Source organism: Arachis hypogaea, chromosome 11 (genome assembly GCF_003086295.3).
Source record: "Arachis hypogaea cultivar Tifrunner chromosome 11, arahy.Tifrunner.gnm2.J5K5, whole genome shotgun sequence".
In the NCBI taxonomy this organism is placed as follows: Eukaryota; Viridiplantae; Streptophyta; class Magnoliopsida; order Fabales; family Fabaceae; genus Arachis; species Arachis hypogaea.
In genome coordinates this window covers 149159760-149287806 of record NC_092046.1, presented here as the reverse complement: position 1 = coordinate 149287806, position 128047 = coordinate 149159760, and the positions used below count along the sequence as shown (strand labels likewise).

Below are 128047 nucleotides of genomic sequence, written 5' to 3'. Positions count from 1 at the left end.
ACCCTAAACCCTAACCCCTAACCCCTAACCCCTAACCCCTAACCCCCTAACCCCCTAAAACCCTAAACCCAAAACCCAAAACCCTGAACCCTGAACCCTGAACCCTGAACCCTGAACCCTGAACCCTGAACCCTGAACCCTGAACCCTGAACCCTGAACCCCTAACCCCTAACCCCTAACCCCTAAACCCAAAACCCCCAACCCCCGAAGCCCCCGAAGCCCCCGAAGCCCCCGAAGCCCCCGAAGCCCCGAAGCCCCCGAAGCCCCCGAAGCCCCCGAAGCCCCCGAAGCCCCGCCCCGAGCCCCGAGCCCCGAGCCCCGAGCCCCGAGCCCCGAGCCCCGAGCCCCGAGCCCCGAGCCCCGAGCCCCGAGCCCCGAGCCCCGAGCCCCGAGCCCCGAGCCCCGAGCCCCGAGCCCCGAGCCCTGAACCCTGATCCCTGAACCCTGAACCCTGAACCCTGAACCCTCACCCTGAACCCTGAACCCTCACCCTGAACCCTGAACCCTGAACCCTGAACCCTGAACCCTGAACCCTCAACCCTAAACCCTAAACCCTCAACCCTGAGCCCTGAGCCCTAAACCCTGAACCCTGAAACCCTCAACCCTGAGCCCTGAGCCCTAAACCCTGAACCCTGAACCCCTGAACCCTGAACCCTGAACCCTGAACCCTGAACCCTAAGCCCTAAGCCCTAAGCCCTAAGCCCTAAGCCCTAAGCCCTGAACCCTGAACCCTGAACCCTGAAACCCTGAACCCTAAACCCTGAACCCTAAAACCCTGAACCCTGAACCCTGAACCATAAATCCTAAACCCAAAACCCCAAACCCAAAACCCCAAAACCCCAAACCCAAAACCCCAAAACCCCAAAACCCCAAAACCCCAAACCCAAAACCCAAAACCCCAAAACCCAAAACCCTAAACCCAAAACCCTAACCCCTAAACCCTAGACCCTACACCCTAGACCCTACACCCTAGACCCTACACCCTAGACCCTACACCCTAGACCCTAGACCCTAGACCCTAGACCCTAGACCCTAGACCCTACACCCTACACCCTACACCCTACACACTAGACCCTAGACCCTAGACCCTAGACCCTACACCCTAGACCCTAGACCCTAAACCCTAAACCCTACACCCTAGACCCCTAGACCCTAGACCCTAGACCCTAAACCCCTGGACCCTGGACCCTGGACCCTGGACCCTGGACCCTGGACCCTGGACCCTGGACCCATAAACCCCTGAACCCCTGAACCCCTGAACCCCTGAAACCCTGAACCCCTGAACCCCTGAGCCCCTGAGCCCTGAGCCTGAGCCCTGAGCCCTGAGCCCTGAGCCCTGAGCCCTGAGACCCTGAACCCCTGAACCCCTGAACCCCTGAACCCCTGAACCCATAACCCATAAGCCCTAAGCCCTAAGGCCTAAGGCCTAAGCCCTAAGCCCTAAGCCCTAAGCCCTAAGCCCAAACCCCCAAACCCCCAAACCCCAAACACCCTACACCCTACACCCTACACCCTACACCTCAAACCCTACACCCTACACCCTACACCCCAAACCCCAAACCCCAAACCCCAAACCCCAGACCCCCAGACCCCCAGACCCCCAAACCCTAAACCCCAAACCCTGAACCCCTGAACCCCTGAACCCCTGAACCCCTAACCCCTAAGCCCTAAGCCCTAAGGCCTAAGGCCTAAGCCCTAAGCCCTAAGCCCTAAGCCCTAAGCCCAAACCCCCAAACCCCCAAACCCCCAAACCCCTACACCCTACACCCTACACCCTACACCCTACACCCCAAACCCTACACCCCAAACCCCAGACCCCCAGACCCCCAGACCCTAGACCCTAGACCCTAGACCCTAGACCCTAGACCCTAGACCCTAGGCCCCTAGGCCCCTAGGCCCCAAGGCCCCAAGGCCCCAAGGCCCCAAGGCCCCAAGCCCCCAGCCCCCAGCCCCAGCCCCCGCCCCCAACCCCCAACCCCAACCCCCTAACCCTCTAACCCTAACCCCAAACCCTAACCCCTAAACCCTAAACCCTAAACCCGAACCCCGAACCCCGAACCCCGAACCCTAAACCATAAACCCTAAACCCTAGGCCCCAGGCCCCAGGCCCTAAACCCTAAGCCCAAACCCTAAACCCTAAACCCTAAACCCCAAACCCCAAACCCTTAGCCCAAAACCCCAAGCCCAAAACCCTAAGCCCAAACCCTAAGCCCCAAGCCATAAACCCCAAGCCAAACCCCAAGCCCCCAATCCAAAGCCCAAAGCCCAAAGCCAGCCCAAGCCATACCCCAAACCACACAGCCCATAGCCCAAAGCCCAAAGCCTGCCCAAGCCATACCCCAAACCCCAAACCCCAACCATAAACCCAACCCCCATACCCTAACCCCAACCCCATACCCAAACACCAAAATCAAACCCCAAAACCCCAAACGCACCAAAAAACAGAAAATCAAAACTTCTCTTCAGCATCAACAGAATTACTAGAATTAAAACTTGCTACCAGGTTAACCGAGACAAAGAGAGAATAACAGAACAGGAGCCACAAAAAAACCATTAAATTTACTACAGCGACCGAAACAAACGCTGTAATCCATGAAATTACAAACCAAGCTCAACATATAAATCCAAATAACTAAAGAATTTAAGACCACGATTAAAACAAAACTAATCACAATGGACCAAAAATAGATTGCGTCCGGGAAGGGATAATTGAAACTGAAGCGGCCAGAGAGCGGACAAGTAGCCATCGAAGGCGGAGGTGGAAGGCCAGACGTCACCAACGGCGACGGAGTCCTTCTGGGTGCGCGCCAGGAGCCTCTTGTAGGATTGAATGTACAGGAACAGCAACAGTTCCTGCAAGTCGACGACGGAGACTTCGGCGGTGGGTAGCTCGGGATCCGAAGATGGGAGACGGACGAAAGCGTCTCCAGGACGAGCCTGGCGTGGTCGAGCGAGTTCTGAAGAGACTCGGAGATCACCGCCGCATCGACTTTGCCGCCAGAGGAGAGCTCAAGAATCTTCTGCTTCAGCGAAATTAGGGTTTGCGCGGGGTCCGAGAAGATGGGCTTCGGGATCGGTAAGAGGCCGTGCTCGAAGGGGTCGCGCCGACGGTGAAGAAACACCGTGCTCATTGACGACGATGTGCTTGCCTCGATCGGTTCCGTCATCGCAACAGAAAGAGAACCAATTCCATATGAAAAAGAAAAAAAAACCAAGGATAGAAATGAAAGAAAGAAACAAAGAACGAGAGATACATAGAGAGAGAGAGAATGAGAGTGTTTTGCAGATCTTGGAATCAGGAACACTAGGGTGAGGGAAAGAGAGAGACAGAAAGAGATGCGGGCCGGTTCTGCTGCGGGTGCACCGTATGGGAATGTGGTCACGTGGCGATTTCTTATTCGTTTGGTCTTAACATTGGCCCAATTGGTTTTGCCCAAGTTAGATTTAAACTAATTGAGATCAAAGAAGAATCAGGAACAGCAGTTCTTTAATTCTTTTCAAAAAATTATATGTCATTAATGATAATTATAATACAAGTTACGAATTCGAATTGAGCAACGATTACAAGTTTTAATCTATCGTTTAATTATTCTCTTAATATCTAACTGAATAAATTTTAAATTTTTATAATTTTAGAAAAAATTATAAATACCACTATATAATTGAGTAGCAACAATTGTTTATAACAGAGTAAATATATTTCAAAAACGATGCATGATTTTTTTTTCTCTATAATAAATCTCTACTTCTTATATGTAAAATATAATTACTAACATAGCGGATATAAAAATTACACTAAAGATTTTTTTTTTTTTACTACACTTAGCTTCACATGTTTCTTTAGCCTTGCAAATGTCGTGAATTTTATTTTCCAACCTTAATTGTTATGTATATTAGTAATATACTATTATCTAAATTCTAATGCAATTTTTGTATTTATAGTAATAAAAAATAAATCAGTGAACAATTAAATCAAATAATTTTATTTATACACTAATGTATAGTTACATAGTTCTATAAAAAAATTAATGTTAGTAGCTATTGCAAATAGATTAAATACATAAATATTTAGTTCATAAATTTTGGTTCAGTTCTATTGTTATTTTGTTTATTTCTTTAGACATTCATCAAACTACTATATTTGTTTGAAATTTGTAAACTTGTGCAATAATTTGCTTCGTCTTTTAAAAGACTATTCTGGGCTTCTAAATATTAAATTTTTATTCCTTTAAAGATTTTTTCAAAACATAATGCAGGAAATATGTAGACCATGTATCAAAACTAAAAAAAATATAGATACAAAAAATTTTGTTGAATTTTTTTAAAACCAATAACACATAAAAATCAAATCAAAATCCATAATATTTCAAGTTTTAAGACATAGGTTCATTATTTGTAGATAATGATTAGCATTACAATTTAATCTATATTTTTTTCTATCAAAATACTTTTTTAATTACGTTATTGCTATAGTTACGGAAACAAATTATTTATTGCAATAAGAATGTATAGAAATGAAAATAGTCATTTATAAGATTATATCTAAAGATGCATCGTTAAAAAAGTAATGAGAAAAATTTATAATTTTTTTCTTTTAAATGTCCATTAAAAATATAATGAATATTTTTAATATTAGGGGAGTATTTTTCTGGTCTGGCATCTGTTTTGGCACGGAATTTTTTATTTCAGGTACGAACTTTGAGACCGGCGATTGATTGAGTGGGGTGGGAGGAATTTTTAATAGCATTAAAAATTATTTTATTTATGCTTAAAACTAGTTAATTGTATTTATGTATATATGTTTTACATATTTTTAATTTATTTTTATATCTATTTCAACATGTAATAAAATGTAACTCACTTTTAGTATACATATATGCATATCACATAATTGTAGAAAATGTTAATTAAATTACCAAACTTAATTAGTAATAAAGTTCAATCAAATCTCCTCTAAAGGTTTTACTATTTTAGTTTACTTGTATCTCTTCTACGTGCGAGCACAGGTCGGTTTGGATTGGGTTTAAAGTAAAACCTAGAAAACCCTCAGAAATCCCTAAAAAATCCTTGAAAATCTTAGAAAACACAAGAAAATCCTACAAAAACCCTAGAAAATCATAGAAAATTCTAGAAAAACAATCCAAAATCATAGAAATCCCTAAAAAACTCTCCAAAACTCTAGAAAACCCGAAAAACCCATAGAAAACCCTAGAAAATCCTATAAATCCATAGAAAACCCTAGAAAATCGTAGAAAACCATAAAAAATCTTACAAAACCTTCGAAAGCTCCTACGGAAACCTAGAAAACCCTCAGAAAACCCTACAAAACCCTAGAAAATCCCTATAAAACCTGAGAAAATCCTAGAAAATCCCTACAAAAACCAAGAAAAACACCAGAAAAAACTACAAAATCATAGAAAATCCCTCGAAAACCATAGAAAACCATAGAAAACACTAGAAATCCATAGAAAACCCTAGAAAAACCTAGAAAGACCTTATAAATTCTTACAGAATCGTAGAAAACCATAGAAAAAACTAGAAAACCCTAGAAAACTCCTAGAAAAACCTAAAAAAACATAGAATACACTCATAAATCCCTAGAAAACCCAACAAAATCCTAGAAATTCCTACAAAAATAGTCGAAAACCAAAGGAAACCCAAAAAAATCCAAGAAAACCCTAAAAAATCACTAAAAACCGTCGAAAACCCTAGAAAAACCATCGAAAACCATAGAAAAACCCACGAAAATCATATGAAAACCCTAGAAATTCCTAGAACAACACACGAAAACCCTAGAAGTTCCTATAAAACCCTAACAAATCCTAGAAAAACCCTCGAAAACCATAGAAAACCATAAAAAACACTCTAAAAAACTTTAAAATCCGAAGAAAATCATAGAAAACCCTATAAATCCTTAGAAAACACTAGACAAACCTAGAAAACCATGAGAAATCTCTATAAAACGCTACAAAACTCCACAAAATCCAACAAAACCCTATAGAATCCTAGAAAAATCCCAGAAAAACCTAGAAAATCATAGAAAAACTCTTTAAAAACGTAGAAAGACCTTATAAACCCTCGAAACCCATACAAAAATACTAAAAAGATCCTAAAAACTCGTAGAAAACCATAGAAAATCCTACAAAACCCTAGAAAACTCCTACAAAAAACTAGAAAACTCTCAGAAATCCCTACAAAACCCTAGAAAAACCTGGAAAACTCATAGAAAACCCTAGAAAAACCTAGAAAAATACTAGAAAATCGTAGAAAACCATAAAAAACCCTACAAAACCTTAGAAAAAGCCAAGAAAAACCTAGAAAACCCTCAGAAATCCCGAGAAAACCCTAGACAATCCCTAGAAAACCCTAGAAAATTCTACAAAATCTCTAGAAAACCCTTGAAAATCCTAAAAAACCCTAAAAAACACTAAAAAATCTCTAAAAATCCCTAGAAAATCCTTAGAAATCCCAAGAAAACCGAAGAAAACACTAGAAAATCCTACAAAAAACCTCGAAAAACATAAAAACCCTAAGAAAACCATAGAAAATCCTATAAATTCATAGAAAACCCTCGAAATTACTAGAAAATCCTAGAAAAAACCTAGAAAATCCTAGAAAATCATAGAAAAACCCTTGAAAATCCTATAAAATCGTACAAAACCCTAGAAAACCCTATAAAATCCTAGAAAACTCCAAGAAAAATCTAGAAAACCCTATAATACCCAAGAAAACCATAGAAAACCCTATAAATACATCGAAAACCCAAGAAAACCCTAAAAAAACGCTAGAAAATCCTAGAAAATCATAGAAAACCCTAGAAAACTCAAACAAAAGCGTAGAAAACCCTCATAAATCCCTAGAAAACCCTAGAAAACCCAAGAAAATTCTAGAAAATATTTGAAAATCCTAGAAATCCCTAGAAAACCGTTAGAAATCCCTAGAAAACCCTAGAAAATTCTAGAAAAACCCCAGAAAATCCTAGAAAACTGTTAAAAATCCCAGAAAAACCCTTGAACACCATAGAAAACCCTAAGAAAACCATAGAAAACCCTATAAATCCATAGAAAATCCTAGAAAATCATCGAAAAACCCTAGAAAATCTTAGAAAATCGTATAAAACCCTAAAAAACTTCTAGAAAAACCTAAAAAACCCTAGAATACCCTAAGAAATCCCTAGAAACCCCAACAAAACCCTAGAAAATCCTATAAAAACCCCAGAAAATCATAGAAAATACTAGAAAAACACTAAGAAACCTTTGAAAACCATAGAAAATACTAAAAAACTCTCGACAACCCAAGAAATTCCTAAGAAAACCAAATAAAACCCTATAAATCCAAAGAAAACCCTAGAAATACCCTCGAACATCCTAGAAAATCGTAGAAAATAATAGAAAACCGTAGAAAACCCTCAAAAATTTCTAGAAAACCCTTAAACTCCCTAAAAAATCCTAGAAAATCCAGGAAAAACCCTAGAAAAACCCTTGAAAATCGTAGAAAATCCTAAAAAAATCCTCGAAAACCCTAGAAAACCCAAAGAAAATCTTAGAAAACCCTAAAAATCTCTAGAAAAGCCTACAAAATCCTAGAAAATTCCTAGAAAATCCTAGAAAGTCCTGTAAATCCATAGAAAACCCCAGAAAATCTCTGAAAATCCCTAGAAAGAGCTAAAAAATTCTACAAAACCCTTAAAAATCCCTAGAAAACCCTAGAAAACCCAAGAAAACCCTAGAAAATCCTAGAATATCCTAGACAAACCCCAGAAAACCAAAAAGAATCCTAGAAAAACCCTTGAAAATTGTAGAAAACCCTAAAATACCCTCGAAAATCCTAGAAAACCCTAAGAAAACCATATGATACCCTATAAATCCTTCGAAAACCCTAGAAAAACATACAAAACGCTAGAAAATCCTAGAAAATCTTAAAAAACCCTAGAAAATTCCAAGAAAAACCTAGAAAACCCTCAGAAATTCCTAGAAAACCCTAGAAAACCCAAGAAAATTCTAGAAAACGTTTGAAAATCCTAGAAAATCCTAGAAAACTATAGAAAAATCCTAGAAATCCATAGAAAATCCTTAGAAATCCCTAGAAAACCCTAAAAAATCCAAGAAAATCCTAGAAAATACTAGAAAAACCCTAGAAAATCCTAGAAAACCGTAGAAAATCCCAAAAAAATACTTGAAAACCATAGAAAACCCTAAGAAAACCATAGAAAACCCTATAAATCCATAGAAAATCTTAGAAAAACCCTAGAAAATCGTAGAAAACCATAGAAAACCCTAGAAAACTCCTAGAAAAACCCAGAAAACCCTAGAATACCCTCAGAAATCCTTAGAAAACCCAAGAAAACCCTAGAAATTCCTAGAAAAACACTCGAAAATCATGAAAAACCCTAGAAAACGCTTGAAAAACCCCAGAAAACCATAGAAAAACCCTAAAAAAACCCTTGAAAATCATAGAAAACCCTAAAAAACTCTCGAGAAACAGAGAAAATCCTAAAAAAACCATAGAAAACCCTATAAATCCAAAGAAAACCCTAGAAAAACCCTCGAAAATCCTAGAAAATCGTAGAAAACTATAGAAAACCGTAGAAAACCCTCAAAAATCCCTAAAAAACCCTAAAAATCCCTAAAAAATCCTAGAAAACCCTTGAAAATCCTAGAAAACCCAAGAAAAACCCTAGAAAACCCTAGAAAATCCCTCAAAAACCATATAAAACCCTAAAAAATCTTCGAAAATCCTAGAAAAACCCAAAGAAAATCTTAGAAAACCCTAAAAATCTCAAGAAAAGCCTAGAAAATCCTAGAAAATCCCTAGAAAATCCTAGAAAGTCCTAGAAAACCCTAGAAAACCCCAGAAAATCCTTGGAAATCCCTAGAAAAAACTAGAAAATCCTAGAAAACCCTTAGAAATTCCTAAAAAACTCTTAGAAATCCCTAAAAAACCCTAGAAAACCATAGAAAAAACTAGAATTTCATAGAAAAACCCCATAAAACCCAAGAAAATCCTAGAAAAACCTTGAAAATTGTAGAAAACCCTAAAACACCCTTGAAAATCCTAGAAAACCCTAAGAAAACCATAGAAAACCCTATAAATCCATCGAAAACCCTAGAAAAACATAAAAAAACTCTAGAAAATCCTAGAAAATCGTATAAAATCCTACAAAACACCGAGAAAAACCTAGAAAACGCTCAGAAATCCCTAGAAAACCCAAGAAAATTCTAGAAAATCATTGAAAATCCTAGAAAATCCTAGAAAACTCTAGAAAATTCCTAGAAATCCCTAGAAAACCCTTAGAAATCCCTACAAAATCCTAGAAAATCCAAGAAAATCCTAGAAAATCCAAGAAAAACCCCAAAAAATTCTAGAAAATCGTAGAAAATCCCAGAAAAACCCTTGAAAACCATAGAAAACCCTAACAAAACCCTAGAAAACCCTATAAATCCAGAGAAAATTCTCGAAAAACACTTGAAAATCCTAAAAAATCGTAGAAAACCATACAAAACCCTAGAAAACTACTAGAAAGACCTAGAAAACCCTAGAATACCCTCATAAATCCCTAGAAAACCATAGAAAACTCAAGAAAACCCTAGAAAATCCTAGAAAAACCCTCGAAAACCATAGAAAACCCTAGAAAACCCTCAACAACCCTAGAAAAACCCCAGAAAACCCTAGAAAATACTAGAAAAACCCTAAAATCACTCGAAAACCATAGAAAACCCTAAAAAACTCTCGAAAACCCTAGAAAATCCTAAGAAAACCATAAAAAACCCTATAAATCCAAAGAAAACCCTAGAAAAATCCTCGAAAATCCAAGAAAATCGTAGAAAACTATAGAAAATCGTAGAAAACCCTAAAAATCCCTAAAAAATCCTAGAAAACCCTTGAAAATCTTAGAAAACCCAAGTAAAACTATAGAAAACCCTAGAAAAACCCTCGAAAACCATAGAAAACCCTAAAAATACCTAAAAAGTCTTAGAAAACCCTTGAAAATCCTAGAAAACCCAAGAAAAACCCTAGAAAAATCCTCGAAAACCATAGAAAACCCTAAAAATCTCTAGAAAATCCTAGAAAATTCCTAGAAAAACCTAGAAAGTTCTAGAAAATCCTAGAAAACCCCAGAAAATCTCTGGAAATCCCTAGAAAAACCTAGAAAATTCTAGAAAATCCTTAGAAATCCCTAGAAAACCCTAGAAAACCCAAGAAAATCCTAGAAAAACATAGAAAATCCTAGAAAAACCCCAGAAAACCCAAGAAAATCCTAGAAAAACCCTTGAAAATTGTAGAAAACCATAGAAAACCCTATAAATCCATCGAAAACCTTAGAAGAACCTAAAAAAACGCTAGAAAATCCTAGAAAATCCTAGAAAACTCCAAGAAAAACTTTGAAAACCCTCAAAAATCCCTAGAAAACCCAAGAAAATTCTAGAAAACCCTTAGAAATATCTAGAAAACCCTAGAAAATTCAAGAAAATCCTAGAAAAATCCTAGATAATCCTAGAAAATCGTAGAAAATCCCAGAAAAATCCTTGACAACCATAGAAAACCCTAAGAAAGCCATAGAAAACCCTATAAATCCATAGAAAATCCTAGAAAATCCTCAAAAAACCCTAGAAAATCCTAAAAAATCATAGAAAACCGTCGAAAACCCTAGAAAACTCCTAGAAAAACCTAGAAAACCCTAGAATACCCTCAGAAATCCCTAGAAAACCCAAGAAAACCCTAGAAAATCCTAGAAATTCCCTCGAAAACCATACAAAACCCTAGAAAACGCTCGAAAATCTTAGAAAAACCCCAAAAATCCTAGAAAATACTAGAAAAACCCTAAAAAACCCTCGAAAACCATAGAAAACCCTAAAAAACTCACGAAAACCCTAGAAAATCCTAAGAAAACTATAGAAAACCCTATAAATCCAAAGAAAACCCTAGAAAAACCCTCAAAAATCCTAGAAAATCGTAGAAAACTATAGAAAATCGTAGAAAACCCTCAAATATCCCTAGAAAACCCTAAAAATCCCTAAAAAATCTAAGAAAACCCATGAAAATCCTAAAAAATCCAAGAAAAACCCTCAAAAATCATAGAAAAACCTACAAAATCCTCGAAAACCCTAGAAAACCCAAAGAAAATCATAGAAAATTCTAAAAATCTATAGAAAAGCCTAGAAAATCCTAGAAAATCCCTAGAAAATTCTGCAAAGTCCTAAAAAATACTAGAAAACCCCAGAAAATCTCTGGAAATCCCTAGAAAAACCTAGAAAATCCTAGAAAATCCTAGAAATCCCTAGAAAACCCTAGAACACCCAAGAAAAACCTAGAATATCCTAGAAAAACCCCAGAAAACCCAAGAAAATCCTACAAAAACCCGTAAAAATTGTAGAAAACCCTAAAAAACCCTCGAAAATCCTAGAAAACCCTAAGAAAACCATAGAAAACCCTATAAATCCATCGAAAACCCTAGAAAAACCAAAAAAATGCTAGAAAATCCTAGAAAATCGTAGAAAATTCTAGAAAACTCCTAGAAAACCCTCAGAAATCCTTAGAAAATCCTAGAAAACCCAAGAAACTTCTAGAAAACCCTTGAAAATCCTAGAAAATCCTAGAAAACTCTAGAAAAATCCTAGAAATCCCTAGAAAACCCTTATAAATCTCTAGAAAACCCTAGAAAATCCAAGAAAATCCTAGAAAATCCTAGAAAAACCCCAGAAAATCCTACAAAACTGTAGAAAATCCCAGAAAAACCCTTGAAAACCGTAGAAAAACCTAAGAAAACCATAGAAACCCTATAAATCCATAGAAAAACCTAGAAAATCCTCGAAAAACCCTATAAAATCCTAGAAAGTCGTAGAAAACCGTAGAAAACCCTTGAAAACACCTAGAAAAACCTAGAAAACCCTAGAATGTCCTCAGAAATCCCTAGAAAACCCAAGAAAACCCTAGAAAATCCTAGAAAAACCCTCGAAAACCATGAAAAACCCTAGAAAACCCTAGAAAAACCCCAAAAAATCCTAGAAAATCCTAAAAACCCTCGAAAATCATAGAAAATCCTAAAAAACTCTCGAAAACCCTAGAAAATCCTAAGAAAACCATAGAAAACTCTGTAAATCCAAAGAAAACCCTAGAAAAACCCTCGAAAATCCTAGAAAATCGTAGAAAACTATAGAAAACCGTAGAAAACCCTCAAAAATTCCTAAAAAATCTTAGAAAACCCTTGAAAATCCTAGAAAACCCAAGAAAACCCCTAGAAAACCCTAGAAAAACCCTCGAAAACCATAGAAAACCCTAAAAAATCCTCTAAAACCCTAGAAAACCCAAAGAAAATCTTAGAAAACTCTAAAAATCTCTAGAAAATCCTTGAAAATCCCTAGAAAATCCTAGAAAGTCCTAGAAAACCCTAGAAAACCACAGAAAATCCTTGGAAACCCCTAAAAAACCTAGAAAATTCTAGAAATCCCTTAGAAATCCCTAGAAAACCCTTAGAAATCCCTAAAAACCCTAGAAAATCCAAGAAAATCCTAGAAAAACCTAGAATATCCTAGAAAAACCGCAGAAAACCCAACAAAATCCTAGAAAAACCTTGAAAATTGTAGAAAACCCTAAAAAACCTTCAAAAATCCTAGAAAATCCTAAGAAAACCATAGAAAAACCTATAAATCTATAGAAAACCCTAAAAAACCTTAAAAACTCTGAAAAATCCTAGAAAATCGTAGAAAATCCTAGAAAACTCCGAGAAAAACCTAGAAAACCCTCAGAAATCCCTAGAAAACCCTAGAAAACCCAAGAAAATTCTAGAAAATCATTGAAAATTCTAGAAAATCCTAGAAAACTCTAGAAAAATCCTAGAAAACCCAAGAAAATCCAAGAAAATTTTAGAAGATCCTCGAAAAACCCCAAAAAATCCTAGAAAATCGTAGAAAATCCCAGAAAAACACTTGAAAACCATAGAAAACTCTAAGAAAACCATAGAAAACCCTATAAATCCATAGAAAATCCTCGAAAAACCCTAGAAAATCCTAGAAAATCATAGAAAACCCTAGAAAACTCCTAGAAAAATCTAGAAAACCCTAGAATACCCTCAGAAATCCCTACAAAACCATAGAAAACCCAAGAAACCCTAGAAAATCCTAGAAAAACCATCGAAAACCATAGAAGACCCTGGAAAACCTTCAAAAACCTTAGAAAAACCCCAAAAACCCTAGAAAATACTAGAAAAACCCTAAAAAACCCTCGAAAACCATAGAAAACCCTAAAAAACTCTCGAAAATCCTAGAAAATCCTAAGAAAACCATAGAAAACCCTATAAATCCAAAGAAAATCCTTGAAAAACCCTCGAAAATCCAAGAAAATCGTAGAAAACTATTGAAAACCGTCGAAAACCCTCAAAAATCCCTAGAAAACGCTAAAAATCCTAAAAAAATCCTAGAAAACCCTTGAAAATCCTAGTAAACCCTAGAAAAACACTCCAAAACCATAGAAAACCCTAAAAATCTCTAGAAAAGCCTAGAAAATCCTAGAAAACCCCAGAAAATCTCTGAAAATCTCTAGAAAAACCTAGAAAATCCCAGAAAACCCTTAGAAATCCCTAGAAAACCCTAGAAAACCCAAGAAAACCCGAGAAAAACATAGAATAACCTAGAAAAACCCCAAAGAACCCAAGAAAATCATAGAAAAACCCTTGAAAGTTGTAGAAAACCCTAAAAAACCCTCAAAAATACTAGAAAATCCTAAGAAAACCATAGAAAATCCTATAAATCCATCGAAAACCTTAGAAGAACCTAAAAAAACGCTAGAAAATCATAGAAAACTCAAGAAAACTCCAAGAAAAACTTAGAAAACCCTCAGAAATCCCTAGAAAACCCTAGAAAATCCAAGAAAATTCTAGAAAACCCTTGAAAATCCTAGAAAATTCTAGAAAACTCTAGAAAAATCCTAGAATTCCCTAGAAAACCCTTAAAAATCTCTAGAAAACCCTAGAAAATTCAAGAAAATCCTAGAAAATCCTAGAAAAACTCTAGAAAATCCTAGAAAATCGTAGAAAATCCCAGAAAAACCCTTGAAAACCATAGAAAACCCTAAGAAAGCCATAGAAAATCCTATAAATCCATAGAAAATCCTCGAAAAACCCTAAAAAATCCTAGAAAATCATAGAAAACCCTAGAAAACTCCTAGAAAAACCTAGAAAACCCTAGAATACCCTCAGAAATCCCTAGAAAACCCTAGAAAACCCAAGAAAACATTAGAAAATCCTAGAAAATCCCTCGAAAACCATAGAAAATCCTAGAGAACCCTAGAGAACCCTAGAAAAACCCCAGAAAACCCTAGAAAATACTAGAAAAAAACCTAAAAAACCCTCGAAAACCATAGAAAACCCTAAAAAACTCTCGAAAACCCAAGAAAATCCTAAGAAAACCATAGAAAACCCTATAATTCCAAAGAAAACCCTAGAAAAACCCTCGAAAATCCTAGAAAATCGTAGAAAACTATAGAAAACCGTAGAAAACCCTCAAAAATCCCAAGAAAACCCTAAAAATCCCTAAAAAATCCTAGAAAACCCTTGAAAGTCCTAGAAAACCCAAGTAAAACCCTAGAAAAACCCTCGAAAACCATAGAAAATCCTAAAAAATCCTCGAAAACCTTAGAAAACCCAAAGAAAATCTTAGAAAACCCTAAAAATCTCTAGAAAAGCCTAGAAAATCTTAGAAAATCCTAGAAAAACCTAGAAAGTCCTAGAAAACTCTAGAAAATCCCAGAAAATCTCTGGAAATCCCTAGAAAATTCTAGAAAACCCTTAGAAATCCCTAGAAAACCCAAGAAAATCCAAGAAAACCCTAGAAAAACCTAGAATATCATACAAAAACCCTAGAAAACCAAAGAAAATCCTAGAAAAACCCTTGAAAATTGTAGAAAACCCTAAAAAACCCTCGAAAATCCTAGAAAACCCTAAGAAAATCATAGAAAACCCTATAAATCCATCGAAAACCATAGAAAAACCTACAAAAACTCTAGAAAATCCTAGAAAATCGTAGAAAACCCTAGAAAACTCCAAGAAAAGCCTAGAAAACCCTCAGAAATCCCTAGAAAACCCAAGAAAATTCTAGAAAATCCTTGAAAATCCTAGAAAATCCTAGAAAACTCTAGAAAAATCCTAGAAATCCCTAGAAAACCCTTAAAAATTCCTAGAAAATCCTAGAAAATCCAAGAAAATCCTAGAAAATCCTAGAAAAATCCCAAAAAATCCTAGAAAACAGTAGAAATTCCCAGAAAAACCGTTGAAAACCATAAAAAACCCTAAGAAAACCATAGAAAACCCTATAAATCCATAGAAAATCCTAGAAAATCCTAGAAAACCGTAGAAAACCCTAGAAAACTCCTAGAAAAACCTAGAAAACCCGAGAATACCCTCAGAGATCCCTAAAAAACCCTAGAAAACCCAAGAAAACCTTAGAAAATCCTAGAAAAACCCTCGAAAACTATAGAAAACCCTAGAAAATCCTCAAAAACTCTAGAAAAACCCCAGAAAATCCTAGAAAATACTAGAAAAACCCTAAAAAATCCTCGAAAACCATAGAAAACCCTAAAAACTCTCGAAAACTCTAGAAAATCGTAAGAAAACCATAGAAAACCCTATAAATCCAAAGAAAACCCTAGAAAAACCCTCGAAAATCCAAGAAAATCGTAGAAAACTATTGAAAACCGTAGAAAACCGTCAAAAATCTCTAGAAAACCCTAAAAATCCCTAAAAAATCCTATAAAACCCTTGAGAATCCTAGAAAACCCAAGAAAAACCCTCGAAAACCCTAGAAAAACCCTCGAAAACCATAGAAAACTCTAAAAATCAATAGAAAAGCCTAGAAAATCTTAGAAAATCCGTAGAAAAACCTAGAAAGTTCTAGAAAATCCTAGAAAACTCCAGAAAATCTCTGGAAATCCCTAGAAAAACCTAAAAAATCCTAGAAAACCCTTAGAAATCCCTAGAAAACCCTAGAAAACCCAAAAAAATCCTAGAAAAACATAGAATATCCTACAAAAACCCCAGAAAACCCAAGAAAATCCTAGAAAAACCATTGAAAATTGTAGAAAACCGTAAAAAACCCTCGAAAATCCTAGAAAACCCTAAGAAAATCATAGAAAACCCTATAAATCCATCGAAAACCTTAGAAGAACCTAAAAAATTCTAGAAAATCCTAGAAAATCCTAGAAAACCCTAAAAAACTAGAAGAAAAACCTAGAAAACGCTCAGAAATCCCTAGAAAACCCTAGAAAACCCAAAAAAAATCTACAAAACCCTTGAAAATTCTAGAAAATCCTAGAAAACTCTAGAAAAATCCTAGAAATCCCTAGAAAACTCTTAGAAATCTCCAGAAAACCCTAGAAAATCCAAGAAAATCCTAGAAAATCCTACAAAAACCCCAGAAAATCCTACAAAACTGTAGAAAATCCCAGAAAAACCGTTAAAAACCATAGAAAACCCTAAGAAAGCAAAAAAAACCCTATAAATCCATAGAAAATCCTAGAAAATCCTCGAAAAACCCTAGAAAATCCTAGAAAATCCTAGAAAACCCTAGAAAATTCCTAGAAAAACCTAGAAAATCCTAGAATACCCTCAGAAATCCCTAGAAAACCTTAGAAAATCCAAGAAAACCCTAGAAAATCCTAGAAAAACCCTCGAAAACCATAGAAAACCCTAGAAAACCTTAAAAAACCCCAGAAAAACCCTAGAAAATCCTAGAAAAATCCTCGAAAACCATAGAAAACCCTAAAAATCTCTAGAAAAGCCTAGAAAATCATAGAAAATTCCTAGAAAAACCTAGAAAATCCTAGAAAACCCTTAGAAATCCCTAGAAAACCCAAGAAAACCCAAGAAAACACTAGAAAAACATAGAATATCCTAGAAAAACCCCAGAAAACCCAAGAAAATACTAGAAAAACCCTTGAAAATTGTAGAAAACCCTCTCGTAGAAAACTATTGAAAACCGTAGAAAACCCTAAAAAATCCCTAGAAAACCCTAAAAATCCCTAAAAAATCCTAGAAAACCCTTGAGAATCCTAGAAAACCCAAGAAAAACCCTCAAAAACCATAGAAAACCCTAAAATTCTTTAGGAAAGCCTAGAAAATCCTAGAAAATCCCTAGAAAAACCTAGAAAGTTCTAGAAAATCCTAGAAAACCCCAGAAAATCTCTGGAAATCCCTACAAAAACCTAGAAAATCCTAGAAAACCCTTAGAAATCCCTAGAAAATCCTAGAAAACCCAAGAAAACCCTAGAAAAATATAGAATATCCTGGAAAAACCCTAGAAAACCCAAGAAAATCCTAGAAAAACCCTTGAAAATTATAGAAAACCCTAAAAAACCCTCGAAAATCCTAGAAAACCCTATAAATCCATCGAAAACCTTAGAAGAACCTAAAAAAACGCTAGAAAATCCTAGAAAATCGTAGAAAACCCTAGAAAACTCCAAGAAAAACCTAGAAAACCCTAGAAAACCAAAGAAAATTCTAGAAAACCCTTGAAAATCCTAAAAAATCCTAGAAAACTCTAGAAAAATCCTAGAAATTCCTAGAAAACCCTTAGAAATCTCTAGAAAATCCTAGAAAATCCAAGAAAATCCTAGAAAAACCCCAGAAAATTCTAGGAAACGTAGAAAACCCCAGAAAAACCCTTGAAAAACATAGAAAACCCTAAGAAAGCCATAGAAAACCCTATAAATCCATAAAAAATCCTAGAAAATCCCTAGAAAATCCTACAAAATCCTAGAAAACCCTAAAAAACTCCTAGAAAAACCAAGAAAACCCTAGAATACCCTCAGAAATTCCTAGAAAACCCTAGAAAACCCAAGAAAACCCTAGAAAATCCTAGAAAATCCCTCGAAAACCCTAGAAAATACTAGAAAAACCCTAAAAAACCCTCGAAAACCATAGAAAACCCTAGACAATCCTAAGAAAACCATAGAAAACCCTATAAATCCAAAGAAAACCCTAGAAAAACCATCGAAAATCCTAGAAAATCGTAGAAAACTATAGAAAATCGTAGAAAACTCTCAAAAATCCCTAAAAAAATCCTAGAAAACCCAAGAAAAACCCTAGAAAAACCCTCGAAAACCATAGAAAACCCTAAAAAATCCTCGAAAACCCTAGAAAATCCAAAGAAAATCTTAGAAAACCCTAAAAATCTCTAGAAAAGCCTAGAAAATCCTAGAAAATCCCTAGAATATCCTAGAAAGTCCTAGAAAACGCTAGAAAACCCCAGAAAATCTTTGAAAATCCCTAGAAAAACCTAGAAAATTCTAGAAAACCATTAGAAATCCCTAGAAAACCCAAGAAAACTCTAGAAAAACCTAGAATATCATAGAAAAACCCCAGAAAACCCAAGAAAATCCTAGAAAAACCCTTAAAAATTGTAGAAAATTCTAAAAAAACCCTCGAAAAACCAAGAAAACCCTAAGAAAACCATAGAAAACCCTATAATTCCATCGAAATCCCTAGAAAAACCTAAAAAAACGCTAGAAAATCCTAGAAAATCGTAGAAAACCCAAGAAAACTCCAAGAAAAACCTAGAAAAACCAAGAAAATTCTAGAAAACCCTTGAAAATCCTTTAAAATCCTAGAAAACTCTAGAAAAATCCTAAAAATCCCTAGAAAACCTTAGAAATCTCTAGAAAATCCAAGAAAATCCTAGAAAATCCTAGAAAAACCCAAGAAAATCCTAGAAAACCGTAGAAAATCCCAGAAAAACCCTTGAAAACCATAGAAAACCCTAAAAAACTTTCGAAAATCCTAGAAAATCCTAAGAAAACCATAGAAAACCCTATAAATCCAAAGAAAACCCTAGAAAAACCCTCAAAAATCCAAGAAAATCGTAGAAAACTATTGAAAACTTTAGAAAACCCTCAAAAATCTCTAGAAAACCCTAAAAATCGCTAAAAAATCCTAGAAAACCTTTGAAAATCCTAGAAAACTCAAGAAAACTCTTAGAAAACCCTAGAAAAACCCTCGAAAACCATAGAAAACCCTAAAAAATCCTCGAAAACCCTAGAAAACCCAAAGAAAATCTTAGAAAACCCTAAAAATCTCTAGAAAATCCTAGAAAATTCTTAGAAAATCCTAGAAAACCCTAGAAAATCTCTCGAAATCCCTAGAAAAACCTAGAAAATCCTAGAAAACCCTTAGAAATCCCTAGAAAACCCTAGAAAACCCAAGAAAATCGTAGAAAAACCTAGAATATCCTAGAAAAACCCCAGGAAACCCAAGAAAATACTAGAAAAATCCATGAAAATTGTAGAAAACTCTAAAAAACCCTCAAAAATCCTAGGAAACCCTAAGAAAACCATAGAAAACCCTATAAATCCATCGAAAACCCTAGAAAAACCTAAAAAAACGCTAGAAAATCCTAGAAAATCGTAGAAAACCCTAGAAAACTCCAAGAAAAACCTAGAAAACCCTTAGAAATCCCTAGAAAACCCTAGAAAATCTAAGAAAATTCTAGAAAATCTTTGAAAATCCTAGAAAATCCTAGAAAACTCTAGAAAAATCCTAGAAATCCCTACAAAATCCTTAGAAATCCCTAGAAAATCCAAGAAAATCCTAGAAAATCCTAGAAAAACCCTAGAAAATCCTAGAAAACCGTAGAAAATCCCAGAAAAATCTTTGAAAACCGTAGAAAACCCTAAGAAAACCATAGAAAACCCTATAAATCCATAGAAAATCCTAGAAAATCTTCGAAAAACCCTAGAAAATCATAGAAGATCGTAGAAAACCGTAGAAAACCTTAGAAAACTCCTAGAAAAACCTAGAAAACCCTAGAATACCCTCAGAAAACCCTAGAAAACCCTAAAAAACCTAGAAAAACCCTAGAAAATCCTAGAAAACCCTCGAAAACCATAGGAAATCCTAGAAAACCCTCGAAAACCATAGAAAACCCTAAAAAATCCTCGAAAACCCTAGAAAACTGAAAGAAAATCTTAGAAAACCCTAAAAATCTCTAGAAAAGCCTAGAAAAGCCTAGAAAATCCTAGAAAATCCCTAGAAAATCCTAGAAAGTCCTAGAAAATCCTAGAAACCCCAGAAAATCTCTGAAAATCCCTAGAAAAACCTAGAAAATCCTAGAAAACCCTTAGAAATCCCTAGAAAACCCAAGAAAACCCTAAAAAAACCTAGAATATCCTAGAAAAACCCCAGAAAATCCTAGAAAACCGTAAAAAATCCCAGAAAAACCCTTGAAAACCATAGAAAACCCTAAGAAAACCATAGAAAACCCTATAAATCCATAGAAGATCTTAGAAAATCCTCAAAAAACCCTAGAAAATTCTAGAAAATCGTAGGAAACCGTAGAAAACCCTAGAAAACCCTAGAAAACTCTAGAATACCCTCAAAAATCCCTAGAAAACCCAAGAAAAGCATAGAAAATCCTAGAAAAACCCCAGAAAACCCTAGAAATTACTAGAAAAACCCTAAAAAAACCCTCGAAAATCATAGAAAACCCTAAAAACTCTCGAAAATCCTAGAAAATCCTAAGAATATCATAGAAAACCCTATAAATCCAAAGAAAACCCACAAAAATCCCTAGAAAACCCTAAAAAATCCTAGAAAATCCTTGAAAATTCTAGAAAACCCAAGAAAAACACTAGAAAACCCTAGAAAAACCCTCGAAAACCATAGAAAACCCTAAAAAATCCTCGAAAACCTTAGAAAACCCAAAGAAAATCTTAGAAAACCCTAAAAATCTCTAGAAAAGTCTAGAAAATCTTTGATAATCCATATAAAATCCTAGAAAGTCCTAGAAAACCCTAGAAAACCCCAGAAAATCTCTGGAAATCCCTAGAAAAACCTAGAAAATCCTAGAAAACCCTTAGAAATCGCTAGAAAATCCTAGAAAACCCAAGAAAACCCTAGAAAAACCTAGAATATCCTAGAATATTCCCAGAAAACCCAAGAAAATCCTAGAAAACCCTTGAAAATTGTAGAAAACCCTAAAAAATCCTCGAAAACCCTAGAAAACCCTAAGAAAACCATATAAAACTCAATAAATCCATCGAAAAGCCTAGAAAAACCTAAAAAATGATAGAAAATCCTAGAAAATCGTAGAAAACCCTAGAAAACTCCAAGAAAATCCTAGAAAACTCTAGAAAAATTCTAGAAATCCCTAGAAAACCCTTAGAAATCCCTAGAAAACCCTAGAAAATCCAAGAAAATCTTAGAAAAACCCCAGAAAATCCTAGAAAATCGTAGAAATTCCCAGAAAAACCATAGAAAACCCTAAGAAAACCATACAAAACCCTATAAATGCATAGAAAATCCTAGAAAATCCTCGAAAAACCATAAAAAATCCTAGAAAACCGTAGAAAACCGTAGAAAACTCCTAGAAAAACCTAGAAAACCCTAGAATACCCTCAGAAATCCCTAGAAAACCCTAGAAAACACAAGAAAACCCTAGAAAATCCTAGAAAAACCCTCGAAAACTATAGAAAACCCTAGAAAACCCTCGAAAATCCTAGAAAAACCCCAGAAAACCCTAGATAATACTAGAAAAACCTTAAAAAACCCTCGAAAACCATAGAAAACCCTAAAAAACTCTCGAATACCCTAGAAAATCCTAAGAAAACCATAGAAAACCCTATAAATCCAAAGAAAACCCTAGAAAAACCCTCGAAAATCCTAAAAAATTGTAGAAAACTATAGAAAACCGTAGAAAACCCTCAAAAATCCCTAGAAAACCCTAAAAATCCCTAAAAAATCCTAGAAAATCCTTGGAAATTCTAGAAAACCTAAGAAAAACCCTAGAAAACCCTAGAAAAACCCTCGAAAACCATAGAAAACCCTAAAAAATCCTCGAAAAATATAGAAAACCTAAAGAAAATCTTAGAAAACCCTAAAAATCTCTAGAAAAGCCTAGAAAATCCTAAAAAATCCCTAGAAAATCATAGAAACCCCAGAAAATCTCTGAAAATCCCTAGAAAAACCTAGAAAATCCTAGAAAACCCTTAGAAATTCCTAGAAAACCCAAGAAAAACCTAGAAAATCCTAGAAAAACCCCAAAAAATCCAAGAAAATCCTAGAAAACTCTAGAAAAATTCTAGAAATCCCAAGAAAACCCTTAGAAATCTCTAGAAAACCCTAGAAAATCCAAGAAAATCCTAGAAAATCCTAGAAAAACCCCAGAAAATCCTAGAAAACCGTAGAAAATCCCAGTAAAATCCTTAAAAACCATAGAAAACCCTAAGAAAACCATAGAAAACCCTATAAATCCATAAAAAATCTTAGAAAATCCTCGAAAAACCCTAGAAAATCCTAAAAAATCGTAGAAAACTCCTAGAAAAACCAAGAATACCCTCAGAAATCCCTAGAAAACCCTAGAAACCCAAGAAAACCCTAGAAAATTCTAGAAAAAACCTCAAAAACCATAGAAAACCTAAGTAAATTCTAGAAAACCATTGAAATCCTAGAAAATCCTAGAAAACTCTAGAAAAATCCTAGAAATCCCTAGAAAATCCTTAGAAATCCCTAGAAAACCCTAGAAAATCCAAGAAAATCCTAGAAAATCCTTGAAAATCCCTAGAAAATCCTAGAAAACCGTAGAAAATTCCAGAAAAACCCTTGAAAACCATAGAAAACCATAGAAAAACCTATAAATCCATAGAAAATCCTAGAAAAACCCTAGAAAATCCTAGAGAATCGTAGAAAACCGTAGAAAACCCTAAAAAACTCCTAGAAAAACCTAGAAAACCCAAGAATACCCTCAGAAATCCCTAGAAAACCCAAGAAAACCCTAGAAAATCCTAGAAAAACCCTCGAAAACCATAAAAAACCCTAGAAAACATTCGAAAACCCTAGAAAAATCCCAGAAAATCCTAGAAAATACTAGAAAAACCCAAAAAAACCCTCGAAAACCATAGAAAACCCTAAAAAACTCTCGAAAATCCTAGAAAATCCTAGGAAAATCATAGAAAACCCTATAAATCCAAAGAAAACCCTAGAAAAACCCTAAAAAATCCTAGAAAATCGTAGTAAACTATAGAAAACCGTAGAAAACACTCAAAAATCCCTAGAAAATCCTAAAAATCCCTAAAAAAAACCTAGAAAACCTTTGAAAATCCTAGAAAACCCAAGAAAAACCCAAGAAAACCCTAGAAAAACACTCGAAAACCATATAAAACCCTAAAAAATCCTCGAAAACCCTAGAAAATCCAAAGAAAATCTTAGAAAACCCTAAAAATCTCTAGAAAAGCCTAGAAAATCCTAGAAAATTCCTAGAAAATCCAAGAGAGTCCTAGAAAACCCTATAAAATCCCAGAAAATCTTTGGAAATCCCTAGAAAAACCTAGAAAATCCTAGAAAAACCTTAGAAATTCCTAGAAAACCCAAGAAAACCCTAGAAAAACCTAGAATATCCTAGAAAAACCCCAGAAAACCCAAGAAAATCCTAGAAAAAACCCTTAAAAATTGTAGAAAACCGTAAAAAACCCTCGAAAATCCTAGAAAATCCTAAAAAAACTATAGAAAACCCTATAAATCCATCGAAAACTCTAGAAAAACCTAAAAAAATGCTAGAAAATCCTAGAAAATCGAAGAAAACCCTAGAAAACTCCAAGAAAAACCTAGAAAATCCTCAAAAATCCCTAGAAAACCATAGAAAACCCAAGAAAATTCTAGAAAACCCTTGAAATCCTAGAAAATCCTAGAAAACTCTAGAAAAATCCTAGAAATCCCTAGAAAACCCATAGAAGTCCCTAGAAAACCCTAGAAAATCCAAGAAAATCCTAGAAAATCCTTGAAATTCCCAGAAAATCCTAGAAAACCATAGAAAATTTCAGAAAAACCCTTGAAAACCATAACAAACCCATAGAAAACCCTATAAATCCATAGAAAATCCTAGAAAATCCTCGAAAAACCCTAGAAAATCGTAGAAAACCGTAGAAAACCGTAGAAAACTCCTAGAAAAACCTAGCAAACCCTAGAATACCCTCAGAAATACCTAGAAAACTCTAGAAAACCCTAGAAAATCCTAGAAAAACCCTCGAAAACCACAGAAAACCCTAGAAAACCCTCGAAAACCCTAAAAAAAAACCCAAAAAACCCTAGAAAATACTAGAAAAACCCTAAAAAACCCTTGAAAACCATAGAAAACCCTAGAAAATCCTAAGAAAACCATAGAAAACCCTAGAAAAACCCTCGAAAATCCTAGAAAATCGTAGAAAACTATAGAAAACCGTAGAAAACCCTCAAAATCCCTAGAAAACCCTAAAAACCCCTAAAAAATCCTAGAAAACCCTTGAAAATCCTAGAAAATCCAAGAAAAACCCTAGGAAACCCTAGAAAAACACTCGAAAACCATAGAAAACCCTAAAAAATCCTCGAAAAGCCTAGAAAACCCAAAGAAAATCTTAGAAAACCCTAAAAATCTCTAGAAAAGCCTAAAAAATCCTAGAAAATTTCTAGAAAATCCTAGAAAGTCATAGAAAATCCTAGAAAACCCCAGAAAATCTCTGAAAATCCCTAGAAAAACCTAGAAAATCCTAGAAAACCCTTAGAAATCCTTAGAAAACCCTAGAAAATCCAAGAAAACACTAGAAAAACCTAGAATATCCTAGAAAAACACCAGAAAATCTAAGAAAATCCTAGAAAGTCATAGGAAATCCTAGAAAACCCCATAAAATCTCTGAAAATCCCTAGAAAAACCTAGAAAATCCTAGAAAACCCTTAGAAATCCTTAGAAAACCCTAGAAAACCCAAGAAAACACTAGAAAAACCTAGAATATCCTAGAAAAACACCAGAAAATCTAAGAAAATCCTAGAAAAACCCATGAAAATTGTAGAAAACCCTAAAAAACCCTCGAAAATCCTAGAAAACCCTAAGAAAACCATAGAAAACCCTATAAATCCATCGAAAATCCTAGAAAAACCTAAAAAAACGCTAGAAAATTCTAGAAAATCGTAGAAAACCCTAGAAAACTCCAAGAAAAACCTAGAAAACCCTCAGAAATCCCTAGAAAATCCTAGAAAACCCAAGAAAATTCTAGAAAACCCTTGAAAATCCTAGAAATTCCTAGAAAACTCTAGAAAAATCTTAGAAATCCCTAGAAAACCCTCAGAAATCCTAGAAAACCCTAGAAAATCCAAGAAAATCCTAGAAAAACCCCAGAAAATCCTAGAAAACCGTTGAAAATCCCAGAAAAACCCTTGAAAACCATAGAAAACCCTAAGAAAACCATAGAAAACCCTATAAATCGATAGAAGCTCCTAGAAAATCCTCAAAAAACCCTAGAGAATCCTAGAAAACCCTAGAAAATTCCTAGAAAAACCTAGAAAACCCTAGAATACCCTTAGAAATCCCAAGAAAACCCTAGAAAATCCTAAAAAAACCCTCGAAAACCATAGAAAACCCTAGAAAACCCTCGAAAACCCTAGAAAAACCCCAAAAAAACCCTAGAAAATACTAGAAAAACCCTAAAAAACCCTCGAAAACTATAGAAAACCCTAAAAAACTCTCGAAAACCCTAGAAAATCCTAAGAAAACTATAGAAAACCCTATAATTCCAAAGAAAACCCTAGAAAAATCCTCGAAAATCCTAGAAAATCGTAGAAAACTATAGAGAATCGTAGAAAACCCTAAAAAATCCCTAGAAAACCCTAAAAATTCCTAAAAAATCCTAGAAAACCCAAGAAAAACCCTCGAAAACTATAGAAAACCCTAAAAAATCCTCGAAAATCCTAGAAAACCCAAAGAAAATCTTAGAAAACCCTAAAAATCTCTAGAAAAGCTTAAAAAATCCTAGAAAATTCCTAGAAAACCCTTAGAAATCCCTAAAAAATCCTAGAAAATCCAAAAAAACCTTAGAAAAACCTAGAATATCCTAGAAAAGCCCCAGAAAATCTAAGAAAATCATAGAAAATCCCTTGAAAATTGTAGAAAACACTAAAAAACCCTCGAAAATCCAAGAAAACCCTAAGAAAACCATAGAAAATCCTAAAAATCCATCGAAAACCCTAGAAAAACCTAAAAAAAACGCTAGAAAATCGTAGAAAACCCTCAGAAATCCCTAGAAAATCCTAGAAAACCCAAGAAAATTCTCGAAAACCCTTTAAAATCCTAGAAAATCCCTAGAAAATCCAAGAAAGTCCTAGAAAACTCTAGAAAACCCCAGAAAACTCTGGAAATCCCTAGAAAAATCTAGAAAATCCTAGAAAATCCATAGAAATCCCTAGAAAACCCTAGAAAACCCAAGAAAAACCTAGAAAAACCTAGAATATCCTAGAAAAACCCCAGAAAACCCAAGAAAATCCTAGAAAAACCCTTAAAAATTGTAGAAAACCCCTCGAAAATCCTAGAAAACCCTAAGAAAACCATAGAAAACCCTATAAATCCATCGAAAACCCTAGAAAAACTTAAAAAAATGCTAGAAAATCCTAGAAAATCCTAAGAAAATCATAGAAAACCCTATAAATCCAAAGAAAACCCTAGAAAAAACCTCAAAAATCCTAGAAAATTGTAGAAAACTATAAAAAACCGTAGAAAACCCTAAAAATCCCTAAAAAATCCTAGAAAACCCTTGAAAATCCTAGAAAATCCAAGAAAAACCTTAGAAAACTCTAGAAAAACCCTCGAAAACCATAGAAAACCCTAAAAAATCCTCAAAAACCCTAGAAAATCCAAAGAAAATCTTAGAAAACCCTAAAAATCTCTAGAAAATCCTAGAAAATCCCTAGAAAATCCTAGAAAGTCCTAGAAAACCCTAGAAAACCCAAGAAAATCTCTGAAAATCCCTAGAAAAACCTAGAAAATCCGAGAAAATCCTTAGAAATCCCTAGAAACCCTAGAAAACCTAAGAAAAACCTAGAATATCCTAGAAAAACCCCAGAAAAACCAAGAAAACCCTTGAAAATTGCAGAAAACCCTAAAAAACCCTCGAAAATCCTAGAAAACCCTAAGAAAACCATAGAAAACCCTATAAATCCATCGAAAACCCTAGAAAAACATTAAAAAACGCTAGAAAATCCTAGAAAATCGTAGAAAACCCAAGAAAACTCCAAGAAAAACCTAGAAAACCCTTAGAAATCCCTAGAAAACTCTAGAAAATCCAAGAAAATCCTAGAAAATCCTTAGAAATCTTAGAAAATCCTAGAAATCCTTAGAAAACCCTTAGAAAACCCTATAAAATCCAAGAAAATCCTAGAAAATCCTAGAAAAACCCTAGAAAATCCTAGAAAATCGTAGAAAATCCCAGAAATACCCTTGAAAACCATAGAAAACCCTATAAATCCATAGAAAATCCTAGAAAATCCTTGAAAAACCCTAGAAAATCCTAGAAAACCGTAGAAAACCCTAGAAAATTCCTAGAAAAACCTAGAAAACCCTAGAATACCCTCAGAAATCCCTAGAAAATCCTAGAAAACCCAAGAAAACCCTAGAAAATCCTAGAAAAACCCTCGAAAACCATAGAAAACCCTAGAAAACCCTCGAAAACCCTAGAAAAACCCCAAAAAACCCTAGAAAATACTAGAAAAACCCTAAAAAACACTCGAAAACCATAGAACACACTAAAAAACTCTCGAAAACCCTAGAAAATCCTAATAAAAAAAATAGAAAACCCTATAAATCCAAAGAAAACCCTAGAAAAACCCTCGAAAATCCTAGAAAACTATAGAAAACCGTAGAAAACCCTCAAAAATCCCTAGAAAATCCTAAAAATTCCTAAAAAATCCTAGAAAACCCTCGAAAATCCTAGAAAACCCTAAGAAAAACATAGAAAACCCTATAAATCCGTCGAAAACCCTAGAAAAACCTAAAAAAACGCTAGAAAATCCTAGAAAATCGTAGAAAACCCTAGAAAACTCCAAGAAAAACCTAGAAAACCCTCAGAAATCCCTAGAAAACCCTAGAAAACCCAAGAAAATTCTAGAAAATCCAAGAAAATTCTAGAAAACTCTAGAAAAATCCTAGAAATTCCTAGAAAACCCTTAGAAATCCCTAGAAAAACCTAGAAAATCCAAGAAAATCCTAGAAAATCCTAGAAAAATCCCAGAAAACCGTAGAAAACCGTAGAAAATCCCAGAAAAACCCTTGAAAACCATAGAAAACCCTAAGAAAACCATAGAAAACCCTATAAATCCGTAGAAAATCCTAGAAAATCCTAGAAAATCACAAAAAATCGTAGAAAACCCTAGAAAACTCCTAGAAAAACCTAGAAAACCCTAGAATACCCTTAGAAATCCCTAGAAAACCCTAGAAAAACCAAGAAAACCCTAGAAAATCCTAGAAAACCCTCAAAAACCATAAAAAACCTAGAAACACCCTAGAAAACCCTAGAAAATACTAGTAAAACCGTAAAAAACCCTCGAAAACTATTGAAAACCCTAAAAAACTCTCGAAAACCCTAGAAAATCCTAAGAAAACCATAGAAAACCCAATAAATCCAAAGAAAACCCTAGAAAAACCCTCGAAAATCCTAGAAAATCGTAGAAAACTATAGAAAACCCTCAAAAATCCCTAGAAAATCCTAAAAATCTCTAAAAAATCCTAGAAAATCCTTGAAAATCTTAGAAAACCAAAGAAAAATCCTAGAAAACCCTAGAAAAACCCTCGAAAACCATAGAATACCCTAAAAATCCTCGAAAACCCTAGAAAATCCAAAGAAAATCTTAGAAAACCCTAAAAATCTCTAGAAAATCATAGAAAATCTCTAGAAAATCCTAGAAAGTCCTAGAAGACCCTAGAAAATCCCAGAAAATCTCTGAAAATCCCTAGAAAAACCTAGAAAATCCTAAAAAACCCTTAAAAATCCCTAGAAAACCCAAGAAAACCCTAAAAAACCTAGAATATCCTAGAAAAACCCCAGAAAACCCAAGAAAATCCTAGAAAAATACTTGAAAATTGTAGAAAACCCTAAAAAATTCTCGAAAATCCTAGAAAACCCTAAGAAAACCATAAAAAACCCTAGAAAAACCTAAAAAAGTGCTAGAAAATCCTAGAAAATCGTAGAAAACCCTAGAAAATTCCAAGAAAAACCTAGAAAACCCTCATAAATCCCTAGAAAACCCAAGAAAATTCTAGAAAACCCTTGAAAATCCTAGAAAATCCTAGAAAACTCTAGAAAAATCTTAGAAATCGCTAGAAAACCCTCAGAAACCCTAGAAAACCCTAGAAAATCCTAGAAAAACCCCAGAAAATCCTAGAAAACCGTTGAAAATCCCAGAAAAACTCTTGAAAACATAAAAAACCTTAAGAAAATCATAGAAAATCCTATAAATCCATAGAAAATCCTAGAAAATCCTCGAAAAACCCTAGAAAATCCTAGAAAATCGTAGAAAACCGTAGAAATCCCTAGAAAACTCCTAGAAAAACCTAGAAAAATCCTCGAAAATCCTAGAAAATACTAAGAAAACTATAGAAAATCCTAAAAAAATCCTCGAAAATCCTAGAAAACACTAAGAAAACCATAGAAAAACCTATAAATCCATCAAAAACCCTAGAAAAACCTAAAAAAACACTAGAAAATCTTAGTAAATTGTAGAAAACCCTAGAAAACTCTAAGAAAAACCTAGAAAACCCTCAGAAATCCCTAGAAAACCCTAGAAAATTCTAGAAAACCCTTGAAAATCCTAGAAAATCCTAGAAAACTCTAGAAAAATCCTAGAAATCCCTAGAAAACCCTCAGAAACCCTAGAAAATCCAAGAAAATCCTAGAAAAATCCCAGAAAATCCTAGAAAACCGTTGAAAATCCCAGAAAAACTCTTGAAAACCATAGAAAACCCTAAGAAAACCATAGAAAACCCTATAAATCCATAGAAAATCCTAGAAAATCGTAGAAAACCCTAGAAAACCCTCAGAAATCCCTAAAAAACCCAAGAAAATTCTAGAAAACCCTTGAAAATCCTAGAAATCCCTAGAAAATCCTAGAAAACTCTAGAAAACCCTATAAATCCATAGAAAACCCTATAAATCCATAGAAATTCCTAGAAAATCCTCGAAAAACCCTAGAAAATCTTAGAAAATCATAGAAAACCGTAGAAAACCCTAGAAAACTCCTAGAAAACCCTAGAATACCCTTAGAAATCCCTAGAAAACCCTAGAAAAACCAAGAAAACCCTAGAAAATCCTAGAAAAACCCTTGAAAACCATAAAAAATCCTAGAAAACCCTAGAAAACCCTAGAAAATACTAGTAAAACCCTAAAAAACCCTCGAAAATCATTGAAAACCCTAAAAAACTCTCGAAAACCCTAGAAAATCCTAAGAAAACCATAGAAAACCCAATAAATCCAAAGAAAACCCTAGAAAAACCCTCGAAAATCCTAGAAAATCGTAGAAAACTATAGAAAACCGTAGAAAACCCTTAAAAATCCCTAGAAAACCCTAAAAATCTCTAAAAAATTCTAGAAAACCCTCGAAAATCCTAGAAAACCCAAGAAAAACCCTAGAAAACCCTAGAAAAACCCTCAAAAACCATAGAATACCCTAAAAATCCTCGAAAACCCTAGAAAATCCAAAGAAAATCTTAGAAAATCCTAAAAATCTCTAGAAAATCCTAGAAAATCCATAGAAAATCCTAGAAAGTCCTAGAAGACCCTAGAAAATCCCAGAAAATCTCTGAAAATCCCTAGAAAAACCTAGAAAATCCTAGAAAACCATTAAAAATCCCTAGAAAACCCTAAAAAACCCAAGAAAAACCTAGAATATCCTAGAAAAATCCCAGAAAACCCAAGAAAATCCTAGAAAAATACTTGAAAATTGTAGAAAACCCTAAAAAATTCACGAAAATCCTAGAAAACCCGAAGAAAACCATAGAAAAACCTAAAAAAATGCTAGAAAATCCTAGAACATCGTAGAAAACCCTAGAAAACTCCAAGAAAAACCTAGAAAACCCTCAGAAATCCCTAGAAAACCCAAGGAAATTCTAGAAAACCCTTGAAAATCCTAGAAAATCCTAGAAAACTCTAGAAAAATCTTAGAAATCCCTAGAAAACCCTAGAAAACCCTAGAAAATCCTAAAAAATCCTAGAAAAACCCCAAAAAATCCTAGAAAACCGTTGAAAATCCCAGAAAAACTCTTGAAAACCATAGAAAACCTTAAGAAAACCATAGAAAACCCTATAAATCCATAGAAAATTCTAGAAAATCCTCGAAAAACCCTAGAAAATCGTAGAAAATCGTAGAAATTCCTAGAAAACTCCTAGAAAAACCTAGAAAAATCCTCGAAAATCCTAGAAAACAATAAGAAAACCATAGAAAACCCTAAAGAAATCCTCAAAAATCCTAGAAAACACTAAGAAAACAATAGAAAACCCTATAAATCCATCGAAAACCCTAGAAAAACCTAAAAAAACACTAGAAAATCTTAGAAAATTGTAGAAAACCCTAGAAAACTCTAAGAAAAACGTAGAAAACCCTCAGAAATCCCTAGAAAACCCTAGAAAACCCAAGAAAATTCTAGAAAACCCTTGAAAATCCTAGAAAATCCTAGAAAACTCTAGAAAAATCCTAGAAATCCCAAGAAAACCCTCAGAAACCCTAGAAAATCCTAGAAAATCCAAGAAAATCCTAGAAAATCCTATAAAAAACCCCAGAAAATCCTAGAAAACCGTTGAAAATCCCAAAAAAACTCTTGAAAACCATAGAAAACCCTAAGAAAACCATAAAAAACCCTATAAATCCATAGAAAATCCTAGAAAATCCTCGAAAAACTCTAGAAAATCCTAGAAAATCATAGAAAACCGTAGAAATCCCTAGAAAACTCCTAGAAAAACCTAGAATACCCTCAGAAATTCCTACAAATCCCTAGAAAACCCAAGAAAACCCTAGAAAATCCTTGAAAAACCATAGAAAACCCTCAAAAACAGTAGAAAAACCCCAGAAAACCCTAGAAAATACTAGAAAAAATCCTCAAAAACTATAGAAAACCCTAAAAAACTCTCGAAAACTCTAGAAAATCCTAAGAAAACCATAGAAAATCCTATAAATCCAAAGAAAACCCTAGAAAAACCCTCGAAAATCCTACAAAATCGTAGAAAACTATAGAACACCGTAGAAAACCCCCAAAAATTCCTAGAAAATCCTAAAAATCCCTAAAAAATCTTAGAAAACCCTTGAAAATCCTAGAAAACCCAAGAAAAACCCTAGAAAACCCTAGAAAAACCCTCGAAAACTATAGAAAACCCTAAAAAATCCTCGAAAACCCTAGAAAATCCAAGGAAAATCTTAGAAAACCCTAAAAATCTCTAGAAAAGCCTAGAAAATCCTAGAAAATCTCTAGAAAATCCTAGAAAGTCCTAGAAAACTCTAGAAAACCCCAGAAAATCTTGGGAAATCCCTAGAAAAACCTAGAAAATCTGAGAAAACCCTTAGAAATCCCTAGAAACCCTAGAAAACCCAAGAAAACCCTAGAAAAACCTAGAATATCCTAGAAAAACCCCAGTAAATCCAAGAAAATCCTAGAAAACCCTTGAAAATTGTAGAAAACCCTAAAAAACCCTCGAAAATCCTAGAAAACCCTAAGAAAACCATAGAAAACCGTATAAATCCATCGAAAATCCTAGAAGAACCTAAAAAAATGCTAGAAAATCCTAGAAAATCGTAGAAAACCCTAGAAAACTCCAAGAAAAACCTAGAAAACCCTCAGAAATCCCTAGAAAACCCTAGAAAACCCAAGAAAATTCTAGAAAACCCTTGAAAATCTTAGAAAATCCTAGAAAACTCTAGAAAAATCCCAGAAATCCCTAGAAAACCCTTAGAAAATCATAGAAAATCCAAGAAAATCCTAGAAAATCCTAGAAAAATCCCAGAAAATCCTAGAAAACCGTTGAAAATCGCAGAAAACCCCTTAAAAACCATAGAAAACCCTATAAATCCATAGAAAATCCTAGAAAATCCTCGAAAAACCCTAGAAAATCCTAGAAAATCGTAGAAAACCGTAGAAATCCCTAGAAAACTCCTAGAAAAACCTAGAAAAATCCTCGAAAATCCTAGAAAACACTAAGAAAACCATAGAAAACCCTAAAAAAAATCCTCAAAAATCCTAGAAAACACTAAGGAAACAATTGAAAACCCTATAAATCCATCGAAAACCCTAGAAAAACCTAAAAAACACTAGAAAATCTTAGAAAATTATAGAAAACCCTAGAAAACTCTAAGAAAAACCTAGAAAACCCTCAGAAATCCCTAGAAAACCCTAGAAAACCCAAGAAAATTCTAGATAACCCTTGAAAACCCTAGAAAACCCTCAGAAACCCTAGAAAACCCTAGAAAATCCAAGAAAATCCTAGAAAATCCTAGAAAAACCCCAGAAAATCCTAGAAAACCGTTGAAAATCCCAGAAAAACTCTTAAAAACCATAGAAAATCCTAAGAAAATCATAGAAAACCCAATAAATCCATAGAAAATCCTCGAAAAACCCTAGAAAATCCTAGAAAATCGTAGAAAACCGTAGAAATCCCTAGAAAACTCCTAGAAAAACCTAGAAAACCCTAAAATACCCTCAGAAATCCCTAGAAAACCCTAGAAAACCCAAGAAAACCCTAGAAAATACTAGAAAAACCCTAGAAAACCCTAGAAAACCCTCGAAGACTCTAGAAAAACCCCAGAAAATCCTAGAAAATACTAGAAAAAACCTAAAAAAACCCTCGAAAACCATAGAAAACTCTAAAAAACTCTCGAAAACTCTAGAAAATCCTAAGAAAACCATAGAAAATCCTATAAATCCAAAGAAAACCCTAGAAAAACCCTCGAAAATCCTAGAAAATCATAGAAAACTATAGAACACCGTAGAAAACCCTCAAAAATCCCTGGAAAACCCTAAAAATCCCTAAAAAAACCCTTGAAAATCCTAGAAAACCCAAGAAAAATACCCAAGATAACCCTAGAAAACCCAAGATAACCCTAGAAAACACTAGAAAACCCTAGTTAACCCTAGAAGACCCTAGAAAACCCTTAAAAATCCTATAAAACCTTAGATAATCCTAGAAAACCCTACATAACCCTAGAAAATCCTAGATAACCCTAGATAACCCTAGAAAACCTAAAAAACCCTTGAAAACCCTAAAAAACCCTTGAAAATCATAGAAAGCCCTTGAAAACCATAGGTAAAACCCTAGAAAACCCTAAAAAACCTAGAAAACCCTTGAAAACCATTAGAAACCCTAGAAAACTCTAGATAACCTTAGAAAATCCTAGATAACCATAGAAAATCCTAGATAACCCTAGAAAATCCTAGATAACCCTAGAAAGCCCTAGAAATTCCTAAAAACCCTAGAAAATCCTAAAGAATCCAAGAAATCCCTAGAAAACCCTAGAAAACCTAGATAACCCTAGAAAATCCTAGATAACCCTAGATAACCCTATATAACACTAGAAAACCCTAGATAACCCTAGAAAAACCTAGATAATCCTAGAAAACCCTTGAAAACCCTTGAAAACTCTAGAAAACCCTAGATAACCCAAGAAAATCATAGATAACCCTAGAAAACCCTAGATAACCCTAGAAAACCCTAGAAAACTTAAAAACCTTTGAAAACCCTAAAAAACATTAGAAAATCCTAGAAAATCCTAGATAACCCTAGAAAGCCATACAAAATCCTAAAAACCCTATAAAACCATAGATAACCCTAGGAAATCCTAGATAACCCTAGAAAACCCTAGAAATTCCTAAATACCCTAGAAAACCCTAAAAAACCTTAAAGAACGCTAGATAACCCAAGAAAACCCTAGAAAATCCTAGATAACCCTAGAAAACCCTAGATAACCCTAGAAAACCTTAGATAATCCTAGAAAATCCTAGAAAGTCTAGAACCCCTAGAAAACCCTAGAAACCCTAGAAAATCCTAGAAAACCCAAGTAAATCCTAGAAAATCCTAGATAACCCTTGAAAATCCTAGGAAACCCTAGAAAATCCTAAGTAACCCTAGATAACCCTAGAAAACCCTAAAAAATTTAAAAAACCCTAGAAAATCCTAGATAACCCTAGAAAACCCTAGATAACCCTAGATAACCCTAGAAAACCCTAGATACCCCAAGATAACCCTAGAAAACCCAAGATAACCCTAGAAAATCCTAAAAAACCCTAGTTAACCCTGGAAAACCCTAGAAAATCCTTAAAAATCCTATAAAACCTTAGATAACCCTACATAACCCTAGAAAATCCTAGATAACCCTAGAAAACTCTAGAAAACCTAAAAAATCCTTGAAAACCCTAGAAAGCCCTTGAAAACCATAGGAAAAACCCTAGAAAACCCTTGAAAACCCAAGAAAGCCCTAGAAAAGCTAGAAAACTTTAGATAACCCTAGAAAACCCTAGAAAAACTAGAAAACCCTTGAAAACCCTAAAAAATCCTAGATAATCGTAGAAAACCCTAGATAACACTAAAAATCCTAGATAACCCAAGAAAGCCTTAGAAATTCCTAAAAACCCTAGAAAATCTTAGAAAACCCTAAAGAACCCTAGATAACCCTAGAAAACCCTAGATAACCCTAGAAAACTCTAAATAACCCTAGATAACCCTAGATAACCCTAGAACATCCTAGAAAACCCTAGAAAACCCTAGATAACCCTAGGAAACCCTAGATAACCATAGAAAACCCGAGAAATTCCTAAATACCCTAGAAAACCCTAAAAAACCTTAAAGAATGCTAGATAACCCTAGAAAACCCTAGAGAACCCTTGAAAACCTTAGATAATCTTAGAAAACCCTAGAAATCCTTAAAAACTCTAGAAAACCCTAGAAAACCCAAGTAGATCCTAGAAAATCCTAGATAACCCTAGAAAATCCTTGAAAACCCTAGGAAACCCTAGAAAATCCTAGAAAACTTAAAAAACCCTTGAAAACTCTAGAAAACCCTAGATAACCCTAGAAAATTCTAAATAACCCTAGAAAGCCCTAGAAAACCTAAAGAACTCTAGAAAATCCATGATAACCCTAGAAAACCCTAGAAAACCCTAGATAACCCTAGAAAATCTTTGGTAACCCTAGAAAACCCTAGAAAACCCTAGATAACCCAAGATAACCCAAGATAACCCTAGAAAACCCAAGATAACCCTAGAAAACCCTAGAAAACCCTAGTTAACTCTAGAAAACCCTAGAAAACCCTTAAAAATCCTATAAAACCTTAGATAACCCTAGAAAACCCTACACAACCATAGAAAATCCTAGATAGCCCTAGAAAACCCTAGAAAACCTAAAAAACCCTTGAAAACCCTAGAAAGCCCTTGAAAACCATAGAAAAAACCCTAGAAAACCCTAGAAAACCTAGAAAACCCTTGAAAACCATTAGAAACCCTAGAAAATCCTAGATAACCCTAGAAAGCCCTAGAAATTCCTAAAAATCCTAGAAAATCCTAAAGAACCCAAGCAACCCCTAGAAAAGCCTAGAAAACCTAGATAACCCTAGAAAACCCTAGATAACCCTATATAACCCTAGAAAACCCTAGAAAACCCTAGATAATTCTAGAAAATCCTTGAAAACCCTTGAAAACTCTAGAAATTCCTAGATAACCTAAGAAAATCCTAGATAACCCTAGAAAACCCTAGATAACCCTAGAAAACCGTAGAAAACTTAAAAAACCCTTGAAAACCCTAGAAAATCCTTGATAATCCTAGAAAACCCTAGATAACCCTAGAAAATTCTAAATAACCCTAGAAAGCCCTAGAAAACCTAAAAAACCCTAGAAAATCCAAGATAACTCTAGAAAACCCTAGAAAACCCTAGATAACCCTAGAAAACCCTAGATAACCCAAGATAACCCAAGATAACCCTAGAACACCTAAGATAACCCTAGAAATTCCTAGAAAACCCTAGATAACCCTAGAAAACCCTAGAAAACCCTTAAAAATCCTATAAAACCTTAGATAAACCTAGAAAACCCTATATAACCCTAGAAAATCCAAAATAACCATAGAAAACCCTAGAAAATCTAAAAAACCCTTGAAAACCCTAGACAACTCTTGAAAACCCTAGAAAGCCCTTGAAAAGCATAGGAAAAACCCTAGAAAACCTAGAAAACCCTTGAAAACTATTAGAAACCCTAGAAAACCCTAGATAATCCTAGAAAATCCTAGATAACCATAGAAAATCCTAGATAACCCTAGAAAATCCTAGATAACCCTAGAAAGCCCTAGAAATTCCTAAAAACCCTAGAAAATCCTAAAGAACCCAAGAAACCCCTAGAAAACCCAAGAAAACCTAGATAACCCTAGAAAACCTTAGATAATCCTAGAAAACCCTAGATAATCCTAGAAAACCCTTGAAAACCCTTGAAAATCTAGAAAACCCTAGATAACCCAAGAAAATCGTAGATAACCATAGATAACCCTAGAAAGCCCTAGAAATTCCTAAAAACCCTAGAAAACCCTAAAGAACCCAAGATACCCCTAGAAAATCCTAGAAAACCTAGAAAACCCTAGATAACCCTAGATAACCCTAGAAAACCCTTGATAACTCTAGAAAATCCTAGATAATCCTAGAAAACACTAGAAAATCCTTAAAAACCCTATAAAACCTTAGATATCACCAGAAAATCCTAGAAAACCTAGAAAACCCTTGAAAATCCTAGAAAACCCTAGAAAGCCCTAGAAAATCTAGAAAATTCTAGATACCCTAGAAAACCTAAAAAACCCATGAAAACCCTAGAAAACGCTAGATAACCCTAGAAAGCCCTAGAAATTCCTAAAACCCTAGAAAATCCTAGAAAACCCTAAAGAACCCTAGATAACCCTAGAAAACATTGAAAACCCTAGAAAATCCTAGAAAGCCCTAGAAAATCTAGAAAACCCTAGATACCCTAGAAAATCCTAGAAAACCTAGAAAACCCTTGAAAACCCTAAAAAACCCTAGAAAGCCCTAGAAATTCCTAAAAACCCTAAAAAATCCTAGAAAAGCCTAAAGAACCCTAGATAACCCTAGAAAACCCTAGAAAACCTAGAAAATCCTAGAAAACCTAGATAATACTAGAAAACCCTAGAAAACCCTAAATAACCCTAGATAATCCTAAATAACCCTAGAACATCCTAGAAAACCCTAGAAAACCCTAGATAACTCTAGGAAACCCTAGATAATCCTAGAAAATTCTAGATAACCCTAGAAAACCCGAAAAATTCCTAAATACCCTAGAAAACCCTAAAAAACCTTAAAGAACGCTAGATAACCCTAGAAAACTCTAGAAAACCCTAGATAACCCTAGAAAACCCTAGATAACCCTTGAAAACCTTAGATAATCCTAGAAAATCCTAGAAAGTCTAGAACCACTAGAAAACCCTTGAAAACCCTAGGAAACACTAGAAAACCCTAGAAAACTTAAAAAACCCTTGAAAATCCTAGAACACCCTAGATAACCCTAAAAAATCCTAGATAATCCTAGAAAATCCTAGATAACCCTAGAAAATTCTAAATAACCCTAGAAAGCCCTAGAAAACCTAAAAAACCTAGAAAATCTAAGATAACCCTAGAAAACCCAAGATAACCCTAGAAAACCCTAGATAACCCTAGAAAACCCTAGATAACCCCTAGATAACCCAAGATAACCCAAGATAACCCTAGAAAACCCAAGATAACCTAGAAAATCCTAGAAAACCCTAGTTAACCCTAGATAACCCTAGAAAACCCTAGATAACCCTAGAAAATCTTAGATAATCCTAGAAAACCCTTGAAAATCCTTGAAAACTCTAGAAAACCCTAGATAACCCAAGAAAATCCTAGATAACCATAGAAAACCCTAGATAACCCTAGAAAACCTATAAAACCGTAAAACCGTAGATATTACTAGAAAATCCTAGAAAACCTAAAAAACCCTTGAAAACCCTAGAAAACCCTAGAAAACACTAGAAAATCCTAGAAAACCTAGAAAACCCTTGAAAACCCTAGAAAACCCTAGAAAACTCTAGAAAACCCTTAAAAATCCTATAAAACCTTAGATAACCCTAGAAAATCCTACATAACCCTAGAAAATCGTAGATAACCCTAGAAAACCTAAAAAATTCTTGAAAACCCTAGAAAACCCTAGAAAGCCCTTGAAAACTATAGGAAAAATCCTAGAAAACTCTAGAAAACCTAGAAAACCCTTGAAAACCATTAGAAACCCTAGAAAACCCTAGATAACCCTAGAAAATCCTAGATAACCATAGAAAATCCTAGATAACCCTAGAAAATCCTAGATAACCCTAGAAAGCCCTAAAAATTCCTAAAAACCCTAGAAAATTCTAAAGAATCCAAGAAACCCCTAGAAAACCCTAGAAAACCTAGATAACCCTAGAAAACCCTAGATAACCCTAGATAACCCTAGAAAATCCTAGATAACCCTAGAAAATCTTAGATAATCCTAGAAAACCCTTGAAAACCCTTGAAAACTCTAGAAAACCCTAGATAACCCAAGAAAATCCTAGATAACCATAGAAAACCCTAGATAACCCTAGAAAACCTATAAAGCCGTAAAACCATAGATATTACTAGAAAATCCTAGAAAACCTAGAAAACCCTTGAAAACCCTAGAAAACCCTAGAAAGCCCTAGAAAATCTAGATACACTAGAAAACCCTAGAAAACCTAGAACACCCTTGAAATCCCTAGAAAACCCTAGATAACCCTAGAAAATCAAGAAAACCCTAAAGAAGCCTAGATAACCCTAGAAAACCCTAGAAAACCTAGAGAATCCTAGAAAACCTAGATAATCCTAGAAAACCCTAGAAAATCCTAGATAACCCTAGAAAACCCTAGATAACCCTAGATAATCCTAGAACATTCTAGGACTTTCTAGGGTTATCTAGGATTTTTTAGGGTTATCTATGATTTTCTATGGTTATCTAGGATTTTCTTGGGTTATCTAGGGTTTTCTAGAGTTATCTAGTGTTTTCTAGGATTTTCTAGGGTTTTCTAGGGTTATCTAGCATTCTTTAAGGTTTTTTAGGATTCTCTAGGGTATTTAGGAATTTCTAAGGTTTTCTAGGGTTATCTAGGATTTTCTAGGGTTGTCTAGGGTTATCTAGGGTTTCCTAGGGTTACCTAAGGTGTTATATGGGTTTTAGGGTTTTTAGGATTTTCTAGGGTTATCTAGGGTTTTCTAGGATGATCTAGGGTTATCTAGAGTTATCTAGGGTTTTCTAGGGTTATCTAGGGTTTTTTAGGATTATCTAGGTTTTCTATAATTTTCTAGGTTTTCTAGAGTTTTCTAGGGTTATCTAGGCTTCTTTAGGGTTTTCTAGATTTTCTAGGGTTATCTAGGGTTTTCTAGGGTTTTCAAGGGTTTTCTAGGATTTCTATGATTTTCTAGTGTATCTAGGGTTTTTTATATTTTCTAGGGTTTCTAGGGTTTTCTAGGGTTTTCAAGGGTTTTCTAGGATTTTCTAGTAATATCTACGGTTTTACGGTTTTATAGGTTTTCTAGGGTTATCTAGGGTTTTCTATGGTTATCTAGGATTTTATTGGGTTATCTAGGGTTTTCTAGAGTTTTCAAGGGTTTTCAAGGGTTTTCTAGGATTATCTAAGATTTTCTAGGGTTATCTAGGGTTTTCTAGGGTTATCTAAGGTTATCTAGGGTTATCTAGGGTTTTCTAGGGTTATCTAGGTTTTCTAGGGTTTTCTAGGGGTTTCTTGGGTTCTTTAGGATTTTCTTGGGTTTTTAGGAATTTTAGGGCTTTCTAGGGTTATCTAGGATTTTCTAGGGTTATCTAGGGTTTTCTATGATTATTTAGGACTTTCTAGGGTTATCTAGGGGTTTCTAGGGTTTCTAATGGTTTTCAAGGGTTTTCTAGGGTTTTCTAAGCTTTTTCCTATGGTTTTCAAGGGCTTTCTAGGGGTTTTAAGGGTTTTCTAGGGTTTTCAAGAGTTTTTTAGGTTTACTAGGGTTTTCTAGGGTTATCTATGATTTTCTAGGGTTATGTAGGGTTTTCTAGGTTTATCTAAGGTTTTATAGGATTTTTAAGGGTTTTCTAGGGTTTTCTAGGGTTTACTAGGGTTTTCTAGGGTTTTCTAGGGTTATCTTGGGTTTTCTAGGGTTATCTTGGGTTATCTTGGGTTATCTAGGGTTTTCTAGGGTTTTCTAGGGTTATCTAGGGTTTTCTAGGATTATCTTGGATTTTCTAGGGTTTTTTAGGTTTTCTAGGGCTTTCTAGGGTTATTTATAATTTTCTAGGGTTATCTAGGATTTTCTAGGATTATCTAGGATTTTCTAGGGTTATCTAGGATTTTCTAGGATTTTCAAGTGTTTTTTAAGTTTTCTAGGGTTTTCTAGGGTTTCCTAGGGTTTTCAAGGGTTTTCTAGGGTTATCTAGGATTTTCTAGGATCTATTTGGATTTTCTAGGATTTTCTAGAGTTTTTAAGGGTTTCTAGGGTTTTCTAGTGGTTCTAGACTTTCTAGGGTTTTCTAGGATTATCTAAGGTTTTCAAGGGTTATCTAGGGTTTTCTAGGGTTATCTAGGGTTTTCTAGGGTTTTCTAGGGTTATCTAGCATTCTTTAAGGTTTTTTAGGGTTTTCTAGGGTATTTAGGAATTTCTCAGGTTTTTTAGGGTTATCTAGGATTTTCTAGGGTTATCTAGGATTATCTAGGGTTTCCTAGGGTTATCTAGGGTTTTCTAGGGTTTTCTAGGATGTTCTAGGGTTATCTAGGGTTATCTAAGGTTATTTAGGGTTTTTTAGGGTTATCTAGGGTTTTCTAGGATTATCTAGGTTTTCTAGGATTTTCTAGGTTTTCTAGGATTTTCTAGGGTTATCTAGGGTTCTTTAGGGTTTTCTAGGATTTTCTAGGGTTTTTAGAAATTTCTAGGGCTTTCTAGGGTTATCTAGGGTTTTCTAGAGTTTTCAAGGGTTTTCTAGGTTTACTAGGGTTTTCTAGGGTATCTAGGATTTTCTAGATTTTCTAGGGCTTTCTAGGGTTTTCTAGGGTTTTCAAGGTTTTCTAGGGTTTTCTAGGGTTATCTAGGGTTCTTTAGGATTTTCTAGGATTTTCTAGGGTTTTATAAATTTCTAGGGCTTTCTAGGATTATCTAGCATTTTCTAGGGTTTTCAAGGGTTTTTTAGGTTTTCTAGGATTTTCTAGGGTATCTAGGATTTTCTAGATTTTCTAGGACTTTCTAGGGTTTTCTAGGATTTTCAAGGGTTTTTTAGGTTTTCTAGGATTTTCTGGTGATATCTAAGGTTTTATAGGGTTTTTAAGGATTCTCTAGGATTTTCTAGGGTTATCAAGGGTTTTCTAGGGTTATCTAAGGTTATCTAGGGTTTTCTAGATTTTCTAGGGTTTTCTAGGGGTATCTTGGGTTCTTTAGGGTTTTCTAGGGTTTTTAGGAATTTCTAGGGCTTTCTAGGGTTATCTAGGATTTTCTAGGGTTATCTACGATTTTCTATGGTTATCTACGATTTTCTTGGGTTATCTAGGATTTTCTAGAGTTTTCAAGGGTTTTCAAGGGTTTTCTAGGATTATCTAGGGTTTTCTAGGGTTATCTAGTATTTTCCAGGGTTATCTAGGGTTTTCTAGGGTTATCTAGGGTTTTCTAGGATGTTCTAGGGTTATCTAGGGTTATCTAAGGTTATTTAGGGTTTTCTAGGGTTATCTAGGGTTTTCTAGGGTTTTCTAGGATTATCTAGGTTTTCTAGGATTTTTTGGGTTTTCTAGGGTTTTCTAGGGTTATCTAGGATTCTTTAGGGTTTTCTAGGATTTTCTAGGGTTTTTAGTGCCTCTGTATCGTAGGGTTTTCTTTAATTTATAACCATTAGCGCTGAATTATTCATCGATCCGTTAGTCATGGCCGACTAGTTGCGAGGTTTTTGGGGAGGAGTCGGTTATGATAAGGAGTTTAATTTGATTTGATATTACCGAGGTATAACCCGGCCGTTTTATCCAACGTATAAGGGATACAGTACAATAACAATAACAAATTATTTGACACATGATAGATTGAATTGTAGTCATACTACTTATTTCTAACAATTTCCATCTTAATGACCAAATGGTCAGAACATGAATATCATTCATCAATTCTATGCTTATGAAAGGAACCTTCTATATCAGCCATATAGGGGGATTCACATGATAAGTTTTAATATCTGGTTTATTTAACTATTCTCATATATTTCTCATATTGACTTGAGCATTGGAGTACCTTTTGCAGGTACCCATCCTCTGTGTTCTTCTTCTTGCCGAAGTATACATACTCTGAAGATGAAGAGACAAGCTCGATTCCCTCTAAAATGAGATATATCTCGGAAATTCATCCACACAAGAATAGACTTGTTTGTGTAAATGACTTGTATGTAGAGATTAATTATATGTAACGAGCTAGCCCTCTTCTCCATCTATTAAATGCATAATTATTACTACTATTGATACATTTACCTTCATTAATCACCAAAAAAAATACAATTACCTTCATTAATACTTATTTATTTCAAAATGGGCTATTAATAGTAGAATAATATTTAATTTTCTTGTATAAATACTCTTGAAACTAGAATAATTTAATTTGAATTTATTTATCATTCATATATTTTAAAATTATTTTTGCCTACGACATCAATTTTCGAGTACTTTTTGATAGCTTGTAGTAAAACAAGAGAATAATTATTGTCTGCTAATTAAGGTATCTGAACCTGTTGATTATCATGCAAAGCTCTTGAAAAAAAGATATCTGATGAAAATATATAAGTCAGTCAAGTTCAAAATTTTCAAGTGATGATACCTGCAAAAGAAATTCATATGCATATAAAAACAAAATATAATTGTGAAAATTGCAAAACAAAACTTCTCAATAAATTACTTCTACTCAACCAACAATTAACTAGCTAGTCAAGAGATTCATGATGTGCATCAAGTTTTTTTGAGTTTTCACTCATGACTCAATTATACAACAAACATCATAAAATTTAAAGTAGAATAGGATAGTTTCAAAATCTTAAAAAAATATTTTAGCGAGCAGATTGAATGAGCTTCATTGGCTTTTTTTAAAGTCTATGGCTTAATCTTTTTAACTAATACACTTTTTCAAAAAGCACAAACCTAAAACGAGTCAAGTCATGAATCTTCGTTGAGTAATCTAGCCCATTTTCATCCCTATTAGTTTATTAACAGTTAAGTCTATTTATAAAATTTAAATTTGATTCATAAAAAATTACTAGTTAATTTAAATAATATGCATATAAATATAATCTATATATAATGCTATATAAAAAAACTTTAACTTATATATCAAAATGTTATCAATTATATATTATGTATCTATCAAATATAGTTTATACCATTTATCAAAATTATATATAAAAAAATAATTATATATAATATTTTATACCAAAATATTAATATATAAATGTTATTATTTTCTTTTATCATAAATAATTTAGTTAAACTTATCACATTTTAGTTTATTATTTATTCTACAATAAAATAAATAAAGGTATTACAATTTAGATATAACAAAAAAAAATAATGCATCCTCGTATATTTAATAAACCTTATCGTATTAAAATCTAAATGTGTTTGTTGGTGTAAATAAGAGTTAAATTAAAATAATCAACAACGTGTTTGCCTAAAAAATAAAAAAGTTATTCAATTAAAAAAATAATTAAATAATATTATTAAATTAAAAAGTTAAAAAAAGGCTAATTTAAAAGATAAGTAACATTTTTTTAAATCATAAATTATGCATAGAAACTTTTTGGAACATGATAAAATATCAGACAAGGTATTTACTTTTTATTTGTAAAATATACATGGATATCTCTTAAAATTAAACTTATAATGTATAGTATTCAATATTATTATATTTTATTGAGTTTAATTTTAATAGATAATATAAAAAATAATATGAAATCATATTATATTTTTTTAATAATTATTAATACAATAAATATAAAAATTAAATATTTTTAATAATTTGATAATATAATATTAATTATATAAACCTTTTTATTTAACTTACAGTGTATCACTATTAAATTTTATTTTATTTTATAAAATGATTAACATTGATCTTTCTATAAATATAGATGTAGTTCGTTTCTTCTTAATTGCAAATAATAATTGAATAACGAGCTAGTGGCTTTTTTAAATATTTAAATTAAATATATTTATTATTTATCGAAATATAAACAGTAGAGTATTTAATAAAGTGTCATTATTTAGATGTCAAACTTATTCTCCCGGTTGTTGAATTAGCATTTTGGTTATTTAAATAACCATTTTTATAACATATTTAAAAATTAACATGTAAAACAAAAGGTGAAAAAACTCAACTCTAGTTAATTATACGTGAAGTAGATAACTAAGAGTCGTTAAATAAAAATTTAGTCAAATCAATCAAATTATTTAACGACTCTCAACTATCAATTTTAGGTGAAATCGACTGCTGAATTTTCACCTACAAAAATTAAATGTTTAATTTTTCTACTAAAAAGTAAAGAACACTACCACTTTCACCGACCATTTTATATGCTTAGCAATTAGTATCAACATCATTTTGCCAGTTTAAAATTTTAATAAAACCATTCATATATCAACAAATAAGTGTCTAATTTATTTTGTTATAAGACTAATTAGTCCACTTTCAAATCCCTATTTTGTACATCTAAAAAATGCCGTTATTGCAAAGTTATCTTGCTATGTCAGTGTCAAACTGACGAGTTGGCCGTCGTGGATACAGCCTATCAGGAAGATTGGGCTTTAGTGCTTGATTGCTTAGAAGGCTAATTTTGAGCTTCTGTTCAGTTTCTCCAGTCATGCATCATAGTCGAGAGCATGCATCATTTTTTTCTTTACCAATATTTATATATTTGGATAATATAAATATGGGATTTTTTTGCTAAATAGAAAACTATATATACATAAGAACAAATAGATTTTGCCCCTGAGAGATTACTACTCTCCCTCCTTGTAGATGAAAGGAAACAATGCCAAGTGTCAAAAGGTATTGAGACCGATAAGCGCCATGCTACCAAGGAAAAGAACCAATGTTTTTTAAGTTTAGGCAGGTCATTCTTTATAACAAATTAACAATTCATTCCAAAACAGGAAATTAAACCTAATTTAGGATTAGAATCACATTTGGAGCTTCTCGCCAAAACAAACAACACAGTTTCGACCAAACTAGCTACACTAGCAGGGCTTGTGGGCAAAGCAACAAATCTTATTCTATCATTAATTAAGGATAGGGAAGTCTACCTCAACCAAGGAAAGATACAAGAATAAAGTACCGTGCAATTTAGATTCCTTGATTGATCTTATACTATGAATAGATAGGAAGAGAATCTAATTAATCTAGGCAACCTTTTTTAAAAGAATTACAAACTCATTACTTTACTTACTGAATTTACCGAAACTCAGCTATGTAAAATCACAGAAAGTTGTATTCACCTTAAAGTGTATGAGTACCAAGCTAAAGGGACAATATGAGTTCTCTGCAATTAGGCTCTAAACTATTTTAGTCTGAACAAGACCACATTCAAAACATCAACGATTATGCATCTTTTTTACACTAATGTAACACTACGCGTTACGACGCATAGCAATTCCTAAAACCATCATAACTCCCAAAACCATCATAACTCCATGAAGGCACAAAACCTTTATAAATCAATAGAAAACCATCAAAAATATAGCTATCCTAATTCTTTACAAATAACAATCGTAATTTTATGCTTAATCCTCAAACTTAAGCACCAAATTCCAAATTCTAAATCCTAAATTTTTGACCTATCAGGTACTTTTAGATGGGTGGTGCAACCCACCATGTGTAACATTTTTGTTTCTTTTTTAACGGGTCAATAATCTTCTAAATAATCTTTTGAAAGTTCTAACTGAGTGACGAATCAGTTCACCTCCTTTTGTTATAGAAGCCATTTGTATAACAAGAATTAGTTAGAAAGGCTTTGATAGTTAGTTCCAATTTTTCATTTTTCATACTATCTAAGTCATTTGATTAATAAATTCATTGTAATAACATGTCTTGTTCAAGTAAATGCAATTAATTGTTTCATTTTCTTTCTTAGCATGAACATGGTATCTAAGCCTATCTTGTATAGATGAGCTACCTACAAAAGTTTATTCTTGCAAATATTATGCTTCATATGTTCAATCTTGAGTGTGAGAAGAATGTATTGAAAATTCTAAATTATTTAAGGTATATGATCTCGATAACCTTCATGATTATGTCATAGTCCTCACTCCTTGAACTATAGAATGAGATTTTCTGGTTGAGTTATGCCTACTGCTCAATGGAAATAAAAGAAAGTATATACTTTTGTACATTTCAAAAAACAATGTCTTTACACCAACTCATCCGCATTGCAGAAATATATGAAATAAAAACTAATTTTTTGTCTTTTATTTTCATGCTTTTAATACCCAAGATTTGTCTACCCATTTTAAATTGAAAAAAATATATATATTTGTACTGTAAGTTGGTTTCTACACCTATCTAGACTCCACTTTTTGTCCAAAATTTTTTCCCTTTCATTCGTTTTTCCTTTTCCCATCCTTCTCTTTCAAACATGGTGCTCACACCAAAGTTAGGTACATATAGTGTTGTTGACGTTAAAGTAGCAAAATGCTATTAATGTTTCATGGAAATTGGAATTCTGTCTTAACACCTTTTGCGCCTCCCTTGGGTGGGCTAATGGCAATCCACAACAAAGAAATTGTAATGGCAACGAGACCTGCCCAAACATACACAATGGTTGGGGTCTTTCCTCTCCTCCCCATCAACCCTTTTGCAAATGGATACAAATGAGCAAGCACCCAAAAACTAAAGAAAGCACCTCCAATAAACTTGCTCCAATCTGGATATACGCTGAAAATTGTCCTAGAAAATGCAACCACAATGGCAATAATATTCACCATAGCAATAACAATGGGTGGAATCATCAGGGAGGACCACTTAACTATATACAAATCTGCATATATATCTTCATCGTCCTCTGCCGCAGATTTGGATGTCAATGTGAAATTAATTTCAATACCAGCAATGACCTTAAGGAGTCCTTGAACCACAGCAGCAAAGTGAGCACTAGTTCCAGAAATGAGCCAAAATTGTTCGTTTCTCCACCATTGCTCTAACTCAACACCAGACCATTTTACCTCAAGAATGGCCAACAAAACCAAACATATGGTGATGGTAAGCAAGTAGATCAAGAAGGCAATGCTAAGAGTTTGGACAATGAAGAACCCAGAAAATAGAGAAAGTGCAGGGAGGAAACAATACACAATAAGGAACACAGAGGTGAATGGGTATATGCCAACATTGAGGTAAGCGAGTCTTTGAAGAAAATTAAGGCGCCGACTTGCAAGTAAAGCATTATTCTTTGAGAAGAAGATTTCAACAGAGCCTGTGGCCCATCGCAACACCTGGTGCAGTCGATCAGTGAGATTAATTGGTGCGGATCCGCGAAACGAGTCTCTTTTTGTTACACAATACACAGAACGCCATCCACGATTGTGCATGCGATACCCTGTAACCACGTCTTCTGTCACTGACCCATAAATCCATCCTACCCTATATCCCCACTCTGTCTTGTCCTCGTACCTATAAATAAATATACATATCGCACATCAATTAATTGATAAAATTTGACAGGGATGTAGTTTGATTTGATCTGATTCAAAAGCATGCATACATACCAACAAGAAATGACAGATACGGCCTCTGCTACAGTGGTGGCATCAAGTGGGTCACGAGGTACCCTAAGAGCACCAGGTGGACGTCCATACTTGACTGCCGGATGATCTGCAAGCGGCCGACCTTGGAACTCAGCAATGGGTATGCTCTCGGCTAACATGGTATAATTACCAAAACGTTTTGGCAATAGGTTCACATCTAGATCTCTATCAAATTCACTAGCACTCAATGCTTGCATTTCAGACTCACTTTCACCTTTTTTAGGGTTTACCTGATCCACCAAGGGAGGGTTAAAACCATATAGTGCAAATCTTCGAAACATGCAACCCGTTCCCACATAAACTGGGCCTTGAAGACCATCAAGAGCTCGCATGTTACCATCAAAGAAGACAGTATTGTGGTTGGCATAGCGATCTGAAGGATCAATTCCTTCAAACCTCTGTGGGAATTGGATATAGCATATGTTTTCACCACCTCTATCCATCATGAAGCACATTCCTTCTCGCACCGCCTTGCAATTATAGATGTAGTGGTCACAGTCAAGGTTCAGAATGAATGGCCCATTCGACAGAATCGCGGATGCTCGAACTAGTGCATTCATGGCACCTGCTTTCTTGTTGTGATCGTAACCCGGGCGTTTCTCTCGAGATACATACACAAACATTGGTAATCGTATATCTACTTCTGCAAAGTCTATGATCTTGTCATCTGCACTTCCTAACAATGGATCAGGACTTGGCGGCTTCAACATCACCTTTTCATAGATTGATACATCATAAAATCATCTAGTGTTAAATGTGATAATTAAGCAAATATATTGTAAGAACTTATTTGAAGAAAAAGATACTATTGGATACAATCGGGTAATATTAATATTACACCAAAAATTAGTTACAATATAGAATATATGTATTTATACATGGTGACTGATTTCTTAATGTACTCATAGTATTTTTTATTTTTTATATAATGAATGATTTTCTTTTCGCACTTAAAAAGGTGATAGTTTATTTGTACATAAATTTTTATCATATATAAATGCTTATTCATTTATTTATGAATTTAATAGGTACTTAAGTGGACATTCTAATAACATTTTTTTATAATATAATTCAATCAATGATATATTGTGGACTAAACTTTGATACAAAGACAACATACAAGCATGTGGAGGAAAAAGAACAAGACAGAGAAAAAAAAGTTGAATTTGTTAGGTGTTTCAACAACAAACCAGAACTTTTACTGCATTTCGTTTGTATTGTGACACATTAGTAATTTTTAGTTTAAAGAGCATGAGGTTTTTTTTATTATTTTGAAAATTTGACTTTAAACAATAAAACGAGTCACATTGCTGATTCTCATAACATAAATGACATAAGGCAAAACTCTCATTTACTCGCCTATAAAAAATTCTGATGGAGAGAGATATTATGAGCTAATTTTTTTGTGTATACAACTAGGTACGTAGCAAAAAAAAACTACAAAATATTGACTTAAACACTTCCCATGTATACGTACGTTACAGTGTGCACATTTTAGCATGTAATGTGATAGATCAATTAGTATTTGATGAGGACCCTAAATTCGAATTTGCGAACCCTTTCTTCCATTTTTGCAATATCTTCAATATCACTTCTCTCTCCTTTCTCTTTCTCTCTCGCCGTTAGCCCTACCATCGCCACCATTCACCGTTGTTTTGCCGTGGCCAACTGCTTTCCATGACTCCGGTCATTGTTGCCATCGAGAAGCATCTATTGGGAGTTTGTTTCTGCCGTTGAGAAAATTGTTTTTTTCTGCGAGTTGCTGCCTCCGTCGTTTGTTGCTGTCGCTAGTTGCCGCCTCCGTCGTTTGCCACCGCCGTCATCTGCGATGTTACCCTTTTTCCTTTATTCAGGTATGTCTTCTTCTCTTTTTTCTTCTATTTTTTTGTCATTGTTTATATTTGCTAAATCCTAACTTTACACTCCTTTGTCCCATCATTTGCCGTCGTTATCATGATGCTGAAAAAGTCTTTGTACTACTACTGTTTCGAAGTAAGTAAATTATTATAAAATTGTGATATAAAATAAATTTAGAATACTTAGTTTAGAGTAATTAGTTTTATAATTAGTTTAGAATAATTAATCTTATAATTAGTTTAAATTTATTACGTAATTTTTATTTCTAATTATGACATAGTATTTTAATTTTCATTTGTAAATCATATGTTGTGAAATTGTGATATATAGTTAATTAGCTACGCTTAGAGTATTTAGGATTTAAATTATGTTAGGTTAAGGTTTAGGGTAATTACGATATAAATTATATTAGGTTTGGATTTAGATTAATTTAGACTTGATTTTAGATTAATTAAGTTAATTTTATTATTAATTATAATTTTGGGATTAGATTAATTAATTTTACAAATATACATAAATTTTTATCATTAATTTTTACATTTCACAAATTTTATTTCTATTTTAGGATTTTCTTTTTTTTGTTTGAACGTCTTGTAGCTTTAATCGTGGGTTGTTCGTGCAGTACTCAGTACTATATTGTTTAAGTTTTATGCTGAACTTATTTTTTTTATGATAGAGTTTTAGGATAGAAGTGGGAGAAGGTTGTCTAGTGGAGCTTTCTCAAAATCTTTGTTTGCTAAAAAATTGCAGGTAATAAAGGGTTGCACTCTAGAATGGCTAAGATTTGATGTTTTATTGAATTAATAATGTTTATTTAATTTATGCTTGCAACAGGTTTCTTCGTAAATTGATAAAATTTTTTGGCGAAGGTCTTTAGATTAAGGAAAAATTCTGTCGATTTTCATTAAAATTATTTAAAAATATGCTTGATTTGTGAGAAAATAAAGATTATATTTGGCTAAGAGTTCTAATTATAGAAGAAATTTTGCCGAAATTGTAACATCCTACCATACAAAGTCGGCTGCCTCGGCGTAATGTAAACTCGTTTAGCCTATTAATGTCTCCGTCATTATCAGTTGCGCGCGCTATCGTCGTATTTATCGATTATATGGTCAAAAAGTGGTAAAAGAGAGGAAGAAGTGGTTGAAAAGTTTAAACTGGTGTCCGGTCAAATACTGTCAACAAGTTGTATATATAGTTGTCATAATTTTTTAGCTTATCTCGTTTACATTGTGAATAAAATAGATAAGTTTTTATGTATTTTATTTATACTATAAATAAGATGTGTGTAAAATTATCTTGTTTATAGTATAAATGAAATAAGAGAAAACGATAAATTTTAATAATAAATTTTAAAATTATTTATTTCAGTAATTATTATATTTATTTTATTTATTAAAATAAAAATTTCGTGAACAAATACTTGATCTGACATGCGTATTGCGTGATGTGTTTATTTTAAGAATTTGTTTTTGTTTTCGGATGGAACCAAAACAAAAAAGGAGATATTTTTTTATATTAAACAAGGACAGAATATCCAGTGGGGTCAAGTTGAAGAATTGTGTGCTGATATTTTAAGTGAACAATAATATCATGAATGGCCAATGCAAGATATTTATAAAGAAAGAAAGAAAAATATGGCCATTTTTTTTTGTAAATGTTATTGTTGAGTGCTGATAACATCCCGCAACCACCTTCGTAAATTCTTTTGTCTTTACTTGCATTATACCCGTCTTCTCTGGTGCATAATGTCTTATATTATTATATACCTATATGGACAGTTGGACATATATCTAAGTTCCCATTGATCACAAACTAAAGTCACATATATGCCTGTCAAGTTTCCATTATCTGAAAATAAAAGCTTTATAATCTTCTGAGTGTAAAAAAATTTTTAGATTCAAATTAACTTTTAAAATTAAATTAATTTCACTTAAATTTTAATATTGCCTTACTTATTCTTAACTTTATATGTCACATGTTTACTATTGCATAGAGAATTGTGTTAGCCACATGCAAAGCATGTGTGCAGGATATACAATATTACTGACCCACTAAGCAATCTTATAATATTTTCAATCGTCTACAATGTAATGCACACCTCACTACATATCATGGTTCTGAAAATCGAACCGGACCGGCCGGTTCAACTGGAAAAACCGGGAACCGGTCATCTAACCGGTCCGGGTAAGGTCAGAAACCGTCTGGCAAAAAACCGGTGAAAAAACCGGTCGAACCGGCAGTTAACCGGTGAACCGGAAGAACCGTTCGGTTATTTAGCGGTTTTTTTTAAACCAAACTACTAAACGACGTCGTTTCGAAGGTTACAAAAAAAAAAAAAAAAAAAACGAATGAAAGGCCAAAAAGGCCCCAATCCCTGAATTCCCACCCCACCCCTTTCTGTCTCTCTCTCTCACTCTCACTCATACCCACCAGAAAACCCTAGCTCCCACCCATAGGCCATAATCCTCTCCTCTCTTCGAATTCCAAGAATAGCCACCACCCACCATCCCATTTCAGAGCTTAAACTCATCGCCGACGCCTTCTCTACTTGTCGCCCTCTCTGTCCGAGCTCGCTTTGTCGCCGTGAGTCGCGCCGCTTCGCTGCTCCTCGCCGTCGCCGTGTCTCATTTCTTAGTCTCTGCTTCAACCCTCAGGTCTCAGATCTCAGTTCTCAGTTCTCAAGTTTCTTCTTCTCTGATTCAAGCCTTCAACCCTCTCAGGTCTCAAGTCTCAGTCTCTAACACTCCCTGATTCCTCTGCTTGCTGGTTTATTGTTCGCTGGAATGGATTTATGTGTTATTTTTTATTTTCTATTCATGATTTTCTGATTTATTTGTTTGCTGGATTCATGATTTTCATTTATTTTGATTTTCTGAGTTTATTTTGATTTATTTGTTATTTGTTGTTTCTGATTTTTGTTATTTATTCATGATTTTGTTGTTGATGCAATTGTTTACTGAGGATCTGAGGATATTGTTTGCATGTTGAAGTTGAAGAAGAGAATGGATCAGTGTTTGAGATGCTTTTGTATTGAAATATAGCTGTGGTGGTTTTGTTGTCAACTGAGATTGGAGCTGTGGTGGTTTTGCAGCCATGAAGTACCTGCTTGGAACAATGTTGGCATGGACTAAACATTGATGTCTATAACTACAGGAAGCTTTTTTTTTTTTTTTAAATAATGTATTTCATAAGAATGTCTAAAAAATTTGAAAGAATATTTTGTATGGCTGAAGATTTATTTTGTTAAATGTAATTTATACGGTGTGATTTTTGTTTAAAATTTATCAAATTTAAATATTGAAAATTATATATTAATTTTTTATAATTTTATTTTATATTTAACTAAACCGGTTGAACCCCGGTTGGACCACGGTCAGACCACTGAACCGTTGAACCGGTCACTCTACCGGTTTGTTGACCGGTTCGGTTTTCGCAACCTTGCTACATATTATAAGAAGAAAAGTGATTCAGATAAAGACATTTAAAACATTTTTTTTGAATAAATAAATTTAACATAATAAAATAAAATAACAAAATTTTAAATAAAGTCTCAAACAACAAATGTAATGAATTAAAACCTAAAAACAATCTTTAATGTTATTTTTGATATTGTCATTAACAACTAAAGAAATTTAAATTATACCATTTTCTGTAGCTGGTCAAAGATCTGTAAAATACCTTTTTTATTTTGGCTTTCTTATTATTAAAAATCTGTCCGTTCTTCTCTAACTATACATTCCAAATAACTGCAAATAAGCATATGAGCCACTTGTTACGCTTCTTCTTCCTGTTAACAATTCCTTTCCAACTCTCAAAATGTTCTTTCAATGAACTCAAAATAGCTCACAGCCTCCCAAAGTCAGATAGTCATCCACACCACACCTGCCAGGTAAACTCACAACCAAGAAACAAGTGATAAATATGTTCGGCATCTTTTTTACACAATACACACAGGTTATCACTGTGGCTAATAATTCCTAACCTATACAATCTTTTTTTGGTATTTACTCTTCCTATCAAAACAAACCAGACAAATAACTCCACTCGTGGCGGGAACCAAACCTTTCCATGATATTTTGGTGAAATTATAGCTGGTGATATCCTCCGGAAGTATTTTTCACTGCAACACCTGCACAAAGGAGTTAGTTGAAAAAAAATACCTTCCTTATTAAACTTCCAAATAACTCTATCTTGCGTATCACATGCTAACTTCACAGCCCTTAAGGTCTCGCGCAATTGATCCAATAATTTTAACTCCCATTGGAGTAGAACCCGCCTCCACTGGAAGTTTCAAATCCACTCTAACCTGTCCCAAAATCCACAGTCCCCTATGATAGATCCTCTTTGGTTTGAAATAGAGAAGAGCCTCGGAAAGCTCGTCTTTAACGAACCACTTTGTAGCCAAATATCTTTCCAAAATCGAGTCCTCCTTCCATCACCCACCTCCATAGACAATCCAGCAATCATCTTATCTCTCACATTATGATCTTTGAACTGTAGCTGACAGATATCCTTCCATGAACCTCCTCTATTAGGCAGTGTCTGAGATGATAACATCATATTGGGGTCCAAGTTATGATAAGAGCATATAACCTTTTTTAATAGTGGACACTCCTCTTTTGAGAATCGCCATCACCACTTGAAGAGGAGGACTGTGTTCCTAACTACAGCATCACCCACCCCTAATCCTCCCAATTTTTTGGGAGCCTGAATCACTTCTCACTTAATCAATGCCAAACCATTCCTACCTTCCTCATTGCTTCATATAAATTTTCTCTGCAATGAAATCAACTTTTTTGCCACTGCTTTCGACATCTTATACAGGCTCAAATAGTATACCGGCAAGCTATTCAGTGCTGCTTTAATAAGGACTAGCTTACCCGCTTTTTTGAGCACTTTTTTCTTTCACAAACTAAGCTTCTCCTCCACTTTATCAATTATCAATTTTCAAGTGCTAACCTGCCTTGAGTTTGCTCCTAAAGAAATACCAAGGTATCTGACTGGAAGGTTAGCCTCCTTACATTCCAATAAGTTGCACATATTGTGGGACCACGACTGTTCGTAGTTGATTAGGATCAAACTTGACTTATCGAAGTTGATACTTAACCCCGACATCACCTCGAAGCACCTTAACAGCCTGACATAGTTTCTGATGGTCTCCTCCTTCGGTGGACAAAACAATATAGTTCATCTGCAAACCAGATATGTGATATCTCTATATTATCCTTGCCAACTAGTAAAGGCGAAATACGTCTGTTTCTGATTGCCTCCCCTACCATCCTATGCAAGACATCGACAACAAGAACAAACAAAAATGGAGATGGTGGATCTTCTTGTCTCAAACCCCTTTCCATCTTAAACGATTTCGTTGGTGAGCCACTAGGTTTGGCTAAGGTGGACTAGATGTGAGAACAATTTTGGTATTTTATATAAAAAAGTTTGGCAAAGTTAGAGAGGTTATTGTATAATTTTCCATCTCTAATAGACTCGTCTTTGACTTTTCTTTTTTTTATTCATTATATATAGAGAAGTGTTAGGAAATTATCAAAATTTATTATTTTTGGCTATTATATAATTATTAATTTATTTTTTTTAATTTAGTAATCTAATAACATACTTTATTCTATATTTTTAAATATTAATAATTAACTACTGATAAAAAATAATAAATTCTAATAATTTTTTAGCATTCTTCGTGTATATATATATATATATTGAAAATATAAGTTTGATTTATATGATAAAAGTCTAATTTGACGTACTAAATGTAAAATTTTTTAGGTTTGATTATTCGGTTCTTCTTTATAATTTTATAGAATTTTTTATTAGGTCTTTATAATTTTTTTTTAATTAAATCCTTATACCATATCAGATTTTATAACTAAGTCCATGCCGTCATAAAAATATTAGAATCAATTGAATATTCTTTTAAAGAAAATAGAATATTCAATCAAGTGTTAGACATAATAGTTTTGTTTAACAGGACATTCCATTAATTTTGTTTTTGTCATGATAGGAACTTAATTACAAAATCTGATATGGTATAAGAAGTTAATTAAAAAAAAAGTATAGAAACCTAATTGAAAATTCGATAAAAACCCAAAAAGGTTTTAAGCACATTCAATATTTGTCTCACAATTAAATTCGACATGAACATTTCATATATTGAATAGCTAATAACATTCGATTTCGGTATGTAAATAAATTTGATCCATCAATTATTGCTAATATAATAGTTTTTTCTTTGATTTTTGAATCGTTGATGATTGATTATTAGGATTTGAAATTATATACAAAAAAATTAAGGAAAAGAAGTGTTATAAGAGAATTTTGGTCATGTTTTTCTAATACATAAAATAAAATATGACTTAACTAGTAGCGTTATTAATGTATATATCACTCATTCGATTAATTATTAGTTTCAAACTATCAATGTTAACTCTAGGAATAATATTAAAAGTGTTTAAAATTTTTGGGGACACAAATAAAACGTTTAAACGTTAGTTGGAGACCAAAATAATATTTTTCTTTTAAATTGTATGAAAAAGAAAATTTGAAATGAATTAGAAAACAGGCAATTAAGACATTAAATTAGCATCTTTACGCGGTTTAACTTTTTGATGGAGAGAAGCAGAAATGATTCACAATTTCTGAGCTTTTAAAGTAAGAGATGCCAAAGTCATTTAGTTTTACAGATATGAGTGCGTAGTTCATGGAGCCATGCAATGCTGCATTGTGTGAGAGACAAAAGAACCTTCTATCTGCCTACGCCAATTTCAATTCAAACTCTCATCTTAAATAAACCAATGCTTTATTTAACCAATGCATTGACCTCGAAACCATCGCAAAACATTTTCATTTGCTGCTGTAACTCACTCTTACTTAATTACATGCTTAAAAATGCTGACGCCCATTTGAAAACATGCCTCCCATGCCACCATGCTTCGTTCTTTTGCTTCTTCAGTCAAAATAAAATCACTCTCTAGTCTCTAATTCTACCTTCATGTGCCTCACATTCTTCTCGGTATCCAAGAACGAAAAACCCGATTGAATATCTACCAACTTATTACTAATAATAATTAATTATTATATTTTAAACATATATATAAAAAGATACATTCAAAAAATATATTTATAAAGACATTTCTATTAAACACAATCATAAAAAAAAGACATTTTTATTAGTCACATTCACAAAGACACTTTTATTAAACACAATTATAAATAAAAATTGACAGAAGTTGGCAGAAATGCTGTTAGTTAGTAATGTAACGGGGTTGTTAATATTAAGTGACCAAAGATCATGTCCCTCCAGAATGCATGAGCGAGTGACGTACCTCGTGTTCAATCGTCGTGCCTAATCGGATCATCAAGTATTTATTATCATTGAATCCTCTCATCTCATCTTATCACACATCATGGACCCTCTTGGGAATCGCAATCATAACCATAAACCTTATTGTTCTTCGTTCACGGTATCGGAAGAGGAGTTCAAAGTGTTCCACAGAATAGACAGAGAGGTGTACACAACACTTACCATGGACCTCAAGCGGGACCCATCGGAATGCATGCAAGTGATGGGGATGTGGCTCTGGCTCGAGAGGATTGGGTTTCGCAACGTCGTGTACAAGATACTTTCATTTCCCACCCCCTTAATAAACGACCTTGCAGAAGAGACACTTACATGCCTCAACGCCATGCTACCTTCTTCTTTAGAAGGAGCCATAGACAGCATTCCTCTGCTTCAGAGCGTCTTGGACAAGGACATCTCGCTCCAGTTCTTGCACCAGCATCGCGCCGACGCAGTGCAGGGAGTGGCGAAAATGGTGGAAGAAGTGTGCATCAGAGCCTTCAGTGACATCAAGATGATGGTGATGCAGCAGCAGCACAGGGAAGAGAACAGGAACAACGGTGGTGGTGGTGGTGGTGGTGGTGGTGGTGGTGAAGTGGTTCCGGCAGAGGCGAGGACGATGTTTGTGACGTTCTCGAAAGGGTACAGAGTGGAGGAGAGGGAACTAAGGGACTTCTTGACAATGGCGTATGGAGATTGCATTGAAGCATTGTACATGCAGGAGGTGCAGCACCCAAACCATCAATCCCTCTTCGCTCGAATTGTATTTCGAAGGGCATCCACCATTGACGTCATACTCAGGGGTGCAACCAAGGTTAAGTTTAGCATCAATGGCAGAGATGTATGGGCCAGAAAGTTTGTGCCAAAAAACTCTACTTCTAGTTTGAATATCAGAATTTAAGTATCGGTTATTTTTTCTCTTTTATCAATATGGTTGATTTTGGTCAAGGTCAATTTGTATATATGTTTTGGAATTTGTAACAATAATAACATCGTATAAATGTTGATTATGGTTTTAGACTTTTGGTTGGGGTTCTTGGAATGAAAAAGATGGAATATCTTGTGCCAAAAGTTACCCTGATTTCAACATTTCAACACACACCCCGTTTCCCAAATGATCATATTCTTTTTTGGGCTTTGTTTTTTTGGTCTTGTTTTTTGGGCTTTCTTATTTTTTGGTCAGGGATCTTTTTGGGCTTTGTTAGTTGATTTGCAATATCATCGGTTATTGGGCTTGAGTCCAAAACTGGTCATTTATTGGGCTCAAGCGGTTTTACGGCCCAAAAAGAAAAGAAATTTTAATTTTATAGGCGAATAGGTGGCGAATAACTGAATAAGAAAAAGAAAAAGAAAAAAAAAAAAGAAGGATCTCCACACTCCAGTTTCCGGCATTAAAAAATGGAGTCAGCGGCGACGAACGGGGAAGAAGCGAGTTCATGGGATGAGTTGTACAACATCAATCTAATCCCTTCTGAGTTGTTTGTGAAGTTTCGCAAAGAAGTTCAGGGCATTCGAGTTGGTCTCAATATGGAGGTCATCTTCATCCTATTAATTTTTTTCATCCTCTTGCACGTGCCTCTTGCATGTAACGTGTTTGATATTATGTCACACTGAAATTCCCGCATCTGGGTATCTCTGTGTGTGCTACATCCAATCACTTGCTGCATTGTAGCAATTAAACTCATCCTCAGAGGATCATGTTCTCTTATTAGGGTATTTTATTTTGTTAATTGTCTCTGTGCTCTTATAATTGATTGCCAAAACTCATGAGAACATTATTATCTTGCAGTTCTATAATACTCCCATCAATGAATATCAAGCCAAGCTTGTATTGAAGCCTTTAACTCCTGAATGGAAGTGGAAGCTAATTTACGAGCCTATTCATCAAGATGTTCGCATTCTCTCCAAAAAGATCCCTGTCACCAAATTTCTGAATCTTCAGGTTTCATTATGTTTAAAAAAAGCAGTAACTCTGGCATTTTTTATGTGGTTCTATGTGTTGGTTTCCTCTGTGTACTCAGTTATTAATGCCATAATAAGCTTAAGTGCTTTCGTTTGTAGTGTTTTACTCTGACATAAAACAGTGCAGGTTGGTGTAGGACACAATTTTCAAATGCATGCTACGGGTTGGAAATGGAAGCTCACTACATGTTTAGGTGGAGATGGTGTATCCCGAATTCGAAATAAGACTTCAGTTGGCTTGTTTCCAGGCTTTGATTTACGATTCGGATGGAGGGCAGACTATGTTCTCCCTGAAATTACTGGGCAAGTTTCAAATTTATGATTTTTAGATACCTGCTACCTTTTATTTCTCTTATAAAATTGCTTGATGAATATGATCGATTGGTTTTTACTTTGAACCTTAACAGGGCTCTAGGTACCGATGAACCACTGTTCAACATGCAGTCTGGACGGCTTCAAGCATCACTTGATAGAGTTGAAGCCATCTTAACCCATACTGATTCTGTTTGATTGGCAAAGAAGATAGTCTAAGAAAATCAGGTATTATATATAACTCTCATTAACATAGTGGCTGTGAAGGACATCATACTGATGGCTCTTTTCTGTTATGAAGAAACATGTATTAAAGATCAGATATATGTTTTATGTGCACCGGTGTGTGCTGTTGAGGATGCATTGTTTGTATAATATTAAGAATCGGAACACTTATTCTTTAAATTTAAAAATGCATTGGGGGGTTTAGGTGACAACTAACAAGATAGCTTCACCATAGGGTCCTATAGTTGTTACTTGAAATTGACTACTTTTGTAATCGGGCTTTATTGGCAGGATTATGTCACTTCTTGTTCGAAATGCCTGCAAGGCCTCAAAGTGGAGTTAAGCTGATAATTACCGGGAGAGAGATTTGAAAAAGTTTGTGACACGGGAAATTCTAGAGCGGTTGACAAGGAGCGTAGTTAGTCATTATAGACAAACGCCCCTACTTGCTTTTTGTGCATACATTATTTCAATAGTATCAAGTTATTTTGCAAGTGTGTCTGCCAGTACATGGTAATTTGTACATTACATAATCCAACATAATCAAGTTACTTGGTCATTTGTTCTGTAATTATTCATATTTGAGATGCTGCAAATCGCCTATTTACTTTCCAAGTTATCCATAGTTCCATACTAAGCCAGAGCAGGGTAGCCATACTAATGTAATCAAGTGGCAGATTGTAGACACTTTTAATCACTATAGACTTTAATTCGAATGCTTGAGGAGGGAACATTGCAGTCTCCAAGATTCAGTAAAGTTGGACCCACCAACCAACCCATCTGCTTTTGTATCCTAGTCCTAGCCGTTACACCCAGCCTTAACGGTACCATTCACCACCTTATAAAAGACTCAAATAATTTAAACACCATCTTCAAAAAGATTCAAAGCATTATACAATACTCTCAAGAATCGCCGTAATGGCATCTTCCAAGCATAGAAACGCATGCTCCTTCACCACCATCCTCCTTATCTGTTTGAACTTGTCACTGTTTGTAATCTCCGCAGCCTCTTTTGCTCCCACAATCCTCCTCAAGATGCCCCCAACCTCCTTCGGCATGGCGTTCTTCATGGTCTCCGGCATCTCAATTCTCTCATCCCTTGTGGGGTTCTACTCCCAGCTCACATACTTATGCTTCCTCACCCACATTTCCCTTGTATTAGCCTCATTGGTAGGTCAAATTCTCACCATATTAGCCTTGTTTACAAGAGAGAAAGCAAGCCTGTCTCTGCTTAAGTCGCCTCGAGACCCGAAAGAAGCTAAGTTCTTGGTGAGGATGGAATGCGGGGCTTTGATGGCAATGTGCATGTTGCAGGTGGTTGTGTTGGTCCTGAGTTGTGCAGTGCATAGTTGTTGGGTCAAAGACTATGAGGAGCTGGAAGCAGAGAAGGAAGCCATGGCTAGGAAGAGAAGCAGAAAGATGGCAAAAGTGCAAGAGGAATCCATGGCTAATGGAACCAAAATTGCACAGTGCAAAACCAAGGAGTTGGATGAGAACATGAAAAGCAAAAATGAGCAGTGGGTGAAGACTGATTTTGAACCCTGAATGAAAGCATTTTGAACCTTGTTAGTAGTGCAGATATTTGCATGTTTTCAAATTCTTATTCAGTTCCATGTTGTTTTTATTCGGGTCACTGCGGTTGTGGCCATTGCATGTGTGAGCATCCATTTTTCTTGCTTTCAACTTAATGCAGCTAAGTAATTGATTTGTAATCATGCTTCGAAGGTCTATTAATTAATTATAATACAGGCCGAAAAAGAAGGGAAAACGAGTTAAGACGCATGTTACCGAAGATTAGGCTCAACTTTATATAATAATAAGTTGGATGGCCAAAATACACATGAAGTTTCTAAAACATTAGTTTAAAGTGTTTAAGGAGGCAGCTCAATCAATCAATCAATCACGTTTAAACACTTTTTTTATTTTATATGGACAATGATGGTTTTTTTTCGCACCTAGATCATGTTCTATGGCTAATCATAACTAGCTACAGTATTATAATAAGCTGTGAACAAACCATGGGCTTCTACCACTAGCTGTTTTGGAATCCGCAACTTCTTGTTTATGTATTGGAATTTCAGTGCGGGATGTTATTGTAATCTTGCTAGTTACTTCCAATTATAACGTTTTTATTTTCTCAAATGATTCTATATAGATAAACTACCTATTAAAGGATAGTCTACGATTTATAATGGAATTGACAAAAGTCCTTAAAAGACATACGGTCTCCGCGTTGATAATCTAATGTCAAAATAAGTGATAATGACATAGTGTTCATGAGCTTAACTTACTACTAATGGCACCATCTAACAGTGGATTACATTTTTTCAAGTCTGGTCGGCTCGGCTATCTTGTCATTAACACTTTGAATTTGGTCCAACTCCAATGCGCCACACACGAACTCCAATCACAAAGATCAATTTTGCTTTTACCTTGTTGACCCTATGCCACTCACTTTTCAGTTTTCATGTTTTTTTCGTGGGTGAATACTTATCCCTATTAATTTTGGTCTTTGTTCTTTAATATTATGAGACTAATTAATTTTTATATTAATAATCTCTTTCTAGATCATATGTAACATATTAATTATTAATATTTTTTAAATTTATACAATAAATTTAGTCAATATAATTAAAAAATAAAAAAATATTTTAAAAATATTAAACGACGGTAACAATTATCCAAAACACAATAAGATTTTCAACCAAAAAAAATCATCAATCCTAGTTAGCTCTTAACGAATAAATTAATAGTTTAACATATTACGTAAGTTTATTTCGTTAATATAAAAAAGTATTGACAAAAACATTAATCAGTCTCATAAAAATAAAAATTAAAAATCAAAATAGATATTTTTTTTGTTGAAAATCTCATTATTTTTTGAGATAATTATCAGGAGACATTTAAGAGCATTTCTCCATTTTTTTATTGGCGAGAAGAAGAAAAAGAAAAGTAATTCATTTGTTATGTGTATATATATGGAATGGCATATTTCACATTATTCAACTGTTTATTTATTTAACGTGAAAATTTTTTTTCTATTATTTTTATATAAAATTTATAGTTGAGAATCATTAGATAATAATTTATAAATTAATATTTAAAATTATTAATATAATTTAATAAATTTGATTAAATTATTATTTAATAATTTTTAATTATGAATTTCACATAAAGACAACGATATAACTTGTCTTATTTAGTATTTATTAATTATTACGATAATTAATTAATACTAAATAAAGTAAGTTCTAGTTGTTTTTTTGGTTTACCTAACATTACTCATAAATGTTTACTATTATTTAATTAAAATTTCTTAAGTTCAAATTTTAGTTAATGCCAAATTGCATGTAATTAATGTAGCCAATGGGGAAGAGAGGGAGCGCCAAACAATGTAATAAATAATAAAGACGGATTAGTCTTTGACCTGTCGGGTTGGGGGATACCGTGGGAAACCAAAAAAAAAAAAATAATAAAGACGGAACACAACAGAAGCACTTTGAAGCTGCAGTCACAATCTTAGAGAGAGAGAATACTTTGCCTTCCTTCATACCTCAATCCTCAAACTATCAAAAACTTTGCAAAACGATAACTCTCCCCACTTTTCTTGCTTCCCTCATTCTTTCTTTCATTCATTCATTCACCATATCGATTAAACCACTTCTTCCTTCTTTTCGCTCTTTCAAATTCCACACTTTTTTTCCCGCAACATAAACACAAATAATCTCTTCATTTCTATCGAACCAAGAACCAACCAACGATGCCTTGTTCCGTTTCGATTGCAATTCAGACACCGGAATTCCAGAGTTTGTTCATCCAAGTTTCTCCCACTCGTACTTGCAAATGCCGACGAATCTCTGCTTCTTGGACCACGTAAGTTCCAATTCTTTTCTTTCTTCACTCGTTCATTTTGGTTGTATCTTTCTTTCTTGAACTCTGTGTGTTTTGATTCAACGCGAAACAGGGCTATGGATTCCAATTTTTCTCCAACGATGAGCAACAAGAAGAAGAAGGAACTTTCGGTTCAGCTTCCGAGTTCAGCGCCGCCAATCCCAAAGTTCGAAACTTCGAGGTTCTGTGATCTTCACTTTGACCGATTACAGCCATCGGATCAAGAATTGGATCAGCATAGTAGGTTCGAATTTGGCCAATTCGTTGCACGACAAGCCCTCCTTGATGAAGAGTATTGGGTAAGCCATGAAATTTGAGGGATAATAAAACCCCAAAATTGAATAAAAAAATCATTGAGCTTGCTGTTTGTTTTTGTTTTTAGTACTATTCATGTATGTATGTATAATTTAGGGTTCATGTTGTGCTAGACAGCAGCATGGCTGAGGGCAGAAAGTCATTGGGAGAATCGACCATATGAACGGTATGACATTGACAATTAGACATAGTGCTTCATCAGATTATCAATTTTTTTCCATAGTTCATTAATTAATTAGAGTTGTTGACAAAAACTTGATTTGTTACTATTTGTTGCTTACTTCACGATGTTGTGATTGAATCAACAGATTTTGCTAATTTTTTTTTTAATTTTATTTTCAAAATTGAAGCAAACAATTAACCTCTAAAAAATCTGCTCAAGCATACTTTAATTATATATTTTTTAATACAAGGAGATCTTATCCAAACACAAGTGTATTGAGTTGATTTGGATGAAGAGTTTTATGCCACTAATTATCCTTATGTTTTCTCCAGATATACTGATCATTATAAAAGGAAATTTGCAGATCAGGTAGGAGTTGATACACATTACTTTTCTCACTGTGTATGCTAAATACAATTGAGTGTATTTTGTGAAAATCATAATCTTAACTGGAATTCTTATTGCTTAGGAATTTCATGCAATAAAACGGCGGTGTAGGGTGCAAATTGTGCCAAATGGGGAGAGTTGCACTTGCATTATCACGGTAAAACAATCTCATCTTAAATCCATATTTATACACTTTTGACAGTTAATTTGTCATTGTTTGTGTATGTTTTCTCTTATGGTGTGTTGGAGTCAAGTTTATCAGGTGAGGAAAGAGCAAAAGAATGTAAAACGCTCAATAATTAAAAGTGTTGTTGGGACCCTTGATTTGAATATCCGGTACATGCTGCAAGGAGAGACTTTTCCTGGGGTATGTCACATTCTTTCTCACTGAGATGCAAACTTATGGCTTGTTGCTAGTCTAGCCTGATGCCAAATTAACCATTTCTGCAGGAACGAGCGAAGGCTCCTCCATTCTGCGGCATCAACAAAACACCATCAAGCAGATATGGCTACATTTCAAACTTGTGTGTTGCCAAATCAGCACGACGCCAGGGGATTGCAAGCAACATGCTCCATTTTGCTGTTGAATCTGCAAAATCCATAGGTAAAGTCTGGAGCATTGAAGTGAAAGTAGCTTCTACAATTCATGTTAGCACATGAAATAAGCCTGAAATCCAAAGATTTACGAATGTATTTGGATGTTGATTTAGCAGGTGTAGCACGTATATTTGCACATGTGGATAGAAATAATGGAGCTGCACAATCATTGTACAAGAACATGGGCTTTGAGGTAATACAGCTGTTATTTCATATGTTTATTTCTCCAATTCTATAATGAATTTCTCTTCCTGAATAATTCCACTAGTCAACGATTTTCATGTCTTCCCCTTTTTGTTCCCCCTCAGATCGTTGAAATGGCAAACGCACTGTTGTTAGATGAGCAAACATACTTGCTCCGTTTACAGACGTAAAGCACACAAGGTTGATGGTTGATGCCGCTATGCTTTTGATTAGCCAACATCAACAACTGTGAATTCCAAAATCCAAATACGCTAAGTTCATGTAAATGCATGTAAAAGTCCATGCTATACCGAATTGACGGGTTTCTTTTTTCTTTCTTTTTTTTGGGAAAAAAGTGATTCTGTTCCTATATCATAGAGTGAAGTGAGTTGTTGTAGTTATATTTTGTACTTGGATTACAAAAGTCGGTTTATTTTCTACCTCTTCTCTGAATCATCTATCAAGTAGTCAGATCTTTGATTAGTCTTGGTACATTTTGAAGCACTTCCAAGAGTCGACTATGTTCGAACATCTAATGCTCAGTCAAATGGAATGAACATGAAATGGAAATTTTACTCTATTGTTTGCATATTTTAGGACAGTGTGAAATAAAGTGAGTAAGTGACCTATTATGTGAAACAACATTATGAGAGCAAAACGATGGAGAAAAAGAGTTTCATGTCTGAAAAAAATAAGAGGAAGGAAACGACGATACGGTCCCTTTTTCATAGCACAAGCAATTCACAATCATATTATCTAGTGAAATACAAAACTCACGTGGCCACGAAAATAGCAAATTAGAGAAACTATGTGATTTTTGGTGCACAACCAATAAATAGAAAATCAACTAGTTTAATGTATAGATTGTATGGTTTGGTAAGTTGAAGAAAAAATTCTACAAAAGGTCCAATTAAATCTATTAGTTTCCTATTTCATAATAACCACTGAGATATTAGATTAAAATTTACGAAAGTATTCAGAAGCTAAGAATGTTAAAAGGAGTTGGGAAATAATCAAATAACTCGAGCACTAATGAAAATCATCAGTATATGGCACTAGCCTTGGAATTTGGAATCAACAACTCAACATAACCGAATTAAAATATTCTATCTTAAATGAGAAAGAGAACTTATTTTTTGCCTCCATTCAAATTTAGACTATTGTGTACAATTGACATCCTCTGTACAAAAGGAATAGGAATATACTCTCTGCTAGAATATGTATGGTTAAGCTGTATGTTTGAGAAGGAAAAAGAATGTTACCCTTCTCCAATTACAACAAGGGTGTACGAAAGAAATCTTCTCTGACGTCCTCGCCCAAACAAAAGGCAAAAAAAAAGGGAGAAGGGGGGGGGGGGGGGTGGGGAGGGGACTTTGTCATTTCCTTCCCTCTTTAGTTAGCACCATGTTAGCAGAAAGTTAACTCTGCTTTTGCGCAAAATGTCACTGTCTATAATCTTCTATATATCTAATTTTGTTTTAACTTTAATTTATGGCGAATTTACAGGTACCGGTGAATAACGCAAAGCACCTTGATGATAATCAGGCACTTTGACATGTTGCAATAAAGGAGACATCTGCAATCCAATGATCTGGGTCTCTGGGTTTGAATATCCTTTCAGAAAAACATCTGTAACCTGAAAGAATATATAACATTTGAACAAGTCATACAAATATTATATTTTATTCTTCTGTTTGCAGGAAGACAAGAAATTCATCATAGAAATGCCTGAGGTGGGTTTGCTGATAGATAAATACCTGTGTACATCCAAAAAGTATAAGAAACTTTAGCGAGAAGCAGCTATCTACAATCAAACCCAAGTCGGTGTCTGTCAAATTTCGGCAAAAAGATAGATCTAGAACTTGCAGATTTTTCGCATGGCTTGCAAGTGACACGGCTGTATGCTGACCAACCTGGATTAAGCAAAATGAGACAAGCACTCAGAAAACGATACTTGGCATGCTGCTGGAACTAAACAGCTATCACAGCCAGATGGAAAAACAATTGACAGAAGTTTTCTTCCTTCAACAGGGAGATAGGGCTTTGTTTCATGTCACTAAATAAAAGAACCAGACAAATACCAGGATCATGACACACCTTTAGAATAATTTCAATCAACTAGCTTATTTTACATTGTATTATTTACAATTCTCATCACTGCAGCTATGAATTTGACTTTTGAAAACAATGATGAAAATAAGTAGCAGAAAGTGAAGTGTCTGCTGACTCTTCCAATAAAACACATGATCCAATGCTGGCAAGGGTGAAAATATATCTATTTCAATCCTTCTACAAGGTATACCCACCCAAACACATCTTTTTATGAGCATGTGCTTAGAGTATGATTTATGTGTAGGATTGCACATACAAACACCTGCATTCCAGTTTGTTATTGAGTGACATTCAGTGAGGCAGTGTAACCAACATACCTTCTTGATTTTATTGAGTGAAAGTTCTTTCAAGGACTCTCCAATGATCTCTATGAAGGCAGCTATTGCTTCATCGCTGTAGTAAAGAGAAATTTTCGTAAATTAACCCATCATTAGGAATTTGAATGAAAGAAATATGCTATGCAATAAGCACTGTGTACCATCCAAAGAAGCATAAGCATAGCATAATTACATACACATCGAATAATGAAGAAACACTCCTGACATTCCAAATGCTAAAAAGTCAATACTGGTCCAATACAGCAGTGCCAATACTCTATGAACAAGTTATCATGGAATTTGATTCCCTAACCCTAATACAGAATCTGATGCACTGAAAGGAGGATTGGATAATGGAAATCTAATATAATTTCTAATATGAGTCCCAGAAGCAATCAGACAAGTGCTCAAGGAGGATTGAAAATTAATCATAAACTCCAACTATGGAGAAGGAATTCAATCCACATATGGTACTGTAAGATGGTGCTAAGCTTTTGACCCAGGTATATCACAGAATTGAAGGTTTCCATCCTAATAAAAAGCTGCGCATAGTTCTATAAATTTTGACCCAGGTATATCACAGAATTGAAGGTTTTCATCCTAATAAAAAGCTGTGCTAGAAAGTTCTATAAATGAGTCATCTCTAGTAACTCAAAAAAGGGAAGAGGAAGAAGAAGAAGAAGTACCTGAATGGTGTACAGGGGAGCTTCAATGTGTTAAGTGCTCGACAATTATTGGCAAGATATCCTATAGATAAATCTGTCAAATTAGGCAAGTTCTCGAGATCAAGAACACACAACAGAGGACAGTGTTCAGCAATGACTTTAATCGACACATCAGTCAACTTTCTGCATAGTTAGAAACAAAAATAGCAAGGGAAAGAGATAAAATTTAGCAATGAACGAAATAGGGAAAGTACAACTTGGAAATCCTAGCAATATAATTCTTTTTTTTCTTTTAGTATACCCTGGCAATATAATTCTGATTCAGAAAGAAACTATAATTGAAAGATAGAAATAATAGTTAACCCATGCTCATAGACCAATTGAATATAAATTTTGATTATTTCATTTCCCTATGATAATTCCAAAATAGGAATTCTCTCAATAAACGCTTCAATTATAGTGTAACCTTCTTTAAATTTCATGAATCAGGCAGCTCAAACAGTACTTACACACAATCCTTTAAAATAAGCTCCTTCATGTTTTGACCATTGGCAATGATGTAATCCTTGATAAATTTATCACAAACAGTTCCCACGCCTGCCAATGACAGCACTTCTAAATTTTCAAGTTGCTTCAGTGCTGGCACAATTAATGCAGTATCGATGTTTTGGCAATGATCAAGATACAACTCTTTCAGAAGTGGTCCTAGTGAATCAGCCAAAATATTAACACTGGCAGATGTGAGAAGGGAGCACTGGCTTAGGTTCACCGATCTAAGAGCCGGGGCAGAAGAAACCAGCGCTCGCAACCCCTTATCTGATAGACGGCAAGCACCAGTGATGGACAGACTGATTAATCTAGGTAAGTGTAACCACCTCGGTGACTTTGTCACAATATAATCAGGTATGCAACGTCCACATTGGTCAAGTTGTAGCACCTATTCACATGTAAATACATAACCAGAATTCAGATGTGTCAAATATAGGTAGTAATCTCAGAAGCTAAATGAAATTCAACATTCAACAAAGGGAACATGTTCAACTTTAGCATTTGAGAAGAAATGACAACTATCAAAGAATTCAAGAAGCATACCTCCAATTTGGAAGTGTCACACACTTTGAGAGATTCTGTCAATTGATCCTCAGACATCCATGAGCAATCTCTCAGGCGAATTTCAGTGGGAGACCCTTTAACAACAAGTTCAAAAAAGTGAGAGTCCATCCGATGAGAGTCACATGTCAGCTGGCTAAGTCTGTGCCTCAGGTCTTCTGGGACACCATCAAGTGACACAATTGCATCAGCATAGCTGGCAAGAACTTTTAGGCATATTTCTTTCAATGATGGCACCTTCCTAGGTCTTGTATGATTCGATTTAGGAACCCATGATTTATTTTGCACATTTTTCATCCCTTTCTCTCTGATAAATTTCAAAGCTGTCGAGAAAGGTGTTGGCCCCTCATCAATTGGAGGTTCCACTGGAGGCTCAGGGTTAGATGATGCATCCTTAGCATCCGGCACGAACCGGGCAAACCGAGATGCATTTTCTTTGGCTATGTCCCTGAAACGTTCCCTTCTCATGGAGCTAAGATTGTCCTGTGGTGGCTGGAGGATTATAACACCGCCATCATCATCATCGTTATCATCATCTGAAATTTCGATCGGAACGCCAGGGTTCGAATTTTCAGGTCTAGGTGCGCGGAATGCCTCGTCATGAAAAGCATTTGCCAAGAAATCAATTTCCATCACCACCGGCCCTTTCATTTTCTCTTCCCTGCTTAACCTCCTGAGACCACCGGAATTACCACCACCACCACCGTTGTCACCACCAAGAACCAACCTTTCAGCAGCACCACTGGTATCAGCAGCATGACCATCCAATATCCTCTTCCCTCTCGGATCACCTTGCACTTCCTCCACCTCCACCACCGGCGAAAAGAAACCTTGAGAAAAATCAAACTGAAAATCAGGGTTCTCGTTCCATACTTCTCCCATTGTCTTAGTGCGCTTGGGAGTGGCATTATCGACGTCCATGGGAACGGTAACCCCCATATAATCAACTGTTCCTCTCTTGAGAAAGCCTCTTTCTGTTTCATCAGCAACGCCATTGCATGATGCCCCGTGATCGGGACCACCAAATAAGTCGGAGTTAGCGGGGTTGAGGAAATTGTCAATAATTGAGCCAATGTCAATGTCTTGATCGGAAACCCCAAAATCAGTTGAAAATGGCTGAAAGTTGGTTTCTTGGTCAACCCAGGGATGGGTTTGAACGGAAGTGGTGGCGTAAGGAACCCCGAAATCCCTAGGTTCTTCGGGGTTTGAGAATTGGGGGAAATCGGGTATTGGATTGAGAATTGGTTGAGGCTGAGGTGGTTGTTGGGGATAATGGTTGGGGTTGGGGTTGGGGTTGGGGTTGGGGTTGGGGTTAGGGATAGGAGTAACCCCAGCCATGGGTTGGGAAAACCATGGAAGCTGAAATTGAGGTGTTGATGAAGAATTAGAGGAAGAAGAAGGATGAGGAATGGGTTTAGGGGTACTATGGTTGTTATTGGGGATCATCGGTTTGTTGTTGATGTTGACGTTGATGTTGATGTTGAAGTTGAAGATGATGATGAAATGCAAATGAATGGTAATGGGGGAGTTGGAATGGGATTTGGAGGAGAGAGAGTCACACTCGTCAGTGAAGAAGAAGAAGAAGAAGAAGAAGAAGAAAGGCGTGTGGTTGGAAGCAATCCCAACGGAATTGGAAGAAAGAAACGAAAGAAAGAGAATTTATGCGTACTGTGGAGAATCGAAACTTCCTCACTACACCTTCCTCCCTCTTAAATGGTCATCAATACTAGTAAAAAATATATTTTTTTAAAAATTTTATTAGTAAAATAAAATTTAAAAATCTAGAGTTCTTTTTGGTCTAGAATTGTTGCATGTACTTTTTACATAATTATTTAAATATTATCATAAAATTTTAGATCAAATATATAAGTAATTTGTTAATATAAAATTTGTTTGGCATTTTATAAAAAAAAGTACTTTTTATTATTTTTTCATGTCTTAAATATTTTTGTTGTTAATAAATTTAAAAATATTATTATTAATTAAAAAATATTATACATATATTAAAATTTAGTTATTATATTTTTGTGTATAGATATATAATATTTAATTTATTTTTAGATATATTTTATATTTAATATATATTTAATACAAATAATTAATTTTAAAATATAATTGTTTATCCACAAGTTAATAATTCAATATTATTTTGTGTTTACCCTTTAAAATAACAAAACACTGTAATTTATTTACTTCCCACTCTTTGCAATGTGAACTTGACTAATTAATTGCATATTGACTGATTAATTTGCATGCATGGAGAATACAGTACCATTTAATTTATGGATATTGTCGATAAATGCTTTTAAGGAGTAAACTACTAAGATTGTTCGTAATTTTTAAATATGCTGATAATTTTTTTTTATAACAATAAAAAAGATTTTTTAAATGTTACAAAAATAGTAAAAAAAAATTCTTTTTATAAGTATTAAATAACTTTTGTATCAATAAAGCTCTATATCGAAACAAAATACTTAACCAAGTCTAACTAAGTTATTGTAACAATTTTTTAAGTCATGAGCCTCTCTCTCCTTTTCTTTTTCCATTTTCTTCTTTTTTGTTTTTCTTTTTCGTTATCGTCATCATCAATAATACCAATTTTTTGTAAACATTTTTATTAGTTCTGGTTTTTTTGTTATTATCATTAAATAATTTCGGTTCATTTCTTAATTTATTTCTATTTATTTGTGTGTTAATTAATGTTCACTTGATTTTATTGATAAGTATTTACCAAATTTTTTATTCCTTAAGTAATTTTGGTTTATTTTTTAGTTTAATTGAGATTTATTTGGATCCATAAATGAATTCAATTTATTTTTTTAATGATTAAGTCTTTTTTACTGTTTATTCAAATATAAACTAATTTCGATTCATTTGTATGTTAATTGAGGTTTACTTGATGTTGCTGATGAGTATTGACTAAATTTTTTATTCTTTATGTAATTTTGGTTCATTTCTTAGTTTAATTGAGATTCATTTAGATCTATAAATGAATTCCATATGTTTTTGTTGATGATTGAGTTTTTTTTATTATTTGTTTAAATTTAAACTAATTGAATAGAATAGGGTGGAATCTAATGCAATTGAATAAAGTGATAATGAATAATTTCATTCTTCTTTGTTAAAAAATTTGGTCAATACCTATGAGCAGCATCAAATGAACCTCAATTAACACACAAATAAACCGAAATAAACTAAAAAATGAACTGAAATTATTTAATGATGGCAGTAAATGAAATCATAAACAATAAAGATGTTAGCAAAATATTAGTGTTGTTGGTGATGACGATAACAAAAGAGAAGAAGAAGAGAAGAAGAACATACATGACCGAATTAAAAAAAAAGAAGGAGGAGAAGGAAAAATGGGAGAAGAAAAAGGAGAAGGAAAGAAGACAAAGACAAAAACAAAAACAAAGAAGTTGTGTTAGTGTAATAAAAGTAGTTTTATATTTGGCAAATCTCTTATATATTTGATCCAAATATTTATAAGAATATTTGGATAATTATTTACAAAATACATACAAAAATTCAGATAAAAAATATGTCTCTATAATTTTTAAAGTATTTTTGACCATTAACGAAAAGAAAATCGCAAAAAATTATAGTTAACGTAAAATTATAAAATTTTAAAGATTAAAGTGTCTCTTTTTTAATCATATTTAAAGTGTCTCCTTTTTAAAGTATTTTTTAAAATACATATTTAATGTTAAATATTTGTATCATATTTTAATATATTTTGAAAAATATTTTTTTGTTAATAGGAGTAGAGTTTTTTTTTGTCAGTGTTATAAAATATCGGAGATAATTTTAGTAATTTATCCGTTTTTAAGGTTGTATATTTCTTAAGGTTTTCAAAAAAAAAAAATTCCTATCCCAAAATATTTGTCACTTTCAGAAAATAAATACTTATACAGGGAAGAGCTAGCAAAATAAGCTTATACTACAAGGAAAAAATATATAGATAACTGAGAAGAGAGGCAAGGTTTTGGCCGTAGCTATTTTAGCAACCTCATTAAATTACGTTTATATTAAAAAGAATAATTTATTTTAGACAATTTATATTTCGCTTTCTGTAGGTATTAAATAAAATTCCATCAATATCATACATGTATAGCAATGCACTATAATAATATGATCTGATTATGGAATGCTAAAGTGTTTATGATACCAATTGCTATATAGAGATTGTTCGTAGAGTAAATAACCATTTTTAATCATCAATTATTCGTAAATAAATCTAATAAAAAATAATTTGCTATGACAAGTGATGAACTTGGGATAGAGTGGTTCAATGGGGTTTTGGAATTTGATATGACACCAAAAAAAAAAAGAAGGAATGCCGAAAATAGTAGGTTTCATTGTTAATTTTATTTAACAATAGTTTAATTTTTTTTATATTATTGGACATCTTATTATCATCTAAGATTAATAACAATTGATTAAAACTTAAAAGTGTCAAACAAAGATAAATATTAGTGGTTACAAATCATTCAGGACCAAAAATGGTTATTGATAACGACCTAACATTAAGCAAACCATGTGCTGAAGCGGAAAAGAATTTAGGTAGAGGCTTTGCTCCATGTGATCACAATATTAGTAATTATTTTAAAAACTTGGATGACAAATAAATAAAATAATCATATATTTTCACTAAACAGAATGGTACATTTACTTATTAGTTATTATCCCATTGTTACCTTCACTAATCTTTGAAAGGTGCGTGTCCCGTTCTCACATGTGAATATGAATATATGTGGTCAAAACTCAAAACACAGATCCATTGTTTTCACGTGGTTTCCACTTTTTGTTTTATTGGTGAAACATTATTATTCATTCTTATCATATATCCCTTGGAAAACTAAAAAGAATTGGAAATAAGCCAAATTACTTCGTGTAAATAACATTCATTTTCTAGTGAGGTACTCGATGATTAAGAGGTGAAGATTATAAATTTGTTCAATGTAAATTGAATATATAAGCGTTAGGGGTGTTATCGGTTCGGTTTGGTTCAGTTTTAGACTAAAAACCAACCGAATCGATATGTTTGGTTTCTATAGACACAATTGTTCGGTTTGTTATTTTTACAACAATCGAATCGAACCGAATCGAATTTATAGCAATATGATTCGGTCGATTTTTTCGGTTTTTAATTCCTAATGAGAAGAATATAAATCACAATAATTAGAGGTTTAAAATAGTCAATAAATTGAAATAATAAGAGTAAAACATTGAAATGATTAGGGGTTGAAGATTTTTATTGTTAGGTTAAAGGTTAAAATGGTTAAAATATTGAAATGTATACATATATTCGGTTCGGTTTGATTTTTATTAAACCAATCAAAAATCGAACCGAACTGATCAATTTTGTCAGCAAAAAAAAAAAAAAAATTTCGATTTTTAAATTAGTTATTATAATTTTCGGTTCGATTTTACGGTAATTTTTGGTTCGATTCGGTAACTTACACCCTTTTACGCGTTAATGCATTATCCAGCTAATAAAGTTGTACAAGGCATATGAGATTACATGAACCGAAAAATAGAAAACCCGAAGAAGCGTGCCGCATACTTCTAGCATGAAGAATTTCGCATGATGCATAACAACCTGTTAACGGTTGTCACCCATGCATAATTTCATTTCAAGCTAAAGTTGCTAGTTTACACAAATTTTCTAATCTTAATTATTACTTAGTACCTCTTAATAAACTTTCCATTGTTAGTCTATATTATCATTTTCTTTGTTGGTAGAGTTATTACTATTAGTCGATATTAACATATTATAAAAGATAATCTCTTTTGCATTTTTGTTACTTAGACATTTTTTTTGGAGATAAGAAAACAAAAAGGGGGCCTACTTTGGACAGTTGAAGCAAGAGGCTTGATAAGTTGATAGCCCTCCCACATGATAAAGACATTTTTCATACAAACTTTACAAAACTTGATCTTACTATAGTGCACATTTTGAGTGAAAAAATATATAAATAGTAGATAATGTTAGGAGTTAATATTTTTAATTTAATAAAAATTCATATGCAGTTATTAAATAATTCGATATATTTAACTAAATTATTATTTGATTATTCTCAACTAATCACTTAAAATTAATTTCTACCATTTAATTATTTTGCATAATTAGTATTGGATATTTATTTGTGACAAAAACAAAGAGGAATGTATTTTTGTTTTCACAAGAAGGGAACAAAAAAAAAGTGTAGAACGATCGTTGTCTGTTTTTGTAAGTTGCTGGTTGCTACTTGCTACATTACAATTATCCATGTTCAATAATTATCAGCAATAATCAATCATTATCATCACTAATTCCAAAACCAAATTTAATTCTTTCCCAAAGAACAAAAAAAAAAAAAAAAGAAGAAAACAGGAAGAAAAAGCAGCGAACAATCTTCGAAGCATTATTTCTCGGATTCCGAAATCCGAACGCGCAAATTAGAGTGAGAGAGAGAGAGAAGACTATCACAAGAAGCTGCTGCTGCTGCTTCTTCTTCATTGCAAAATCATCACTAAAAAAAAAAAAAGAAAAAAAAAAGCGTAGAATCCAAACAGAGCCTTACACGATGGGTGCTGACGGGGTATCCCAGCGGGTCAACAGCCCGCGTTTTTCGGGCCCAATGACCCGCCGGGCCCACTCCTTCAAGCGGAACAACAACGCCACCTCCACCGGCGCCAACTCCGGCGGTGGCTCCATCGGTGGCGGCGGAGGTTCTCTTGGCTCGCTCAATGAACTTGAGCTGCAAATCAATTCTCCGAGATCGGAGATGGGGACTACTGGCTTGCTCTCATCGGAAGGGTTGTTGGAAACCGTGCCGGAGAGGAAGCACGTGCACCACCACCACCTCCATCACGTGACGCACAGGGGTGGCGGCGGCGGCGGCGTGAAGGGTCTGCTGAAGAAGCCCATTGAGTCCATTGTTGTGGAGTTGGGTCTGAGGGAGAAGAAGAAGCTTGGGCACTGGATGTTCTTGATGTTCTGTGGTGTGTGCTTGTTCCTCGGTGTTCTCAAGATGTGTGCCACTGGCTGGCTTGGATCTGCCATTGAAAGAGCTGAATCGGACGCTAACAAGGTTCGAATCAAGTTTCAGGAAGATACATGTGTTAAAAAATTATAATTTTGGCAGGGGTTAATTTTAGTTTGTGTCAGTTTTTTCACAAAAGTTAGAACTTTATTCGTGGCATTGTTCGTATTGTGATCTCTTTATTAATATTATTTTTTGGGGGGATTCGGTTTTCCGTAGGAATCTTAAGTTTTAAGATGCAGAGTATATATAATTTCTTAATGAGTGGAAGGTCAAATTTTGGATATTACGTTGCAAAGTTGTTTAATCAGCTTTTTTGTTTGCGAGCGAAGACGCTATGTTTTGTGAACATGTTCTATTTGATTCATTTTTGCAGTGTTTGTAATTTGTTTGGTTGTTTGTGGAATTATCCTTTCTGTTAGAGAAACTGGGTACTTTTGGTTTTGGACAGTAGCTACTTTGTTAGAAATGCTTCACTTTCTAAATTGTTGCAGATTATTTTATCATCAATTTTGTATACAGTGTCTACCATACTAGTTTGCCAACATTAATAAGTGAGTTGCAGAACTCACACTAGGGTGGATTAAGAACTATATAGTTGATAGTTCATGATCTGATTTGAGTATCCTTAAATCACTTTAATTTTTATCCATCTGAGGATGGTGTGGTGTTTGGATAAGTTATATTACTAAGCAAAGTATTTTTTTACCCTTTTATCAGGAACTATCTGGCTCCGTTTCTAGATTAATAATGGACCGAAGCTCCATTGATTATGGTTATAGGGATGGAGAAGGTGATGCTGAACGAACTCTAAAGATGGTAGACACAGGAGTAATTGGTAGGGAGATTGCCATGGCCGAAGTAAGTCTTAAATCCCGTCTGTAATATATGTTGTGTTTAGAGATGTCTATTCTTTTTCATTTATAAAGTTTGCATTTTCATTCAGGAGTCAGGCATCTGGTCTAAACCCAACAGTGACAATTTCACTCAATGCATAGAACTGCCAAGAAATCATAAGAGTATGACTCAAGTACCCTCCTATCTCGTATTATGCAGTGGGTTATTCTGTGATTTCTCTCTTCTCACTCTTCCTTTTTCTTTCTTTTTCATCAGGGCTAGATGCAAAGACCAACGGCTATATCCTCATAAACGCTAATGGTGGCTTGAACCAGATGAGATTTGGGGTCTGGCAGCATTGATTTCCGATGGTATATTATGAAAAGTTAGGTAGCAAGCATAATCTAACTTATCATTGTGTTGTAATTGCAGATATGTGATATGGTTGCTGTTGCCAAGATTATGAAGGCGACACTTGTTCTTCCTTCTCTTGATCACACCTCTTACTGGGCTGACGAGAGGTTGGTTTATTTTGCCACCTTATAATATGGGGTAGAAAATTGGATCTCAAAAACTTCATTCGGTTTTGAAATTTCAGTCAATGTAGATGATATTTATGTTTAGATACAAGATTCATAGGGTATTACCATCAGACTTGTTCAAATCAAGGCATTGCACCTCAATAAATATTGTTGGGCTAATGGATTTAATACTTTCTGCCATCGAAAACTTAATTCCTGTCAATATACTTGCAGTGATTTCAAGGATTTGTTTGACTGGAGGCATTTTATTAATACACTGAAGGATGATATCCACATAGTCGAGAGATTACCAGATGTGTACGCCGGAATTGAGCCTTTCTCAAAAACTCCAATATCTTGGTCTAAGGTCAGCATAACTTGTTTACTCCAGCTCCTCCCTTTGCATATCTAGAATATATGTTTTACTAATTTTATTCATCCCATTCATGTTGAACTTAGTCGTCCATTCATCTGATCTTTTAGGTAGCAAGTTGAGGTTGTTAACAAAATGAGAGTATCACTATGCAATGATGCTGTTATATGTGTTGTCGTCATTCACCTTTGGTTGTTCTTTGTCATTGATTATTGAATTTTATGAGGATCATAGCATCGCATTTCTTTTTCGCTATTGTTTTTAAAAGCACTCAAGTGAGAATATACATGTTAACTTACAGGTCAACTATTACAAAACTGAAGTTCTTCCCCTCCTAAAACAACACAAAGTGATGTATTTCACTCATACTGATTCCCGGCTAGCTAACAACAACATTTCAAGTTCCATACAAAAGCTAAGATGCCGTGTAAATTACAGAGCATTAAAATACTCCGCTCCAATTGAAGAATTTGGTAACACATTGGTATCTAGAATGCGACAGAATGGAAATCCTTATCTGGCCCTTCATCTGAGGTAATTTACAATACTAGTATTGCAAATATTAACCTGAATCTTCTCTCTCTGCCTATGTTTTCTTTTTCTCTACATGTTTTGCATATATGTGGGTATGTCTAAGCCTAAGCTGAAAAAGAAAGAGCTCAATTTCATTTATCATTGCTTCTAATAACCTTTGCTCTTTGTTGGTTTTGTTGTAGGTATGAGAAGGACATGCTTGCATTTACTGGCTGCAGTCACAATTTGACTGTAGAAGAAGATGAGCAACTAAGACAAATGCGGTATGAAGTCAGTCACTGGAAGGAGAAAGAGATTAATGGGACCGAGAGGAGATTGCTTGGAGGCTGCCCATTAACTCCTAGGGAAACTTCCCTGTTACTTAGAGCACTTGGTTTTCCATCACACACAAGGATTTATCTTGTTGCCGGAGAAGCATACGGAAGAGGAAGTATGAAATATCTTGAGGATGATTTCCCCAACATCTTCTCTCATTCCTCTTTGTCCTCTGAAGAAGAGCTGAGTCCTTTCAAGAATCACCAGAACATGTTGGCTGGTATAGACTATGTCGTTGCCCTTCAGAGCGATGTGTTTCTTTACACCTACGATGGAAATATGGCAAAGGCTGTACAAGGTCATAGGCGCTTTGAAAACTTTAAGAAGACCATCAATCCAGACAAGTAAGATATTCTTAACGTACTTTCTCGTGTATTACTTTCCACTTGATGGTTCAATGATCTGCATTTTACCCCGTGTGAAACTATTTCCTTCTTATTCTTATAAGCCAGAATTTCAATGGTTAATGCAGGATTGATTTTGTTAAACTTGTTGACCAATTAGATGAAGGAAAAATTTCTTGGAAGAAGTTCAGCTCCAAGGTAAAAAAGCTTCATGCAGACCGAATCGGCGGTCCGTACGAAAGGCAGGCCGGAGAATTTCCGAAGCTGGAGGAAAGTTTTTATGCAAATCCTCTGCCAGGATGTATATGTGAAAAATCAAGGTAGTATTCAAGACTCCGTACTGGTGGTTGTGCTTCTTATGATGACATCAGTACAGCAGCAAACAGAAGACATTGTGGCTGTGCTGTGCTATATATTTCTTAGTCTTGAGGAGATTGGAATATGACTGTTGGAAAGCCGGATTTTCTGTTAAGGTGCTATAAATTGCCCCTACCCTATTGGAGATAAGATTTATACAAGGGACCAAGGTGGGTTTTGAACCTGAACTACGCGAATGTACTTATAAATTAAGGATCAGGCACTGGCAGCCCTAAGTATAGCACTCTCAATACACTCAATAGAAACTAAACAGTATACCTTGTGAAAGAAACCTCATCCCTAACCATAGTTTTGAATGAAAACTCTAGATTGTATTTTATTCTACACTTGTACTGAATAAGTTGTATTTATAATTGCATCATAAGAGAGAAAAGAAAGAAAGGAAAAAAAGAATGGATTTGTATACTCTAATGTTAAAGAGGGTAACGTGATATTATCATTTGCCCATTTTCATTATAAACAATCTCAGTGGTTTGATTCTACACACCATCAGCATACAACTCCTTACCAACTTTACTAAAATCTACTTCCTTTGAAATTTGCAAACTATTTTTCAAACTTTCATACTTGAGATACATGATAAAAAGTAAAAACATTCCCTTATTACATGCAATAATTGAAGTAAGATAAGAATTAAAGGCGTGAGAGTGAGTCAGTAGTCCCACTTAGGAAAGGGTAATCAGTGTAGCCAATAACAGGATCCTGAGTGTAAAATGTCTTTCTGTTATACTTGGTTAGAGGTGCATTGAGCTTCAACCTCTGAACCAGGTCCGGGTTGGAGATGAAAAGGCGACCGTAGGATACCAAGTCCGCATCCCCTTGAGCCACAGCTTCGATTCCCAACTCCCTTGTGAATCCACCACTTGCCATGAATGTACCCTCATAAGCATTGCGCAGCGTCCGCATCAGCCGAGCTTCCTCTTCTTCGCTGCCGGGTCTGCCCGACTCGGTCTGCCCGTAAGCTGTGTAGCGGGGTTGAGTGACATGGAGATAGGTCAGTTTTCTGCCCAGCTCTTGCTGGAGGTTGTTGAGCCTCTCCACCACTGCTAGCCCCAGGCCAAGCGGGTCGGAGTCCATGGCATCCAGGTGGTCGATTGCCGGTGAGATTCTAACACCTACTCTTTCTGCTCCAATTGCAGAAACAACTGCTTTAACTACCTGCATTAAGAACCTGCACCTATTTGAAATGGATCCACCATACTCATCTCTTCGCTCATTGATCCCGTCCTTCAAGAATTGATCAATCAGATAGCCGTGTGCACCGTGAATCTCAATTCCATCGAAACCTGCTCGGATAGCGTTGACCGCTGACTGGCGATAGTGGTCCACTATTTGTGGTATCTCAGAAGAGTCAAGTGGTCGGGGCTCTGGATACACGCCGTAGGACTGATCCGGCAAGAGAATTCTCCATCTGGAGGAAATAGCCTTGTTTGTGGAGGAAATGGGCGGCGCCGCCCCAGGCTGATACACTGTTCAAATCAGCAAATCAGATATTTGAATTTGATATATAATATTATAATTGTTAGAAACAAGAGATTAAACTGGAGAAAAAATTTGTGTACTATTGAGTGTAATCAAAGTACTAATAGAATCGTAATAATAAAGACGTAATCTTCTATAATAAATATTCACTTATATTAAATAATACTAATTGATCCTAATTAATCTTAATTATATTCTGACAATAGTATTATATATGAGTAATCGGTTACCGGGATGAGATGCACGGCCAACATGCCAGAGTTGACAGAAGATGAAGCTGCCTTTGGCATGCACGGCATCCACGACGTTTCTCCATGCCTCAACTTGCTCCTCAGAGTATATTCCAGGTACATGAGGGAAGCCAGGAGCAGTGGGAGAGATCAAAGTCCCTTCGGTGATGAGGAATCCACCGGGTGTGGATCTCTGAGCGTAATACTCCGCGTGAGCGGCACGTGGGATGCCGTTCAAGGCTCTGCACCTGGTCATGGGCGCCAACACCACCCTGTGCGAGAGACTGAATTTTGCCATCTTGTAAGCAGAAAACAGGCTGCTGGACTCGTTGTCTGCCATTCTTAACCGGATCTTGTTGGTAGAAGCAAGTCTTCCTCTTGCTCTTGTATTATTAAAGGCGGAACCGTGAAAGTGGTGGGTCCAGTCAACTCCTTGTGTGGGAAACCAAATAAATAATGCGCTACCATGTTCTGCACTTCTCCAACGATTTTTTGGACGGTCACCTTGCTCACGAGACATGATGATCACGTGCTTTATCTTCTTTTCTTTCCCGGAAATTTCTTTTAAAAAAAAATTATTTTTGGTATACATGGGCTTGCCTCTCGGCCCATTAAATTGATACAAAAAGTTCTCGAAGCCCATTTCTTTTATATTTTCCCGAACACCCTACCTGAATGACTGATATTCCAACCCAAAAATTAGTACTGAAACTAATGTTAGAACTTAGAAGCAATTTACCAAAAACATGAAACTCATATGGTTTACTCATATTAGTATATTATTGCCAACTTCCAATTATACTCAATGTTGTTTTTAAATTGGTCACGGTTACTTCTTAAACACTTAAAGTGGCATCACCCTAAAAATATCCCTCAAAGTAGCAAAGCAACATGAAATATAACCTTTCTTTCCTTTTACTTTTTTGTCATTCATTAGCATTTTGTTTTTAAAAATAATTAATGGCTATTTTCGGGTCAGGAAACAGATATATCATATGTGCGCATGTATTATCAACTCAAGTGTCAAGTAGGTGTTTAATTTAGAGAATGTGCTAAATTATATTTTAAAAAAAATTAATGCATTTAAGTGATTTAACCTTTTTCCTCTCTTATTTTCTAAATAAATACGCAAAAAAATGTTCCATCTTAAGCACACCAAGTTATCTAACAATAATGAATATGACTGCTCTTTGTTATATGTATGCATTTAAAACATTACAATGAAATCAACAGAAGAACCGTGCGTAAGTTTTTTTTTTTTTTTGGAAAATGGGAATCAGGAATGGGAATAAGGAACCCATTAAAATATGCTGAAATCTGTAGTTTTCAGGTTAACTAAGGTCAAAGTCAAACTTTGTAAAGTCTAGAGAACATAAAAGTAGACTTTGTGGAACTGCTTCCCACTTGTGGATATTTCTGCGGCCACTCTCATCTCAGACACATTCTTCTTCATCCACACTACAGTTAGTTGAGTTCTCCTTGATTTGGTAAGCGTTTTAGAGATTGTTTAGGCGTCATTTTTTAAAAAGATTTTTTAAAAGAGAAAGTATAGGAAGCCAATAGAAATTTTGTACAATGTGTACAATGGAAGTTTATTTAGTATTAGAATTTAGAAATATAACTATTAGTGTTACCTTTTTCTGTCAGGTTAAGTTTTTGGGATGAGTGGTTTCATGACGTGGTATAAGAATTCTAGATCCAAAAAAGTCAAGAGTTCGATCATTGGTTTTATTCATATTGGACCAAAAATTTAGACCATTAGCTCCCTAACAGTATTTTCTTTAACTATTTTTTATAAAAATAAAAGTAATTTTATATTAGATATCTTATGAAAAAAATTTTTTTTACTTATCAATTTTTTTTTTGTGACTATTTTTATTTATCAATTATGTTTGGATAAAATAAGATAAAAATATTTTTTTATTCTAAAAAAAATGCTTCTTTCACTAAAAAAAATTTTTTTTATTAATTTAATAGCGTCGAAATAAGTACTTAATTTTGTAACTTTTATTTTATGATTGAATTTAGTTATTATTAGTAAAAAAAATTTATTTCTTTTTAATAAATACTTAACAAATTTATATTAAATTACATTTTGCATCATTACACAAATGATGAAATGAATCTTACCTTCCTTTTTAAACCCTGAACAATGAAAAAAAATCTAGCCCAAATTAAGAGTAATTGGTAATTCAAAACTCAGCTTATTGCTGTTAATTAAAAGGACTATTATTGACTACTATATCTGCTTCGGTTTTACTGCGGGAGTTAAAGTACCATATAAAAATATCATCAGTTCAAGAGACACGGTAACCGTACCAGGGAAAACGAAGGTTTGGCTAACACTTGTAGTTTCATGCAATTATATCAGACAAGATAATCATAATCCGAGTAAGTAGGTCCCTTGAATAATCACGACTACAAATTAAAGAAAATTATTAAAGTCCTACATAGTTCGGTCACCCTCATGATATTCATGCCACTTTCCCCTTTTTATCCTCTAATCCTATCTAAACTAAGTTGGACTTTTCTTTTCAACCTTATATGGGGTAGTAGGTACCATGTAAGCTTAATTATACCACATCATAAATTAAAAGGACAAAAATAATTCGATTTGTACGTTCTTAATCAATTATTATTATTATTATTTGACTGTTACTATCGTAGTAAAATCCTATATTCAAATGAATTTTAGTATTTAGTAAATTCCTATATATATAAAATCATTTTATCTAGAGAATTTGACTCAGTATTTAGACATTGATCTAGATTATCACACGACTCATATTCTTTTGAATTCTCAACGTTTGACCCGAATAACAAATAAAGGTAACTTCCCACACGTAATCATTAAGATTACCCATTGAGCAAAAAGTCTGTAAAATTAAAATTAGAGTAAATTACCATTTTTGTAGTTCTATTTATGTTCTTAACGTTTAAATTGTTTTATTTGTATTTTTAATGTTTATAAAAGTGATTCAATATTATTCTACTATTAATTATACTAATAAATCAGATTATATTTTTCAATTATTCTCACTTGGATGTATTCATTCTGAATTAGGTGTCATTTGGATGTGTTCGATTTTAATATTATACCCATTATTTGTGTTTAGATTCAATTATGTCCCTAGAAAAGTGAATTATGTAAATATTGTAAGAATTAGTTTCAACATTTGATGAGCTATTTTTTGGAGTAAATCATCGATTCTATCCCAGACATTTGTGTTCTAACTTCAAGAAAGAGATTTTTAAAACTCAAACTAAAGGCGTTCATGATGTGTAATTGACGGCAGGATAACATTGAATCACTTTTATAAATATTAGAAATACAAATAGAATAATTTAAACGTTAAAAATACAAATAGAATTCACTCCAAACATTGGAACAAAATCACAAAAAGAATACTTTACTCTTAAAATTAATATACTACTACATACACCAACCTTGTTAGGTTAGGTCTCCGTCTCTCTTCTTTTATGATTTAATTTTATTTTAAGTGGAACGGCATATTTTAATTAATTAAATTAATAGGGAGGATTAGGCTTCTCCGATTTGACCAAAATAATATTATCGTTATCATCATCTATAAGAAAAGTTGGAGACTATCTTCATCCCCTACCGTATGTCTAAGACTTTAAGTTGCATGTATTTATACGCAAAGCGTCATCCTGAGCCACCCTTCTGTCACTCGCCACCGTCCATTAATCAATTTATTATTAAGTGTAAAAAAGTAATCTTTTTTTTTTGTTTCTAATTATTTAATTATAATTAAATGGTCATCGTATTTAACTATAATAATTAACAATATTATTATATGCTTTTAGGAGTTCAATTTCAGTGTAATTTATAATCTTGCATAATTATATTAAATTTTAGATTTTCTTTAACCAAAATAATTATAATATATATATATTTTTAAATCTTATTTTGTAAAGATAAATTAGAGTAATAGAATAGGTAGTTTTTCAAAAACTTTGTGATGAATTTATGGAGTCTAAAATTAATATGAAACAAGTTGTGAAAAAATCAAAATAGATATATAAATCTATTGTTATAATTATTCATGATGAATCCTTATTTTGTTAGATTTTTGGTTTTAAAAGTTGAAAAGAGAAGCGAAATTGAAAATTAAAAAAGAAAGAAAAATAATAGGATAAAGTATTAAATTGGTCGTTTATATTCGAACATAATCTTATTCTGATCCTTAAGATTTAAAGTGTCATATTTATCAAAAAAAAGTTTCATTTATCTTCAATTTAGTCTCACATAAGGTCAAAGCTAAATAATTAATAAAATGTCCTGCATAACAGTAGTACAAGAATAAGGTCGATAATCTGGAGAACAAGTACAAGTTCTAAAGACACAAAATCAACCTTAGATGCATCAATACATTTATTTATCTTTCTCTTTAGTTCTATAAAAAATATTTCATTTAAATTGTAAGAAAAACGATAAATAAATATATTGATACATCCACGGTTTATTTTGTGCCTCAAGAACTTGTATTTGTTCTCCAAATTATCGATCTTATTCTTGTATTACTGTCATGTGGGACATTCCGTTAATTATTTATCTTTGACCTCACGGTGGGACTAAATTGAAGCTAAATAAAACTTTTTTAAATTCAAATAGAACACTTTAAACTTAAAAGACCAAAACAAAATTATGCTAACGTAGAGGACCAATTTAATGCTTTACCCAAAAATAATACGAGAAACAAATTACTATTGATATCATCTTATTCGTCTACTTAAATAAATATTAAAGATTTAAATTTTATTTTATATACGTAATATAATAAATTTTTAAATAAAATTCAAATTCATAAGAAATTAGTCTTTGTCTTTTCTAGTTGGTCCTAAAAAAAAAGAACAATACACCTAGTAGTACACCTAGTTTAATATAACAAGAGACTCTATAAAATTATAAAAGTTGGTCACTCCCAAATTCATACTAAACCAAAAAAAAAAAATATTTTAAAAATTAAAATTAAAATAATTTGTTTTTAAAAATAATATTTTTTTAATTTATTTCTGAAAAAAATCCCAAATTAGAGAGTAGTAGAGGAAAAGAAAGAAAGAAAGAAGAATGTGAGTAGAGAGAGAAAGGAAGGGGAACCAAGTAGTAGTCCCTAGTCACTACTCACTAGTCAGCTGCGACTGCGAGCAGAACCAGAAACTGTATGTAACGCTACCTCCCAAAACAAAACAAAACAAAACATAGCCTCCTTCTCTTTCTTTCTTTCTGCTGCATCTCATCTCTTCTCTTCTCTTCCTCCCACTTTGTCGTTTTATTATTATTTCGACAACCACAAGGCTTCTCCGCTGCCGCTGCTCACACTCAAATTAATATTATTATTTCCCTTTTTTTTTTTTTTTAGGTTCTGCTCCCTCGGTTATTCCTAAATCTAATACCACTATTTATTTATTTAATTATTTATTATTTCACACTACTTGAAGAAGCTGATTAATAATTAATTAAGCTTTAATCTTACTTTTGTTCCTCCGTTAAAGCCAAGACCTCAACATCTTCGCTAAAGGCCGCCTCAACATCTCTCTATAATTTTCCTTCTTCCTCTTCCTTTTAATTTTCCAGCTTCCAGGTCAGCTTACTCTTCTTCTTCTTCTTTCGTTAATAATTCATTTATTTCATCTATCTAACTTTTACTGTTTCCAGTTTCAGCTGCATATATGCTCAATTAGATTTTTTGTGTGCTTTTTTCTGGGTTACTGTACCTTATATATATAATAATAATAAGAAGAAGAAGCTTCTATCGAACTTTATTTTTCTCTGTGTTTTGGTTTAATTCGATGCGCATCGCGTATACTTAATCTGTGTTTTTCAGAGCAGAACGTGAAAAATCCGATTTTTTACTATGACTGTGATCGGATACTATATGCTCTTTGGGCTGAAAACAAATCTTTTAAATAATTAGGATTCTTTATTGTGGGGGGAAGTTTTTTAGGTTTACCTAACATCTTTTAATGAGCGACATGGGGGAAAAAGGGAAATTGAATCATTGGATGTGGCCTAAGTATATGCAAAGTCCAGGGTTTTTTAATTTTGATTATTATTTTTTAATTATGTATGGAAATTTTTTTTTTTTTTAATTCAGTTGGTGCAATTGCTGCTAATACTAATGAGCAAAACATCTTGCTAATGGCAAGTTTAGTCAGTTCAAGTAAAGTTTTCTAATGTTCATGTGACTACCAGATAAATGTGAAGTTCAAGCATAACATTGTTTCATAATGAATACTCTGACTTCTGACAAATTGTTTATCTGATTTTCTGTCATTGCTTATCATGATTAGGAAAGAACAATGACTGGCATAGCAAAGGAGGAAGAGTCAGCTAGTCCTAGTTGGGGTGAAGTGGCTAGGGCTGTTGCTGCTGCTGTTAGTTCTCCAACTTTGAAAGATGATACTGGTGGCAGCCAATTTCAGAGGCTACATAATCAAGTTACAAAGATGATAAAGGGATTTTCACGCTCTCCTGATTCTAAAAATGCGTATTACAATCCAGAAATCCTGACTAGTTTGAAGCGTCAATGGGCTGCAAACTTTCAATTGCAACACACTGTATGTTACAGAATTGGGTTTTGACTTCAGTATACCAGAATTACATTTTCCTTCTAGGCTTTTGAGTATAACAATTAAACAAAGCTCATGCTTCTTATTATCGTATTATCTCTGGAACTTGGTTTGAATGCTTGTTTCCGTTTGTTTCACTTTAAACCGTTGCATCTTTGCTCACAACTCTTTGCTGTGCCATTAAATCTTGCCTCTTTTGAGCTCGCAGGACCACAGATCTTGGAAGGAGCCTTCACAGCTGTTTGAAAGCATGGTGGTTGTGGGACTTCATCCAAATTGTGATGTTCAGGCACTGCGAAGGCAATATGTTGATAGAAAAATTGAAAGCCCGGGAAAATTGAGAAGTGCACTTGGTTATCAGAATCAATCCCGTATAGAACCCAATATAGAGCCCAATATTGAACCTCAGGTTGTGGATTTTTGTAGCAGAGATTGAATTATTGTACTTTTTTAATTCTCATTGCCAGTGCTACTTGTTCTAGTGTTCATGTATTATCATTTCAGTTTTTACTTTTATGATCACCAGAATTTTTATTGATGATTGTATTTTTTAACCATCTCAGTACCTTTAGCACTCATATTCAAGTTTTTCCAGGTTTTATTTGTATATCCTCCTGAAAAAAAGCTGCCTCTTAAAAGCAAGGATCTTCTCTCTTTCTGCTTCCCTGGAGGATTGGAGGTTAGGTGTATGCTTAATGAACTTTTATCTTTATATCAACAACTAATGATATTCTTACTTGTATTTAAACTCTCGGCAACAATAGTTGTTTATACATGTATTTGTACAGTGAATAGTAATAAAGTCTTCTACTTGTTCGACCTACACTTTCTTAATGTTCATATGATCATTTAGTTATGTTTCAATGTTTTTGGTTTCGGTTATAGGTCCGTGCTATTGAGAGAACCCCATCCATGAGTGAGTTGAATGAAATTCTTTTTGGGCAGGTATTTGTGCTATGCAATACTGACATTAATATTAGTTTTAGCATCATTTTTAGTTTCAGTTGGATGTTCACATTGATAACAAGTATTCTGCTTGTATATTGCAGGAACATATCAAACAAAGGGATCTGTCATTTGTGTTCAGGTTACAGGTGTGTGAAGCTATCCTATTTTAACAAAGGCAGCCTTTTCAAACCATGTGCTAAATTATATGTAGGAATTTATTCTACATATAGTTAAGATGGGGAAAAGAATGCCTTTCCTTATTTATTTATTTCTGCATTGTACTTGTTGCCATGTTCATGATGTTTGAAATTCTTCTTTTTCCTTCCTTCAACTTTGTAGGGTGCAGACCATTCAACGCTTTATGGGTGTTGTGTCTTAGTTGAAGAACTAGTTCATAAGCCCTCTGGATTGCTTTCTCTGATTTCTGATAAACAACCACCTTTTTCTTCTTCGAGACGTCATATATTAACCACACAGAGATGTTACTGCATTCTTTCAAGGCTCCCATTTTTTGAATTGCACTTTGGTGTTTTACAAAGGTAGGTTTATTTAATGGGTCTATCGGTAAGCATTCTACATATGATTTTACCATTTTTGCTCACTTTGTTCTATTAATATCTCTGAAGCATCTTCACACAAGAGAGGCTGGATCGGTTGACGAAAAGTATTGGAGATTTAAGTTTTGAATCTTTTGATGGTAACTCTGAGGATGAAAACTCAGATGGTAATTTTGAGCACATGTTAGTGAGTGATGGGCCAATGGAAGGCAAACTTGATGGAAGTCCAATGATTTCTGAGTCAAGCTTAAGAAGGTCTTCGCCTGAAAATATTGTGGGTGATGCTCATCCAGAGCATCAAATGGTTAACGGGGAACTGCAGATTTACGAGAGAATCAGTTATGAGATTGTTGAACCAACTGATCCTGAAACTGGAAGGGCAATGGCCAAAGAAGAATCGGGCCCTACATATTCAGAAGACGGTGATCAGTATACAGATGCTTTTGCAACCAACAAACACTCAGAAGATAAGCATTTACCCAATGCTCTATTGCCACTTCTGCGCTATTGCCAGTATGAAAGCTCAGAATCTTCCTGCAGGTACATGGCCCTGAACCTTATTACTGTTGTTTCTGGGAATCTCCTTCATTGACATGCAGAATGAGTGCAATCCTCGCTTTGTATGTTATTTTTCATTTTATTTTCCTATCAATTGGATTGCTTTGTCTACATTGAATAGCTTGTTTCTTCTTGCTTATATATATATATATATATATATATATATATATATATATCTTTTGCATTCCTTATTTCTTTCTTCTAGTTTTCTTGATTTATCCCCCCCAAAACTGATAATATTTGCATGTAGTTTGGCTATCTTTAGACTTGTGAGGGCTTTGTAGTGTCCTCAATCAAATTGTTATTACTTTCTTCAAAGTAATGCATCTCAAATGTATAATCTCCCCTTTGCAGTTTTCAGGGCTCACCTTGTGAAGATAGAAATTTCAGGAGTGATGCTGATGATAACGAGACAGAGGAAGCGTCATCCTCTGGCCAAGAGGATTCAAGTGACTTAAATGATATTCTTGAATGGGCCAAGGTTTGTAGTTTTTCTATGCATCTGGTACTGGTACTGTTATCTGATCTGTTGTGGTAATAGTTTATACCTGATGATATTTTTCCAATTACCAGGAAAATAATCATGGACCACTACAGATTATAAGCGAGTATTATCGATTACCTTGCCCTGCAAGGGGCTTGGCAGTTAGATTTCATCCTTTGGAACACCTGCATCCCTTGGAATATCATAGACTAGCTGAGGAAGCTCTATGTCTTGTTGGTCCAACTGATGGTCTAAAATCATGCAGTCCTGATCTGAAATTAGTTGATGTACGTTGTTGTAAGACTTGGTTGAATGAACTTTTTTCCTTTCAACTTTTGATTTAAGATTTAGATTTGACTCTTCTGGGCGGAATTCTGTCTGGTAATCCTTTGCTCATGGTAAAGACAGCTTCATGGTTGTTTGTTCCTCACAGGCACATAATGCTCTTTTGGCAGAAGAGGCAACTGCATTATCCCTATGGGCTGTAGCATGCATATGTGGAACCTTGAGACTTGAACATGTATGTTTAATCCTTTGGTCTGCTTTTATGGACTTAAAAGTGTTCTCACCATGTGTTGTTAATTTCATGCTTGATCTCCCAAGTACATGGACTCTTGTTTACCCCTCTATAGAAGGTTTGGTTAAACTATTTTGGGTGGATTTGTTATGGTCTTACCATTTATTTTCGATGGTAGGAGTGGACTTATGCTTCAGTTGCAGCTCAAGTACATACTTTATGCATTTTAAAAGTTGAAATGTTTGACTTGGATACATCTTGTTTATATGCGAATTATTGTTTGTTGAGATATTGCTTTATTGAAAGATTTTCCACATTTACGGTGAAGGTCTGAAATTAATCATTAGTTTGGTGGCTTTTACTTTAATCAAAATTGAGGGGAAAATTCTGCATTTTATGCATTAGTTTAGCATGGAACTTTTCTCACTATGTTGAAATTCTGCCATCCAGGTGTACCAGATTTTTGGTTGTACAAGAGTTTTATAACTGATAGAATGTTTAATTGACTCTGTCCATTCCTTATTCTGCAGGTTTTAACGTTCTTTGCTGGAGTTCTGCTAGAGAAGCAGATAGTTGTTGTCTGTTCTAATTTGGTATGTCTTTTACAAGTTAGGAGTGAGTTAATGAGTTATTTGGGCCACTGGTTTGTTTTGTCCTTTGGAAACACAACTGTTCACTTGCTGATAGCTCCTTGATATATCGGGAACAGTAATAATATTTCTAGTAATTATGCACGTGACGTGAGTCAGTAATTTTGCTGCTTATTTTAGATGAAAGATTGGTTTATTTTTTTGCATATCTAGCAAAGTAATGGTTATAATCTTTGTTTAATGAAATGGACAACTAGTTTTCTCACCCAGTGTTATGTTCGGGGAGATGGTTTAGTGAAGTTTACTGCAAAAATTGCTGATATTTTATCCCAGTCTATATTAGAAATAACTTTGCTGCCTTGATTTGTTTCTATATGAATTTACCATGTCTTTCATGCCAGGGAGTTCTATCTGCTTCAGTATTGTCAGTTATTCCGCTAATCCGGCCTTATCAATGGCAAAGCCTACTAATGCCGGTTTGATTCCTTTACTTGTAACACTAAATCGAATTAGTTTTATGAATTTTTATTTATTCTTTTTTCTTTTTTCACCATATGTGATTGACTAAGAACATGACTTTCTAGGTTTTACCAAATGACATGCTCGAGTTTTTGGATGCACCTGTCCCTTACGTGGTGAGTAATGTTTCCTACTGCTTTATTTCTTAAGGAATAATATCTAATTGAAGTCAGGCAGTGAGGTTACTTTTGCCTTTTTGTTTGTTCGATTGCAACCTTAGTACTTTGCTGCATTATATATTGACGATGAATATATATCTCTTTATATCTGGTAAATTTTTCATATATTGAAAGATAAAGTTGGACTTGCAACCACAGTTTGTAGTTTTGGATTTGGTTTCATGTTAAACGTTTTTTTTTTTTTTTTTTTTTTTTTTTTTATATCTTAACCCTTCTTATAATACCCTGTCTGATTTCTGACTATCTACAAAATGATTTTTCAAGGTTGGTATCAAGAACAAGACCAGTGAAATTCAGTCAAAGTTAACCAATGTGATTCTTGTTGATGCCAATAGAAATCAGGTATGTCATTCTTTTGCAGCTCTCTTGCTGCTAATAAAAAAATAACTCGATCAAGCATAGGATGAATTTCCTTTTCTGTGTTTTATAACTTAAAAATAAGGCTTTATCGAAGGAATTGCCGAATGTGGCTTAGCTCCTAGGATTATTTCTCTTTTCATTTAGTCATTTGATGATAGACGGACCAAACTACTATTATGTTGCAACAGGTGAAGTCACCAACAATCCCACAACTGCCTAGACAGAAAGAGCTAATCTCATCTTTACGTCCTTCTCATGCAACGCTTGTAGGAGAAAGTTACACGGGTAGGAGAAGGCCAGTGTATGAATGCACAGAAGTTCAGGTGTGCCTTTCTTAATGATGTCAATGTTTCCCATTCTCCATTTTTCGGTTTAATATCTTTATTATTGCTACGATGTCAGTCATGCATATACCAAGTGGTTTAAGAGCCATTTTGCAAGAAACATTTCTTTAGTTTCCTAATAGTTCGTTATACTGTGCAGTCAGAAAATTTAGTATTTCTGGTTTATCACCACTTTTTCCATGTAAAACTGTTAACAACAGTTGCTCCATATGTTCTGTTATTCTCACTTGTTTTCCTTACAGGTGGAAGCTGCAAAGGAGTTCCTTTCTGTGTTAAGATCTTACTTGGATTCACTTTGCGATAACATCCGTTCTCACACAATTACCAATGTACAATCCAATGATGATAAGGTCTGTAATTCTGTGAATTCATCCTTTAATAAGTGAAAAGACGTATTCTGGAAGCAAAAAATGGAAACAATAATTGAATTACATATTATTTTTCAAAGTTCTTACTGAAAAGACATGCATTGAAGTATTCCATCCTTTATAATTGTTGGCCTTCTGTGCAAACATCATATTTCGGTAAAATATTATGAAGATCTGAGATGGTGGTTTGTACCTTCAGGTATCCTTGCTTTTGAAGGAGAGTTTCATCGAGTCTTTCCCGTACCGCGATCGGCCTTTTATGAAGGTTTACTTTTTTATCTTACTTCATGCCTTATGCCATGTTACCAAATTGCATATCTATTCTTGATTATGTTGTTTTAAAATGCATAACTCATCTTAATCTTGTACACACAAACATTATATTGTATTGTTTTCAGATTATTAATGCTGATCATTTCCCCCCATTTGTTGCTTCGGTTGTTTACAGCTTTTCGTGGATACGCAGCTATTTTCCGTACATACAGATCTTATACTCTCTTTCTTCCAAAAAGAATAGGGACGCAATGGCAAAGCTTCATGGGAATAATTGTGTTTATTCTAGCTTGAACGCAAGTTCAGTGTTGTACAATTTTCCTACATTGAGTTAAAATATAATTCAGATTCCTTACTCACAAGGCTTTATGCGGCACATGTAAATGAACAGTTAAATAATATGTTCAAGCTTAAAAGTTCTATAGGTTTTTATTCCATATGAATGTTATTTTCCTACAGTAGGATCGAAGATATGATTCGAATCTTATTTCAAATGTAAATATCTCAATCTTTGTTTACTGTTATTATGCTTGTATGATGAAGTTACCAACTGTTATCATGTTCTATTGTTGAAAAATTACATCTAAACTTTGACCCTATTCCTTTGAAAAGAAATGGGTTTATTTTGGATTAATAATATGAGAAAAGGATAAATAGGTCCCTGACCTTTTGTCTCATGGACATTTTCGTCTTTGACCATTGAAAAATACTTTTAAGTCTTTGACCTTTACAAAATTTGGACGGATTAGTCATTGACGGAGACATTTGGACGGATCAATCCATGACGGAGGCATTTGGACGGAGGGACTGATCCGTCCAAGTTTTGTGAAAGTCAGGGACTTAAAAGTATTTTTCAATGATCAGGGACGAAAATGTCCGCGGGACAAAAGGTTAGGGACTTATTTGTCCTTTTCTCTAATAATATTTTACTATCTGAAAAGATGCTGATTAAGGAAAATAGTATTGATGGTTAAGGAAGGCGTTTTATGCACATCACGTGAAGATTGGATACAGAGGAAAATATTCTCAGAAATTTTTACTAGAAAAAACTTGCTTGAAGTGGCATAACATAATACAAGTATTATGCCAAATGTCAACTATTTTTGGCTTTTGTTTTTGGGCAGCATTTATTTGGAACGTATAGCACTGTGGCAGCACTTAAATACAAGCATATGCCCCCGTGTTCAAGGGATTCTTATTTTTATATATTTATTTATTTTGAAAATGACTTAGAGAAATGTGAATGTATAAACACAATGTCATAAGTATATAGAACTATTCACTTGAGATAATATTGAAAAGTGTGGTCCAACTTGAAGGAAATAGCAGTTCTCAGGCTGATTAAAAATCAGAATGATAAAGCAAAGATAGCGGGATTTGGCCTCCTGGCTACTACATTAATGGAAAACATTTGGTGTGTCCATTTCCTTTATTTATTTAACTTCTTAAATGTGTCCCTGTTTCTTGGTAGTTTTCTGTAGCTTTGATTAATTTGTACTTTGAATTTTTATTGACTATGATAGAGTGCCAAATATAAAGGTGCATACAATGCTTATATTAGAGGCCACAGCTTCTGTGTTTTCATAAAGTGGAACAAATAATGGTAATGCTAGGGGGCACACATGTACCATGCACTTTATTTTTTCACCCTTTTTATATGAGGTTTGAACACAACATTAAAACGGAAAAATTCAAAACTCACCTAGCTTATCTTTATTACCCATATTTGCTTAAAAAGTAATGATATAATTGTCTTTGCTAGAAACAAGAGACTAAACTGGAGTAAGAATTTGTATATTATTGAATGTAATCAAGTTGTCTATTCAAGTTGTCTGGAATGATACAATATGAAATGATATTTATAGGTACTAAGAAAATCGTAATAATAAAGACGTAATCTCCTATAATAAATATTCAGATATACTAAATAATACTAATTGATCCTAATGATATTCTAACAGTCTTAAAATTAAAACATATGAAGTAAATAAAATCATAAAACATGGGGTGTTGTTTGGTTAAACACCAAGGGGGAAAAATTGTGTTCTATCCTAAGTGAACTCAACATGCATGTTCATAAGTTGTGTTGGTTTTAGTTGATCAACTTCACTCTTAGGATTGATTATTCTTAATTAACATTTTCATGTATATTATCTTCTTTAAAAGTTAGCTAAAATATTCTTAACCATTTAGTATTAGATAGAGTCAAACATTCAACAAACTAATCAATTTTCAGCTTCTGTTGCTGAATAGTTGAAGAGCAGCTTATATACTATATATCTAATAAATGCTATTATGAATCAAATTTCTTGTTTTTATCATCAAATTCAAATTTCAATATTAATCAGTACTACAACTTTGGTGAACAATGAATGCTCTTGTGTACTATTGCCATAGCAGATTCGGTTGGGACTTGCCTTTCAGCAGAGAATGTTAGTAGTGATGAGGTCATCACATCAAGTTAATAAAAATTAAAAAAAAAATGTTCAGATATTTTTTAAATTTATCATCCTGAAATTTATTAGTGTAATTAATCTTCCAACCCATTAAGATAGACTTGATCTCTTTTTTAGATTCACCCTTACTGCTCAAAAACATTCCAATGAGGTTTGTCATATAAAAAAAAGCATTTTTCTGAAACATAGGTGCAAAAATGAACTGATTTGTTTATATCCTTAAAAAAAAAGGGAAAATATGCATTATATAATCTCTCTAAATTGAACTAAACTAAATACAATTTAAAAAGAGTAATAAGATAAATTTAAATAAAACCTGTAAGATAAGGTATATAATTATTGAGCAGTAATAGAAGCCTAAGTAAGATATATAAGACATACAATTTTGTTTTCTTTGGTTGTTTGATGAAGCAAGGTGTTGTACAAAGGTAGAAAGGGTGTGTTTGTTCAGCTAGGTCTAGTGGTGGGGATACAAAACATTGATGAAGAATGCAACTTGTACTATACTCACCTGCCATACACTTAAAATACAGCAATACCTTTAAAGATCTCAAGATTTTAATACAATCCATTCAATTGTATTTACTTTTATGTCCCCCATTTGGTTGACTAGCTTTTTTGTATCTTAAAGGCCTAAGCAGACATTCTTACTCTTACTTGGAACATGTTTTTGCTTGCAATATATATTCAGATTGTAGTTTTTCTCCAATTGCTAAGTAGTATCCATCAAGTTTGTTAGACTAGATTATGCAAATAGTTGACAAGTTGTTTCCAAAATTGATCCTATTGAAAGGATAATTTACATCACATTGGTTGTGAAGTAATGCAGATAAATTGTCCTCCTTTTTCTGCCATAATGCATAGAAGAAAAAAAAGAGTATATTACTGTGTATTTAGGAGCATGTGTTGGTGTTTCTATAAGAATGATGTTGAAACCCCCAGGGTAAACGGAAGGATCAAAGTTATAACACTAAGTCAGTGAAGTCACTGAAAAAAGGGTTATAAATGTCTGAACACTAATCACTGTAAGAGTGTAAGTAAGTACAAGATTTGCATTAGTACTAGTATTACCTAACTAGCCTTACTTTTAACAGAACACCAAACTTGTTTTCTTCCAATAGAGCTAGCAAAAGGACAACACAAAATGGTAATATAAATAAACCAGTTTTACTATCTAAGATGAGATAAATCCAATTAATATTTTTACCATCAAACAAAAATATATGAACAGAAGTGGACCAAATGAAGCTAACTGTTAGCAGCATATGCATACACCAGTTAGTGCAGTAACAAGTTAAAGAGAAAGAAAGAAAAAGAAAAAATGACTGAGGTTTTGTGAATTATGATAGAGCCAAAGAAGCCCCTGGGCTGCACCACTGAGTGAGTGATGTTGGTACATTTATTTTCCAAATGAAAAAGGGTCAAATTGTAAGTGGGGAGGGGTGGGGGGTTCTGTTCTGGTTCTGGTTTCTGGTTCTGGTCAGGGGTCTGAGGTAAAGGAACAGAAAAAGTAAATGAGAGTTAGTAGCAGTAAAAGCTCATATAAAACCGTACAACCTTCTCAGACCAGGGATTGGTTTCAGACACCAACACTCTTTAATGTATTAATACAATAATACTAATACTAATAATAACTATTTCCTCTTTTGTCTTTAGACCCTCTTTTTCTTTCTCTCTCTTCTAGTTTATGGATTTCCGTAAAGATGTCAGAGACAAGAGCTGCCAGAGAGCCAGCTTAGTTGCAGAAGCACCAGTAGCTGCAGCAGCACCAGCACCAGCATCAGAGAGGTGCAGTCATAATAGGAGCAGCAAGCACATAGTAAGAGAGAGAAAACAAAAACATAACTCTTTCTTTCTAACAACTTCAATTTTGCTTTGTACTACATATTACATTATAAATATTAAGATTGAATCAAATTCACTTCATTATAATATATGTCAACATGTTACCCTCAAACTCTGATTCACTTAATTGTTTATTTGATATATAATATGTGTTTTAAGAAATAAGACATTTTGTGTTAAAGAAAAAAGAGAGGATTGTGAAGGCATGCAGGTGGCTAGGTCAGTAAAGAGAACCATTAGTTTTATGTATGTACAGAAGATTCTGTAACCCAATGGTCCCTGAAATAAATATACCTACTCTCTCTCCCTCCTTCCCTCCCAAGGTTCCTAATAATAATAAATATAATAAGTAATGAGAGAGCAATAGAATAAGGCAATAACCCCTCACACACACTATTATAACTCTGATATTAAAGTATCTATCTATCTATCTATCTCTGCTGCTATTTGAATCTGTGTTCCACTACTTACTGCAGAGTGAGTGAGGCCTCAGGAGCCTTTTCTGTTTCATTCTTCATTTGTTTTCTACTATCAAAATCATCATCTCTTCTTCTTCTTCTTCTTACAGCAAAAAAAAAAACTGATCTGATGATGAATGGTGGAAGCAGCAGGAGCAGCAGGTTCCCATTCACACCATCACAGTGGCAAGAGCTTGAACACCAAGCACTCATCTACAAATACATGGCTTCTGGCATCTCCATCCCCCCTGATCTCCTCTTCTCCATCAAAAGAGGCTACCACCTTGACCACTCTAGGCTCTTCCCTCACCACCACCCTCCACAACACCGTGAGTACTTGTTATTTTCCTTCCTTATCTATGTATATGTATATGAACTTGTTCAAGTCATGACATACATGTATGTATGCTATGCATGCAGTTGGATGGAACTATCTGCAGATGGGTCTGGGAAGAAAGATAGACCCTGAACCAGGAAGATGCAGAAGAACCGATGGAAAAAAATGGAGATGCTCAAAGGAAGCATATCCAGATTCAAAGTACTGTGAGAGGCACATGCACAGAGGCAAGAACCGTTCAAGAAAGCCTGTGGAACAACAACAACCTTTGAAACAATCACCAGCAGCAGCACCAACCAACACGGATGATGCTGCTGCTTCTTCTCATCATGCTCCATCTTCTTCAACCACAACAACAATCTTATCAATCACCAACAACAACAATAACTCTCTCTCTCCTCTCTCATCTGCATCACTGTCCTCTCATCATGACCTTTATCATCAACACCAACACCAACACTCCTTCCTCTACCACCACCAACCCTCTTCAAGGTCCTCCAACTCCATTGGCTTCTCTTTTCAGGACAACAACAACGCTGCTCCTTTGTTTCTTGACACCCAGACCAACACCGACTGCAGGTACTGCTTGCTAATGCTTCACTTTTCATGCTCTATTTCTGTGTTTTGGTGAGTGATTTCTCTTTTTAATTTGGTATAGAGAGAGGTATATTTATGGGCTGAAAGAGGAGGTGGATGAGCATGCTTTCTTCACTGAACCTTCGGGAACAATGAGAAGCTTCTCTGCTTCGTCCATGGATGATTCATGGCAGCTGACACCACTCACCATAAGCTCCTCAACTTCTTCGAAGCAGAGGAGCTGCTCTGGCTTGTCCAATGAAAACAACAACGAGTACTCTTACTTGCAGCTTCACCACCATAACAACAACAACAACTCAAAGCAAAGAGAAGCAGAACAAGATCATGGTTGCTACATGGCTCTTGGGAAAGAAGAAGAGCCACATCATCAGAAGACCACCGTTCATCGTTTCTTCGATGAATGGCCTCACAAGAGTAGAGGAGGCTCATCCTGGCTTGATTTGGATGATAAATCTTCCACTACTCAGCTTTCCATTTCCATCCCCACATCCTCTCATGACTTCACAACCTTCACTTCAAGGAACACTAGAGGTAAGTTAGTTAAATGCAATCAAATTCACTCTTTTAATCCATTTTTTCTTTGCTTAAGCTAGTGTTTGTTTTGAGGCATTAAGACAGAGATGGAGAGACTGACTCAGTATCATATTTGTTAGTTCAGATATTGGTATTAAAATTTATGTTTCTGTTCCTAAAATTTCATAAAAAAAGGACACATGGACTAAATTTTTTAGAGATGGAAACTGAAATTTTAATAACATTTTATACTTAAAATATCCTTATTTCAATTAATTAATTCCAATTTTACTCTTTGTACAAATTAAATTAAAATTTTATTTTTGTTTCAATTTCTGTTTTACACTTTGCATCAAACAGAATACTGAGATTTATTTCAATCTCTGTATCTTAGTTTCTTAGTCTCTGTCTCTTGTCTCAGTCTTTCCGTCTCTGTCTCTCTGCCAAACGCTACCTAAATATTTGATATTATTAGAGACAATGATAAAATTAAATATGTAGTGTGTTGGGTATTATGATGTTGAATTGAATCTTTTATTATTGTGGCTGGGGATTGATTGCTGAAAAGCTTGGAATTTTTTATTTTATGCAGATGGTTAAGCTTAGCTTTCAAAAGTGGGACCTACCCCTTGGCATGTGGGTGAGAGTAAGACTGAATCAAAGGGACAACAATGTACTTTGGCAAAGGATGAGTGGGGTTTGCACATGGACATGGACATGGTTGTGAAAAGAGTATCTATTCCTATTCCAATTTCAAGTGCTCCCCCGTTTTTCCACCTGTGTTTTGTAAATGAAGTTCAAGTGGATTTGTGTCTCCATGACAGGGATCCAATGTCTTAATGTCTTTACTGCTTTCTTATTTCTTATGTGTTTTTCTAATTCTATGCTATTATTATTATTAGTGTCTCTTCCTTTCTTTCTACCAAACATATTTTCTCATGTTTATGGTAATTACACTTTTCTTTGTGTTCTTCATGCTCCCTCAAAAGTTAAGAAACCAAAAAGCAAAGTAACACCCAAACATATTACATATGAAATATTATTATACTGTTGATTAAGGAATAAGTTTTGGACAAAGTGACTATTTTATAATTATTCATTCATATGCCTCTGACTCTGAGCATAGAAATAATAATATAGCAGCACAAATGATTATTATACAGTTCGTTTTTTGTTTTTATCCTTTACTTTCTAGTTTGTATAACTCTACTAAAATCTTAGGCTAAAATATTTGAATATGGAAGTAGAATGAGTGTTATACCTTAACGTGATAATTTTTGGTATTTTTTAAAATTATGGGAGGTACACTTCAAATTTTTTTAATTTTTTTAACACAAATCGGAGAGTCTGAGTACAGAAATCGGACAGTCCAATTTGTACTCTATACATTAAATCATCCCATATTTTAGAAAAATACTACAATAGATCACAATTTAAAAAAACATTGTTAATTCAATATTAAAAATAAAAAAGTGAAAATCTTTTATGTTATGAGATTTTCACAAGTAATTTTACATAGAGATGATCGTAATTTTCCTTACTGAAAAAAATAAAACCCTTAAATTTTATAGTAGAGTGACACCAAAATACTGAAATACGACGTTCAGTTATTTGGATCGGTGCGCGTAACGTGCAGTATTTGTCAGTTTTATTTAAAAAAACGGAAAATAAAACCATATATAAACACGTCATCCCTTGTCTATATCTATATACCAGAAGAGATGTCAAGAATTTATCAATATACAGGAACATATTTTTTCGAGCATTCGAATCTCATTTTTAATTTAAAAAAAAAAATAAATAGAAGTTTGATTGGTTAAGAGTGAAAAACTGTATACATGAGTGATAAAATGTTGCATATCTTGTTGGGGAAAAAGCTTTATAATTAGGATGTGTAATTTAATTGGAAGCATGTGTAATGTTATCATTTCAGTTCTCAAATTTACATTACATACAATATTTTAGAATTTCCCCCATTCCTTCTATTCCTGCTTTGAGTGCTTTCTCTTTTTGTGTGTTAAAGGCTTTAAGTAATTTTTTTAGTTACTATCCCATTAAGTGAGTGACATAATATTGATTAGGATTAAAGCATGCACGAGTGTGATTCCTGGAAATTAAAATGAAAAGGGAAAGGAAGTGCCACATCTTTGGATTGTGGAAATCAGCTTTAGCTAAAAGAGAAAAGAAGGCAAAAAAGGTTGCATGATTCTGATTTGAGAAGAAGGTGGGGTGGGTGAAGGTGAGGTGAGTGGGACTGTTGTTGCATTGGGTCCTCAAAAAGAGTAACTAGTGCCCTTGGCTAAGACCTATGGGGACTTCAGGCCTACAACCACTGACTCTAAGGACACATAACTATTCTTATCCTCTTTCTCTTCCACCATTCAACCACCTCTTCTGACTTCTGACTCCAACTCCTTCAAACCATTCTCTTTCTCCCTTTTTTTTCCTTTCTAATCAAATTTAAATTTCAGATAATATCAACACTACTTAATTCATTAACATTACAATATGTCTTTTCTTATTCTATGTATAATTCAGGATTAGACGATTAGTACCACTGAGTTGTATATCATGTTGCTATTGTTGTTGGCTTGAACTCATGCCCTCCCATCATTTATTCCAATTCCAATACATTTTAATTATTAAATAAAGAGTAAAATACCATTTTTATTTGGAAAGTTGGTATAAGTTCTATTTGTGTTCCTAACGTTTAAATCGTCTTATTTGTATTTTTAACGTTTATAAAAATGATTCAATGTTATTTTATTGTCAATCATACTAATAGATCAGATTATATTTTTCAATTATTCATATTTTGATGTATTTATTCTCAATTCGATCTCACTTGGATGCGTTTGATTTCAATATTGTATCTACTATTTGTGTTCAGGTTCAATTATATCTCTAAAAAAGTAAATTATGTAAATATTATAGGAATTAATTTCAACTTTTGATGAGCTATTATCTAAAATAGATCATCGATTCTATCCAGACATTTGTATTCTAACTTCAAGAAGAAATTTTTAGAATTCCAACTAAAGATTTATGATGTGTAATTGAAGGCAGGATAATATTGAATCATTTTTACAAACGTTAGATATACAAATAGAACGATAGATTTATCTCAAACATTAAGGACAAAAACAATACTTTATTCTTAAATAAAATATCCCAAACTTTTTTTTGACCGAACTTGTCCAAATTGTACCTTGATAGGTATTCTTTCCATTGGATTGAATTTTTCTCTATACATTTTTTTCCCTGACCCATCCATTGTCCATCTTATAAACATGTATAAAATCACAATCCACCTACAACTCCTTTTTTTTTTAAAGAATAATAATTTCTTAAAAATAATCCATAATTTCCGATCTTTCGCAAGGCAATTAAACAAGTTCATGCGACACCAAAAAAAATACTCATCTTCAGAAAAATACAAACCATCATTTTACCAAGGCCCAACCGCAACAGAACATATTTTCTTAAAAGCCCACGTAATTCTTTTGGGATTTATTTTTCTTATCTTCCTTGTGAGTTGACGTAAACACTAAAGTACTAACCAGTAAAAACCAAAAAAAAAAAAACACCAAACAGTCAAAACCAATTAGGGGTCCACGTGGATCGAATCGGATCGGATATGGCTAAAATTTCGATCCGATCTACACTAAAATCATCGGATCGGATCCAATATCCGCAGTTTTTAAGGTTGGATCCGATCCGATTCGATCCGCACATTTGCGGATTGGATATCGGATATATCCGCAAAACACAAAAATATTTTTAAAAGTTTATTTTTATTAAAAAATATCAATAAAATTTATTTTTCTATTTTTTTAAATATGTTTACTCTTAAAATAATATTAAACATAATTTTTTTAAATAATAAATTAAAATAATACAACATATATGATAATTATTAGTTGAAATAAAATATAAAAAGAATATTTACTTATTTATTTCTTTATTTTTGCGGATACCAACACAAAATCCGCAATTCGATCCGATTAGTGTACGGATCCAATCCGATCCGATCCGAAAATCTTGCGGATCGGATCCATATCCACAATTTTCAGATCGAATTCGAATAAACATCGCAGATATGCGGATTTCTGAAAACCGGTTCAAATTGTCCGGTCGAACCGTAAACAGTTAATAAATACGGTTTGCACAGATGACAAAACCGACAAATTTAAAAACCAAAATTAAATCGCCAAATCGGCCGAAAACCGGTAGGTCGAACCGAACCGCAACCTGGGCGGTTTTTTAAATTAGCTGGCAAAACACTGCGTTTTTGCATGCTGAAGAAAGGGCCAAAGGGGTACGAACCCTAGTCTCACCCACAGACCCACTCACCCCTCTCCTCTCGAGCCTCCACAGTCCACTCTCACCTCTCGCTCTCAGTTCTCACGTCTCCGGTCTCCACCTCGAGCTTCCGGCGCAACTTCCGTCCAGCCACCACCACTGTTCGCGCAGCCACGCTCCATCGCCATGTCAGCCCTCGAAAATCGCAGCCACCGCCAGCGCCACTTTTCGTCGCGCAGTTAGGGACTGCCGGCGCCAGCTCTGTTCAACCCTGCCACCCCTTCAGCCACCTCTTGCCAGCCACTGTCCCTATCCCCGCCAGCTCTGCATTTTTCCAGACTTCCAGCTTCTAACCCTAGGTATGAATTTTGTTTTTTTGTAATATTACACTCACAACACCAATACTCTGCTTCAAACTCTGCAATTTCTGATTTCTATTACAATAAGTAACTATTTGATTTGTTAGTGGTTTGAATTTTTTCATAGACTGAATTAAAGTTACAATAGTTATGTTCTCTTCTCTATCACATTATATCAAGCTTTGAATTCTCTTATTTCGTTTTAATTTTACCGCACTCAACATGTTTGATGAAATGCTTTAACCATATTTCTGGTTGGTTTTATAATTGGATCTTAGTAATTAGGAAATTTTAGCTGCACAAATAGCATCTTTGCAGAAAATATATTAGCATGATGATTCCACTTGCATTAGTGTTCTTCTGGTAAATTTTAACTGTTATTGTGAACTTGTTTGCTAATTGTTCTTGTGTCGTTGTTCTGTTATTCTTCTGTTTCTTTTAATTTTTTTTTTTGTTGTGCTGTTCTTGAACTTGTTAAGTTGATAATTTGCTAAATTGTTGGGCTGCTTTTGTTTTAATTTGCTAAATTGCTAGGTTGCTGGGGTTTAATTTGTTGGATTTTCTATTTAGGTCTTGTTCTTGTTTATTTGGTAAATTGTTGTTGTGTATTTATTGTTGTCTTTGAGATTATTGCTGGATATTGGTGATCATTGATTTATTATATGCTTCATGGTTCCATTGTTTTCTTCTTCTCAAGGAAAAAAATTCTGTTTTCATTGTTTTGTTGATTGTTTATTTTGTTTCAGAAATCAATTTCTTGTGATCAATGCTCAAACTCTGAATGTTGTTTTGCTGTTTTTGTTTTGTTTCAGAAATTAATTTCTTGTGATCAATGCTCAAACTCTGAATGTTATTCTATTTTGTTTTAAGGCTGTGTTTGGAAGAGGTGATGATTTCTGAGTGTTGTTTTGTTTTTGTTTTAAGGCTGTATGTTGTGTTCAATTTTCATTTTGTAGAAAATTCTGAGGTATATAAGAATTAAGAAGGAAGACTATTTCAATGGTATTACCCTGTTGATTCTGGTCTGCTACAAGCTTGAACATAGAATTGAAGAGAGAAACCCTCTATTATTTCATCATTGACCTATTTTTGGCATTGTATATCATTGTAGTTTGTTTATTCATAGAACTAGTTGTTTATGATACTCTTTTGAAGTAAAAAAATGCAGTAGAAGAGTGTTCAGACCTAGTTGCTCTATTCACTAAATTTTTATAGAATCCGGTGTTTATTATAAAACGGTTTTTTCGATTGAACTACAGTTAAATCGGTTGAACCAATAAATCAATGAACCAATAACTAGAGCGGTTTAATGATTGGTTCAGTTGTCAGAACCTTGGTAAAAACAAGCTACGAGCTTACTACCCTGATACCCTGCTTCTGTGAGTTGAGTTTTGCTTTGAATCTTTTGAATTTGTTGCGAACGGAATAGCAGATATAGCTTCGAAGTGACAACTGAAGATGACAGTCAAATGGTACCATCGCCTTCTCTTCCATCTGCGTTTGAAATTTTTTTCTCTCATAAAATATTAATTTCTTTTTTTTTTTAATCGATAGGATTCTTCACTGGACTCCAACCCAAGGATCCGTCGTCAATAGCCAAATCCTGAACGAGATTTCGCAGTGCGTCGAGAGCTTCAATGCCGTCAAAGACGGAAGGTGGAAGGCTACCCTCACTTTCTACAGACCCAATTTGCGAGGTTTTTTTAATTTTTATTTAACCCCCTTTCGCTCTCTTGTTCTCTGGAACCCTAACGTTACGATTCTGATTGGCGCCGTAACTTGTAACAGACCCAACGATTCCCAGCGAATTCCCGCGTGATTTTCTGGGGATTTCGCTTTTGGAGCAGCCCAACAAATACTACTTCATAATTCGCGGTAACAAAATAATCCTCGAGGCTGATTCTACTATCTTGACTATAATGGAGAAATTGCAGTCTTATAAATCCAAAGTTGCTCTTAATTTCGAGGTGAATTTACTCATTTATGGTTGTTGTTATAACTGTCTCTGTGGTTTGTTGCTTAATATAATGATGGTGCAGGGAGTGCAGTATAAAATGGGTGACTTTCAGATGAAGGTGGTCAAAGTTGTTCCCAATCAAGGTGAAAGTCTCAGAGGAATTTTGATTGAGGTAACCACTTCTCAATTTTGATTGCAGAATTTTAGTTTATAAGCTAGTTGACCTGATAGTGAAGATACATGTTGTGCTACTTGGATTTTATCAATATGATTATCTCCCTAACTTTTATTGTTAAGTTTGAGGGAACCCGAAAACATACTTGTGTAGACATTTAATTAAGTCAAATTTGGCCTATGCTTTCTGCAGATTGAGTATCTCCCTATCTCATCAATCGAAAAAGCCAAGCCAATTATGGAAGAATTTCTTGAGCTGTGGCGAGAAGTCATGTCTAAAAAATCATTACCAGGGCATTTCTCGCAAGCAGAACCACATTTTGCAGAGTATAAGCTTCCCGACAATTATACCTCACAACATACAGCTATCCAGTATGCTGCTGCGTTAGCCCAACTAATTGCATCAGCACAGTTAAGGGGCTAGGAGGATTCCTAGGTATCTGTCCTCATATGTTAGTTGAAAGTTGAAAGTCTTCATCTTTCCCTTGAGGAACAGCAAATTGTTCTAACCTTGATTGTATTTAGCTGGCTGAACTCCGACACCCAGTGGCGGCGTGATTGGATTCCACTCAACGAAGGAGACTGTGGTGATGCTCATATTGCTTTGCACTCGTTAAAGGGAACACATGTTCCACTTCTTTAGCGAACTCAAAACAAAATGAAAATATTGTAACTGTACGAGTCATTTTTGTTCTCACTTTTTGTCTGCCAAAGTATTACAGCTATTGATCCTTATCTTAATATCTTATACCTATTGTTCACGTAGTGTTGTTATTAGTTATATATCAGTCTTGAATCTTGATTGAACGGAAGAGAGAAGAAAAAACTGGCTTGGCAAAATCTCGACTACGAACCAAACTAGCAATAACCAATAAGTATATTAAGAGAAAATATACTTGAAAAGGTCATGCACATTTCCTCACAGCTCTATTTACAACCGCTCTATTTACAACCGGTATTCTTATATCAATTCATTTATTCAATAACTCTACGAACGAGTTATAGTTCAAAAAGTATAATCTCTCCCATACTTTCGAGTCTCACCCTTAACTTTAGAAAAAAACAAAAAAATGACTCAAATATAAAATTACTTTTTAACTTTAACTAAAAAAATAAAAGTAGTTATTCCATAACTAAAAATAAAAATAAAATAAAATTACAATCGTGACATCTTTTTTTTTCTTCCCTCGTTTTGGGTCTTGCCGTCTTGGACTCTGAAATGATTTAGATTAGTAGTTTTGTTTAAACAAAAAATAGATTTGAAGTTGTTTGCGGCCGAGCAGCGAACCCGCCAATTTTGGGCCTATAAAACTTGGTAACTGACTGATACTGAGAGGCCGCATTCTTTGCCGTCAGGTCTCGTGTTTTTAAATTCAAATAGTCTCTTACTCGCAGTGGCGGCTCTGCCTCAAATCATTTCTCTACTTTGCGATCTAATGGATTCAAACCGTTCAAATAATGCCCCAGGAAGGAAGGTTTGTTCCTTTCATACTCTTCAATCAATATATATCCAATGCTCCAGGAAGGAAGTTTTATTGCGAAATATGCTTCTTCATGCTTGTAGGTTAAATTCGCACCAAAAGCGCCACCTCGCCGAGCGCCAAAGAAAGAAGTTAAAGCGTATGTATTGTTTGTTTGGAGAATAATTTTTGTTATTCGGTTTAATCTGATGTCACTTTGATTTTTTTTTGTTTCTGTAGTGAACTGGCCGAGGATCATGATGCGGAACAGGCCAAGGATTTGCTTCGGCGCTTCAATGTGTGTTATATGATTGACATTGGATTACTCGATTTTCTCTGACTTGAAATTCTCTTGTTGATATTCTCGTGATCTTTGTTTCAGGAAAGTGCCATGAATGGCAGGCACAAGGTTGAGAAAAAAGGTTTAATATGTTACTCCTCTTGATTTTGAAGTTCTTTGATCCCAGTTTCTTCAACTTTTTGTATTTTAAGCATTGATTTCCTGCTTCCATCATGTTAAAGCTGTGTTTGATTGTTTTGTGCTCATCATGAAAACCGGTTCTGATTTTCTATGAATTTGTTAAGAAACTGACAGTCCACGCAATTGTTTCAATCATTTAAATTAATAATGCTGGATTTACTTATAAAATAAACGTGGAGACTAACATTGTAATCTGTACCAGAAGTTATAGAGAGACATTTATTCGTGTAGAAGAGTCAATTTTGCTACTCCTGTACTTCATTATCTTTGTATGGGATTATGTGTTTATTCGATAGGGACTAGCAATTATAGAATATATTTGCAAGACATATGAAAAGCTACTACTAAAAATTAAAATAATTCCTTCTTAGGGGAAAATTTTCTACTTTTCATTTGAACTCAAAACAAGTTTTATCTGCTGAGATTTAGCTTTACTCTCACAAATGATTCTGTAATTCCTATATAAGTTCCTAGCACTACAATAATTAAAATTAAAATTGAACTTGGTCAATTTGAATATTTACTATGAAGCATCTAGTTTGTCTATGTTGAGAGTGGAGATCACATATTTGATATAACGATGGCTGATATAATTTCATTTTCCCTAAAGCAGGGGTAGCATTATTCTTTTTTGTTTTCTAAAACTGTATTGTTTATATTTGTGATTTGCAGTGTCAGCTTCACAGATTGCCTTTGGTTATGGAGGCGAAGCAACATCCTTCAAGCCATATCGCAATCCCAGCAGTGGCAGTGACAATTCTGCATTCAGTGGTATGCTACCACCAATGCATTTCAATTTAGTAGTTTGCTTACAAGTTTTTGTTTTGCACTTTGCTGCAAGAACCTTCCTTACATTAATCATACTTTGTTGATGCTTTAACCACAGGTGTGAGAGAGAAAGAATACAAAGAACCATGGGTACGTGCACTGAGTGCATAAAGTTGCAGACTTATGTACTTTTTTCTTTCTTTCCTCTGTGAATGTATCTGATGTATTTGGTGGTGTAATTGTGCGTGCTTGTTGAATTACAGGACTATTACAGTAATTATCCTGTTACACTCCCATTGAGGAGGCCTTATTCAGGAAACCCAGGTACATTCCAAAAACTATCTTTGGAGAAAGAAAAGAAATTTAGTAAATTACAATTGATGGAATCTTATGTATGATTGGAATTTTTTTATATCAACGACTAGTCCGTTTAGTAAAACAATTTCTAAGAATCCCGAGGTTTTACTTAAGTTACATGCCTACATTCATATATCAATAGTATTATGAATCAACTATTCATTGAAATATATTTTTCGCTTCCACTAGTGACACGAATTTATTTCGCTATCACGCTGCATATCAAGAGGCTTTACCTATGCATATTGTTTTGATAGAACTCCTTGATGAAGAGGAATTTGGGGAGGCTGCAGAATCCAGAACCTTCGATGAAAATTCAACAAATCCAGCAAAGGAGCTTGGCCTTTTGGTAAGTGAACTGAAACTTATGAAATTGAATTTATTAATGATTATAGTAGTTTTCTGAAGAGCAATTTGATGGTAGGAGGAAAACCCGGAGACAAGTGTGTTCTTGATCCAGTTACCAGCAGCTTTGCCAGCGATTAAAGGATCAGCTTCTTCTGGAGGCCAAGATGGCAGTGAGAGCTCTTGTAAACCTCAAGGATCCATGAAAAAAGTGAAGCCCTGTAAGTTGAATGAACTACCACCTGGCCTCATGGGCAAAATGCTTGTATACAAGAGTGGTGCTATCAAGCTGAAGCTTGGCGATACACTTTATGATGTAAGTATTGCATTCCCTATATAAATTGCACGATATAATCTTGGTGTTAGTTTTTCAATTCTTTTCCTTAATTTTCAAGTATTGAATGTACTTTGATAAGGCGTTGAAAAAACTAAGCATGGTCGAATTCCAAAGTCATGTGATATAGATGCTCAGTGACACAATGTTACTGAATTGATTCCAAAATGGTTGCAGGTTTCCCCCGGTTCAAATTGTACATTTGCTCAAGATGTTGCTGTTATGAATACTGCTGAAAAACATTGTTGCGCAATTGGGGAGATCAGCAAGCGTGTCACTGTAACTCCAGATATAGATGACATGGTAGAAAATCTCACATTCATTCGAGTATCCGAAAATGATCTTCAATCTCTGACGTCTCCCCCTTTGTATTTGCGCAGATTAGTGTGACTCGTTGGGTGAAGCCTCCTATTGGTAAGGTGAAGCTGAATTGTAATACAAGTCTATCCCTGGCGATGGTGGAATCCAAGGAGACGGGGAAACTCGAGGCGAGGAACACAGCTGGTTTTGGGGCCGTTTTGAGAGATGACAAAGGAGCTTGGTTTAAAGGTTGTGCTGGAAATCTTCCTCCTGAGTGGTCGGTCTGTCACCGTGAGATCTTTGCCATGTGGACAGGTCTTCGTCTTGCTTGGGATTGTGGTGTGAGGGATGTTGTTTGTGAGACTGATTCGCGGGAGGCCTTCATGGCAGTGCAGCAGCACCCGGAGACGGTGCAAAGAGACTATGATGACTTGTTGATGAATATTCAGGAAATGCAGAGTAGAAGTTGGAAGGTAGAGTTTAATCTAGTGTTGAGGGAAGCTAACAATGTTGCTCATCTGCTGGCCGAGAAAGGAGCAGAGGGTAGTGAGGATAGTGTGAAGTACGTGGAGTGGCTGCGACCTTTGAATTTCGTTCTGGATGCTGTCCGTCGTGATTCTCAAGCCTCTTGAGCTTGGTATTCAGCTTTTTTCTTTCTTTTCTCTTCTGTTTTTGATAAATACAGAATGTAGATGTTGTCTATTTCTAGTTTTGTTAATTGTTTAAGCGAGTGGTGAAGCATTTATTAGTTGAACAGACTATGGCTTTGTTTGGTTTGAAAGAAGTGGAGGGAAAATAGAGAAGAGAGAAGACAAGTTGCAAATTTTAGTGTGTAATTTATGAGCATGTTTTGGCACTTCTCTTCTTTCCTTTCTATTTCTCCTCCATTTCTCTTGAACCATACAAAACCTACATGTTTAGTATTGATTACATTTTCATGTAAAAATAATCAATAAATTAAAACTCTATATCTAAGTCATTTAACCAACTGAATCCAACCAAGTTATTTATAACATGCGCACATCTTTCTTTGTGCTCCTATGCTACATCTTTCTTGTTCTCCTTCTTTTTTTGTTATTTTTCTCTTTTGTTATCATAATCATCAACACGACTTCCTCATCGTCATCCCTCTCTTCTTTTTTCTTTTCTCATTGGAATTTTCTCTCCTCCTTCCTTTTCCTCCTTCTCCTCCATTATTTTCATCATCATGATCATCATCATTATAGTTATCGTTGTCTTCTTCTTATACGTATCCTCGTTCTCGTTATCGTCGTTATTGTTATCATTATCGTCAAATTTTTACAATATTGATGATGTTGCCTTATCCAAAATTGATTTGGATGTGATTTTGTTGAATAATTGAATTATCAACAAAATCACATCCAAATCAATTTTTGTTGATAATTCGAAATTTCGGTGTATTTCTGAATTAATTGAGGTGCATTTGTCCTCGTTCACTTGGATTTGATGTAATTAGGTCATCGAAGGTAATTGTAGTGATTTTGATGTCATTTAAGTCATATCGATGATATTGTCTGATCCAAAATTGATTTGGATGTATTTTTGTTCATGATCCAATATTGTTTGTGTGCTTATTTTCGAAGTGAATTTGTGTGTCGCAATCGTTATTTAAGTAATTTCGGTATATTTATGAGTTAATTGAGGTGTATTTCGGTGTTATTTTTCTGATAAATTCTGTACAATTCAAAACTCTTTCTCTTCATCTATTTCTTTTCATCTTCTTCTTATTTCATTTTCCTATAATTCTTCTTGTTTCACTCTCGTAAGAAGAATAAAACCATGAAAAAGAAAAAAAATAAAAAAAAAAAGAAGAAAAAACAAGAATAAAAATTGTTCTTCTTTTCTTGTTCATCTTTTCTTTCCTATTTTACCTACTTATAATTCTTCTTATTTTACTCTCTTAACAAGAATAAAAAAAAATCAAACAAAGAAAAAGAAACACATAATGCTGCAAAATCACTTAATAGATTTGGATATACTTTTGTTCATGATTCAATCTTGTATGTACACGTTTTCGAACTGAATTTGTGTATCGTCATCATTAAGTAATTTCAGTAAAAAAATTAAGAAATTTATGTATTATTGTTAAGAAATTTCGGTGTATTTTTATTCTGATAAGTTCTGTATAATTTAAAATTCTTTCTCTTTTTCCTCCTCATCTTCTAGTGCTTTTTCTTCTTCCTTTTTATCATCATCATCTTTTTTTTCTTGTTTTGCTCTCTTAACAATGATAAAAACAAAAAAAAATCAAATAAAGAAAAAGAAAAAACTCATAATGATATGAAATTACTAGAAAGAGGATGAATCTAAATTCATTCAACTAAAAGAAAGAAAGAAATTACAAGAAGAAGAAGAAGAAGAAGAAGAAATACAGCATTAAAAGAAGATATTTTTGTGCTTTTGTAGCAAAATTTCAGTGTAAATACTAAGAAATTTATGTATTATTATTAATAAATTTCGGTGTATTTTTATTCTGATAAGTTCTGTATAATTCAAAACTCTTCCTCTTTTTCTATCCTCATCTTCTGCTACTGCTTTTTACTCTTCATCTTCTTCTTATTTCATTTTTTCATAATTCTTCTTGTTTTACTATTTGAAGAGGAATAAAATAAAATAAAATAAAAAAAATAAATGTTATAAAATTACTAAGAAGAAAAGGAGGAAAAAAAAAAAAACACAATAATAAAAGAGTAGCGATGGAGAGAAAACAAAAAAAAAGAAGGAACATGATGAAAAAAAAAAAGGAATGCAAAAAAAAGAAGAAAAAATGCAAAAAAAAAAATTTGATATGTTTGCGTTAGTAAAACACGCATGTAATTAACGATTCGTAATATTCTTACATGAAGATATTATCATTAAAATAGTCAACTAACAACCGATACCAAGCAAAAAACTCAGTAATTAATGATTTTGTAACAAAATTATTTTTTTAACAATAAAAATTAGTGAATGTATGTTTGATTTTTTTGAATATTAAATAATTTATTTCTTAATTAAATAAGAATATAATTTAGCTTTTATTTCTTAAAATTCTAAAACAAAGTAATCTTTTTGCTATATTATTTTTTAGGAAAATAAAATTATTTAATAAGTATTAGATATGAATACTATCTTATTTGATTTTCTAAAATATTAAATACCAAGTTATCAAATTTATTATTATTAATTTATTCAAAATAAAAATTATTAAAGACAAATTTGAGATATTACTCGAAAATAGAAAAAGGAATACTTACAACAGTGTGAATTTTTACTCTATTGTCGTATTAATAGAAAAAGATAGTCAACGATTCACTGAATTAAAAGTTACATAAACTTAAACATTTTATTGGAAAAATCATCATTTTATAAACTGACAGTATTTATTGCTGCTAAATCCTTGTAGTGTTGTGCATGACATTAGACTTCAAAAGTTATATAATAAGATGTTCACAGTTCACACTCTATTGAATTGTTATATCATATTATAATTGAGATTAATGAATTTAAGTTAATTCTAAAAAATAGCTCAATAAATAAAAAATGTTTTATATTTATAGACGTTTCAAAAATTATATACCTGATAAATATAAAAGTTATAATACAAAAAGAGAAAAAATATGAAGTATACACTGGGTTGGTTCCCTTTGATCCAAGTTACCTTTTTGTGAAAGAAAATTATATGGTACAGATCTAAATCTGTACAGATTTAAAGATTTGCTTACTTAAACCACACTTTCTAAAGCCACACTTTTCACTTAAAACCGTAGCTCTTCACAAAGAAAAGCGTCACCTAATGGAAAAAAGTAAATTAGAAGATTTAAGAGAAGAAATAATTAAGTTATCAAAACTAATAGATCAAAAATTAATGATTTTAACTAATGTTAACTGTAATGACACCGAATTCTTAAAATCAATACAAAATGATTTTTCTCAAAATCTTTATTTTACTATAAGCTTTATTGAAGGACTTCAAAAACCTGAAAAAACTTATTTTTCACACGGAATTTCTAAGAAATGTTATCATGGAAATGATTCCCCACATCTTTATCATACTTTTAACCCACAATTAAATTCTATAGTAGATATGCTTGAAGAAATATTAGTATCCATAAAATTTCAAAGAAATAAGGAAAAAGAAAATCCAAAAGAAGAAAAATTTCAAAATATAATCAACATAACAGATTTAAAAGTAAAACCACCACTAAAATTATGAATATTGAAGAAAAATTAGAAGAAGTTACAATGCTTTTTAAACAATTAAAAATGACTCAAGAAAATAATATTATGGAATAGGGATTTCAGATAGAAGAAGAAATAGTAAATTCTGAAAATATAGAAAATGAAGAACACATCCTAGATTATTCAAGTGACGAAGAACCAGCAATTCCAATACAAGTAAAAAATGAAGCTGGAACATCTAAGGATAATCAATCTCAATTTAAATGGGAAACAGGTTTTGATAATTATGCTTTTAAAAAAGGGTTTATAAATAAAGATTCAAAATATACAAAAATACCATCAAAATACGTTCCTAAAATCCAGGAAATGGAAGGAGAAAGAATGCTCGATTTAGACTGTAAAACGAATGAAAAAGAAATTTTCGAAAACTGGTTGAATTCCTTCTTATTAGAAGCCTTTACTAATCCAAAACTTAATGAATTATCTGGAAGAGACATTTGAAATTACATAGGGTTTCATACTAAAGGAGCTATAAGAGATTATATGACATCAATAGAAAACCAAATAATAGAAGAATTAGCAACAAAAATAACAGCTTATGATAAGATATTATATATAATGATGATTCTATATAAAGAATTTTTTGGAAAAAATATTATAGATCATAAACAAGAAGTCTATAATAAAGAATATCAAGAAGCAAAAAACCATTTAGCTAACATTCACATATATGATCTATGTAATGTGGAGTCTTATATATGTGAATATAGAATACATTATTACAAATTAAAAGAAGAAGATAAAAATCATTATCTTAGTATGTATATAACAAAACTTCCATATCCTGCTAACGAATTTATTATGGGAAGATTTATAAGAGAAATAAATAGAGGAACAATTGAAAATAATTTTGGTGGAGCAACCTCTGCAATAAGAGAGGAAATAAAAGAACGTTGTATGCAAGAAGCAACTCAAAAAAGATTTGCAAATATAATTAGAATTTGCTGTCAAGATAATGAAGAGATATCTCAAAAATATGGTCTTAATAAAAATTTTCAAAGAAAAAGAAAATATCAGTTTAGAAAAAGAAAATACTATCCAAACTGGAGAAAAAAGAGGTATTTTAGAAAAAGAAATAACAATAAAAATAAGAGACAAAAAAGTGATTATTGCCCAAATAAAAAAGAAAATTGTAAGTGTTGGTATTGCCAAGAAGAAGGACACTATGCAAATGAATGTCCGAAAAAGAAGGATAAAAAGGATCTTACTAAACAAATAGAAATTGCTAAGTCTTGTTTTATGGAACCTTTAGAAGAATCTGATGATAACTTAGACTATATTTTTGAATATGTCTCGGAAACAGACTCAGAGACTGAGTAATAATGCTACATTTATTACTATAAAAATAACAGAAAAATATATAAATGCTTTCATAGATTCTGGAGCAACACAATGCTTTGCTAGTTCAAATATAAAACTTGATTGGAAAAAATTAAAGAAACCATTAAGAGTTAGAATAGCTGACAAATCAATACATAAAATTAACCAAAAAGCAGAGATGGTTGAAATTTTTATTCAAAATTATAGGTTCATTGTTCCATCTATATACATGTTAGATTCTGGAATGGATTTTATCATAGGAAATAACTTTTTAAAGCTATATCATCCATTCATTCAAGAACTAACATATATAGTTTTAAAAGCTCCACACGATTCTTCAATAAATCAAAAATCAAAACGTATAAAAATACCGACTACTACTATAGATAAGATCTTAAAATTTAAAATATTTTCTATATTAGAGACATGTTATTTAAATTTATACTTTCAAATAAATATCCCAAAAAATAATCTTGAAATAAAGATAGAAGAACTTTTGGATGAAATTTGTGCTGAAAATCCTTTAGATATTAAAAATACAAATAACGAATTAGTAAGCATTAAATTAAAAGATCCGACAAAAGAGATAAATGTTCCAAATAAAATCCCTTATTCCGCAAGAGATAGAGAAGAGTTTTCATTAGAATGTAGAGATCTTTTGGAAAAAGGAATTATAAGATTAAGTAAAAGTCCTCATGCGGCTCCAGCCTTTTATGTCGAAAACAATAATGAAATTAAAAGGGGAAAACGAAGAATGGTTATTAACTATAAGAAGATGAATGAAGCAACTATTGGTGATGCTCATAAACTTCCAAGAAAAGATTCTATTTTAGAAAAAATCAAAGGAGCAACTTGGTTTTCATCTCTTGATGCAAAATCAGGATATTGGCAACTTCGTTTAGACGAAGAAACAAAGAAATTAACTGCTTTTACTTGTCCAACAAAAGAATCAACAAGTGTGTTGCTCTATGAATGGAATGTATTGCCATTCGGATTAAAACAAGCTCCAGGTATTTATCAAAGATTTATGGAAGAAAATCTAAAAGAGTTAAATGAATTTGTTTTAGTGTACATTGATGATATACTAATTTTTACAAAACAGGATAGAGAAGATCATCTTCAAAAATTATTAATAGTTTTAGAAAGATGTAAAGAAAAAGGATTAGTTCTTAGCAAAAAGAAAGCAAGATTAGCAAAACAAGAAATAGAGTTTCTTGGATTAATTCTATCCACTCAAGGAAAGCTAAAACTTCAGCCAAATGTCCTAGAAAAGGTAAATTTATTTCCTAATAGAATAGAAGATAGAAAACAATTACAAAGATTTTTAGGGTGTATAAATTATATTTCTGATCAAGGATTCTTAAAGAATATAACAGAATATACTAAAAGCTTATTTCCAAAAATAAGTACTAAAAAAGAATGGAAATGGGATGAAAAAGATAGTATGCAAATTCAAAAGATTAAAGAATTATGTGAAAAACTTCCAGAACTTTATATTCCGGAAGAAAATGACTACTTAATAGTAGAAACAGATGCTTCAGACATAACCTGGTCAGGATGTCTAAAAGCTAAGAAAGCTATAAAAAGTTTGGAGCAAGGAAAAGAATCACTAGATTCTAAAAATTCCCCAAAGGAATTACTTTGCAGGTATATTTCAGGGACATTTACTCCAACAGAACAGAGATATACCACTCATGAAAAGGAAACTCTAGCAGCAATTAAATCTCTTAAGAAATGGAAAATTGATTTACTACCCAGAGAATTTACATTAAGGACAGATTCAAGCTACCTAACAGGTTTCATACGATATAATTTAAAAGTTGATTATAATCATGGACGATTGGTAAGATGGCAATTATTTTTGTTACAATATCCAATAAAAATTGAATATATTAAGGGTGACAAAAATGTTATTGCAGATACATTAACAAGAGAATGGAGTTCGTCTACAACGCATTAGATCAAGAAATTCAGAAATACGAACAAGAACTCGAAAAATGCAAGCATTGTCAGCAAATAAGGACACAGATCCAATCCCTCAAGAAGGCCATCGAAGCAATGAAATCCACACAACAACCAAAACCATCAGAGCTCAGCCAGCTAAGCGTGGTGGACAAATCAGGTGAAGAAAAAATTCCAGAAAATAAAACAATTGCTGAAATTATCAAAAAATCTACCCAAGATAAAAAATATTATGTAATTTATAATGGCCCCATGAAAGGAGTATATGATGCCTGGGAAAAAGCAGCACCATTTACACATCAATCAAGGATAATTCATAAAGGAGGGTTTTTAACACTGGAAGAAGCAAAGGAATCTTTCAGGGAATATGAAGCTCTTCATCCAGAGCAAACCCTAAAAAGAGCAGATAAAGCTCCAATTCAAACCCAGAGAACAGGGATAATAAGAAACATTCCTACAAGGGCTGAAATCAAAGAAAAGAAAAGGGTCTGTAGATCAAATCTCAGAGAAACCCTTAATATAGTCCTGAACTGGACTGAAGAAAAAAGAGCAATTTTGGGATATTATCCTATTGCCAAAGAACAGCTAACAAAGCTGGTTATATTTCTAGATGCATCCCCATTGGACACCTATCAGTTTTTCCAGTATGGATTAATTGATACAATTTTAATTTTTAATGATTTAAAAATTATTAGTGAGTTTCCTGCAGGATTCGTTGATGCAGTGAAGAGATTTAAAAATATGATTGACAACGTAAATCCAAGGGATATATCCCTAAAATTTACGAACAGTCAACCTATTTTTAATGAAGAAGAAGAATGCTTGGTTCCAACACACCAAGTAATATTCATGTCCGTCTTCCCAGAAAATTTTCAACCAATTGATCAAGTTCAAGATTTAACAATCTACAGTCATGAAGGAAGGCTAGCCAGCACACTAGCAAGGGTCTTCGAAAGAACTCAAAAGATAACAAGGGAATCTCACACAAGAATTAATTATAAAAACAGAAATACTTTGCTTGTGTCTAGTAAAAGGAATGAAATTGAAGAAAGAGAGATGAGACTTTTAGTAGAATTTGAATCAGCATTCTACAACTTATCTGGACTCTTAGAAAAGCTCCCTGAAGGGATAAAGAGGAATCTCTGCTATCTGATAAAAGACAGAGAAGACCACAAGTGCCAGCTATGCGTCTCAGAGTTATCTGAAGAAAGCAATAATAAAACGGAATCAACCCACATGATAAAGGAAGAAGACAACGCATCTGAAGGTCACATAATGAAAGAGGAAGACAGCACATCTGAAGCATCTCTCAACATTATTGCATAGTGACGTAAGCGCTTAGGTCATAGAGCACCAACAATGTAGCTGGTGCAAGATAATAAACAATGACGTAAGCAATGACGTCATAAGAAGGGTAAGGATGGGAATTGTCCATCAGACCCAACCATTATAAATAGGTTGCTTAGGCAATTGTAGAAGGATCAGAAAATAGAAAGCAGGAGGCAAAGAGTACTCAAATGCTAGGAGAGCAAGGAGGAAGCTGCCGAGGCGATTCTATGGTCTGAAGAAGAATTCCCATTAGGGAAAAATAGTTCTAAACTCCCCTCTGGAGTTAGTATTTACAATCTCCCCTCTGGAGATAAAAACACCTTATGTAAAATATATTAAATAAAGGAAGTTTTTCTCCAGAAAAGGTACATATTCATTCTAGTCTTTCAATTATGAATTATTTAGAAAGTTTAGAATTAACGGAAGAATCTGATTATTATAGATTAACTGCTTTATTAGATAATGAAAAACAGGCTGTTTTAAAAACAGAATTAAATCTCAAATCAAACGAAAATTTTAATAAACAAAACCTTTTAAAAGAAGTTTTTAATAGAAAAAATATAATATACTATGGAAAAATTCAACTTGAAGCCCCTATAAAGATAAAATCCGCCAATGGAGAACTTGAAATAGCTTTGATAAATGATGAAGAATTAAGTAAACAGATTGAGAAAATTAAGGATCAACAAAAAAGATCTAAAATTGGATGGATTCATATTAGTACCATACAAGTCTTAATCAAATCTACATATATGAAAGGAATTAATTCACCAATAAACTTAGCAATCTGTGACAAAAGAATTACTGATGACCCAATAGATCAAATAATTAGAATTGTTCATGGAAACTTGGCAAACGTAAATGTTAAATTTAATGCCCATCTGGGATATGCTATACCTTTATCAACTGAAAATCTTGGAAGATCTATAAGTCTGGCTTATAAATTTCACAGAAAGAATCTAATGGAACAAGATGATGAACCATTTTCAATTACATATGCAATAAATTATGCTTTAACAAATAGCCATCATAGTATAATATTTAAAAACAGAGAAAGAATTTATGTCGATAAATTATTTCAGAAAATTGTAAAAACAGAAATACCAAAATATAAAGCTATTGAAAATCCAGTTCTATTATTAAAAGAACCGTCAGAAAAATTAGTTTCATCGAATTTTCAAATAAGAGAATCTAAAATTAATAGCCCTTTAAGTCTATCTAAGTTGAAGATTAAAGAAGAAAATTCTGAAATAAAAGAATTAACAAAAAAGGTCGAAAAATTAAATGAAACCCTAAACATTAAATTATGACAATAAATAAAGAAGAAATATATGTAACTTATCAAGACAAGAAACAAGAGCTCTTTGAAAGAGAAAATCGTTTGAATTATCTACAGTTTTCTGAAATAAATCAAAGAGCATTTGAAACTCTAAAAATAATCTATGACAAGTTAAAAAGAGAAGTTGAAGAGCTAGAAAAATTAATAGAATCTCTAGAAAATAGTGATGAATCAATGATAGAGTTTGCAGAAATTTTAAAATAAATAATGAAGCATAAAAAGATTGAAAAACCAGAAAATAAAATAAAAAGAAAAAGGGCAGAAAAGTTAAAAAGTAAAATAAAAGAGTATAAAAGGGAATTAAATAACCTTCAGATCGAAATTGATGACCTTATAATAAAAAGGATAGAAATAAGAATAAATATAAACAAGTTGGAATTAAACTTAAAAAATTTATAAATGCCTGGAAAACCATATTATGACTTAAAAGAATTAAAGCTGTTGAAAGAAAAAATAGAAAATGAAGTTGAAAAATTAAGAAGGTATTTAGAAACAACAGAAAGTGTAGAAATAAAAGAAGTTTTTGAGGATTTAAGAAATTATATTAAAGAAAAAGACAAACAGATAAAAGATTTTATATACAATAATCCATGCAAAAAAGAATATTATAAACTAAAACAAGATTGAAAATTATAAAAATGAAATTACAATATACAAGGACATATAGTAAAAATGATTGCAAAATTGGTATCAGAGCCAAGTTAACGATTAAGGGTAACACTTTTTCTTTAAGCAACACTTTTAGTGGCACGCTTTTGAGCCACAAAAAGACAAAAATCTGTACACCACATCTGTACACTATAAGGCCCTTTTTGTGAAATTAAGCTCAGATAATTCAGTACACTATTCAGCACTAGCATAGAGAATCCAAATCGTGTGCAGATATATAGATTAGTCGCTTTTGGCTATAGTTTATTATATTTTGGTTGTCATATCTTTTTCAATTTGTTTTTTTATTTGTGTTTTCCTTAATTTTCACCGTTGGCACTATTTTTCCTAGAATAATTTCCATGCAGTTTGTTATATTTTTAGGTGTTTCACCACATTCATTATAAAAAAATTCAGAGTCATTTAAATAAAGATATCAAAAATATTTTTTTATTAAAATTAAACTGGATAAATCAATTTAGCCAAAAAATTAAGAAATTAAATTTTAAATTAATTTAAATTAATTTTTTTTTTATAAAAAATGACTACAATATCTCTAACTAAAATATCCCTATTATATATATTTTAAAAACTTTAAATCCTAACCTTATGACGACAGAGAAAAAAAATGTCTAGAATTTAGGATTTTCAAAATTAATATATATAATAAGAGTATTTTAGTCATTTTCTATAATAGGGATATTGTAGTAATTTTTTATAATATTTATTTAGACCGATTTAAAATTTGATTCACCATTTTTTGGTCAAATTAATTTATCTGGCCTAATTTTAACAAAAACAATACGATTTAATCGATTATATGTATTAAATTTTAATTATTAAAAAACATCTTTAAAAAAAACATTTTAAACGTCTTTATCGGAGTGGCTCCCAAAAAAATTATGAAGGATAAGAGTAGCCAAGAAATTAAACTAAAATTAAAACTACTAAAGGAGGGCAGTGGTGGTTGGAGAAGAAACAATTAAGATAGGATTTGAAAGAGAAATAGTAGTTCTACTAAAACATTTTCACTTCAATATTATTGTCTTTATTTTTCAAGAAAAACCCATTTTTAAAAGTTAAAACTTTATTTTTCCAACAACTATAAGGGTGGTAATAGGATAGGTAAGGATAAATTTTTGCCTTATTCAATTCTGCTCCATCTTACAATTATTCGCATAAAATTTGTTTTGTCTCTACCCTTTTTTATAATTATTAAAATCTAATAAATAAAATAAACTTTTAAAATTTATATAACTATATCATTACATACATAATATAAATTAAAATAAAAATTTAAATATAATACAATATTATTAATTATTTTACTAATTATGTTATATATATTATATATATCATATATTAAAATTATATAATATATTAAATATATACCGGAGCGAGTATTACTTAAATTCAACCCTACTTGTTTGTCTAAGACTCTATTTCATTAAAAATTCATTTCGCATTGGAGCAGGTAATTATCTGTCTTGAGCAAGTAGGAACCGGATGAGTATTCGCGAATTTGAATTGTGTTATCATTCCTAAACAATTATTATTTTCAATTTTCTCTAATTTTTATAAAAAAAATTCTATTTATATACTAAAATTAGTCACTAAAATAAATCATTATATATATATATATATATATATATATATATATATATATATATATAATTTAAGTAACTCATTTTTAATATATATTCTATATTGGTGGTTAACCTTCAAATTAAAATCTTCAACCCATTTCACTTCAATTACTTCTTAATTAATTACCTACTATATCAATCTAGCTAATTGTAATATGGCTATTGATAATTTTACAATCTGCTACTATTATTATTTTCACTTAGCTTGTTACAATCAAGTGCCTCAAAAAGACCAAGAGTCAATATCCAACAAAATAATTTTTTAGTTATTACATTTGTTGACTTATCACCTTTAATTATTAGGTGACACACTGACACTTCACATAGAGACGATCATTTCTTAATTACCTAATATATTTTGTTTTTGGGCAATGATACATAGCTACAAATATGTATTGTATTGATTTTGTTGCTTCCTTCTTAAAATCAATACCAAATTACCAATCAACTATACGAGAAAGTCTAAACATGATACCATGACTAATACAACGACTATATATCAAAGATATATACTTGGAAATTGATTTTTGGAAATGAACTAACCATCTAACTTTCATGCCCCCGAAGATTGTAAGTTGAGTTTTACCAGCAACCGTAAATTTCTAGCTTAGCCTATATATAGTAGTGCATAAAAAAAGTTAAAAAAAAAGGAAGAAAATAATAAATATTCAAATGAAATATAAAGGCTAAAATATATTCGTGGTATTTTCAGATAGGAATTAACATTATTCTTGCCGAAGATAGCTTACAAGACGTCGGCAACCTTCTTATTCTCAGAAGACAATCTTTTATACCGTCTCGAAACTCCAATAGGTCGGGATACGGTGTTCCCCCTCCAAAGTCAACCAAAAGGGATGCCGACCTTCAAGCGGGCGGACCTTGAAGTACTTGTCCTTAAAGTCATGGTAAGAATTTTCGAACAAACCAAAAATTCTTCGACCCTAGGCTGCTCGGAAGGACATGAAACCTTTCTTGGCTCTCCCCTCTTTAGAAGGGTTTGTTAAGGTAAAAAGAAATAAAAATACCTCGATGGAGGCCGGCAGGTCTAAGAATTCACAAACCATCTCGAAACAGCGGATAGAAGCCCAACTGTTCGGATGCAATTGAGACGGTGCCACGTCACATCGGTTAAGCAGCGCCATTTGAAAGGGGGAGAAGGGAAGGCGAACCCCAGGTGGGTGAACATCGCCTTATACACCCAGATCTAATCCGGGACCTGGGGAGAGTGTAAGTTTATGTGGAATATCCGTTCGTGAGCAGCAGGGACAAAAACTTCGTAGTTGGCTTCCTTGTCGCCCCCTCCACAAAGATACTCGGCTTGTCGGAACTCGGTAAGTTTCTCTAAGGTCATTTGGTTGGGGGTTTCCTTTACATCCGAGGTCACCCAAGCATATCAGTCGTAGGGCTGCGCTCTCACGGCAGGAACCCTCATGACAGGACGCTGGGTCATACCTACAATGGGGGTACCACTCAAAGTCAGTCTATGAGGTCGGAAAACCGGCACTAATATCAGAAAATTACAATCTGCCTACCCAAGGTCTACAGTTAAGCAAAGCCTAAATCTATGTTCAAAAACGAAACCTAAACATCAAAAGCCTGGAATGGTTACCCCCCTAATGCCTATCTAGCACTGAAACTACTCAAGCATGCAACAAAATGTTCGGTACACATGCACGAGTAAAATGCAGAAAAACAACATAAAACGCGAAGCCAAGATGAAAAAGAAAGAAAAAGGGAACTCACCGAAAGAATGATGATTGAAAGAGAACTGAGAAAATCTCAAGAAGGAAGGCAGTACAGAAACAGATTCAAAGTAAATAGCTGCAGGAAGGATGAGAGGAAATGATGGAAGTGATTGAAACGTAATTGTCAGGGGGAAGTTAGAAACGTGAAGGATGAAGGGAAACTGAAGTGAAAACTGATGAATAGGAAGCGAGAAAGACAAGGGCAAAATGAACTTTTTGCACGAGGTTTAAATCAATCATCAAGGGCATTAAATGCTTGGCGCGGAAATCGAGGCGACGTGGGATGATCCTCCAAGGCGACGAGCCTCACTCGCGCGTAGGGGGCACGCCCTCACCACAACTTACACCAGCCCAACCAAGCGACGGCATATGAAGGAGAGCATAACGCGCCAACAACAGCGCTCACGGCTGTAGTAAGCACGTTGGGGGCACTGTTACGGCCCAGCCCAGCTGGTGTCCCGCCTGACCCGACCCGAGCGGCCGAACCAAGGGCCTCGAACCCGAGCTGGGAAACTGACCCGGATACATGTCCCCCAGCTCACTACGCAATAGCTGTGCGGAGAAACTTCGAAGAAGGTGGGATTGTCCTTGCGGGACCCACCTCTGACAGGGTATATATGGGGATGGTCCTACCCCTCCCCCAAGGTACGTCACTACCTCCCTTACTCTTTCACCACCATCTGCATCATTTCTGACTTGAACGTCGGAGTGTCATTGTAGGTGGCACCCTCTCTTCGCACTGCAGCAGCTCGATAGGTCGTGAAGTCTCCGCCTCCCTTTAGCTGGACCTAGGCCAAGGTTGGTTCCCACCACTCCACTTCAAGAGCTCCACCGACCCGTCCGGAACCTGAGGTACCGATCAATATTAAATATATATCGGGACAGGACGGAGCGAGTATTACTTAAACTTGATCCTACTTGCTCGTCTATGACTCTGTCCCATTAAAAATTCATTTCGCATCGGAGCAGGTAATTATTTGTCTCAAACGAGTAGAAACGGGATGAGTATTCGCAAATTTGAATTGTGTTGTCATTCCTAAATAATTATTATTTTGAGTTTTCTCTAATTTTTATAAAAAAAATTCTATTTATATTCTTAAAATTAGTCACTAAAATAAATTATTATACATTTATATATATAATTAGTCACCAAAAAAATATATATATAATTTAAATTTAACTCATTTTTAATATATATATTTTATATTGGTGTTAACCTTCAAATTAAAATCTTCAACTCATTTCACTTCAATTACTTCTTAATTAATTACCTACTATATCAATCTAGCTAATTGTAATATGGCTATTGATAATTTCTCTCTTTCATTCCGTCACGACAACTATCTATAATTCTATATACAATCTGCTACTATTATTATTTTCACTGAGCTTGTTACAATCAAGTGCCTCAAAAAGACCAAAAGTCAATATCCAACAAAATAATTTTTAGTTATTATTACATTTGTTGACTTATCACCTTTAATTATTAGGTGACACACTGATACTTAACATAGAGACGATCATTTCTTAATTACATAACGGTGAGTTATATGGTAAAGATGTAAGTTTATAGATTTTTTTTTTAATAGAATAAAAGAGAGATTAATAAAAGTAAGACTTACATTTTGAATAATAATAAAATAATAAAAAATAACTATAAAAAGAATTATATTCCATCTCTATACCACTCCAATCTGTACAGTAGAATGCCCCATACATAATATATTTTGTTTTTGGGCAATGATATATAGCTACAAGCCTACAAATATGTATTGTATTGATTTTGTTGCTTCCTTCTTTTTTTGCCATTAAATTTGTAGTCAGCATTATTTATTTATACTATTAAGGTGTGATGTTATAAAAATTGAAATAGATTAAAAATTTGTATTAACTACCAAATACCTATTTTATATCATTCTAACCGTACGAGCAGCCTTGTATCTCAACGTCAATAATCATGGCATTATCTCTCTTCTTAAAATCAATACCAAAGTACCAATCAACTATACGAGAAAGTCTAAACATGATACCATGACTAAGATACTTGGAAATTGATTTTTGGAAATGAACTAACCATCTAACTTTCATGCCCCCGAAGATTGTAAGTTGAGTTTACAAGCAACCGTAAATTTCTAGTTTAGCCTATATATAGTGCATAAAAAAAGTTTAAAAAAAGGGAAGAAAATAATAAATATTCAAATGAAATATAAAGGCTAAAATATATTCGTGGTATTTTCAAAAGTTTTCAATAGTCGCTAGGATTAATTTTCAATTGAGAATTTGAGATATTCACCGCATTGCTAGACAATAACCTTATACATTATGCCATGCAAAACCACAACAATATATATATTTGTTGGTGACAAGGTATTTAATTATGAGAAATAATA

At 33.8% G+C, this 128047-nt stretch overlaps 12 protein-coding genes across 32 annotated transcripts; 9 read left to right on the top strand and 3 right to left on the bottom strand.

The window, feature by feature from the left end:
• Nucleotides 1–47373: 47373 nt before the first annotated feature.
• LOC112723700 (cellulose synthase-like protein D4) lies at nucleotides 47374–49412 on the bottom strand. The gene is made up of 2 exons (XM_025775155.3): nucleotides 48562–49412; nucleotides 47374–48466 (listed from the first exon to the last, which is right to left on the bottom strand). The coding sequence occupies exons 1-2, from the start codon at nucleotides 49308–49310 to the stop codon at nucleotides 47506–47508; spliced, it is 1710 nt and encodes a 569-aa protein (XP_025630940.1). The 5' UTR covers nucleotides 49311–49412; the 3' UTR covers nucleotides 47374–47505.
• An 8345-nt stretch (nucleotides 49413–57757) lies between these two features.
• On the top strand, nucleotides 57758–59021 carry LOC112723697 (uncharacterized). Its single transcript, XM_025775152.3, has one exon. It carries the CDS (start codon nucleotides 57879–57881, stop codon nucleotides 58710–58712), a length of 834 nt encoding a protein of 277 aa, XP_025630937.1. The 5' UTR covers nucleotides 57758–57878; the 3' UTR covers nucleotides 58713–59021.
• A 121-nt stretch (nucleotides 59022–59142) lies between these two features.
• Nucleotides 59143–62022, top strand: LOC112723699 (uncharacterized). The gene is made up of 5 exons (XM_025775154.3): nucleotides 59143–59344; nucleotides 59601–59753; nucleotides 59901–60076; nucleotides 60181–60313; nucleotides 60602–62022. The coding sequence occupies exons 1-4, from the start codon at nucleotides 59210–59212 to the stop codon at nucleotides 60281–60283; spliced, it is 567 nt and encodes a 188-aa protein (XP_025630939.1). The 5' UTR covers nucleotides 59143–59209; the 3' UTR covers nucleotides 60284–60313; nucleotides 60602–62022.
• LOC112723698 (uncharacterized) lies at nucleotides 61229–62022 on the top strand. The gene has a single exon (XM_025775153.3). The coding sequence runs from the start codon at nucleotides 61229–61231 to the stop codon at nucleotides 61853–61855; it is 627 nt and encodes a 208-aa protein (XP_025630938.1). The 3' UTR covers nucleotides 61856–62022.
• A 1594-nt stretch (nucleotides 62023–63616) lies between these two features.
• LOC112723696 (GCN5-related N-acetyltransferase 6, chloroplastic) lies at nucleotides 63617–66424 on the top strand. 2 transcript variants are annotated; one of them, XM_025775151.3, is made up of 9 exons: nucleotides 63617–64183; nucleotides 64275–64500; nucleotides 64630–64682; nucleotides 65012–65048; nucleotides 65149–65223; nucleotides 65329–65433; nucleotides 65517–65670; nucleotides 65780–65856; nucleotides 65972–66424. In XM_025775151.3, exons 1-9 carry the CDS (start codon nucleotides 64071–64073, stop codon nucleotides 66035–66037), a joined length of 906 nt encoding a protein of 301 aa, XP_025630936.1. In that variant the 5' UTR covers nucleotides 63617–64070; the 3' UTR covers nucleotides 66038–66424. The 2 variants fall into 2 exon arrangements, with proteins under 2 accessions (XP_025630936.1, XP_025630935.1); XM_025775150.3 differs by having other exon boundaries at nucleotides 65777–65856.
• A 538-nt stretch (nucleotides 66425–66962) lies between these two features.
• Nucleotides 66963–71750, bottom strand: LOC112723693 (uncharacterized). The gene is made up of 6 exons (XM_025775146.3): nucleotides 70033–71750; nucleotides 69450–69877; nucleotides 68962–69123; nucleotides 68276–68351; nucleotides 67604–67759; nucleotides 66963–67482 (listed from the first exon to the last, which is right to left on the bottom strand). The coding sequence occupies exons 1-6, from the start codon at nucleotides 71494–71496 to the stop codon at nucleotides 67336–67338; spliced, it is 2433 nt and encodes an 810-aa protein (XP_025630931.1). The 5' UTR covers nucleotides 71497–71750; the 3' UTR covers nucleotides 66963–67335.
• Nucleotides 71751–75720: 3970 nt separating this feature from the next.
• LOC112723694 (O-fucosyltransferase 35) lies at nucleotides 75721–80864 on the top strand. Its single transcript, XM_025775148.3, has 9 exons — nucleotides 75721–77126; nucleotides 77799–77939; nucleotides 78025–78097; nucleotides 78192–78262; nucleotides 78348–78436; nucleotides 78671–78803; nucleotides 79111–79343; nucleotides 79526–80002; nucleotides 80131–80864. The coding sequence occupies exons 1-9, from the start codon at nucleotides 76620–76622 to the stop codon at nucleotides 80324–80326; spliced, it is 1920 nt and encodes a 639-aa protein (XP_025630933.1). The 5' UTR covers nucleotides 75721–76619; the 3' UTR covers nucleotides 80327–80864.
• LOC112723695 (12-oxophytodienoate reductase 3) lies at nucleotides 80794–82627 on the bottom strand. Its single transcript, XM_025775149.2, has 2 exons — nucleotides 82093–82627; nucleotides 80794–81849 (listed from the first exon to the last, which is right to left on the bottom strand). Exons 1-2 carry the CDS (start codon nucleotides 82610–82612, stop codon nucleotides 81014–81016), a joined length of 1356 nt encoding a protein of 451 aa, XP_025630934.1. The 5' UTR covers nucleotides 82613–82627; the 3' UTR covers nucleotides 80794–81013.
• A 4504-nt stretch (nucleotides 82628–87131) lies between these two features.
• LOC112723692 (uncharacterized) lies at nucleotides 87132–94907 on the top strand. The gene is made up of 20 exons (XM_072208025.1): nucleotides 87132–87476; nucleotides 87610–87698; nucleotides 88408–88674; nucleotides 88895–89095; nucleotides 89282–89365; nucleotides 89572–89631; nucleotides 89736–89780; nucleotides 89974–90173; nucleotides 90261–90731; nucleotides 91104–91230; nucleotides 91323–91520; nucleotides 91667–91753; nucleotides 92281–92343; nucleotides 92742–92816; nucleotides 92925–92975; nucleotides 93303–93380; nucleotides 93587–93721; nucleotides 93985–94092; nucleotides 94310–94375; nucleotides 94559–94907. Exons 3-20 carry the CDS (start codon nucleotides 88417–88419, stop codon nucleotides 94625–94627), a joined length of 2376 nt encoding a protein of 791 aa, XP_072064126.1. The 5' UTR covers nucleotides 87132–87476; nucleotides 87610–87698; nucleotides 88408–88416; the 3' UTR covers nucleotides 94628–94907.
• Nucleotides 94908–98800: 3893 nt separating this feature from the next.
• On the top strand, nucleotides 98801–101559 carry LOC112723690 (growth-regulating factor 4). Of its 2 annotated transcripts, none has more exons than XM_025775142.3 (5): nucleotides 98801–99161; nucleotides 99253–99471; nucleotides 99563–100058; nucleotides 100138–100607; nucleotides 101182–101559. In XM_025775142.3, the coding sequence occupies exons 2-5, from the start codon at nucleotides 99273–99275 to the stop codon at nucleotides 101187–101189; spliced, it is 1173 nt and encodes a 390-aa protein (XP_025630927.1). In that variant the 5' UTR covers nucleotides 98801–99161; nucleotides 99253–99272; the 3' UTR covers nucleotides 101190–101559. The 2 variants fall into 2 exon arrangements, with proteins under 2 accessions (XP_025630927.1, XP_025630928.1); XM_025775143.3 differs by having other exon boundaries at nucleotides 99045–99165.
• A 3323-nt stretch (nucleotides 101560–104882) lies between these two features.
• LOC112723689 (mediator of RNA polymerase II transcription subunit 20a) lies at nucleotides 104883–108142 on the top strand. Of its 19 annotated transcripts, none has more exons than XM_072208022.1 (7): nucleotides 104883–105250; nucleotides 106573–106722; nucleotides 106805–106947; nucleotides 107039–107217; nucleotides 107299–107379; nucleotides 107575–107817; nucleotides 107907–108142. In XM_072208022.1, exons 2-6 carry the CDS (start codon nucleotides 106709–106711, stop codon nucleotides 107803–107805), a joined length of 648 nt encoding a protein of 215 aa, XP_072064123.1. In that variant the 5' UTR covers nucleotides 104883–105250; nucleotides 106573–106708; the 3' UTR covers nucleotides 107806–107817; nucleotides 107907–108142. The 19 variants fall into 19 exon arrangements, with proteins under 19 accessions (XP_072064123.1, XP_072064115.1, XP_072064121.1 ...); XM_072208014.1 differs by having other exon boundaries at nucleotides 107290–107379; XM_072208020.1 differs by having other exon boundaries at nucleotides 106510–106722.
• A 568-nt stretch (nucleotides 108143–108710) lies between these two features.
• LOC112723688 (uncharacterized) lies at nucleotides 108711–112441 on the top strand. The gene is made up of 11 exons (XM_025775135.3): nucleotides 108711–108856; nucleotides 108946–109001; nucleotides 109082–109139; nucleotides 109224–109263; nucleotides 109995–110093; nucleotides 110209–110240; nucleotides 110354–110414; nucleotides 110705–110796; nucleotides 110872–111108; nucleotides 111304–111429; nucleotides 111507–112441. The coding sequence occupies exons 1-11, from the start codon at nucleotides 108818–108820 to the stop codon at nucleotides 112056–112058; spliced, it is 1392 nt and encodes a 463-aa protein (XP_025630920.1). The 5' UTR covers nucleotides 108711–108817; the 3' UTR covers nucleotides 112059–112441.
• The last annotated feature ends 15606 nt before the right edge of the window (nucleotides 112442–128047 follow it).

Excerpts from the sequence above, each read along its gene's own strand:
- LOC112723688 (XM_025775135.3), top strand. The coding sequence starts at position 108,818 with ATGGATTCAAACCGTTCAAATAATGCCCCAGGAAGGAAG. Across the intron at positions 110,241-110,353 it reads AAGAATACAAAGAACCATGG|GACTATTACAGTAATTATCC; the intron begins GTACGTGCACTG and ends GTTGAATTACAG. Across the intron at positions 111,430-111,506 it reads CTCCAGATATAGATGACATG|ATTAGTGTGACTCGTTGGGT; the intron begins GTAGAAAATCTC and ends GTATTTGCGCAG.
- LOC112723695 (XM_025775149.2), bottom strand. The coding sequence starts at position 82,612 with ATGTCTCGTGAGCAAGGTGACCGTCCAAAAAATCGTTGGAGAAGTGCA. Across the intron at positions 81,850-82,092 it reads TGGCCGTGCATCTCATCCCG|TGTATCAGCCTGGGGCGGCG; the intron begins GTAACCGATTAC and ends TGATTTGAACAG.
- LOC112723693 (XM_025775146.3), bottom strand. The coding sequence starts at position 71,496 with ATGATCCCCAATAACAACCATAGTACCCCTAAACCCATTCCTCATCCT. Across the intron at positions 69,124-69,449 it reads CTTATTTTAAAGGATTGTGT|AAAGTTGACTGATGTGTCGA; the intron begins GTAAGTACTGTT and ends CTAACTATGCAG. Across the intron at positions 67,760-68,275 it reads CACTCAATAAAATCAAGAAG|GTTGGTCAGCATACAGCCGT; the intron begins GTATGTTGGTTA and ends TGCTTAATCCAG.
- LOC112723698 (XM_025775153.3), top strand. The coding sequence starts at position 61,229 with ATGGCATCTTCCAAGCATAGAAACGCATGCTCCTTCACCACCATCCTC.
- LOC112723689 (XM_025775139.3), top strand. Across the intron at positions 106,948-107,038 it reads CTACAGACCCAATTTGCGAG|ACCCAACGATTCCCAGCGAA; the intron begins GTTTTTTTAATT and ends AACTTGTAACAG. Across the intron at positions 107,218-107,289 it reads AAGTTGCTCTTAATTTCGAG|GGAGTGCAGTATAAAATGGG; the intron begins GTGAATTTACTC and ends ATGATGGTGCAG.
- LOC112723700 (XM_025775155.3), bottom strand. The coding sequence starts at position 49,310 with ATGTTGAAGCCGCCAAGTCCTGATCCATTGTTAGGAAGTGCAGATGAC. Across the intron at positions 48,467-48,561 it reads GTATCTGTCATTTCTTGTTG|GTACGAGGACAAGACAGAGT; the intron begins GTATGTATGCAT and ends ATTTATTTATAG.
- LOC112723694 (XM_025775148.3), top strand. The coding sequence starts at position 76,620 with ATGGGTGCTGACGGGGTATCCCAGCGGGTCAACAGCCCGCGTTTTTCG. Across the intron at positions 78,804-79,110 it reads CTCCAATATCTTGGTCTAAG|GTCAACTATTACAAAACTGA; the intron begins GTCAGCATAACT and ends GTTAACTTACAG. Across the intron at positions 80,003-80,130 it reads AAGACCATCAATCCAGACAA|GATTGATTTTGTTAAACTTG; the intron begins GTAAGATATTCT and ends TGGTTAATGCAG.
- LOC112723697 (XM_025775152.3), top strand. The coding sequence starts at position 57,879 with ATGGACCCTCTTGGGAATCGCAATCATAACCATAAACCTTATTGTTCT.
- LOC112723696 (XM_025775150.3), top strand. The coding sequence starts at position 64,071 with ATGCCTTGTTCCGTTTCGATTGCAATTCAGACACCGGAATTCCAGAGT. Across the intron at positions 64,501-64,629 it reads TCCTTGATGAAGAGTATTGG|ACAGCAGCATGGCTGAGGGC; the intron begins GTAAGCCATGAA and ends ATGTTGTGCTAG. Across the intron at positions 65,049-65,148 it reads AAAGGAAATTTGCAGATCAG|GAATTTCATGCAATAAAACG; the intron begins GTAGGAGTTGAT and ends CTTATTGCTTAG.
- LOC112723690 (XM_025775142.3), top strand. The coding sequence starts at position 99,273 with ATGATGAATGGTGGAAGCAGCAGGAGCAGCAGGTTCCCATTCACACCA. Across the intron at positions 99,472-99,562 it reads CCACCACCCTCCACAACACC|TTGGATGGAACTATCTGCAG; the intron begins GTGAGTACTTGT and ends CTATGCATGCAG. Across the intron at positions 100,059-100,137 it reads CAGACCAACACCGACTGCAG|AGAGAGGTATATTTATGGGC; the intron begins GTACTGCTTGCT and ends AATTTGGTATAG.
- LOC112723692 (XM_072208025.1), top strand. The coding sequence starts at position 88,417 with ATGACTGGCATAGCAAAGGAGGAAGAGTCAGCTAGTCCTAGTTGGGGT. Across the intron at positions 89,096-89,281 it reads AGCCCAATATTGAACCTCAG|GTTTTATTTGTATATCCTCC; the intron begins GTTGTGGATTTT and ends AAGTTTTTCCAG. Across the intron at positions 90,174-90,260 it reads CACTTTGGTGTTTTACAAAG|CATCTTCACACAAGAGAGGC; the intron begins GTAGGTTTATTT and ends ATATCTCTGAAG.
- LOC112723699 (XM_025775154.3), top strand. The coding sequence starts at position 59,210 with ATGGAGTCAGCGGCGACGAACGGGGAAGAAGCGAGTTCATGGGATGAG. Across the intron at positions 59,345-59,600 it reads GAGTTGGTCTCAATATGGAG|TTCTATAATACTCCCATCAA; the intron begins GTCATCTTCATC and ends ATTATCTTGCAG. Across the intron at positions 60,077-60,180 it reads GTTCTCCCTGAAATTACTGG|GGCTCTAGGTACCGATGAAC; the intron begins GCAAGTTTCAAA and ends GAACCTTAACAG.